The sequence below is a fragment of the Cryptomeria japonica genome, chromosome 3 (genome assembly GCF_030272615.1).
Source record: "Cryptomeria japonica chromosome 3, Sugi_1.0, whole genome shotgun sequence".
NCBI classification, from domain to species: Eukaryota; Viridiplantae; Streptophyta; class Pinopsida; order Cupressales; family Cupressaceae; genus Cryptomeria; species Cryptomeria japonica.
Genome location: NC_081407.1, coordinates 284,184,327 through 284,328,505, shown reverse-complemented (window position 1 = coordinate 284,328,505; position 144,179 = coordinate 284,184,327).

Below are 144,179 nucleotides of genomic sequence, written 5' to 3'. Positions count from 1 at the left end.
ACAGGTTTTGTGATGAGTTTGATGCTGAGGATATTGATACATGATGTTTGCTTTTGCAAGAGTTATCATATTTACAAGAACATACCTTAGGTCACACATACAACCATTTACAAAGCTAGATCCCTCATATGTCATTAGAGGATCAAATACATCTTCATGTAGTAGGCTTGTGGTGGGTATGTTGCATGCCTGCTATCAAGTTTCATGACCCAATGTTGATGACCTTGATGGAGAGGTGGGACCTGGATACACCACATTCTTTTTTCAAGTATGGGAGATGACAACTATATTAGAGAATGTATACCACATCATGTGACTCCTAATGAGAGGGAGGATTGTGAAATATCAATCGCACCATTCATGAGTAGAGAGTAGGAGAGAGCTGATATAGTGCATTGGCAGTCCCACACCTAGACAGATGAGAGGTTGAATCCTCATCTAATGGCTACTTCATCTTATTGGTGATCCTACTAGTGATAAAATTGATAATTGCCACAATGGTGCTAGATGTGTCATCCAATGGGCAAGGCAGTCATATTCATGGAGGACCGACACATGTCATTCATGAGATGGAGGAGCATCGTACTATGTTTGCATGGGGATGTAATATGCTAGTGCATCTCTGCCATTACTTGGGAGATTATGTATATGGTGAGGGGAAGATTTTAATGACCTAAACTCTACTCTAGATCTGTATGTTCAAGCACATTAGTTGTACAAGGCCAATGGGGTTCCTAGTAGATGTAAATATTAATGAGCCTTAGGCTCATGTGCATTAATGCACAAGAACTTGGAAAAGTAGTGATTTATTATATTGGAGAGTTGTGATTGACCATCTACAGTTGGATGATATCATATGGAGACCTTACAAATGGATGGATGTGTGGTCGCATCAACAAGTACAACTTTGAAACATGCAGTAGGACCGTCTCCTAGAGGGTCATCACAACCACATCATTGTTCTCTTCCATTTTGATAGAGTGATGAGACAGTTTGGTCTGGAGCAAGGCGATCCTACAGCAGCGTCGATCTACATATGACACTATCGCAATACCATGAGACCAGGAGAAAGACCCAGACCTATTGTACAGGATTTGGAGATTACAAATGATGAGGAGGAGGAGGGAGAAGACAGGTATGTGCCCCCACTCTAGGATGATATTAGGGTACAACATATCTATGTGAGATGGTAGTAGAGGAGATTCCCAGTGGCCATCTTTCCTTTAGACTACTCAAGAGTGAATCCTGATCATTGTGTGAGACTAGTTGATTCACACAATGAGGATAGAGGAGATGAGGATTCTGAAGAGCCAAGTGATGGAGATGATGATATACATGATCAGGAGGATGAGCCAAATTAGGAGGATGACCATGAGAAGGAAGATATTCTCGATCATGCAGGCAATGAGATTGGAGTTGTGGACCCTCCACCATGAGAGGATAGGGGACAAGATGCAACAGGAGATGAGGAGGACGTAGCCCTACAGAGGTTGAGCTCGAAGCTATGTAGGTCATCACCATTAATGCCATGTCCTAATATATAGAGGTAGTATGAGTGCAAAGAAAGTAGTAGGGAAATACCACATACTACAATAGCTTAGGCTCCTACCTCGTCTGATCCTACTTGGCAGGAGGGGGATCCAAGTAAAAAATTATTTAAAGAGTTAAATTTGAATTTTATTATGTGATGATATATGTATGACATTATATTTATCTCTCTATAGCTAGTGTTCAAGGATGGTGTGACTTTATCTGTCATGTGCTTGGTGATATTATCTATAAATGGTGGAAAAATTAGGGTTTCCACCATAGAAGGAAGAAACCACCATAGATCTAGTCACAAACCAACAAGGATTAGGATTGAGAATTCTAATTGGATTGGGGTTTTATGGATATCCCTCTTTTGTGAGTTGAATTATTGAAATTAGGATAAAAGTGTTAAAAATAAAGGTAAAAATGTGGAAACAATAGGCTACAGTCATCAGATTGAGGCACGAACCTAGATATGAGCAATGTAATAAGATTTGGACATGTTCCCAAAAAGAGCTCCTAAAATATTGGGATCATTTCACCCACACCCTGGTCCTCTGAACTTTTTCGCACTCCAAAGGGGGATTGATTTGTCATTGTAAATAATGCTTTTTCTAAAGATCACAAATCCATACCTAATTCCTACACACAAAAAGAAGGGGAAATAGATTGGGGATAGGGGTTTACCTAGTTTAGGAATTAACCTTGACAAATACTGAAATAAATAATGGAAAGATATACCTCAGATCTGCAATGAATGATAATAATATTTTGCTTCTTCAATGTAACCACATATGTTGTATGAAATGGAATGAACATGACAAAACCCTAATCACACACACATGTTTGCATATGAATGATGTAATGTTGCTCCACAATGGATAAATGAAGAATATCCAGCCTTGAAGACCTCTAGAGATGCTTGATGATGAATGCTTTAATGCTTGGATGATAGATTTCTTGAATGGATGCCTTATGATTCTCCTATTATCCTCTTGTTGTGATCAAATGAGAGGCATGGACCTCCTTATATACTTTCCTGTTGAAAAACATCATAATTTTCTAACATAGACCGGCATGGAGATCACAATCCTAAAAGCTCATGGTAACCATTGAGAGGGGCCAAATTAAGGTTTAATTTTAGAGGACCAAGGCACCACGCTTTGGTCCCATTTGATGAGCTAAAATAATAGCTCTTTTTGTGTCCATGTCTGTTATGTTTTTCATGATTTAAGTTGTGTAATCAGACAATGTTGAGGGTGTAGGATGTGTTAGAGGTTTTTGATCCTATGCATGATGAACATTAACTTAACCTTTCAAACTTTGTATTATTTTGGCTAAATATATTCCTTCAGCTATGCGAATTACTATGATAATTTTATATGTGGATGAATGAATTTTATGATTAACAGAAAATGGATACATATGTGTTTATGTGATTTAACTCATGATGCAGGAACACTTAGGTAGTTGCAGAAGCAATCAAACCATGCCAGAAAGGAGGATCATGTCATTCAAGCCATTAAAACCAAAGTCAAGGCAGTTGTAAGAATTAAAAGAAATGAGCAAGGCGGTAACCGAGCAGCTGAAGAATAGCGAATTAGTTCAAGACTTATTTATGGTTGTTTCCAATAGGCGGCAATCTAGCAGGAACTATTGTGCTATATTATTGGTTATGAATGATGAATGTCCCACAATCTTTGTGTTTGACTCTTTCTTTGCTGTAATAAAAATTTCGCCTATTCTCTTGGGTGTGGTTTAGGTAGTTAGTAGTTGTTATAGTTTTCTTATAAATAAAGATCTGGACCTCTTCGCAGGGGTTAGACAAAGTTTTCAAAGTTAGACAATATTCTCTTTTCTTTCACAGTATGTAACAGCTTTTGGAATGATAAATAAAGTGATGGTGTTTTGAACATATAGGACTATTTGAGTTCTGGACATGCTCATCCAAGGGGGCCCACTTGGTGAGAAATATTGTGTCTTTGTTACTATGGCATTATTTTGGTGTAGTTGCTATCCTAGCATTTGACTATTCCTGCAACCAATGGAACCAGAACCTGTGACTGTTCCTGCAGCCAAAGGCGAACAAAGTAGTTCGTGTTTGTCAGCTTAGAACATCAATGGTAGTTAGTTGTTTGAATTACCCTTCAACATTAATATTTCTTGTAGCATTTTAGTTATTACATTTTTGTGTGTTAATTTCAGTAATTTCCTTTGCTATAGTAGAATAGAATGGCTTTTATTGGAGCTTAGTGCACAAACTATGCTGGCCCATTTCAAGTAATACGTCCCTGGGTTGAGATGTAAATGAAACCTCCACCATAGAAATGATAGCTCCTTGGGATAGATGTCCAATCCCTGAGTTCAGGTTTTAAGCCGAGTTATTGTTCTGAATGGGAAGGCAAACACCATTGAGGACCATGGCGCCACGCCCTAGTCCTAACCCATTTTAGAGCTAGGACCAAGGGGCCATATGATGTGAAAAGTGGAAATGAGGCTAGATTTGAATGGTATGGGCAGAATTAGGTCCTAGTCTAGCTTTAGGACATGAACGCTAAGAGGAGGGCAAAAATGTGGACCAAATTGTGAGGTAGCACAATTTAGGATGCTACATTATCACTTCATCGTGTTTTCCCCAGTCCTCTTAAATCACACGTAGATCACAATCGAGTGTTGGGAAGCATGAGGATGTTTTTGATGTAGTTAGGATAGATTTGGAGCTTGGGCAAGAGGAGAGGGAGCGGCTTCAGCGTGAGCTTACAGAGGCCTATGTGGAGTTAGCAATGTATAGGGGTATAGTGATGGATCGAGATCAGAGGAGCTCATCGAGGAGTCACTCACATTCCACATCTATCCATCGACATGCACCCATGGGACCACCATTGCAAGGGCTAGAGGGCTCAGACAACCACCATCCATAGAGTTGGTGATATGTACAAACTTACATATATATATATATAGTCTCAAATGTCCTCCCTTTAATTTGCAAAACAATGTGTCATATTGCTTTGACTAAAAGTAACAAATCTGGAAAATTTACATGTATGTCTAATTTAATACTCATGTGATTGATTGCTCAATACTTTCATGATTAAATTAATACATGTGTGATTTAACTAAACAGCTAGGTGTTTAATTAAATTCTACTAGTGGTGGTCTAATTTAATTATGTCAAATTAAATGGCTAATAAGATCTAATTAAAATCTATCTTAATTAAACACATCATGATGTAATCTATTACATAAAGAAAATTGAATGATAAGCTAGCATAACAAAATGTAAATTCCTAAGAAATTGCACAATGAATTCAAGACAACTACAACTAAAGATGTTTGTCAAGAATGAAGCAATACATATTAAATAACAATTATCTAATATCATACGCTTTAATGAAGACATGATAATATAGCACTCAATTAGGATGAAAAACAAAGAATAGAAAGATAAGAAGAAAATTTATAAGCATAATATCTACGAAGATGCATAGCATTTATGGATTCCTTAAGAGGTGTACCTTCCATATCTGCAATTTTGTAAGCAACTAATCCATAGACATTAGTGATGATATGATTCAGCCATAACCGATAAAACCCTCAAAGAGAATCAATCGGCTTATGCAGAAAGAGAAACATAATGAAAGCAACAAGAAAACATAGCAAGATTACATAAACAGATCATATTATTGTCTTAGAACTTGTGGCAACCAACCAGTTATCATCGAAGAACATCTGGTAGTTAACCGGTTACATGCAGGCTTCCAGCCAGATACAATCCAACCAGGACTCTAAGAATCAACCGGATCACTAAATGTGAATCTCAATCCTTATTCTCAATTCTACTTTCTCTATCCCTACAAATTATTACATAATGTCATATTTATACTCACCAGGACATATCCGAGTTGGCCACAAAAGATTACATTTACCAATGCAAGAAAATGAAACATGTAACTAGGTCGGCCCTAAGAATTAAAGAAATCCTTCTGGAAAATAACAACCAAGAAGTGTGGTTCAGTAGGAAGGTCGTCCACACGCCAAAGAACATCGTACAAGACCCAAAAATAGATCCACACACCAAGAATAGCTCCGGTAATGAAGGAAAGTTAACAAGTAAGCACAAGAATTGTCCCATAACCCAGAAATAGTCAACCGAGGGCGATAAGTGACCGAAAAAGAATCCAAATGAATTGAAAATATAGAATTAAGTACAAGAACTATCCTGGAAACCAAAAATAGGATTTTCAATGAAAAGATAGCAACTACCGGTACCAACCAATAAGAACACATAAAACTGCACACTGGACTAAACAAGAACTAAACTGAAAGGAAATATTTTTGGTTGATGCAAGATTGCTCAAAGACCGGGGATGCTTCTGCATCAAACACCCCAGGTAGGAAAAGACGTTCCATGAGAGGCAACTCATCAACATCTAAAAGGATTTGGGATAAAGACCCCATGCTCATTTTTTATCCAAACATCTTCCTTATCTGCCAACCTCTTATTTAGCTCCTACGGTGCCTCAACCGGCTTCTCTAACCTCTGACTTTCTTTGTTTCTCTTCCTTTTCTTTAGATCTGCATATTGTCTCTATTTACTGCTTTCTCTTTTCTACAACTCTGATTTGTTTCTACCACAAGACTTCATCTGATTTGTCACCATAAGTTCTCTATCATCCGGTTCTATCTATCCATCAAGCTCATTTATCAGATCTTTCTGCAAACTCATGTCACCTTCTAGTATCACCTCTGTAATCAGTTTCTTAGTACTACAACCCTTTTCAAGACTCACCTCCTTCTCTTTCTCCTTCAAATAAATTAATGTGAGCTTTTGCCCACCTTTCTCAATAGTGACTAGGTTTCTTATATAGTCATAAATAGCTCCTCTATCAAACTGCCAAGGTCTTCCCAACAAGACATGACAAGCACTCATAGATATAACATACACAAAACTTCATCCCTAAAAGGCCCAATATTGAAATTCACCAAACATTGTTCCTTTATTTCTATTTTTTGATCATCCTGTAACCAACTTACCTTGTAAGGACAAGGATGCTCAAGAATTTTCAATCCAAGCTTCACTACCATCTCCTTAGATACTGAATTGTCAGTACTTCCACTATCCACAATAACCTTGCAACACTTACCACTTGCTTTGCACACAGTCTGGAAAAGACTCTTTATCTTAGTAGGTCTGGTATCCTCACTGCTCTGCTCCACCATGACTCTTCTAAACCTAAAGGATTCTCCTTGCTCCGATATACAATCAAGTCCGATAAACTTTCTAGTTCCTCATTAGCCACACAACTTCTTTCCATTCCCTGCTTACATTCGTAAAATCTATGTCTAGTTTCTCCACACTTGAAACATTTGCCAGGAAATTCTCTACCAGTACTGCTAGTGTATTTCCTTTGTGTTTTTTGTTTTGGTTATTTACTCCACTTAGGTTTTGATTCTTCCTCAACATTCTACTTCTTTGTACTCATCTACCCCTTGAATCTCTCCTTTCCTCTAGGTTTATTCAATTGTCTTATTCTCATCTTCCCCTCAGCCTTCAAAGCATACTGGTAAGCTTCTTCACCTGTGGAAACCCTCAACATACTCATCCTGAATGTTAAATGCAAGTCCATTTATGTACCTCGCCACCTTTTCTCTATCCATCTCTCTATGTCCAGATCTAATCATCACCTTGTAGAATTCCTCAGTGTACTCTTTCATAGTAATCTTTCTCTATTTCAGGTTCTACAACATCTTGAACAATTCCAACTCATAGTCTCTCGATATGAACTTGGCCTTTAATCTTGCAACCATCTATCTCCATCAGGTGATCTTCATTTCACCATTCTCCACTCTGTCTTCCACCATAATTTTGCATGCCCTTTCAACTTAGTATGTGCCAACTGGACTCTCTGTGGGTCCTTGTCATCCTCAAACTCAAAGTAGTCCTCCAACTCTCTGATCCAATCAATCAGATCCTCCAGGTTCAGCATTCCGAAAAAGTTTGAAACTTCCACTCTATTAGCTTTACTCGCTTGCACCACTGCTCTCAAGAATCTTTCCTCTCTTCCATCTTTCGATCCTTCAACTTCATCTGCTTCAAGCTCTTCACTAGCTTCTTCATACTCATCCCCAAATTCAAGGTTTCTCCGCAAACCACCCAAAGAATTTTGGATTTTGTTCCTCACTTCATTCTTGAAGTCCTCCATCATTTGCTCTACCCTCTGGGGGTTTGTCTTCTAGGTGGCATCTCCTCTTCCGCTCTGGTGAACTACCTCAACTTGGTGATATGACTACCAGTTTCAATTGCCTCTCCTCAGCGATCTATTGAACACACACACAGCCTACCTCCAATCAGCAATCTATCCACCCAAAGGAATGCCTCAATGTTCGCAAACAACTCTTCCACTAGCTAGTTCATAACCAGCTCTGATACCACTTGATGCATCCATAACTGGTAAAACCCTCAAAGAAAATCAATTGGCTTATTCAGCAAGAGTAACACAATGAAAGTAACAAGAAAACTTAGCAAGATTACAAAAATAGATCATATTATTGTCTTATAACTTCTAGAAACCAACCGGTTATCATCATACAATATCAAAGAACATCTGGTAGTTAATCGGTTACATGCAGGCTTCAAGATTGATACAATCCAATCGGGACTCTAAGAATCAACCGGATCACTAAATATGAATCTCAATCCTTATTCTCAATTCTACTTTATCTACCCCTACAAATGATTACATAATGCCATCTTTATACCCATCGGAATATATCTGGGTCGGCCACAAAACATTACATTTACAAATGCGGGAAAATAAAACGTGTAACTAGGTCGGCCCTAAGAATTAAAGAAATCCTTCTAGAAAATAATTACTAAGAAGTGTGGTTCAGCTGAAAGGTTGGCCACATGCCAAAGAACACCGCACAAGACCCAAAAATAGATCCACATGCCAAGAACAGCTCCGGTAATGAAGGAAAGTTAACTAGTAAGCACAAGAATTGTCCCAGAACCCAGAAACAGTCAACTGGGAGTGATAACTGATTGGAAAATAATTCAAATCAACTGAAAATCTAAAATTAAGCACAAGAACCAGCCTGGAAACTGAAAAAATAGGATCTACAGTGAAAAGAAAGTAACTACTGGTACCAATCGATAAGAACATAGAAAATTGCACACTGGACTAAACAAGAACTAAACTGAAAGGAAATATTTTTGGTTGATGAAAGATTTCTCAGAGACCATGGATGATCCTGCATCATGATATATGGCCCAAGCCAGTTTGATCTAAACTTTCCTTTTTCTTCTGGCAAAGCATTCACATTGTGTTGATTCTAGTATAGTACCAAGTCACAAACAGACAAGGAATGTTGAATAACCTTGTCGTTATAGCTTCATTGTAAAGTCTTTTGATAAGATTGGATATGCTCAAGAGTGTGTATGTGTTGTTCATCAACCATTTCTAGTTTTTGAATACGTTTCTCTTAGTAAGAATCATCATCAATTATCCCCTTAAGAGACATTCTCAGTGAAGGAATCTCCAACTCTAAAGGCATAACTACATCAGCACCTTAAACAAGGTTGTAAGGAGTAGTAATAGTATCTATATGAATACTTATCTGATAGGGCCAAAGAGAATAGGTCAACTGAGTATGTCAATCCTTACCGTGCTTATTTACAGTCTTGTGAAGGATTTTTTCAATGACCATTTAATTGAGAATAGTATGATGTACAAAAGCGATGTTGAATGTGATATTTCTCGAGGAATTTTTCACATATTTGTTCTTAAATGAGGTACGATTATCATAAATCAAAGTAGAAATTATTGTAGGAATCAATGAACACTGAGAGGGGGGGTGAAGCAGTGTTATACAATTTACAAACTTATTAAACTAATTCTTAAACCACTGGATGCATAAGAATAAAAGTAAAGTGCAGAAACATAAACCAATCAAACATAAGACCATAACACCAGAATTTTTACGTGGAAACCCGGAAAGGGAAAACCCATGGTGGGATTTGAACCCACAATATTATTATAGTATGGCCAGGAGTTGTTGGCAAATGCACACTCCAATGAGAAATTCTAGGTGATTGAAGGTATTGCCATTAATGGCAACCTTACAATCATATGACATCGGCAGGCACCGACACCGACAGACTTTACATCGGCATACAATTCACCGGCACCAAAAGAAAGATTACCGGCACCATGGCCGACAGGAATTTTGTATAAATGTATTTCGTATTTAATTGTAAAAACTTTTGTAAGCCGACTTGGTGGATTGTAATATGAATCATATAAGTATGATATCATTGTAGATCATTTAGGATGTGATGTATGGAAGGATTATTGCAGACCTAATGTGTGAATTGTAAGGCAGATATAGGATAAGGATTTATGTATATTGCAGAGCTTAAACCGGTATTGAATCTGGCATAGTAGATGTTGATCTAAAGCAGTACAAGACATTGGATTTGTATAATCCATTTTTGTAAGTCAGTGAGACTTCTTTTGTAACTGAGCAGTAAGCTCTAGGCACTTGGCCTTCCTGCATGTGCAGGCCTTTATTGTAAATAGTAATATTCCTTTATTGGCCAGTAAGCGAATATTGTGGGTTAAAAATCCCACCAAGGTTTTTCCCACACCGATTTTCCTTTTTAAAATATTGTGTTATGGTGTGTCTTTCATGTTGTGGTTGTTATTCTTATTTACTGCATTAATTCTGGTTTATCGGTACACAGTTTTGAATTTCTTTTCATGTTATAATTTTAAAAAGTTCACTTACCGGACAGATACTGATTCACCCTCCCCCCCCTCTCAGTATCTTTGGGAATCCTAAAAATTGGTGTTAGAGCCTGGTCCTCTATTTTCAAAAGCCTAACAGCTTGAGGAAGATCTTGACACCAGTAGAGATGGAAAACTTGAGAAAGCAATTGGAAACAACTCTTTCAGACTATGATGTAGAAAAAGTAAAGAATATCAAACTTGAAGATGATCTTAAGGTTGCACTGGATATTATTCAAGGACTTCAAGAAAATATCACTATTGCAAGGAATAAGAGAAGAGAACTTTGTGAAAAGATGCAGAATAATGATGATGAAAAAGAAACTCTTAATGATCTGATAAATAAGTTGAGACAAGAAAACAGTACAATGAAGAATGAGATGAAAGATATGACTATGAGATTTTGTAAAGAAACTGAAAATCGGAAGAAGAATGAAGAGGACTTGGTTAGAAGACTGAATGATGCTGGAAATGAAAACACAAGACTTAGTCATGAAAATGATATGTTGAAGACAGACTTGATGCATACACAAAATGACACAAATGAACTTGTGAGACAGAAAGGAATCTTGGAAAGTGAATTGGCTGCTGCAAATCAACACAAGGAGAAATTCAAGAAAAGTTCAGAAGAACTCGTTGACATGCTGAAGAATCAAAAACCTAATGGTGATACAAATGGCCTTGGCTTTGAAGTTGGTGAAAGCTCTGGTACTGCAAACAATCATGATCATAGCAAACCGGTAAGACAACCTAATGCTTGCAAATTTAATGGGAAATGCTTTAACTATAACAAGTATGGTCATAGAGAATATTAGTGTAGATCTAGAAATTATCAAAACACTAATGCACCCACCGGTAAATGTTCTAAATACAACAAAGTTGGTCATAATTCAGAAAATTGCAGAATGAATGTAAGATGTTATGTTTGTGGAAGATTTGGACATCTATCTAATCAATGCAGAACACATACTGGTATAGGATATGGGAAAGATATTCAGAAAAACAATGTAACTTGTTATTCTTGTAACAAGATTGGACATATTGCAAAATTTTGTAGAAGCAAGACATCACTGGCAAATAACAAAGGACCCAACCTGAAAGGTAAAGAAAAGGTTGAAGAGGTACAACAAGAATTCTCAAAGCAATGGATCAGAAAGCCAGATCAAAATGTTGATGGGAATACTCGTCCATCGATAGAATAGAGTAACACTCCACCGACAGGAGACTCTTCATCTAACTGAAGGAAAATCCTTTGGGGGTTTAGCAACAAATTGAAAAACATGCTAATATACCCTCGGTTGATGGTGAGAAGCTAAATTACTTCTTTACCAGTAGATGAGTTAAGTTGTGACTTAACCGGCAAGCATTGAATGTGGTAGTTGGAGAAAATAGCATTATAAAGTAAGTGTTTTGGCTCCTTTTCCATTCACCGAACATTCAAATCTCCTAAGAGCATGAAAATTCTGAGCAAGGGCATCCATAGAGAGAAGGAAGCAAATCGTTCAAGCACATATACCTAAAGGAAGATTAAGGTATTTATAACCATGGCATCCTCCTTTGTTCCTGAATTTATTGCAAATCCTATTATTGTAGAAGAAGTTAAATGCCCTAGACCCATGTTTAAGATCATTCCCGACATTGCAAAGAAAGATGATACCCTAGGAGCATTCTCTCAAATTCCTAAAGGAGTAGTATATGATGAAGACCCTAGAATGTACATACATTCTCACATAGAAGAACTAGGAGATGAAGAAATCAAGAATATGTATCGGACTGTTTTATGTGATGAATCTGGAAACATCAAACCGGAACATAAGATAGTGGAAACCCTAGGTTTTACTGAAATCCTTAGTATTCTGGATTTTCCCAAGGATGTTATAAGGATTGTGCTAAGCAGAGTGCATGGTGAATTCTTTTGGTTGGATTCAATTCATAAGATCATGAAAGAGGCAGTTAAGGCAGTGATAGGCTTACCCTCCACCAGTAGCAGGCCTGACAAAACTAAGAATGTCCCTAATGACACTGTAAAGACCCTAACCGGTGCAACTTTCGACAAGAGATCACTTAGAGTCAATGATGTTAAAGATGTAAATTTCAAATTCATTAGCATGGTACTTGGCTACAAAGCTAATCATACAAACAGACTAAACTCGGTCTCTAGCTTATGTATTAAAAGTGCTTATGACTTAGTGAACAACAATGCTAAGATTGACATCTATGACTAGCTGAAAGATGAACTAATAGAAAACCTAAAGAAAATCAAAGGTGACAAGAAGGGAACTTTCAGATTTGGCAACCTACTTGTAAGCTTAATGTTGTATATCAGCAAGGAAGTACCTGGTACTGGCAAGAAAGACTTTGGATTTGATATACCGGTAGGAAAACAACTACTGAACCTACTGAACAACATGGGAGAAAATAGAGATAAGAACATCAATGAATTTTTCCAAGCATTTAAGGCAAAGATGAAATCTAGAACAAGACTGTCCCAAGCAATTGTTGACAAATACAAAGATGAAATCTGGATGGAAGCAGTTGTCCCAAGAACTATTTGGGTAACTGAAATGGGATATGAAGCCGATGAGAACATAATTGAGACATATGCAAAAGCTCTACCTGAGGCACCAAGAAAACCGGATGAGAAATTATTTGGCAATGCTGAAACAATTGAGAGTGGTATTCAATCACATAAAAGAATTAAGAAAACTGAACAGATAGTGAGGAAAGGCACTGGACAAGCTAAAGAAATTAAAGAAGATGTATTGAAGCAAACTGGTATTAAGGAAAGTGAGTTTGAAGGACTTCAACCGGAAGCTCACCTTTCACCAGTTGCAACTTCTTATGAAAGTGATATACCGGCCGAATTCAAAAGGGTAGTAAGGAAAAGAAAACCCTCACCGGCACCCTCACCTACACCCAGAAAAATAAGACAAAAGCAACAGGTAGTTAGGCCTCCAGTTAAGAAATTAACTCCAAAGAAGAAGACTGTAAAATAGGATATTGCTCCACTGGACAAACTTCTAAGTGAAATAATTGAGGATGGAAAATTGAAAAATATTAGCAAGCTGTATAACACACTTTCTACTGATGATAAAGAAAGTGTAGAGAATAGTGTAATCTTACACTTAGACATATACAAGAAATTTTTGATGGAGATTGTTGATGATATACCCACTGATTTATACAAAAGACTAGAAGCTAGAAGGGTAGCTATTGTTGAGCTAGACAAAAAAAAAATAGAAAAATTACTTGCAGTTCACCTAGTGAACTCCACTGAAGAGATAGATCAATTAATTAGTGAATCCAACTAGACAATATTTTCAACTGGTCACCAGCATGTTGCACTTATGGCAGGAAGAGTAAATGAAATTTCAGAAGAGACTGAGGATCAATGGGATAGATTCTTTATAACAAAAGAGGAACAAGAAGAACTTAAAAGACTTAAGACTATCAGAGTCTATCAAAAGGACAGGGATAAGGGGAAAGGTAAGGAAGGTGGACCTCTGAGCCTTAAAATAAGTGATAACTTACCCACACCTCTTTTTGATACTCCACCGGTAGAAACCGTTGACACACAACCGGCAACAGAGAGTATGGAGACTCCTCATGAGGATACAAATCCTGAGTCTAAAATTTTGTACACTATGAACATAGATACCCAAGAGGTAAATATTGTGGTAGATAAGGAATCAATTGAGAAGACAAATGTAGCAACAGAGCCGCTGGCAGAAAATGTTGGAATTGATAACATTGGAATTGGGGAACAACAACAAACTAAAGAATCAAATGATCCCCCAGACACTGAGAAGGCAAAGACCACAAATGTGCATACTGTTGCATCTACTAAGCCACTGACAACTAGAGAAACTGAAAAACCTGTAGTGGATACCACTGGTAAAGCATTAGAAACACCGGTAGATAACACTAAGAAACAGTCGGAAAAATCGGCAGACGAGAGCACCATGAAACAGATAGAGACAAAAGCAGAGAAACAGTTAGAGTCACATGTTCAAACCGAGACAATGCCACCGGTAACAGCTGAAAAGCCTAAACCTTTGCTAGTAGAAATGCAAACACAAACTAGCCTACCAGAGGTCGAAACAAGCAAAGTTATTACTACAACCGACAGCTTGGAGATTGTGAAAACAGTTGGGCAGACATCTGGTACTTCAATGATAGAATTCAGACCAACGAATGTGACAGAGGTACTCTTGGACTCAATACAAAAAATAATAGTGTAATGTACAAGCTTACAAAGCTATAGATGACACTTTACCAATTTTGAAAATTATAGCTCCAATGTGTAACATAGATAATAAAGATCATTTGAGCCAATTAGACACATTGTCTAAATATATAACTGGCAATGTAATTACAATAGACCAGATAAATGAAGACACATTCAAAGAGAGAATGAATAAGAAGAAAGAAAAATTCTTTGAGGAAATAGTGAAGAAGAATAAGGAACAAATGGAAACCTTATTACCGGCACTAAGAGAAACAATTTTGGATTCAAGAAACTGTATAGAGATACCTGCAAAACTGATATTTTGACAGAGGACATAGATTTAGAGATCAGAAAAGCACAAGAAGAAATTAACAATATTTCTTACAATTTAATAGGAACATCAGATCCATTTTTGGAAATTGAAAAGAACATTGCAGATCTTGAGGAGAAAATTGAGAAGTTATAAAAAGATAAAGAAAAGATAAAGGTTAAGGCAAAGGATTTAAAATGCAAACTAGGTCCTAAACTAGATTACCTCATTTCTTTGAGAAAAGAATTTTCTAAGGCTCTGGTTCCCGGACTTAAGACACCGGAAGAGAAAATGCACATACTCACTGCTACAGTTTAGAGAACACAAGCGGCATTAAAGGACAGCAAAAGGTTCAGTGACAGTCAAAATTTTGCATTGGCAGACATCTATCAGATTGTAACCCACTGGTTACAAGGATCTAGGCAGGAACCACACTCCACTGATAGTGAATGACAACCTTTGTCATTGATGTCAAAGGGGGAGTAGTGGAGATGAGAAAAATAATCGAAGAAAGACATCATCAGCTCAGGGGGAGCACACAGTTTTGGTAAGACAATTTTGGCAAATTCTTTTTGGACACTTTTTGGATTTTTCTCATGAGTGTTGCCATCAATGCCAAAGGGGGAGATTGTTGGCAAATGCACACTCCAATGAGAAATTGTAGGTGATTGAAGGTATTGTCATTGATGGCAACCTTACAATCATATGACACCAGCAGGCACCGGCACCAGCAGACTCTACACTGGCATACAGTTCACCGGCACCAAAAGAAAGATTACCGGCACCATGGCCAACAGGAATTTTGTATAAATGTATTTTGTATTTAATTGTAAAAACTCTTGTAAGTTGACTTGGTGGATTGTAATACGACTCATATAAGTATGAGATCATTGTAGATCATTTAGGATGTGATGTATGGAAGGATTATTGTAGACCTAATGTGTGAATTGTAAGGCAGATATTGGATAAGGATTTATGTATATTGCAGAGCTTAAACCGGTACTGAATCTAGCATAGCATATGCTGATCTGAAGCAGTACAAGACATTGGATTTGTATAATCCATTTTTGTAAGTCAGTGAGACTTCTTATGTAATTGAGCAGTGAGCTCTAGGCACTTGGCCTTCCTGCATGTGCAGGCCCCTATTGTAAATAGTAATATTCCCTTATTGGCCAATAAGTGAATATTGTGGGTCACAAATCCCATCGAGGTTTTTCCCACACCGGGCTTCCTCATTAAAATATTGTGTTATGGTGTGTCTTTAATGTTGTGGTTGTTATTCTTATTTACTGTATTAATTATGGTTTACTGGTACACAGTTTTGAATTGATTTTCATGTTATCATTTAAGAAAGTTCACTTACCAGTAAGATATTGATTCACCCCCCCCCCTCTCAGTATCTTTGGGAATCCTAATAAGAGTATGATAATATTACATAAAGGGGAATGCACTTGCATTCAGGCTCACTGCCTAGAGGTTACTACTCAAATACATAAAAGGCATACAATCTGGAGGACTCACTGTACTACAATTGATTATAAATGATTACAATAATTAAAGAAGTGAAGAATATCATCTACTAATGCCAAATAGCAATTACGGTTAGGCTCAATTTGACTTCTACAACTATTTTTCCCTCTGCTTTGTTTTTCTACTATGTCATGTATCGGAGCACCAAAATTTTCAGTCACATTCACCAAACTTTGTACATTCGCTCATACAAACTTATCACACTCATCTCATCATCCAAAATGCTCAACCAAATCGATCTTATATATCCACATCAACAAAATAAATTATTTCTCATGTCGGCTTCCAAAAACCGCATAACACATTGTTGGCATCATGGTGGGCATGATGAAGTTTGAGGTAGTTGAGAATTTGGCGTTGATGGAAATACCGGTTCTAATATCATCATAGCCTATCGGAAAAGGATTATAGTGGACTGGTAAAAAATAGGGGACTAAAAGCTTCCAGTAGTGAGCAGAGACCGGTTTACAGGAAGCAACCGGTAGTTGAGCTGAGTAAAGCAGGTTCACCAGTATAAAGAAAACAACCAGTAGCAGATCACAACGGTGAAATATAGATCTAAACATTTTAGAAAGTGCCAGTTGAAGTCGGAGTGCTTGATAGAGAACCAGCAAGATATGTGGCATGAATGATTAGTTTCACCAGTATAATTGGCAGGATTTGAGGAACGAACATATTGGTGCATAGAATGATTTTTGAGTTGAATTTTTGGAGGGAAAGTTTGCACCAACATTGAAGACAGCTATATACATGTTTTTCATCTTGAACTTGGTGTGTTGAAAAAGTTGTAAGTGGATTGAGGTTGAAAATAAGATCAAAGGTGAAGAACAAGCACAGTGGAGAAGGGTTCCTCATCAATCGGTGAAGCCATCACCGAGCTTAGATTGAAGCAGATCCAAAATGGATCTATATGATAGAAAAGTGTCATCATCATATCAAGTGACTTGTTGCTCTCTAAGAATTGTAGCACAGTAAAATCCCTTAACCAGATGGACTTTAACAAGTCCCTTTGTAATAAATCCCTTAACCGAGTGACATCTCAAATGATGATCCTAAGTCCTTTAAGAAGGCTACCTCTAATAGGATAAAGGTTCTAATGGGCCTTGAAGAAAATCCCTTAACTGGATGGCACCTAACATTGTCTTTGTAATCTCCTAACAGGGATGGCTCCTCACCAGGCATAATCCAGAATAGTGTAGATTTTGTGAGTTTCTACTCACACCGTGGTTTTCTCCCATTTGGGTTTCCACGTAATACATCTTGGTTGTCATGTGTGTTTGATTTTATGTGTGCATATTTCTCATTAATGCTTCTTATACTGATAAGTGTTAAGTTTGAATAGAAGTTTTTGATTAAGGTTAAATCTAGAATAAACTGATATAGTGTTGATTCACCCCCCCCCCCCTCTCGGTCACCAGTTAATAACAACAATTGGTATCAGAGCTTTGGTCCTCTGAAGAAAAAGTGTAACATCTTGAGGAAAAGATCATGGAGGAAGACTGGTATCAAAAGAAGCTTGATGAAGCTAATGAGATGATTGCTCAACTGAAGGAGAGACTGAAGAAATCACTTGCTAAAAAGAAGGAATTCACTCTACACCTTAATGAGAGTCAGGATATCATAGATCAACTCTCTGATTAGAGTGGATCTGAAGAAGCAGAAGAGGCAGTCTCAGAGCTGATGGAAAAGAGCGAGAAGTTGGTTGAAGAAATCACAAAACTAAAAAGAGAGCATGAAAGTCAGGCCCTGTGAATGATCGAAATACTAGAAGCTAGCAAGATAGCAGAAGAAAGAGAAATGCAAATGAAGCACTGTCAAAAGGTGAAAGAGCCAAAAGGCTTGTTGAAGAAGCCCTAAGAGAGAATGATGCAATCATCATTGAAAATGATGAATAAATTTGAATTCTTACTCAAGAGAATACAGTTATGTATGAGCATCTGCATGGCAAAATAGAGGAAAATGAGAAGATGGTGAAAGAGATTGAACAACTCAAAAATGAGTTGAAAGTTGCAGATGCGAGAAATGAAAAGCTAAGAAAATTTAATGAAATCTCTGAGAAGATAGATGAACAATTAAAAGCTCAGAGGAGAACAAAGGAGACAACCGGTCTTGGTTACTCTAGTACAGGTCCAATGGAAACTAGAGAATCATCTAATCACAAGAGGATGAAGGATGATAAAAGGAACAAATTAGGAATGAAAGGTATGAAGTTTTCTAAATCCTCTTGAAACTATTGTGGTAAGTCGGGTCATAAGTCTGATGTCTATAGAAATCGATCGGTCAGTCACAAGAAGCCATTCACCTTTGATGGTTATTTTTATAACTGTCACAAGTATGGACACACTACTTATGAGTGTAGACCTCGACCAAGTAGCATGTCTAGTAGAAGAATCTTTAATGGATATTGATTTACATGCAATAAATATGGACACGAAGCTAAAGAATGCATGTTCAATAAAAATGCATCTAGATCTCCATCCAAACCAGTTAGCCCCAATAGAAAGAGTAATCATCTCAATGCCACATGTTCTACTTGTGGCAACTTTGGTCATGTTGCAGCGAATTGCAGGTTGAGAATGGGTTAGAGAAACAATACATGACCATGGAAGACAACTGGTATGGCATGTTTCAACTGCTATAAGATAGGTCATTTGGCCAAAGAGTGCAAGAACCGATCCTACAACCGGTCTGAAGATAGGAACCAGTTTAGCAAGAAAAAAGGGCCAAATGATTTCAAAGGAAAGAAGATAGTTGAAGAGGTGAAGAATGAAATAAAAGAGATGTGGACTAAGAAGGAAGAAAGTAAAGAAGAAGAGAAGCAGTCTGAAACCAAGTCATCATCCATCGATGATGACAGTTCTTCTTCAAACTAAGCAAACTGATGCTCAAGGGGGAGCACTTATTGAAAAATCATGGCTGATTCCCCGTAACCAAAGTGAGGCAATTCTTATTTGCATTACTTAGATGCAGGAAAGTTGACATATTGTTTGTATCTCTTCATCGATGAATTGTTAAGAGTATAGGTGTTAAAGGTTGTATTGTTACCGCTAGGGAAGTAACACTGGTAAATTAAAAATATTACCATTCGAGGTCGTACAACTTACCGTTGTAAAACCACATCGAACAACTTAACAAATAAATAAGGAAAATGAAGCTCATTTTGTTTACCTTTCTTTCATTTGTGCATTTATGAGCTCCTGGTGCAGTCAAAGGCTTTCTAAATCTGTTGAGTGCATTATGTGCAAAGCTAGTTTGGAGATCAAGCAGTGAAGTTTTGGTGATCGGAAGGTATAGCAGAAACGGTAGAAGAAGTCAATCTGTGAATTTTGTTCTTATTCATCATGGCAGCTTCCGTGTCGAATCCTGTGTTGGTTGAGGTAGTTAAGGAACCACAACTCAAGTTCAAGCTGCATCCTTTGAATGCTAGAGAAATCAATTTAACTAGTTCCCTATCATGTGTGCCCTCTGGTGTGATACTAGTTGAAGATGTTCATTCCTTCATCCACTACAAGATTGAAGATCTTGGAGAAAAATTCATTCAAGATGAATTTAAAGTATTCTGTGACAATGGTCTATTGAAGACGGAACATATGCATCTGAAGACCAAGGGTTTGTCATATGTTGTTGATATTCCAAACCAATTCCATGACGATTGGATCAGGTATGTGCTAAGTAGAGTGCATGACCAGTTTCTATGGTTGGAAGCTGAAGCCCCAATCAAAATCACAAAGGATGTGATCCAAAGAGTAACGAGGTTCAATGAAATAGGCAAAGCACTAACCCTAAGGACAATAGCATCTATTGAGGTCACTCAGTTGACTCAATCCCGATATGACAAGAGATCAATGACAGTCACTCACATTGAGGATGCAGAAGTAAGGTTCGCATCTGCAATGATAGCTTATATAGTGTACCAATCAAGGCACATGAACAGTGTGTCGAGCAGTGCTATCCATGCAGCTTACCAAATTATCAAAGAGGATACAACATACGACATTTGTGAGATGATAAGGAGTCAATTTCTGTTGAACATGGACTACATTAAGAAGGACAAAAAGAAAAAATTCAAGTATGGTTCAATACTGGTATGTATCTTCTTCTATGTGCAAAATTTATTTCTCGATAAGGGCAATGTAGTGTGGTCTACAGATAAACCTATCACATTTCAGATAGGTGAAATGATTAGAGACTTCGGTGATAAGTTTGGAGAGACAATGTGGGGTTATTTCAAAGAATTCCAAACTAGAATGCATCAAAGAGAAATAATCCTTAGTGGTATAGTTAAAAAGTACAAGGACACTATTTGCTTTCTTATTGATACTGAGTGTTGCATCATTCAAGCGGTCAAACCTAGAACTATCTGGGTACCCGCTATGGGTTATGAGATTGGGCAGACATTGTCAAAATATATGCATGCATGTTACTATTTAAACCAGTAGACAGAAAAGCTAAGAGATTTGGAACTTATGAGGAGGCAAGCTCCAAAATTAAGAAGGAACTCAAAGAGCCTATCATTCAAAAGAAAGTTAGGAAAATGATTGACACCTTAGACAAGAAATATGGAGGTGAAGCATCTGATGCCACTGCTTCCACCGGTACAAGTGAGCAAACAGATGAAAAGAAGAAAATGTCAAAGACAAGATCCAAGGGTGCTGCATCCAGCAAACCGGGAGCATGTATGAAAGAAAAGGACTCAGATACTCCTACATCTTCCCAAGGTAGAAGTGGATCGGTAGGAGTCACATATGCAAGAAAGAAAAAGAATGAAAGGTCAATTGACACAAAGGCTAAGAAGAAGCCCAAGAAAGATGAAAAGGAGGATGATAACTCTGACACCCAATCTGATGTGGTAATTAAAGAAGTCAGAAGAAGTGGTAGGAATGTAGCTCCAACTATTGATGAATTGGTTCATGGGATCAAAGAGTATGGAGGTTTAGCTGGTGTTGGGAGAAAGTATCCCCTCTGCAACGAGGAAGACAAAATAAAAATTGAAAATGCACTCCTTTGGAACTTACATAATTTCTACAAAACTCCTAGTGAACTACATGGATTAATTCAATCATATTTGCAAAATCTCATTGAAGGGAGATAGAAAATTGCCTTGGCAATTGAGAAGGAACACAGAATAAAGGCACTCATGGAAGTACAACATGAATTGGATTATAATCAAGGAACTTTAGTGGCCAAAGAATGTGTACATCGTTTCAAAATAAGGAATAGAACAGGGAGAGTAGCCATAGGAGACATTCAAACTGTGCATGATGAGGGCATTGACATGTCGAAAACAATTTTGAGCCAACAAAATGAAGCTGAGGAGGAAATAGAAAAAGAAGTGAAACAAGGACAAGATATAGCTGCTCAAGAAAAGAGAAAAGGAAAAGATAAGGACACCACTGATGGGTTTGATGAATTTTCAGTTGAAGATATCATAGGTGATTTTGTGTCAGATATTCCTAATCTGACGAAGGATGCAGAGCCACTGGTTGAACAAAAATAAGCTGTTGAAACTATTAATATTGATAATACCCCAGCAAAGGGAACCGATAAAACCAAGCATCCCGGAGATGATGAAGTTACAATTGAGGACATCCCTTATGAGGAAAAACCTCAAAGGCATCCGGTGACAATAAATATTCCCATAGCACACCATACTAGAAACAAACCTCATTTGCCAAAAAAAGGTGCAGAGGTAGAAAACCCCAAGATGGTAGATTCATCAACACCATATGTTGATGAAATAGAGGAGAAGGAACAAGAAAAGAAGGAAGCAAAAAAGAAGAACAAAGAGTTGAAGGAAATAGGAACAATCGATATTGGTTAAGGGGAGACCAAGGAACTGGAACAAGAGAAGAAGATAGAATATTCTTCATCCAGTCAACCTAAAGGTGGTCAAAAATAGTGGTGGACAATCCTCTAGTAATGAGGAAGTTACTTTTAGAAAAGGAAACTGAGAAAAAGAAAGCTAAACTTTCCCATCTTGGCCAGCTCTGAGGTAGAAGATGAAGAAGAAGAAGAAGAAATAGAGGAGGAAGAAGGGGAAGACTCAGTAATTGATATCAAGAAGATGACCCCCAAACAGTTAATAAAAGTTTCAAAAAAAATGAGAATTCAAGCTGAAAAGGCCAAACTTAAAGAAAAGAAAAAGAAGGCAAGAATTTTTAATACTGCAAAGACAATCTTATCTGATCTCATTCCTGATATTGTTGTTGATGAGAATGCACCTATCATCAATCAATTGGGCACTCTTGTCAACGAAATCAGCCCAGAGGAAACCGATCTAGAGAAGGTTACAGTAAGGCAGTATGAAAACAGAAGAGGTGAGAAATTAATGGAACAAATATCAGTTGAAAAAATTGCTCTCTCTACCAACACTGAAGAGGTGAAATCAATCTTAAAGGAAGTTGGCCAATTATTGGTCGGATTCTTAAACTTCCCCGATTTCATCAAAGATCTTGAAGATAAAAGAGTAAAGACTCAACAGGAAATTCAAGATCTGCTAGGTTCCTTTGATCCTCTTACAAGCTCAATAGCAACTTTCAATGGAAAATTCAAACAGTTGACTCATGAAATCAACAAATTGAAAGAGGAACAGGACAAATGAGCTCTAAACTTGCTAGAGATACAATGCTATCTTGCCCCTTCCACTGATTTATTGCAAGGCAATGTGAAACAAGGAGACGGCCTCATCAGTAGACCTGACTGCAAGACAGTGGATGACATGGAGGATTTTGTCACACACCTGCATGGACAAATTATCACTATGAATCAAGTGAAACCTACATGGGAATCTTCTTTGGAGGTTGCTAAGGTCAATTTCAAAGAAGTTTTTGACTTACTTTTATAAATTATTTTATATATTTTGATTCCTTTATTCTTTGTCATTGTTGCAAAAAGGGGGAGAATGAATGTATAGGGGATTGGACATATGAGGAGGAATGACTACAGAGACAATGTATATTAGCAGAGTAGTACCGGTAGAGAGGCAGAGTAGTACCAGTAGAGTGGCAGAGCAGTATTGCCAGAAAAGGCAGTACTAGCAGAGAAGGCTGAGAACAGGGGAAGAATTAGCAGGAATAGAAGATATTAGAACAAGGGGAGATCTAGTTCAATCTAGCTAGTTGTCTTGCCACCAATGCCAAAGGGGGAGATTGTTGGCATCATGGTGGGAATGATGAAGTTTGAGGTAGTTAAGAAGTTGTCATTGATGGCAATACCAGTTCTAATATCATCATAGCCGATCGGAAAAGGATTATAGTGGACTAGTAAGGAACAAGGGACTAAAAGCTTCCACTAGTGAGCAAAGACCGGTTTACAGGAAGCAATCGATAGTTGAGCTGAGTAAATCAGGTTCACTAATATAAAGAAAACAACTGGTAGCAGATCACAACGATGAAATGTAGATCTGGTCATTTTAGAAAGTGTAAGTTGAAATCAGAGTGCTTGATAGAGAATCGACGATATCTATGGCATGAACGGTTAGTTCCACTGGTATAATTGGTGAGGTTTGAGGAATGAACAGATTGGCACATAGAATGATTTTTGAGTTCGAGTTTTGGAGGGAAAGTTTGCACCAAGATTGAAGACAGCTATATACATGTTTTTCATCTTGAATTTGGTGTGTTGAAAAACTTGTAAGTGGATTGAGGTTGAAAATAAGAGCAAAGGTGAAGAACAAGCGTATTGGAGAAGGGTTCCTCATGAATTGATGAAGCCATCACCGAGCAAAGATTGAAGTAGATATAGAATGGATCTATATGACAGAAAAGTGTCATCATCAGATCAAATGACTTGTTGCTCTCCAATAATTGCAGCACAATAAAATCCCTTAACCGAGTGGACTTTAACAGGTCCCTTTGTAATAAATCCCTTAACTGAGTGGACTTTAATAGGTCCCTTTGTAATAAATCCCTTAACCGGGCGACATCTCAAATGATGATCCTAAGTCCTTTAACAAGGCTACCTCTAATAGGGTAAAGGTTCTAATAGGCCTTGAAGAAAATCCCTTAATTGGGTGGCACCTAACAATGTCTTTGTAATCTCCTAACAGGGATGGCTCCTCACTGGGTGTACTCCAGAATAGTGCAGATTTTGTGAGTTTTTGCTCACACCGTGGTTTTCTCCCATTTGGGTTTCCACGTGATAAATCTTGGTTGTCATGTGTGTTTGATTTTATGTGTGCATGTTTCTCATTAATGTTTCTTATACTGATAAGTGTTAAGTTTGAATAGAATTTTTTGATTAAGGTTAAATCTGGAATAAACCAATATAGTGTTGATTCACCCCCCCCCCTCAGTCACCGGTTATTAACGACACACACAACATGAAACATGTACCCAATGAGTTGGCTCAATCTGTCCATAAATCCATATGTGGACCAAAACAAAATGATATAAAGTGTCACACACATTGGCCCAATCTCTTCGAACACAAAACCAATCACCAAAATCAACCCAAAGATTTTGCATCACATGTTACAACAAAATAACTCTGCTCTACCTGAATTGCCACATACTGAACCTTCAATCTTGCTCATGAATCAACACTAGATATCAAGATTAAAGATTAATCTACCTTGAACCTCAAATCATCTGCCTCTAATACCGCAACCAAAGTCAAGATATGCACACAGTACTCATACTTTACCGGTTATTCTATTCCACCTTCCAAACTTATGCCTCATGTACAATGCAACTTTTGGTAAATCAAATTTATGTACACCGGATATGATTTCTAAACTAAGTTGTCATTAATGACAACTCCTAAGCATTTCTCTTGCATCAATATTCATCAGAATAGTGTCTCTTGCCAACAATCTCCCCCTTTGGCATTGATGGCAACACTGTGAAAAATGAAATGTACACTTAAGGCTGCAAAACTTCAAGAATCTCCAAAACTCAACAAGACTCAACAAGATCAATAAGCTCACCCTGAGGATTTACACCAATTTTCACTATGCTCTCTCCCCCTTTGACAGCAATGCCAAAGATAGGAATCTGCCAAAATTTATATACAAGGATATATACAGTTACTTATAGAAATTTGAAGATATCAGCAAAAATTGTCTTTAGGTTTAGCAAGTGGTTATCCCAACCCTTCTTTGGACTCTTCAAAATACTGATCATCCCACTGAAAATATATGCGTCCATATATGCTCCTCTTCTATCTATTGCAACACTCTTGTTCAAAGCATCCGTTGCATCTTGTATGCTACTGATTAGTGAGTCTATCTGGGGAGTGATAAGGCTTCTTACTTCTCCCACTCTACCCAAAATTATATCCTTCTCCTCATTTAAACTCTGAATCTTATCTAGTATACTCATAACTTGACCTTCAAAATTGCTAGCCAGGACTAATTGAGGTGCATATAATTGAGATATGCTAGCAAGCTAGCCTTCACATTCTTTTATTTTCTTGTCAATGTCCATAGTAAAATTAGGCAAAATTAGACATGACTTGTATATTTGGTTGCCTTCATCTAACGCATCTTGTATACTTTTCATAACAGTTATCAAGCTTACCCTATCTCCCTCAATCATCTTCAAAAAAAATTTCAATCTCATAGCCTTAAACTGGGTCAAAACTCTAGCATCTGCAACCTTCTCCAAAGACACAAAATGAGATTCTATAGCATTCAACATACTTCTAAGCTTACCAGAGGGAGTATCAGTTATATCTGGTTTAAAGAATTGCAAAATTTTCTCCAATACATCTGCCGCCAATGTTATCAATTCTTTGTCTACAGTGTGGGACTTGAGTAAGTCCTCACTTGCTTTTGCTTGTGCAAGAGTTGCAAGCTTCAATGCTTGAATAGGAGATAGAGAACTAAGGTCAATAGGCCCTTTAGTGAGATCATCAAAGTCTGTGACAACATGTTTACCCTTGTCAACTACAATGTCTCTTGCCACTGTCACCGGAGTCGGATCATCCTTCTCTTCCCCTTTCTCCTACTCTGTCGCCTCTGCACTTGCATCCTTTTCACTCTTCTCAGCTTCAACCTTTCCCTTTTCTTCATCCACTTTTACAATCTCCTCATGTAGTGCCCCTCCCTAATTCATCTTGTCTTTTTGTACATCAAAGGAATATATTGATCTAGCTTAGTCTACTTTATGATGATTTGATGGTATCATGTTATGTACTAACCCTATTTCATGATTGTATTGGATATGATGATGGATCTATATTTGATCATTATTCGTGATGGATCATATTTCTTATGGGATTTTGATGACATTATGATTACGCTAACCCTACTCTATGATTATGATGACTGAGTTGATGCTACAATGTTTGTGATTGTCTTCTAGTATCTTTGTGAGTAGAGACGATGTCATACCACTTAATGTGAGCACAATATGACATTGTGATTCTCTATCACTTGCCTAATCATTTATGACATATATGTGTTGTATATATATTGTAGTGCATTTAGTGGTGGATGCAAGATTGCAGGTACCAGACATCGACTCCACTTGGTCTCACAGGTCTAAGCATGTCTTTATCCCAATGGCAAGTTGTTGGAAATGGCATGTGTTTCCCTCTCATACTCTAGGCTTAAGCTCGTACCCTTATCAATTAGTGTATTGGCTTGAGTCGTTGGTCTACGTCATGTGGTATGTTGTTTAACCTTATGGCGGGTTGCCTTGTGAGTTTGTGATTATTTATTAATTAATAATTAATCGATTTATATAGTTTATAAATATTAAATTAAATCAATACATGACATTAGTATTTAATATTAATGTGTGATTATTATTATTCGAGAATTATTATCCGTTAATGTATATTTTATGGATTTATATTTTATTGGTTATTTGGAATTGTGGAAATTAATTAATTAATTACTACATATAGCCATTAGCGTAAATTATGAAATAATGGTTAGTATGAATACAATATATTTATATCTATTTATTTACTCAAAGTTTATAATTAATTAATAATTAATTGGTGAAATTATGCTTATCAGTAGATCCATTTATTTATTTATTATTTATTTGAATATTTTATTTGCATGTGGGAGATATTTATAGTATTCAGTTTAAATTATATAGGCTAGAGCATTTATATGTATCTGTACATTTAATTATTTGTTTATTGTTTATCTATTTATTTATTTTTGGCTCATCTATTTATTGGTTATTTATTATTTATTTATATTGGTTTTGATTTATTATTTGAGCTTTTGATTTATTGGATTATTATTTATTTATTTATTGTTTAATTATTGGATGGGTATTTATGTATGTCCATACATTTATTTATTTATCTCCTTTATTGATTATTTATTTATTGTTGGATTATTTATTGTTTTGATTATTTATTTGTTATTATTCATGTACCTGCCCCTTTTTATGACTAGCCCTCTTGGGAGTTGTGATTGTGAGGATAATATTATTTAATTGTTTGTTTATTTATTTATATTATTTGTGGTTTTATATTTAATTGGAGCATTATTTATATTGTCTTTGATTTATTTTATTGGGCTTTAATTTATTAATATTATTTATTATATTATTATTATTATATTCTCTTGTTACTGATTGAGTAATTAAATATTATGTTTATATCTACCCTATTATTTTATTGGTTTAGATTTAAGGGTAAGTAAATAATATTATTTTATATTCTTACCTCAATTTTTGGAAGGTGGGGTTGGTATAGAATATATTTAGTTGGAATATTTTGATTGGCGAATATTATTTTGTAGTTTTGAATGAGATTCTATTTATTGGCTTTGTGAGCATTTTTGTGGGTGTGCTTCTAGATGTCTTTCTGCGACTTTTGGATTTTGAAATTGCTTGGAGTGAGAATTGCTTGGTTGGGTTAGATTTTGGAAAGCTTGTTGGTTTGGATTTTTGCTCTTCTATGATTGCAATACCATCACTCTATTTCCAAGTTGGAGATCTTTTTCCATTCTTGCATTTTGATTTTGAAAGGAGTTGTTTTCTTCGTGACTACTAAAAGATTGTTTTGGGGAAATTAGGGAGTGATTTCAGTTATCTATTATTGGTTCTTGAAAGAAATTACAGTGGGAATGCTTTTAAGTTGTAAATTGGGATTGCGATTTTGGGTATTGTTGGAAATGGTTATGGGAGATGTCTTCTTCTCTGAAATAATTTCATGTATGATGTTCTATTGCATTGTTTGGTCTTGTTGGAGCTTTAATGGCTCTTGTATATCCCATTTTAGGTTCTCATAGTGTTTTGATTCCTTATGTTATGATCCGCATTTGTATGGTTGTCTCTGTGACATATTTTTTTTCATGTATTCTTCGATTGAAGGTTTATGGTTGGGTAAATGGTCTTGTTGATCTTATGTGAACCCTATTATGAATTTGTGTTAGTCTTGTATGAGTTTTAGGTCGATCTCAAACCCTGCTTATGCCTTTGTCTGAATCTGGGCATGATTGATTGCATTTTTCTCTCATTTTTCCCAAATGTTGTACCCAATATAAAAGCATTAATCTGGGCTACAAAGGCACCATTTCAGGAAACAATAGCGTCAAAACTGAGACAATAGTGCCAAGGTAGAATTAGTACATTTCTAGGTTGTGTTTTGATGTCCGAATTGACTTTTCTTGTTGATTTTGGACTCCAAAGGCTAGGGTTTCCTATATTGATGGTTTTTAGGCACTGTTATATGCTTTTGTGGTATTTTTTGAATCCTTTTTATTCTCCAGCAAGTATTTTGCACTTGTGTTTTGAGGTTTGCAAAGTTACTCCAGCAAGATGTATATATTCCTTGTTGTTGAGGATGAGTTTATGCAGCTCCAGTGAGAGGGTTTGTTGTGCCTCACTGTTGAGGACTATATGATATCATTGGATTCATATTATTTCCCTTTATATATGTTTATATCCCTTTGAGGCTCTCTGTTAACCTTACAGGATCCAGTTAATACTGAGATGGGGGGGTGAATTAGCAGTATAAAGAACTGAAACTTTCAACACCAAAACAGATTTATCTGAAGTCTGAAAACATTCAATACTTAAACCAATTCTTCATAACAGATTTCCTTATCAGATCTAGATAATCATTTCCACTTATGCAAGCTTATTAATCAGGTTAGCCATCAACTCAATATCAGATCAACAAACACTATTACCAACTTATTAACTGATCAGAATGCTTCATCAACCATTTAACCGTCAATATCGTTAACCACTTTAAGATCTATGATAAACAAACATAAATTATCTTAACCGATAATCAAAAATAAAACATGAACATCACAAGAAAAGCATTCCACACATGAACACCATGATTTTCACGTGGAAACCCTATTGCTATTTACTAAGTTTTCATTAGTTTTATGCCCAAAGTCATTCTATATACTTTAGTCGGTTAATACCACCGAAATGTCCAGTCGGTAATTACTAAGGTGTCGGTTGCAAAGAAAGGCTAGTCACCGAGATGAGACACACCGAGCTATCTACCAAGTAAAGTTCTATGTCTACCGAGCAGCAAAGAAGGTATATCGAGTCAATCCGAACCGAGTGAAAACGTCTTACCAGATTCAATGAACCTGGACACACATGTGAAACATGTTACAAGATTCGAGAACATGGAACCGTTATTACATAGGAAATTGCATTTAAAGATCTTGTATGATTCTGAGGGAGTTTATCCAATGAAATAATTTATATGTTTATTCATTCGATAAAACATGTTTGTATGATCGATGCACGAATAAGATCACCATCTCAGAGATCTATTTATACAGAATGATTTGAGTATCTAAACAAGAGGGAAAAATGATGAGTTGAATATGAAAATCCTGAGAAAAATTAAGAGGTGAATATTAACAGAGATATTCAGAGGTCACCGAGAAGGTTTTTCAAAGAACAGTTTAAGTAACAGAGTATACAGAAGTGGTCACCGAGTTGACCTATCAATTACCGAGGTATGCTATGAGCAAGGTAATTTCATATTGAGCACATAGAGTCTTCTATAACATTTTAGATGTAAAGTTGTAGATATTTTGTAAAGATTTTGATTGAATTATTTTGAGTTGAGTTAGAAACCTTTAACAGGGTAAAAGACTCTAACAAAGTCTATAAATTATAAAGCCTTTAACCAGGTACAACATTTTTTGTAAAAGTGTTTGCAAAATCCTTTAGCAAGGTAGATCTAAAGATCTTTGTACTCCTAACAAGGTAAGCTATCAGAAATATCTAAACATGTAGCTCTAACCGAGCAATCTTGATTATTGCAGTAGTGAAGTTGTGGGTGCCATCCCCACTGCAGTTTTTATCTCTAACAAAGAGTTTCTACATAACCAAAATCTTTGTGTTATGGAGTAAAATTTGTATGAATGTTAGTTATGTGATTATGTTTCAACATTATATATTATGAGATCAGCAGTATTTAGTTTATGTTTAACAGTAAAATTGTTGTTCAAGAAAAGTTTTGAAGTACTGATTCACCCCTCCCCTCTCAGTACATTAGCTTTCCTAGTTGGACCTAACAAACCCAAATAGGGAAAACCACGGTGGGAATTGGTACCCACAAATATTTTGCACTCTTTCAGAATGCGCCCTGTTAGGAGCCAAGTCCAGTTAGAATCTTACAATGATACCCTGTTAGGAGCCAAGCCCGGTTAGAAGCTTACAATGATGCCTTGTCAAGAGCATACCATGTTAGGAGTCACCTGGTTAAGAGATTTACCTCAGCCTTGTTAGGAGCTTTGATCTATTAGGATCAACCTCACAAGATGATTTAGAACCCAAATATTGAGTCACCCTGTTAGGGGATTTTACAATGTGAGGCATTTTAGGACCTACCCAGTTAAGGGATTTTAGTTGTTGTAATTGTTAGAGAGCAACAATGAATGATCTATGTATGGAACTCAACTACTTGCTTGATCAGATCCAATTAAGTTCTAAGTCTACATCACTTTAGGAGATCTTCTCACACACCCTGGTTCGGCTTCACACACTTCTCAAAATCACCGACACTACAAAACATCAACCTTACCGACATAAATAACCTTTACAAATAGGTCGACATCAAAACCCTAAGACTTACTACATAGATCATCATAGATCTTTACAACTCATTACAGATGGATCATTACAATTCATTACAAATTAATATCAGTCGTTGAATGATCATAAATCATCACAGCAAGTCGATCTGGTACAAAGTCAAACCCTTAGCTCCTTCAGCTAAGCACTTTGCACATTCCCAAGAAATTCGCTCTCCAAATGCACCAAAATATCTTTCAAACACATCATGTGGTTTGTGTCGTGTTATCATCAACATGTGAACTTGATGTAGATCACCGCCAAACCAAAAATTATTACTGTAGACACATAAATTTGTCCACTTAATTAAATGAATATTTAGCATTTATTTGATTATTTAACCATCAATCAATAATTAATTAAATTAATACTTAATTAATTCATCTTAACCCTCTTCTCCTATTAATTAAATAAATTATTCAATTTATTTGATTTAATTCACTTAACCAAATTCAAACCATTAATTAAATAAATAAATCATATTTGTTTAATTAAATCTTCTCTCACATTTAAATAAATTAATATTTATTTAAATCCCCCAAAATCCCATCTCTCACATTTAAATAAATTAATATTTATTTAAATCCCCCAAAATCTCATCTCTCACATTTAAATAAATTAATATTTATTTAAATCACCTTTATCCTCCACCCACTTGCATTTTCCTACAAATGCAAGTTGCACAACTATTTTAAACAAATAAATTATTTATTTAAAATCCTATTTATCCTCACCCACTTGAAACCTTTAATGGCTTCCCTTAAAGTCTTCAAACTTAATGGCTTCCTTCTAGAGCCTTCTCAAGCCTTTAATGGTTTCCCTTAAAGTCTTCAAACTCAATGGCTTCCTTCTAGAGTCTTCTTAAGCCTTTAATGATTTCCCTTAAATTCTTCAAACTCAATGGCTTCCTTCTAGAGTCTTCTTAAGCCTTTAATGGTTTCCCTCAAAGTCTTCAAACATTTAATGCTTTATCTTCCTTTTTCTCATGTAAATAAATTAAGATTTATATAAATAAAATCCAAAATTCACATTCACATTTAAATAAATTAATATTTATTTAAATATCTATCCAAATGCAAACTACACCATTTAATTGAAATAAATGATTTTATTTTAATTGAAAATCCCAAAATTCCTCCCACTTGCATTCTCCTACAAAATCCACTTGCATGCCTAAATCCCTTCTAGATTCTTCTAACTCCTTATAATTAGCCTAATCCTATCCTAATCATTTTCACATTCCTAAATAAAAGGAAGTCACTTCTCAAAAACCTCCAAAGTCTTCAATAACCATTAAAGGCTTTATGTCTTCAAATGGTTAACCTCTAAAGTCTTCCAAACCATTAAAGGCTCTTACATAACCATTTATGGTTAAGTCACCTTTTACCTTTGGTTAGAGACTTTCCTCTAACTTAACCATCCTTTTGACCCATAGGTCTCTTCAAAGCATTTATTTATTTGATTAAGGTAACCCTTTAGCCCTTGCACATTCATTTATCCCTTGGATAAAAGGAATATCTATTAACCTAACCCTAACCCAATCCCCTAGGGTAAACATCATGTCCCCTCAAGCATTTAATGCTCCTTATCTCTCCTCTCAAGCCTCCTCATGGTGACACTTGTCAACATCAGATTGGATTGAAAGTCTCACATGGATTGAATATCTTTCAATCCTAACCCTTGTTAAGATTGTTCGATCTTAACCTTTCATTTCCCCATTTCTTCTATAAATAAAACTCTTCTCCTTAAGAAAAGAAGGAAGCATTAGAGTATTGTTACTATACTGGTATTAGCATGGAGCTTTTTCATACATCACTATTTACACTTGCATAGAATTTGTTTATCATATCCAACCATCTTGAATCTCCATATGGAATCCATGGCTAGTGCTAAAAGCTGAGAGCTACACTCATTTGGGAACTTGGAGAGGAAAGGAACAAGGGAGGAGCAACTATGAGCATCTTGGTTAGCATTTGGAGGAGCAGAGTTTATCTATTCTATGTTTGTATGCTTTTTATTTCATGCTCAATATTTCTCTTGATATGCCTATTTAGAATAATCTTTGGTTGCTAACACTAACGTTTGCTTCTTGTGTTCTTGTGTGTTGTCATCAAACAGATTTTCTAATCCTTTTTGTAGAGCATCATTTGGTGAACCCGACGTGAATCAAACACTTTTGTAACTTGAAGGACATTTTTTTTTAGGCTTGTGAGCCCACCATGTGCACTAACTTTTTTTGAATGTTTTAGTTGCAGATTTTCTAATTTTTTTTGTGTAGGTTTTGGAAGGAGTTAGTTTAAAACATTTTAATTTCTTTGGTTTAAAACTTCATATTTCTTGTTTTTCACAAAGGGATAAAAATCACTTCACATTTTCTATTTGGTGCCACTAAAACAAACTCAACTTTTTAATTTGGTGCATAACAAAGAACTTCATCTTTCTTGTTTTTCACAAATGGATAAAAATAACTTCACATTTTCTATTTGGTGAAACTAAAACAAACTCAAATTTTCATTTGGTGCATAAAAAGAACCTCACATTTACCTTTTTTGCTACAAAGGCTACACGACTTTATTTTTGTTGACCAGATTTTGCTTTCCAAAAGTTTGTCATGTGTCAAACATTTTGATATCTCGGTTAAAATGAACACCATATCTGTTGGAGCAACATCTCCAAATAGCAAATAAATCACATTGCAATAAATCAGTTAAAAAGAACAAGTGTTTTTGGTGATTGGCTCACTTGTGCAAAGTTTGTCGAGTGGTCCTACTTCTAACACACACTATCCTCTCCCTTGGCTTTCGTGGTCCTAGGTGCAAGAGAAAAGTGTTAGTAACACTCAAAATTTTATCTTTTTAAGAGAGGCCTGCCAAGAGACACATCACTCTTGGGAACGACCTCGCGCAGTAAATCCTTCAAGCAGCTATATAAATCAGGTGAGAGCGAAAGTTGTAGCCTTGGGTATAGTTGTTCCTACAGTGTAACTTTCCGAAAGGACATATGAGCCCCACCATAAGTTACAAGACTCTTAAGTGAGTCACTGCAGAATGAACTTATGTCCAAAAACATTGAACATTACTAGACACCTTTTTATATAGAAACCCACCCGTTCTATTGATTGAGGATATTTGTGATAAATTCAGTGCAAGAGCATAGATGGTTTTGCTCCCAAGATACTCACCATACATATTTCCTTGAGTAGAAACATGGATTTTTGAAAGGCTACTTGTAGCTTGATAAAAGTGGAGACTACCCATCATTGGGATCATCTATCTGTTATGCTGGCGCAAGACTTAGTATAAAAGTTGAAGAAATATCAAGATGTGGGCTGAAATTATCGCAACTGGCCATTTGACCTTAGGGATAAAATGTGTTTGAAGTGTCTTCCTTTTGTGCTAGGCCAGTGATAAATTGAGCCGACTTCAGGCTTTTGGAAAAACATACACAAAAAAAAATATTTGAAAAGGGGTCAAAGAGTTCAAAGATTGGGTTGATTTAGACCCACACTTATTTGTGCCTTTTTGAGGCAATATTATTGTGTTTGTGTGCTTCCTCTATTTTCTTGTCAAAGAAAATCAAAACCAATTCAAAAACAAGTATTCATCCAACACAAATTTTCAACACCAACATTTGGCAAAAATCAAAACAAAGTATTGAACTATATGAACATCCTTCACATTTTGAGAAAGAAGAATCTTCATCAACATATCAATTTGAAGAAAAGACCATTAAGCTCAAAGGTTTTCATCAAAAGGAGAATTTTTTTCTATCTCAATAGACAAATCTTTGTCTCACATAGAGCCTTCTTATGTCACGTGCGTCTATATCTTCAAGGAAAATCCAACGAGTTTGATAAAGAGTCTTTGAACCACAGAGATTTTACTCAATATAGAGCTTTGAGTTATCATAAAAACAAGGGAGGCAAAATCAATCCCGCCTTCTTTCCAGACATTTGCATCACATATAACATAGCTTGGGAAGAACCACCAACCCTCGAAAGAGAAGAGGAATAATTTGTCCCATATGTAACACAGAGTTTTTATTGAAGTTTAAACATTCCATTCATTCTCATATTCATACATCATCAATCCATTTCAACTCTCGAAACATAAAGAGGTCTTGCTCTAAGTTCTTTTTAGATATTGCTTGAATCAAAACAAACACATCACTTTTTAGGGTGTCTCTACATCTAGGATAAACTCATCCTAAGAGGCATTTCTACGCAAGTTAAAACTAGTCTATGAGTGCATCCTCTCATTACTAGATAGCTTGGTCTATAACACATCTCAGACCTCTCTATACCTTATCATATCAAACATTGTCAACACACACAACAAGCAATTCTTAGAAAGACTTTGGTAACATCAAACCTTTAGTGTTAAGAGATCCATATGCTAAACACTTCACCAAAAATGTATCTCTTATTCCATCACCAACCCATAATTATTTTCACCAAACTTCAAAAACAACTTTCAAACAAGATGGCTCAAACCAGATCAAGGACTAGACAACTAGAAATCAAAGAGGAAGAGGAGGAAAATCTCAATGAATTCCAAGAAGCTCTTGGTGGAAATGCAAATGATGAAAATCCTAGTACTGCCACTCCTGAAGCAATAGAGAGGGCACAACACAACCCCCTCTTCAATCGAATTTTTGATAAAATCCTCAAAAGCAACGTTGATGCTCATTTTTTGAGACTTGCTCAAGAAGGAGCCAAACTACCCTCTGATTTTGATACCACACAATTACGGTAAGCATTGAAACACCATAGTCATAATGAGGGTGGAAAAGGTTGAGATAACTTCAGATATGACCTTCATCAAGGAAACCCCCCTCCTCCTCCTCCTCCTCCTAATGACATTGACATGTTGCGGCAACAAGTTGAGAATCTAGCCCAACAACTCCACTGTGGTGTGAAAACTAACCGGTTTTCACTTAATCATATTTGTCCCTATCCCTTTGATAGGAATCTACCTATGCCAACTTTTCCATGAGGGTTTGAAACACCTAAGTTCGAAAAGTATCAGGGAAAAGGAGACCCTAGAGATCATGTCAGGGAATTTCACTCAGCTTGCCTAGAAGTGGCATATGAAGACACATATTTAATGTGCCTCTTTCCTCAGAGTTTGGGAGGGACAACCACACAATGGTTTTCCTGACTAATAGGTGGCATTAGGACATTCGAGGAACTTATCCAAAAGTTCATCACACATTATTCACACAACATAGAATGCAACGTTACCATGGCAGATCTGTGTAACACCAAGCAAAAACTAGGGGAGCTATTTTCATCTTTCCTGCAACGATGGCGACAAATGTCTAGCAGACGTTCTCTTCAGTTACCTAAATGAGAGCTAGTGGAAATATTTATTTCTAACTTGAACAAAGAAATGAAATTCCATCTAGAAATGAAAGGCACGGAGTCCTTTAATGACATGATCACCCAGGGTTTAAAATGTGAACGGGCCTTCATCAAAAAGGGGCTTATCAAGATATACAATGAACCAAAAGATGGCCCTCGCTCGTACTTTAATAGTGATAAACCCAACTTCTAGAATAAAAAAAAAACATCATCAATGATGGAGTTGTAGATGCAAGGACTATCAAGAGTGCACAACCTGTGGTCCGATTTGCTGGGCAAAACCCCCCTCCTAATAACAACATGGTTGCTCCCCCGCTAAATCAAGGGCGCAATGTACCACAAGAGAAACCGAGACAACGACAGTAAAATTATAAACCAAAATGTACATACACTCCCTTAGGGGAACCTATTGAAACGGTGTTATGCAAATTGGTCTCTTCAAATCTAGTGATTGCACCAAAGACATCTAATTACAAACCTCAGGTCAAACCTCCATGGTGGAGGGATAATAAACATTGTGAATTCCATCAAAGGAAAGGGCATAAAACAAGTAACTATCATAGATTGAAAGATCTTGTTCAGGATCTTATTGACCGAGGAGAGATTGAAATTGAAGGACACGACCCAAAAACCTCAAATAATGATCATCTCATGTTCAGGAATCCGCTTCAATCACAAGATAAAAGGGGCCCTTCCACTTCAGAGTGAAACACAAATACAACTGATTATACGCAAGCCGCCTATAATTACACTATGAATCACCTATATGATGCCAATGAACAAATTGAAACCATTACAATCAAAGATCCAAACCATACTTGCAGTGTTGTTACGCGTCGTAGAAATATCACCATTAAAGCAGCTCCGCACAACATCCATCCCAAAGCAGTATAACCTTGTGGATCGGTTAGATAAGACGCCCACACTTATATCCATCATAGAGATTTTGCGCCTATCCCCATCTCATAAAACAATCTTGGATCAAGCTCTCCAAGAGGTGTCAGTCCCTGCCAGTCTAAATACAAATCAATTTCAAGCTATGGTTGGTAGTTTGAGGTCATCACCATGTCTCACTTTCTCTGAAAGCGACAATACATCCTTCCAGCAACCTCATAATGCCTCACTCTGTATCAAAGGATTTATCAACCAACATAGGATCAAGTGAGTCTTGATTGATAATGGAGTAGGCCTAAATATATGTACATTACAATTGGTCATAGCATTAGGATATGCAGTTGAATCAGTGGATCCCCGCAAAAAGATAACCATAAAGGCCTATGATGATGCAGAGCGTTCATCCAAAGGAGCAGTTGTGTTACCAATCCAAGTGGGCCCAGTGGTGAAGCACATCATATGTCAAGTTCTGGACCTTCCTCTACCGTATAATTTGTTGTTAGGAAGACCTTGGATACACGCCATGCAAGTCATTCCATCCACCTACCACCAGTGTATCATGTTTCCTCATAATGGTGTAGAAATTACAATCTTGGACGATGCAAATCCATTTGCTTATTGTAACAATATCAATCATCAACCAGAGATTAATGTTCCTAACAATAGAGAAGCTATCCCATCCACATCATATGTTATTCCAGCCTCTCTTTCCAGTTCAAACGCCACTATACCCAAGCAATAGAAGCTAAAAATTAAAATGGTAGAGGAAGGTCCTGGGGAATATAATCTCAGCCAACTCTTTTGTGTTGATCAACTACCCACTTCCCCTAGAACTCATGGTAAACCTCAAAGGCTACTTCAAGCACCACTGGTCAAACCAGCATGCACTTGGTGCCTTTTATCCTTGGAAAGAGTCAGGAAGAGGAGACCAGAGATGAGGACTTAGCAGAATGGATCTATAAAGACCCTATCACCATAGAAATCCCACAAGCTAAGCTTCCCACAGATCAATATGGCAAAGGCCTTACCATTATGCAAAGAATGGGCTATGATGGTCAGAGTGCTTTGGGACCTCACAAGCAAGGATGATATGAACCGTTACGGCCAAAATTAAAGCCTAAAGATAACACTGGATTAGGCTTTCAAAAGGAGACTCTTCCTAAGCTCAGATTCAAAGGAAAACCCAGCAAACCTCTATATCAGCTTAATACTCTAAAGAGGTCACCCTTGATTATATCAGTAGCACCAATCACCACACCAACTACCCCAATGAGGCTGAGAATCCCAGCAATACTATCCACAACACCAATCATCCCACCAATAAAACCAACAACTTCATCAAAAGAAGCAACTGCATCAAGAGCACCATTATCAGTATCAGAACCCCCAGCAGTATTGACAGCATTGATAATTCCATCAAAAGCAACAGATTCAACAATTTCGATACCCCCAGTATTGGATTCATTGATCCCAATAATCCTTCCTGCAGCACCAACCATTCCATCTCCAAAGGTACATCAAGTGATCACAACTACAATATTTAACTCAAAGGATATCCCAGTTTGGTATAGTAATCGGATACTGGAAAGCAACTCAGAGACCGACTCACATGAGTGGGAATGATTCCGCACAGCTCAATACTTCAGATGAGGAAGATGCATCACCACCTCCCCCTCACAAAGAAATCCCTATTTATGGAGAAGCACAGATTAAAACCTCTTGGGTTCCTAAATTGGAAACACCTTCCATAGACCCTATGTCACATCCGACACCTAATTCTGACAGGGAGACTACCATCAACGACCTTCACCACAACGTCTTGACCCTCACTGACACATCTTATGAACTTAACCTGATCGATGAGGTAATGCCCATTATACATCTTGAACTCATCGAATGGAACCAACCTAATTCCTCATACCTGGACCAATTCCAAAACAATGAGGCGATCATTGAATTTTTGGAACTATGGGATAACATACCAAGCGGGGATCACAAAGTTGGATTTTCCATCAAACTTAATAGTGCAGCATACTTTGGGGTGGATGCCAAACCTTTTAGCTACAAAAATATTACAATAAAACATGGATCTTCCACTGAAAACCACATTGTGGCATTGGTTGATCCCAAAAAAGTAAAAAGAAAGAGCATATCCAATGGTGAAAACCTCTCTGAGGTGCCTGAGGATGAAAGGTTTGACATCCTTCCCTCTAGTACAAATTAGGAATGATCAACAATCCTTATTGAGGAAACAAAAGAATTCAACATGGGGACCCTTGAGACTCCTCACCACATACATCTGGCATCTCTTTTGACTCCAGAGGAACAACCTAAGTTTGTAGAATTCTTCTAGAAGCGTCAAATCAACTTTTCATGATCATATGTCGACATGCCTGGTCTCGATCCTGATTTGGTCATGCATCACCTCACCATAGCAGAAGGAGCTAAGCCTGTCAAACAGAAGCTTTTCAAGATGCGCCCATAGATTATGATACTAGTCAAAGGAGAACTTAAGAAACTCCTGGATGTTGGTTTTATTAAACCAATTGATTATGCAAATTGGATCTCCAATATTGTACCTATCGGCAAACCAAATGGGGGCATCCGTATCTGTACTGACTTCACAGATCTAAACAAGGCATGTCCTAAAGATGACTTCCCCCTACCAAACATTGACATGATCATGGACCTAATAGCAAGACATGTCATGCTTTTTCTCATGGATGGCTTTTCAAGGTACAACCAAATAAAGATCGCTCTGGAAGAACAACATAAAACTACCTTCACATGTCCATGGGGAACATACTGTTGGAATGTAATTCCTTTTGGTCTAAAGAATGCAGGGGCGACCTATCAAAGAGAAATGACCACCATATTTCATGATATGATGCATACCATAATGGAGGATTATGTTGATGACTTACTGGAAAAATCATTAACAAGAGCAAGTCATCTAGAAATATTAGAGAAAATCTTTGACGGACTAGAACAATATCATGTTCGACTCAACCCAAAGAAATGTGTCTTTGGAGTAACCTCAGGGAAGCTTCTAGGATACATTGTCTCAATCAAAGCCATTGAGGTTGACCCAGCAAAGGTCAAAGCAATCATGGACATGCCACCTCCATGGAACATCGGTCAACTAAGGACATTACAAGGGTGGCTACAATCCATCTGAAGATTCATTGCACAACTGGCAGATAAATGTTACCCCTTTACACACCTATTACACAAAAACATTCATTTTCAATGGGATGCCATATGCCAACAAGCATTCCAGATGCTTAAAGACTATCTCATGAATACACCATTGCTGGTCCCACCAGATCCAAGTAGGCCTCTATTGCTCTATATTTCAGCAACTAATACAGCATTGGGCATACTACTGGTACAACATAATGCAGAAGGGAAAGAGTGTGTTGTATACTACATTTCTTGCACATTGGTCGGCTATGAACTCAATTACACACCTATTGAGCGAGCTTGCCTAGCAGTAATCTTGGCAGCCACTAAACTGAGGCACTATCTATTAACACATAAAGTACAACTCATTGCAAAGATCGATCCACTAAAGTACTTACTCAACAAAGCAGCATTGATAGGCCGCTTGGCCAAATGGGTGATGATTCTAAGTGAATTTGACATTGAGTATGTGGACCGTAAGGCTATCAAGGGCCAAGTTATTGCAGATCAGTTGGTCGATGCACCCCTCACAGGTGATCATCCTCTTGTTTCCAATTTTCCAAATGAAGAGATCTTCATGATCACAGAAGCACAACCATGGAAACTATACTTTGACGGTTCCTATACTAGACATGGCTTGAGGGCAGGCATTCTATTTATCACACCTCAAGGTGACAGCATCTCGAAGTCTTATAGGCTAACTTTTCCATGTACAAACAACATAGCAGAATATGAGGCCTTGATCACAGGACTCAAACTAGCCATACAATGGAAACTGAAAGAGCTACAGATATATGGCGACTCCCAACTGGTCATCTGACAAGTCATAGACGAATATCAGACCAAGGATGATAAACTCATGTCATACAAGCAAATGGTAGACAGTTTAAAAGTATCATTTATGACTATCACCTTTGAGCAGATACCTAGAGATCAGAATCGAGCTGCTGACGCCATGGCTACCATTGCATCTCTCCTAGATCTTCCACATAATTCAGCACACTATGAGTTCTTGGTAGAACATCTTTGGATTCTTGCTTATGATATTTCTAAATCTGAGATGATATGTCACCTTGTCGGTTCTAAATCCCCATGGTACGGTGAGTTCTACACCTACCTACGTGATCACACACTTCCTCCTAACCAATCGAATAACCAATGCAAAACCTTCATTTGCCAAACTGCTCGATATGCCATCATTGCTGAAACCTTATACCGACACGGTCTTGATGGTACTCTCCTTTGATGTCTTAAACAAGATGAGATAACAAAGACCTTGGAAGAGGTACATGAAGGAATTTGTGGGACTCACTCAAGTGGTCCTTCACTAGCAAAGAAGATCATGCGCGCTAGATACTATTGGTTGTCCATGGAAAAAGACTCCTACTATTATGTTAGTAAATAGAAGAAATGCCAAGTTCATGGAGACCTGATACATGCACCAACACAGGAATTGCAACCAATCACAAAACCATGGCCCTTTTGTCAATGGGGACTTGACCTTGTAGGTAAAATTCATCCATCTTCATCCAACGGCCATAAATTCATTATTACCGCCATCAAATACTTCACAAAGTGGATCAAAGTTGTTCCACTTACCCAAGTCACCGAAAAGCAGATTGCCTCATTTATCCTTAATTACATCATATGCAGGTATGGTGTACCTATGTCCATCATCACAGATAATAGCCTTCCTTTCAAAAATCAAGATTTATGTGAGCTTTGTGAGAAGTTTCACATCCAACATCGCTTTTCCACTCCCTATTACCCATAAGGCAATGGTCAGGCCGAAGCATCGAACAAGAACATATTAAGAATTCTCAAGAAGACAGTCAATGATTCCGATCGTGATTGGCATGTTCAATTAAATCCATCACTATGGGCATATCAAACTAGCATTCAAACCCCTACCAGCGCAACTCCCTACTCACTAGTCTATGGCGCAGAAGCCATCCTTCCTATTGAGGTTGAGCTACCATCTCTTCGGGTTTCCTTACATAATCTGATAGATGATGAAGCATACTGAGTCTCCCGCCTTCAAGACTTGGAACTACTAGATGAAAGGCAACAAGTTGCATACAACCACCTCAAGGCCTATCAGCAACGCATGAGTAGAAGCTATAATCATCAAGTTAGACCTCATACATTTAAGGTAGGTGATCTTGTTCTCAGAGAGAATCCTTGTAACCAACCAAATAGAGAATATCAGGGAAAGTTTGAATCAAACTGGCTGGGTCCATATGTTATCACTGTTGTATTTGGGTCCAGGACATATCAGTTGGCTACTTCAGAAGGAGAACTGCTAGCAAATCTGATTAACAACATGCACCTCAAACGATTTCATACATAAGTTGTATAGAGCATCAGGCTCCCATACATACCAGAAAAACACCAAAAACATTTAGATAAAACGTCCTGAAGAAAATACAAAAAAATCAAAATAGTAAAAGAAAAATCATGCATCCAAACAGTGAACAACCACTCTGGTGGCACCTTGGGTAAGTGCGATGGTGAAAACCTGGCAAACAGGCACCACTCATAAAGGCTATGGCTCCATTGTCTTTCAGACTTGTTGCGATCACATTCATCGCATCCACTCATCTATCATTCAAACCATGGCTTGTTATTGATTTGCAATCAAGGATGGTACTTCATGTGTCTTGCATCCTGCTTTTTCATAGTCATGTATAAATTGGGGGCATTGCTCTTAAACTTATTGATGGAAGTGGATTCTACATTACTTATGATTCATTGAGTTCTTCATTCAAAACTGTCTCACAAAATACCAAAAACATTCAAAAACTATCTCACAAAATCCAAAAACATTCACAACATTCCAAAATATCCAAAAAAACATGATCAAACATCCAAAACAAATCAAAAACATGGCAAACGCATAAAATACTTTGTACATAGACAATCGAAACAGACATCAAACAAACATTTTGAGATACTCACACAATGACCACTTTTCAAATCAACCAAACAATCAACACCGGTACACACAACTGTCTTCAACAAGGATGCATCCTTCCTTACCAAAACAAAGACAAGATAACATTTTCTTTGACAAGAAAATTCTATTTAAGCTATAAAGTACTTGGTCAGTTTGATAAGTTATTTATTTATATCAGGTTCCTATGCTACTCCGAGATATCCACAAGTGATTAGAGTAGCCGAGATGGTTCCTAAAATATCATTTGTTTTAATGTCTGCGATTTATTCCAATGAAGTTTTGGGATATGTACTAATGGTGTCTACGTGGGAAGTTCACTAAGCTACGTGATCTTATGCAAAATACAGTCATAGATCACTACGTCTTGCTGACTACAGCGTATACCTCGACCATATGAGCATGAACCATTATGGAGGGTCCACATTCTTTATCTATGTTGCTTTCTTACAGGTATAATGCTCCAAACTTGGTTCCTACAACCTCGTCCAAGATTGATACTACCATTGCTCGATGATAAAAATTACGCATTGTGAATAAGCCATGGATCGCTATTTCATCTCATCTATTTATATTGTGTTTCATTGCATATCACCCATCCATATAGCTGCATATCATTCATACATAGTAATGACAATGAATACTCTATTTTCCTCTTCTTCCATAGGAATGAGTCATAGTCCCTCTATATCTTATATCTAACAACGATTCCCCCCTCACCCTCCCCATCTCGATAATCAGCATCACATACCCTACATCATGTCCCATCAACCCAATCAAACCAGTTACTATGTCTACATAGGCACATCGACTCACACACACCTAGACTATCAACAGATACTCTGATCAAGTATCTTTGGGTCTCAACAGGTAATCGATAATGGTAATCCTAAACTACAATAGGCATTTATCATAATGACCTAGTCTCAATGGGGCTGCTATGATTCACCACAACCATCCATCACAATGCGCACACTATCAATTGATCAACCAATCAAACACAATCCAAATGGACAATTACATCAATTGTCTAAGTCTCAACGAGTATTTTGCTTCATATACCTTGACTTCATCAGACAATTACATCAATTGTCTAAGTCACCAACAGGTCACTTTGATTCACTTTCTCAGACTTTATCCTGTCCAAGTGAACAACTGACATCAACTGTCACGCTTTGACTCAACTGGGGCAATTAAACCGATTGCACCAGATTGTCCAACCAATTTTGATCAATTGTACAGTATCAATCAAAAGCACAAACACTAAATTTGCACCATGACCCCGTGTACTTTCGAGGCTTGTCGTTTCCCCATAGTCACTTCATCTTCTCCCATTCTTTCACCCTAACTTCTAAATTCTTCTAGTCTACCTCTCCCCAACTTCTTTCTCTTTTTTCGAGAGATCGCCAGATTTTTTGAAAAAAAATTCAGCCCATCTCTCGAGGGGGCATACCACCCACTAAATTAACATTTCTGGGGCATATTTCTCATACCTATCTTTCTTTCTTTGAAATGACGCGATAAAACCACACTGTCTCAAAGAGGGGCAAATGTAGACACATAAATCTGTCCACTTAATTAAATGAATATTTAGTATTTATTTGATTATTTAACCATCAATCAATAATTAATATTTAATTAATTCATCTTAACCCTCTTCTCCTATTAATTAAATAAATTATTCAATTTATTTGATTTAATTCACTTAACCAAATTCAGACCATTAATTAAATAAATAAATCATATTTGTTTAATTAAATCTTCTCTCACATTTAAATAAATTAATATTTATTTAAATCTTGTTTAATTAAATCTTCTCTCACATTTAAATAAATTAATATTTATTTAAATCCCCCAAAATCCCATCTCTCACATTTAAATAAATAACTATTTAAATCACCTTTATCCTCCACCCACTTGCATTTTCCTACAAATGCAAGTTGCACAACTATTTTAAATAAATAAATTATTTATTTAAAATCCTATTTATCCTCACCCACTTGAAACCTTTAATAAATCCAAAATTCACATTCGCATTTAAATAAATTAATATTTATTTAAATATCTATCCAAATGCAAACTACACCATTTAATTGAAATAAATGATTTTATTTTAATTGAAAATCACAAAATTCCTCCCACTTGCATTCTCCTACAAAATTCACTTGCATGCCTAAATCCCTTCTAGATTCTTCTAACTCCTTCTAATTAGCTTAATCCTGTCCTAATCATTGTCACATTCCTAAATAAAAGGAAGTCACTTCTCAAAAACCTTCAAAGTCTTCAATAACCATTAAAGGCTTTATGTCTTCAAATGGTTAACCTCTAAAGTCTTCCAAACCATTAAAGGCTCTTACATAACCATTTATGGTTAAGTCACCTTTTACCTTTGGTTAGAGACTTTCCTTTAACTTAACCATCCTTTTGACCCATGGGTCTCTTCAAAGCATTTATTTCTTTGACTAAGGTAACCATTTAACCCTTGCACATTCATTTATCCCTTGGATAAAAGGAATATCTATCAACCTAACCCTAACCCAATCCCCTAGGGTAACCATCATGTCCCCTCAAGCATTTAATGCTCCTTATCTCTCCTCTCAAGCCTCCTCATGGTGACACTTGTCAACATCGGACTGGATTGAAAGTCTCACATGAATTGAATGTCTTTCAATCCTAACCCTTGTTAAGATTGCTCAATCTTAACCTTTCATTTCCCCATTTCTTCTATAAATAGAACTCTTCTCCTTAAGCAAAGAAGGAAGCATTAGAGTATTGTTACTATACTAGTATTAGCATGGAGCTTTTTCATAGCATCACTATTTACACTTGCATAGCATTTGTTTATCATATCCAACCATCTTGAATCTCCATATGCCATCCATGGCTAGTGCTAAAAGTTGAGAGCTACACTCATTTGGGAACTTGGAGAGGAGAGGAACAAGGGAGGAGCAACTATGAGCATCTTGGTAAGCATTTGGAGGAGCAGAGTTTATCTATTCTATGTTTGTATGTTTTTTATTTCATGCTCAATATCTCTCTTGATATGTCTGTTTAGAATAATCTTTGGTTGCTAACACTAACGTTTGTTTCTTGTGTTCTTGTGTGTTTCCATAAAACAGATTTTCTAATCCTTTTTGCAGAGCATCAATTACCAATCAAGTGAATTCTTTATTGGTCTTTAAACCCTTCTTAAACCCTAGCAAAACTTCATCAAAAATTCCAAACATGCCTTCTGGTAATCGTCATAGGATGTGGTTCCGATTACATACTCAAATCCATCATAAAATCTTATTTTTCAAATCACAAGTCACCAAACATTGTCAATCACCCGATTCCATCAAAACTTGTCTGCTTTACTAGTTAAGGTTCTAATTCCCAGTCTTGTCGATAAACCCTGCCAAACTGTCAAACTCTAACTCCGGTAGACCAAATCACTTAGCCAACAAGTCAATCATCAAAAACCATGTGTAAACATCATCAAACATTAGTTGACCTTGGTTGCCATCAATGACAACACAAATAACTGATCATGTCATCTCTCCTCTACCAGTACAGTCATCCATCATCATCTCATCTTCATTAGTTATGCCAAACATGACAACAATATCTTTATTGTTGCATTATGATTTTTTGAGCTTATGGCATGATTCTTGTTATATGGCATTGTATGTATGTGCATAAGTTATCTTTATGATTCAGTTTGTATCATTTTTGTGATGGAAAACCTCCCATGTTGAGTTTCATGTTGTTGTAAGATGTATATTCTTATGTTTTTACCCTATGGTCTCGGTCCGTGTTTGGGAGAGTGGGCTCTTGCATGTGTTGGACCTAGGTTATGAACACTAGATCTCTAGGAATGGGGTCTATACCTATGGAACCACATGAAGAGTTTATGATTTAATTACAAGTGATAACATAATTAATAATTGATAGTGGGCTGAGTATCTAGGAATTCACCTAATCAAGATAAACAATATGATGTTGTATGCCCCAATTGGATGGACTCGGGGAGAGGGTTTCAGGATCCTAGATTGGGAAGACCATTGGAGCAGTATACCCGATCTCCCTTGAGTGACTCCAAGGTGGAGACAGATGCCACATGAGTTTAGCATGTGATGACACTCTATCCCACATGTGTCCATTATCCATAACCCTTAATTTTTTTATTATGCCTCTGGAGGTCAATTGCTTTGATTTAGCCATGTGATGTATTTTGATGTTGTATTCCTGTGTTGGAGTCTATGGTGTCATGTTGTATCCTTTGGTTGTTAGGTGTCATCTTAGGTCTTGAGTGTGAGTTGCAACCTTATGTCATCTCCTAGCATAAGGGGTGGTTCCTATTTGGTTCCACATCGTCGGGTGGTTTGATGCCTTCTACCATTGGGATAATCTTCTTGGATGTTAGCGTGTGTGGATTGGATTCTTGGTTTCTTCATTATGTGGATATTCTTTGGAGCTAATTTATATGTACTCGGAATAAAAAAATTGTATTGTGATGATTGTATTTGTAGAAGAGATTATGTGCCCCTATGTTATGTATCTTCATGTATTTTTTGATGTAATTGAAAAGGAAACATGATTAGTAGTTTGGGAGGAGTTCTCATTGTACATTCATTGATGTATTGGGTATTCAAAATGTAATGTTAGCTTATTAGTTCTATGTGGAAAAGGTAGAGTTAGTATTTTTACATTTGTATTTTATTGAAATTGTAAGATGGAATTGTATGTACAACCTTATGGAAATTAAGTTGGAAGAATAGTGGTTTCTGTTATAAATCTTATTTAAGGAATGGATTATATTTCTTAGGTAAATGAGCTAGTTATCTTAAAGATATGTAATGAAACTTAAAGGATAATCTAGTCTTATTGAAGAGAATGGTTATGTAATCTTTCATGATTTTATGATGAATGAAAGAATGGATATTAGGAGTATTTGATTTGGTAGTTTCTAAAAGAATCTAAAGAGTATGTTATGTGACTAAGTCATGCATATGTGTTAAGGATTGTCATAGTTGTATGGAAAGTGAATGAATAGATGGATAATAAAATATGATTCTCTAAGATGAATATGAGATGTGTTAAGATTCTGTCAAGTAGGACGTTGAGATACCCTAGGGAATGGATTTGCATTGTATGAGTTTATATAGAGTTATGTTAATGATTAAATGGTTAATTCTCTTGCGTAATATGATTCTATGGTTATGTTCTTGTTGATTTATGTAATCATGTATATAGTTAACGATGCATTGATGAATAATGGTAGTAATGTTGCATTAATAAATACTAGTAATAGCGTAGTTGTAATGGTTATCCTAAAAGAAAAAGAAAACATTGTTAGTACATTATGGTTTATTTCTCTAGGGTATTTTGGCGGGCATTACACCTCAGCTGCTTTCTCAAAATCAACACTTATCACCGGAGGATCTTGTTCAACTTCATCGGATATATCAACCTTAGCAGTATCAGTGGTTTGTTCAATTGATTGACCATCAGGAATGACTGTATGCACTTCCAGAATGGATGTATCTTGTGATCGCTCTTCCGGTTGAGTGTCACCATGTGCCGAATTAATATCATATCTATGTTTTTTCAAAATTTATTCGGTCTCTTTAACCACTTCATCTATTTTACCGAGCATGGTCATATTGACTCTCTTCTTGCTTCTGAATCTATCCTTAGCAATCCTTAACAATCTATCAAATTCATCTTTAGAGATTATAGAACTCAAGTTTACTAATACATATTCCTTTATTCTTTCATCTTCCAAACTAGCTATATGTCTCCTTGCATCCAAAATATCATATAGACTCATGGGTATCATGGATGATAATTATATTAATGCTTTACTATAAGTATTCATATATTGTACAACTACTTCTTCTATAGCTCTCTGATCATTATCATCAAAATTCTCATAATATACAAGTATGTTCTTCAGATTACCTTCTTTCACCACTTCATCAACTATTTCACTTAATGTCATTGGGGGGACAACATCATATGTACCTTCAACTTTGCTAAACTTTAGAGCCTCGTCCAATTTAGATTTTTGTTTCTTGCTTGCTCTGGCTCTACCAGATGGCTCAACTTTTGTCCTTGGCTTCTTGGTCAGCTAGTCTCCATCGGATTGAGGCTTCCTCACTACCCTAGCATAAGCAATTGTCTTCTTTACCTCTTTCTCTGCTTCATCAAATTTTGTTTCTACATCCTCAACAGTGGCTACAACATATTCCCTTTGTGGCTTCTCCTTGTTCCTCTTCTATGCTCCACCGATTGACTTGGCTTGTGGCTCTGGTGGAGGGATAGGCTTTTGGGCACTGGAGGTAGGTGCAGACTGGGCTTGCCTTGGCTTGATTTCTTGGGAGAATGGGAGACCGGTTTTGGCTTCTTAGGCTTTACCATCTCCTCTTCCTTTTGTATATTATATTCCCTAGCCCTTTGAACAACTTATTTTGTAATTCCCATTTGTTTTGCAAGCTCTTCAACCTCCTTTCTGACCTTCCTCTTCCTTCCAGGCTCAGTGAATTTCTTGTGCAAGTCTAGGTCTTTCTCTTTGTAAGTAGTGAACTGATGGGTTGGTGTTTGGGATAAACTAGCCTAGTCTATGCTCCTGGATCCTTCCCTGGGATCTCCTGGTGTTCTCTCCACACCCTAGGGTCTCTAGGACTTCCCTTGCTTGAGAAATCCCCTGACCTTGCCCAATCCACCCACCAATGAGTTGTTATGCTGCTCCTAAGGTCTCACCTACTCATGAGACTCAAAACCCCTTACTATGGCTAATAAGGGCTAAGGCTTGTTCCACACCTTCCAAGGTCTTAGCAACGTTAAATCAGGTCTTAAACCATGTTTTTCATCCCTCCATGTGCCCCCAAGAAGTTTCTACCTTCATCCTTTTTACCGATTTCACTGTTTTGTGTTTTTACTTACAAAACAGGGCTACAAGGATTAGGACCAATTAGGCCTCCTACCCGATCCTTTAGGGCTTTCTCTCACAACTGATGCATACACAACCCAAACTCCCAAAATAGACTACCATTCAATTGGCAAGGGCTCATGGATTTTCTAGGTTTTGGGCCTCCAAGTGGTCGTACAGTGCCTTGGGCAAATTTTGGGGTTTTTTAAGGGTTTTGTGAGGGTTTTGTGGTCTGCCTGGGTCACAGTGAGTGTTTTGTGTTCTAGACACTTTGTCTGGATTGGTGGAGGCTCCTCCTTCACACCAATGATGCTTCAAACACTCCTCTACACCTCCTCCAAAGGGTGTACTTTCCTCTATCCAACCTTTCTCTCCAAGACCTCTGCAATTTAACCTCTCCTAGTCAGGCACTATTCAGTCTCGCCTAGGATTGGGTCTCTTGATGGCCTCCCTACATTTTCAAGGGCCCTACTTGTTTTGCAGTATGGTACAAGGTCTGCACTCTCATTCCCCATGGTTTCATGGTGGTTCCACAACATGGAATGGAGTTATGCAGCCATTTATACAATCTTGTCCAAAATTGGACAGTAAGAAGACAATTTACAAACTATTTACAAACACACTCAATCTGCAATTAAACACCTAAAATAATTGCTTGAAATGAAAGTATTTACACCATGAAAGACATTCCACATAGTTTTGGATGTATCTCAATCCATTAACTTGCTTGGTTTCTTCATTCAAACAGACTGGTAACAGTTTTACAGTCTCAGTTTGGTCTTTTTGCTAGGGTCGTACAATATCTGACATCCAACCCATTAATTTAGGGTTTGAAAGTACTTATATTACCCATACCTCAGTCGGTGTGCCAAAATTAGGGCTCTCCATGCACAACAAGGGTTTATGACCATTTTGGGTGGAAAAGTTGCTTGACAACTTTTAAAAGTTGTCATGCAACTTTTGTATCTTTTGAGCAACTTTGCCATTGTTGCTTTTCATGACTCCTAGGCCTATTTTGGGCTATCCTAAGGACATCAACATGCCAATAAGGCCTAACATACATTCCAGGCACACTCAACCTCTCCTGCACAAGAAATCACAACAAAAAAACTAAGGACCTAGAACTAGGACCTAGTCTAGCACACATGAGCTCATGGCTCTTATTCATGTACAATGGCTTCTAAAGAAGCATAACACCAACAAAACAAAGAAAGAGAAAGAGTTTGGAAGGGTGCTCCTGCACCATGAACCTCTCTTCTTTTTCATCTATTAGTTTACTCAACGGGTGTTGATCATATGCATCAAGTGTGTTTCCATAAACTCCATACCCCATGGGCATGATCCAAATGGTTCTAGGTTATGTTGCCTCCATATGATATTGATCTTTGTCTACCATGAAGCAGATGGTATTTTCATATTTTTCAACAATGTCTTTTGGGATCCTCTCTCTGCTCTGCATCATTGCCTTAAATGATTTGAAGAAACCCCACAAAGTATATTTGTAAGTCACTACATCACCTAACCCTTCCAAACCTTCCTTAATTTGGACTGCCACCGAATTATCATAAGCCCATTGTACTTTTCCTATATTGGGGATTTCATTCAAAAAGTAAAGTTCCAAACAAACAATCAGAGAACCAAACTTGAAAACATGTTTCTTATCTTGTTTGATCTTCTTTATATTTCTCATTAGCTCACTGAGAAGCACTCCACATGGATCATATCTTTTGTCCTCATTCAACATTTGATACACTGCAAATATTGCAGTGCCGGATACCGAATTATGTCTAGTGGACTGGTACACCTTGTATCTATTGGCTTGATGATGATTGTAATGAATAACTTCATCATATGTTGTCATTGATGAAAAACATACACACGCATATGTTCATATTGTCTACTGGTGTGACTTCAAAGTTGTTCATACTACAACCAGTATACTAGAGGTTTATATCTGATTGGTACATGGTGACAACCGGTATATGCATGGAGACAACCAGTGGATATACATAACTCAACATCAACCTAAAGATCCAGCGAAGATTATCAAAAGACCATCAAAGGATAAATAGTTTGTATGTTTAACTCCAACCGGTATTGTTGTTCTAACCAATATTCATTGATTATGTGATGATTTATCACTAGTCATGATGAGTTATCCTCACCGACAATTTTTGGTAGTATTTTTGTGATGAGTTATGATTGTTTGACCAGATACACTGCACCTAGAAAATTGTGATATGATTCTTAGAGGCCGACATGAAATCTAAATGTCTATATATTGACATCACAATGAATTATTTTGTATGAGCGAAGGAGATATGTTATGAGATGATTTAAGCAAAGGCAAAAGTGTTAAGTTGCAGAGTATGTTGGTAAAGAAGTGTTGAGTGCGCAGAAGAGAATCTACACAAGCAAGTTGTGCTACTACTAGATCACACCACCTATTATTTTCTAATCACTACAATAGTCAAATCCCCTAACTGGGTAAGCTCTAACAAGCTTCATTGTACAAATCCTCTAACCAAGTGATCCATTAGTTTGGATTCAAAAATCCTCTATTGAGGCTACTCCTTACAGGGTACTACCTTTTATAGGGTACAACTTTTAACTAAGCTTTGGGATCTTTAACAAGATTCGCTCCTAGCAGAGAAAATTTTTGTAGACCTTAATCTGTCAATTATCTATTACTGCAGATAGTTAACTTGTGAGTCCCATCTCACTGTGGTTTTTTGATAAATTAATGATGAATGAATAGTACCAAACCGGTACTGAGAGGGGGGGTGAATCAGTATAGGCAAAAACACAACCTTAAATTGGTTTGTCAACTAACACTTATACACTGACAGACAAACAGCAGAACCAGTCCTTCAACAGAGTTCAACCGGCAAAACCCAGTGTAACTAAGACAAGCAAAGACTAGTTGACACTTATCTTTACATATAATCTAACTCTTCATTCCCATTTCACCCTAATGCATGAACAGGCAATCTACCATCAAAGATGTACACATTACAGCAAGATCAACATGCATCACCACTTAATCAGAAAATAATCATAACATCACATGAGGAAAGCATCACACATGACACACATATTTTTCACGTGGAAACCCAACTGGGAAAAATCACGGTGGGGATGAATACCCACAAGCTTGTTTTTGAACTCTTTGGAAGTCCGCTCTATTAGGAGCCTTGTCCGATTAAAGACAGATACAATAGGTTCTGTTAGGAACTGATCCTATTAGGGATCACTCGGTTAAGGGATGGATACAATACCCGGTTAAGAATTAAACCCTATTAAGGGTACCTTGTTAGAGGATTTTAAGAACTCAATAGCTAAAGGATATCAATGACTCAGTAGCTTCGAGTTACCCTGTTAGAGGATTTTCAACAAGCCGGTTAAGGCTACCCTGTTAGGGGATTTCACAACTGTTGAAGTGGTTAAAGATCAACAGGTATATCAATGACCTAATAATAGCACTCAATGTCAATGCAAATCTGCTTAAGATCCTCTTCACCTTCTACACTTACACTCTGCAGATATAACTTCTCTCCTCTGGTCTGGCAAGAATCACGTATCTCTTCTCTTAGATACACACATACAACTTTTTCCAACAACCTCTGAAAGAATCACAACATCGAACTTATAGGACAACAGACAGTTCGGTAGCATAAACCCTAAACCCTAGACCTGTTAGGTTAAGGAATTCAAACGGTTCAATCCTGACCGTTGATCATACTGTATTGAATGCAACAGTCTTGATCCAATCTCAAGACATTCTCCATCGTTCATTGTTCACTGATTTCATGGCGGCTAATAACCCATCAAATGTTATCACCGTTTACAGACTTCGCACATTCCCGAGGTAGATAGGAACAATCTTCTTTATGCAAGATCCTCCATGCGCACAAGGCTTACGTGGCAACACTATATGTTCTTCGTTATCATGCTAACTTCATCACGTAAAGATCACTGATTGAGTCACACGGGCTTGAGGTACTCCAACCCAAAATCGTGAAGTGGAAACTACCTACCAACTGGTAGTCATACAATGCTTCCATGTGTCGGTTCCCATGACTACATGCCGGTTCACCTTAACATGCCAGTTCACCTTGAATAAATATACCACTTTACTTTGGCATATATACCAGTTCTCACATATGTCGGTTCTCTCTTTATATCACATATTGACATCAATGACAACATACAATATCATTATGTCCTCATACCGATTCACATAATGCCAACAATCTCCCCCTTTGGCATTGATGGTAATATTCAAAGATATCTCTCTGCTAACTCATCTTCTCCCCAATTTCTGTAGATATCTTCTCTGCTACACTTCTTCTCCCCCTTTGACAACAATGCCAAAGTGGAGGCACACACATCCATGTTCCATTATGCTGCTCCCCCTAAGGAGTAGCATCCTTCAACACATCAATCAACAAAAAAAAATGACTATGCAATACCTGACTGATGTGGAACAAATACTTTTAATTTACCTTCTGAAGAGGCAATAACCCCAATTCACCTCTTAAATACACAAATGTAGTCTTTGGGAGAGGCTTGGTGAATATGTCTGCTAACTGCTCCTTAGTGGAAACATGTTCCAGTGCAATCTCTTTATTCTGAACCTTTTCCCTCAATAAATGATACTTAAGCTAAAAATGCTTGGTTCTAGAATGTAAAACCGGATTCTTTGAAATATTGATAGCACTTGTGTTATCACAGAATATACTTACCAGTTTAGATATAGGGATTTTGAAGCCATCTAATACATGCTTCATCCAAACTGTCTGAGTGCAGTTCATGAAAGCTGCAACATACTCCGCTTCCGCTGTAGACTAAGAGATACAGCTATGCTTCTTACTCATCCATGAGACCAGTCTACCATCGAGAAAGAATGCACCACTGGTTGTGCTTTTCCGATCATCCGCATTACCTACCCAATTAGCATCTGTGAATACTTTCAGGTTGAAATCATTGTTGTATGGGTACCACAATCCATAGTCAATTGTTCCCTTTGGATACCTAAGAATCCGCTTGACTACAACCAAGTGGGATTCTCTTGGACTTTTCTGGAACCTTGAGGTAATGCCAACTGCATGTGCAATATCAGGTCTGCTATGCACTACATAATGCAAGTTACCAATCATTGAACGGTATTCCTTCTCATCAACCAATGCGGAATCATCCTCTTTTGATAATTTGCAACCGGTCACCACCGGTGTACCAACCGATTTGCTATCTTCCATGCCAAAGGTCTTCAATACCTCTTTGACATATTTGGACTGAGTGATAAAGATTCCATCTTTCATCTATTGGATCTGCAGTCCAATGAAGAACTTAATCTCCCCTATGAGTGACATCTCAAACTCTTCCTTTATCTCATCAGCAAACTCATGGCTCATCTTGTCATCTCCACCAAAGATAATGTCATCAACAAAAACCTCATAGATCAGGATCTGATCTCCTTCAGATTTCAAGTAGATATTGTTATCTTCACTTGTTCTCTCAAATCCAATCTTCACAAGATGGGAATGTTGACGTTCATACCATGCTCTAGGTGCCTACTTTAGACCATATAAGGCTTTATGTAGCCTGCACACCATATCACTATCTTCAGATAGGGAAAACCCATCTGGTTGCTCTATATACACCTCCTCTTCAAGTACACCATTTAGGAATGCAGATTTTACATCCATTTGTTATACCTTGAATCCTTTAAAAGCTACATATGCAAGAAGCATACGAACTCCTTCCAATCTGGCTATAGGAGAAAAGGTTTCTCCATAGTCTTCTCCTTCTTCTTGAGAATATCCTTTGCACACCAATCTGGCTTTGTTCCTAATCACTATGCCATCTTCATTCAGCTTGTTTCTGAACACCCATTTGGTGCCAATGACATTTTTATGCTCCGGTCTAGGTACCAAGGACCATGTACCATTTTTCTCTATCTGGTCAAGTTCCTCTTCCATTGCCTTGATCCAGTCTTCATCTTTATGAGCCTCTTTGAATGACTTAGGCTCAAATTTAGAGATTAAACATGAGTTTTCTCTGATCTTTCTTCTTGTAAGGATTCCTGCATCCTTATCTCCTATGATCTACTTAGGATCATGATTCAGCTTGACATACCAAGGAATAATCTTGACTGGTTCTTCTTTCTTTTCCTCTTCATCCTCATCTTCATCAGTGTCAGCATTCACTGATTCAGGAACACTGTTACTGGTACTTGGTTGACTGACAACCGATTCCCAGAAGGTTGCAATTGGTTCATTTATAGCTTGCTCACTGCCAGTTTCCTCGAGTTTCTCAGAGGTTTCATCAACTCTCACATTGATACTTTCCATAATTCTCTGAGTCCTATTGTTGAAACACTTGAGAGCTTTACTCTTGGTGGAATATCCTAGGAATATTCCCTCATCACATTTAGCTTCAAATTTGCCCTGATGTTCACTCCTCTTGATGTAACATTTGCTACCAAATACCCTAAAGTGGCTAACCACATGTGTCTTACCGGTCCAATACTCATAAGGAGTTTTGTCCTTACCATTCTTGATGAGTACCCGATTCATTGTGTAGACTGCAGTGCTTACCGCTTCTCTCCACAAGGTGTGAGCTACCTTTCCTTGAATCAACATGGTTCTAGCTGCTTCAACCACAGTCTGATTATTCCTCTCTACTAGGCCATTCTGCTATGGAGTCCGGGGGGCAGACAGTTGCCTCTTGATGCAAAATTCTTCACAATACTTGTTGAATTCACCGGAAGTGAATTCCCCTCCTTGATCAGTTCTAAGGCACTTGATCCTTTTACCACTTTCATTCTCCACTAATGCTCTGAAAGCTTTGAACTTCACAAAGGCTTCAGACTTGTCTTTCAAGAATGTGACCCACATCATTCTTGAGTAGTCATCAGTGAGAATCATGAAGTACCTATCACCCTGCACACTTCTAGTTTTCATAGGGCCACACAAATCAGTATGCACAAGTTCAAGCAAGTTGTCAGCAGTGAAAGATTTACCTTTAAAGGTTGAGGAAGACATTTTCCCCAATTGACACTCTCTGCACAAGGTATTATCCGGTTTGCTTAGCACCGGCAACCCTCTAACTGCCTTGATCTTACTAGCCTTCACAATGTTATCAAAGTTTATATGGCAGAGTCTCCTATGTCATATCTAGCTTTCATCAAATTTAGCCATAAGACATGTACTTATATTTGCATTCAGCTAAAATAGGTTACCTTTGGTCTGCATACCAGTAGCCACAATTTCACCATTCTTTCCTTTGATTCTGCACACTCCATTCTTGAATTCCAGAGTGAGACCATTGTCATTCAGTTGGGCAACACTCAGAAGGTTGTGTCTGAGACCATCAACCCAATACACATTGTCAGCACTACTCTTTCCATTCAGAGAGATGGACCCTTTTCCTTTAACCATACATGGTGCATCATTGCCAAAATGAACCACGCCACCATCATACTCTTCCAAGGATAGAAACTTGCTCTGGTCACCAGTCATATGGTGAGAACAGCCACTGTCAATGATCCACTCATTGGAATTATCAAAGCGGGAGACAAGAGCCTTTTTGTCTGACACATCTTCCTTTACAGCAATAAACACAATGTCTTCATTCTCTTCATCTTCTGATTCCTCATCTGTGACACCTTCATCAACTGCAATAAAACAGTTTCTTTGGTTTCCTCCTTTGAATTTCTTGAATCTTTCTGGTTTATCCTTGTTGTCACTATTAGGACAGTTCATAGCAATATGTCCTATCTGGTTACAAGAAAAACATTTCAAAGGGATCTTACCTCTGTATTTACCAGTTCCTTTTAGAAATTTCCTGGCAAGAAGAGCTTCAAATTCCATCAGAAACTCCTCATCATCCATTACTCTGCTCTATCTTGGTTCACCACTAGTGCTTTCTTCTTTTCCTTTCCTGGATGGTATAGCGGAAGCTCTAAAAGCTGATTCAGTCTTTTGAACACTGCCATCAAAACTATTTAGCTCATATGATGTCAACTTTGCAATGATGGAATCCAGGGATACCTTAGTCTTGTCTATTGATCTCAACTTCTGAATAACAGCAACTCTTATTGCATAGACCGGCAATAGGGATCTCAGGACTTTGCTTACCATAGTGGAATCTTCCATTTTACCACCTGCACTCTTGATATCTCCGACAATAGTTTTGATTCTAATACCATACTGTTGAATGGTTTCACCTTCAACCATTCGCATGTCTTCAAACTTTCCTCTAAGGCTTTCTTCCTTAGCTTGTTTTACATGCTCATCACCTCCATAGATATTTTCAAGAGCATCCCATACCTCTTTGGGATTTACCTTAAAATGGACATCAATGAACTCAATATCAGATAAACTACTGATTAGGGCTTCCATGACTTGCCCATTCTCCTGTATCTCTCTCTTTTGATCATCGGTGAGAGTACCGGTAGGGGCAACATAGGGATTCTCAACATAGCTCCAGCATTGAGCACCCATGCTTTTGATGTATATCTCCATTCTATCTTTCCATATACTGAAATTTTCTTTGTTAAACTTTGGACCTTCCCTCTTCATCATTACAACAGGATCTTTCCCTCAAGCGGTTAAGCTTACAACACAGAGGACCTGGAGGATGCTCTGATACCAATTGATAACTTAATGATGAACGAATAGTACCAAACTATTACTGAGAGGGGGGGTGAATCAGTACAGGCGAAAACACAACCTTAAACTGGTTTGTCAACTAGCACTTATGCACTGACAGACAAACAACAGAACCGGTCCTTCAACAGAGTTCAACCGGCAAAACCCAGTGTAACTGAGACAAGCAAAGACCGGTTGACACTTATCTTCACATATAATCTAACTCTTCATTCCCAATTTCATCCTAATGCATGAACAAGCAATCTAACATCAAAGATGTACATATTACAGCAAGATCAACATGCATCACCACTTAATCAGAAAACAATCATAACATCACATGAAGAAAGCATCACACATGACACACATATTTTTCATGTGGAAACCCAACTGGGAAAAACCACGGTGGGGATGAATACCCACAAGCTTGTTTTTGAACTCTTTGGAAGTCTGCTCTGTTAGGAGCCTTGTCCGATTAAAGTTAGATACAATAGGTTCTGTTACGAATTGATCTTGTTAGGGATCACCCGGTTAAGGGATGGCTACAATACCCGGTTAAGGGTTAAACCCTGTTAAGGGTACCTTGTTAGAGGATTTTAAGAACTCAATAGCTAAAGGATATCAATGACTCAGTAGCTTTGAGTTACCCTGTTAGAGGATTTTCAACAAGCTGGTTAAGGCTACCCTGTTAGGGGATTTCACAACTGTTGAAGTGGTTAAAGATCGACAGGTATATCAATGACCTGATAATAGCACTCAATGCCAATGCAGATCTGCTTAAGCTCCTCTTCACCTTCTGCACTTACACTCTGCAGATATAAATTCTCTCCTCTGGTCTGGCAAGAATCACGTATCTCTTCTCTTAGATACACACACATAACTTTTGCCAACAACCTCTGAAAGAATCAAAACATCGACCTTATAGGACAACAGACAGGTCGGTAGCATAAACCCTAAACCCTAGACCTGTTAGGTTAAGGAATTCAAATGGTTCAATCCTGACCATTGATCATACTATATTGAATGCAATAGTCTTGATCCAATCTCAAGACATTCTCCATCGTTCATTTTTCACCGATTTCATGGCAGTTGATAACCCATCACACATTATCACCGTTTACAAACTTCGCACATTCTTGAGGTAGATAGGAACACTCTTCTTTATGCAAGATCCTTCACACGCACAAGGCTTACATGGAAACACTATCTATTCTTTGTTATCATGCTAACTTCATCACGTAAAGATCACTGATTGAGTCACATAGGCTTGAGGTACTCCAACCGTAAATCCTGAAGTGGAAACTACCTACCAACCTGTAGTCATACAATACTTCCATGTGTTGGTTCCCATGACTACATGCCCGTTCACCTTGACATGCTGGTTCAGCTTGAATAAATATACCGCTTTACTTTGGCATATATACCGGTTCTCACATATGTCAGTTTTCTCTTCATATCACATATTGACATCAATGACAACATACAATATCATTATGTCCTCATAAAGGTTCACATAATGCCAACATTTTTCCCATTTGGGTTTTCCACGTATAAACACTTGTGTTATGGTGGACGTTTTACTTATTGTGGATGTTCTTATATCATTTTGGATTGCATGCATATTGTTTAACAAACTTGCTAAGTATATCTACCGGTCAATGTTTAAAGTAGTATTGTTTTTGGTGTCATTGATTCACCCCCCCTCCCCTCTCAACGCTTTACAAGTCCATCTGTATCCTATCATCATTGAGGAAAATCTCACATCATGTTCAATGATATCACTTATTGTCATTGACTAGTTGTCATGTTGGGATCTGATAACCATTGTCACTGTTATACTCTTGACATTTCTCAGACTAGGGATCTCGCTGGTTGCACTCAAATAGGTTACCGCTTGAATGGCTTGTTTTGTGATCTTATGACATCTATCCAACCATATAAATTCATCATGGATTTAGCTCAATATATACCTGATCCATTCGGGTTAAGTGAACAAAGTGGATAAAACCCTTGTCTTGCAATGATTTGAATTCGGGCTTCAGATTCCCCATTTCATCCATCATATGTTTGGTGTATAGTGATAGCATGTCTGCATTCCCAAGCTCTTCGATATTACAATGAATGTATGCCCCAATATCTTCATTATGCAATACATCATACAGTATAGAGGAAAATGCTCCTTCTGGATCATCTTCAGCCGATTTGAATGAATGTTTCTTGAACACTGGCCTTTCCCTTTCACTGATCTCTACTACCAATGGATTTTCCACACCAAATGTAGATGTCATTTCAAAAATAGGTTTATAAATAGATAGCTTTAACATGGATAAATACCTTTTCAAATTCAATCAGATACTATGAATCATTGTCGAATTGCTTTCAACTACATAATCTTTCTCTCCTGCTCTTTCTATTCATTTGCAATGTGAAGAATGAATAGTAGAAATGCCTTTTTATCCTTTGAAAACCTAACTTTAAGTTGTAATAAAGGCACAACCCTAAAGGCTTTCCAGATACCCTGCATCTTCAAGAATTCATCACCAGATACTCAAATAGGCATGCAATCTCCTGGATATCAACTGCACAGCTAATCTTCATCATTTTCAACCTCACTCTATCGGTTATAGATCTTTGAAAGGGTTTTTTTAAGAATTTTCATTAAAATCATCCCCCTAAGGCCTAAATGCCTTAGTTACCAGATGAGGTTCCAAAACCAAAATTAGGTGTGGAGCCATTCTAAACATTTGAATCTTCCTTATTAACCCCCATCTTCTTATGTTACTCTCTCACCTCTTCAACCTTCGCTTTACCCTTTTCATTTGATCTGTTCTTGTCCACCGAAGCATTCTTGCTCACATCCTTGCTTCTGCAATATTTTGCAATGTGACATGATTTGTTGCATGCATAGAAAACAACATTTCTTTGCATAGGCTTGAAGTTCATCTAATTTTGTCCCATCTTGTATTGGTTAGAAATGTGTCCAAACACTCCACAAGCATAACATCTCTTGTTTTGGAAATTATTCATCACTGCTCTACACATGCTTGACTTATGACCAAATTTGTTGCATTTGATACATTGACTAGTAAAGGTAAGACCATTATTCATCATCCTTTATCTGCATTCTTTTTCCATATGATCGAATTTATTGCAAACAAAACATTTACTATTAAATTTATAAGCATTAGGTTGTCTTACTAGAGATCTTTTGTTCTTCTGATGATTGCTTTGTCCAGAACTAGAGGATTCTCCTTTCTCATATCCAAGTCCTCGCATATCTTTTTGACTTCTCTGACTTTTTAGCATCTCATCTAGCTTGGTTGAGTAGCTTTGAATTTTTCTTTGTACTCATTAGTAGTGGAAAGTTCATCTCTCATAATTATGATCTTCCTTTCAATTTCTTGCCCATCATTCTTGGACTACACCAATTCAAGTCTCAACTGATCATTCTCATAGTTCAATCTACAACATTAAGATCTATCCTTCAATGACTGAGTCATATTTTCCTCATTCTTCTTCTTGTCTTCAATCTCCTTTGTCAGCTTCATCACAATGGATTGCATCTCATTCAAGCTTCTCACATTCATCTGTCTTGTCTTGTAGGGATTTATTGTCAATTATTTGTTCTTCTTTCTCCTTGATTTTATCCATCAGTTCCTTTCTCTTCTCTCTCGATGTGTTCACTTGTTCTTTCAGAGATTCAATGAAATTTTCAGCTACTTCCAAACTTCTCCTCAAACTAATTTTCTATTTGATAGCTAGATCAAGATCTTCAAGTGCCATAGTAAGTTGCTTCTGCAAACTAGATTCCATGGATTCAATCTTCTGGATCTTCCTCAAGTTGTTAGGCTCCTTCCGATAAACTAGGCTCTGATACCAAATTTTTGGAATCAATGAACACTAGAGGGGGGCTGAATTAGTGTTCTACAAATTACAAACTTATTAAACTGATTCTTAAACCATTGGATGCATAAGAATGAAAGTAAAGTGAAGAAGCATAAACCAATCAACCACAAGACCATAACACTAGAATTTTTACGTGGAAACCCAGAAAGGGAAAAACCATGGTGGGATTTGAACCCACAATATTATTAACTATGGTCAGGAGTATGATAATATTACATAAAGGGGAATGCACTTGCATTCAAGCTCACTGCCTAGAGCTCACTGCTCAAATACATTAAAAGGCTACAACCCAGAGGACTCACTGTCCTATGATTGATTATAAATTATTACAATAATGAATGAATTGAAGAATAGCATCTACTAATGCCAAATAGCACTTCCAGTTAGGCTCAATTTGACTTCTACAATTGTTATGTCTCTTTGCTCTGTTTTCCTGCTCTGTCATGTACCAGAGCACCAAAATCTTCAATCACATTCGCTCATATAGACTTCTCACACTCATCTCATCATCCAAAGTGCTCAAATAAATCAATCTTATATATCTGCATCAACAAAATAAATCATTTCTCATGTCAGCTTCCAAAAACCGCATAACACGCAACATGAAACGTGTACCCAATGAGTTGGCTCAATCCATCCACAAATCCATATGCAGACCAAAACAAAATGATAACAAGCTTCACACCTATCAACCCAATCTCCTCAAACATGAAACCAATCACCAAAATCAACCCAAATATTTTGCATCACATGTTACACCAAAATAACTCTGCTCTACCTGAATTACTGCATATCGAACCTTCAATCTCACTCATGAATCAACACAGGATATCAGGATTAAAGAACAATTTTCCTCAAACCTTGAATCATCTTCCTTTAATACTGCAACCAAAGTCAAGATATGCACATAGTACTCATACTCTACTGGTTATTGTATTCCACCTTTCAGACTTATGCCACATGAACAATGCAACTTCCAGTAAATAAATTTATGTACACCGGATATGATTTCTGGACTCAGTTTCCATCAATGATAACTCCTAAGCATTTCTCATGCATCAATATTCACCGGAACAATGTCTCTTTCCAACAAGTATACCAAATCAAGAAATTTTGTTATCTAGAAGAAACTGATAGATTACATCAAGAGTATTGGATCGAAGATGAATGACTTCTACCCACTTCATAAAATAATTCATGGTGGTGAGAATGAAAGTATTTCCTTGGGAAGGAGAGGAAATTTTATAAATAAGATCCAAACCCCTTAAAGAAAAGGACCAAGACGCCACTTGCGACCTAAGTTCGTGTGCAGGAGTGTGAATCAAATTGTTATGTTGTTGATACTGATGACACTTTTTGACAAAGGAAAAGGAATCTTTTTCCATAGTTTTCCAATAGTATCCTATTTGGATAAACCGTTGAACCAAATATTTACCACCAAAAAACCCCTTGCAAGCACCTAAATGTGTCTCCTCAAGATCAATGGAGATCTCAGTTTTGCAGAGACAATGAAGAAGACCATTATAACCCCCTCTATAAAGAACTTTGGAAACAATAGTGTATCACACAACGAGCTTATGAAATTCTAGTTCTCATTTTTTTACGTGTAGAATCCATAAAAGTACCATCAACCAAATATCACGAGATGTGAGAATACCATTCATCATAATCTAAAGCATAACAACATGGCACACCGCTAGGACTATTAGTAATAGCAAGGGAAGAAAGATTGTGAATAATGAACTAATCATCCATGGTAGAATCTTCAAGTGATATGAGGGAAGTTACGCTTTCCATCACATCCGCATGTCGATTGTCCTTCTGAGGAATAGGTTCTATGGTATAAGAAGTGAACTTCTCTAACAATGATAAGGCCAAGTTATGATATTGTGATAGTTTGTCGTGTTTATCTTGATAAGTTCCCATAACTTGTCTTATAATCAATTGTGAATCACCATAGATACGCTTGAACATTAAGAGATAAAGCCACTTTTAAACCAATGATAAGGGCTTCATACTCAATGATATTGTTAGTACAAAGGAAATTAAGACAATAGGATAAAGGGATCAATTTTCTTGAAGCTGGTGCAAAAATGACACTAGAGCTTGAACCAATTCGACACTCTTAGATCCATCAAAATACATTTCCCAAGTTTTATCAATATTAATGGGAAGAACAAAGACATTAGGGAAGGACTCCAGGTGAGGTGAATTAAGAGGAGAAGGACCATAAGCCAAATGGTTGGTTAAAGCTTGTCCTTTAATTGTTTTTTGAGAAACAAATTTGAGGTCAAATTCAATTAACATCGTAACCCATTTAGCTAAGTGTCCTGAATGATCAGTCTTAGAAAAGAGATGTTTTAAAGGATAAAATTTGATGATAACATGTGTCTCAACATTGAAAAGATTATGTCTCAACTTTTGAGCTACGAAAATAAGATGAAGACCTTGCCTTTCTATCACAATATATCAGACTTCGTAATCGAGTAAAGTATGGCTTATATAATAAATTAAATATTCTTTACCATTAATATTATATTGTGCCAATAAAGTTGTGAGAGCATGAGAAGAAGTAGCATTATAAAGAAGGAAAGGTTGAGTTGGAATAGCAAGTTGCAATATAGGAGGGTTAGCCAAATAAATTTTTAAATCTTTGAAAGCTTTTTGACAATCCTCATTCCATTTAAATGTAGTATCTTTCTTAATAAATTGGGTAAAACGAAAAGTCTGATCCACAACTTGTGAGACAAACCTACGAATAGTTTGAATTTTTCCTTGTAAGCTTCACAATTCAGAGATATGTCGAGGGTGTGGCATGCTCACTATGGCATCTATTTTCTTCATATCCACCTCAATACCATAATTCGATACTATGGATCTTAATAGTTTTCCACTATCTACACCAAAAACACATTTTCAGGGATTCAAGCACATGTTGTATTTGCGAATTCTTTTGAAGATTTGGTGAAGGATCCTAACATGGTCTTGATGAGAGGTAGACTTAGCTAGGATATCATCAACATAATCTTCTAAGATTTTATGCATGTAATCATGAAAGATAAGAGTCATAAGACGTTGATAGGTTGTACCAGCATTTTCAACCCAAAAGGAATCATAACCCAATAAAACATACCCCAAGGAGTGGTGAAAGCAATTTTGAATTGATCTTTGAGGATTAATAAAGATTTATTATATCCAGAGAAACCATCCATAAAGGATAACAAAGCATGACCAGTAGTAGAATCTACTATCATATCAATGTTTAGAAATGGAAAATCATCCTTCAAAGAAGCTTTATTGAGGACTCAAAAATCAGTGCACATTCCAATCTTTTTATTAGGCTTAGCAACGACAACAATATTCGAAATCTAAGGGAAATATTAAATAGAGCGAATAAAGCTAGCTTCTAAAAGTTTTTCAATTTCAACCTTAACAAGCAAAGTTATTTTGCGATTCATTTTCCTAATCTTCTGCTTCACGGGTTTAGCATCGAGAGTCAACACAATGTTATGAGTCACAATTTTAGAATCAATGTCAAGCATATCAGAGTAAATACACATAAAGATTTTAGAGAATTCATGCAATAAGAAAGAGTATTCCTTTTGTTCATCATCACTTAAACACTTTCTAATCTTTACGATTTTCTCTTCGTTATAAGGATCAATCTTAACATTAATGATATCACTCACAAGAAGATTACTCTGTTGGTGAGCATCCATTGGTTGAGGAAATTCACGAATCATCTCTTCATTATCAACACCTAATTCAGTTCCCAAAGTATGCTTCAACATTTAAACAATAGGGGAATCCACGATTATGGTGATATTAAGGAAGACTATCATAAAATCCTAAAAAATCAACCAAGGAATCATCAATACAAAAGATATCCAAGGAAGGTGGATGAGAATCAAAATCAATATATTCACGATGTATTAACGAAAGTGAATTGGAAGAGAAAATGGCATTAACATTAAGGAATGGTCTCTTAGAGGATTTGGTGGGATTAAAGGGATTGTATACAAGTCCAAAGGATGTTTCACAAACACAATTATCTAAAGGTGTTGGAAGTATGCATTGATGTGTTGTTGTGGTTATCATTGATGTCAAACTTGTTGTTCTGGATTGATCTGAAATATTTGTGGTGTAGAGTTATCTTGTTGTGTTGTTGATGTTGCAATTTTTATATTGGTTGTTTTGAAAGTGCTTGGGTTCAGAATCTATTGTTGGTGTTGAGAGTTGTTGTTATCTTCGTTGGATATAGTTTTGGCATTATGGATACGATGGTTCTCTGGTTCAAAAAAATCTTTGTGTTCTCTGGGTGTTGTGGCATTGATCGTTGTTGGTTGTGAGATTCTATATTTTACCTATCCTTAGATCTAGATATGATTTGTGAAATCATGTTTGATATGTTATGGGTCTCACCGTAGTGTGTGGAGATCTGAATTTAAGTTATTTGCATTGCAAAGCATATTGTTGATTGTTAATTGCTTATATAGTTGTGTAGTGTGTGGATATGTTGTTGGTAGAAAGGATGGAAGCTATTCGTATGTTTCTTGTATTTTATTCTTACAAGAAATTTAAATTTTACCAAATGGATGTCAAATAAACATTTTTGAATGGAGATCTAGAAGAAGAAGTTTACATTGAGCAACCAAATAGATTCAGATTGACATAAGATCTGGATATGGTATGCAGACTGAAGAAAACATTGTATGGACTAAAACAGGCACCTATTTGTTGTTATATGGAGCCTAATTAGACTCAGAGGTTAAATTTTCCCTACTTCTATTGGCACGGATTCCCCCCATATTATTCGACGGGGATTTGGGGTAGCGCACCCAAGATAGGGTCAAGGGGAAATGCCCCTTGCAAGGTTGAGGGGCAACCCCCCATGAGGCCAAAATGACCTTTATTATTTTATAATGGTGTCGGGTGTTATTTTTCTATTGGCTGACATATTGTAACCCTAATTTTGTAACCGAAATAAGTCTTGATAAAAAGGCTAAGGGTTAGGGTTTTCTGTAGATAATTTTTGTAGCATTTTGCAGGGGTATTGAGTTGCAAGGTGATTGTTGGTTGTAATCGGTTTTGATTTATTGGATAATAATATTGGACTCTTTGTTTGATGGATGTAGCCCGAGATTGGGTGAACCGCGTTAAATTTTGTCTGTTCACTGTTATTATTTATGTATTTTTCATTCCAATGTTTAATATTTATCTGCATATAATCAATATTTTCTACATGCAATCCCTAACACTAAAGCCTGGTATGCAAGATTGGACATGTATTTGCTTGAACAAAATTTTAGGAAAGATGCAACAAACAAGAATCTTTATTTCAAGATTGATGGAGATAATTTGTTGATTGTTATAGTTTATGTTGATGACATTATATTTGGAGGAGATGATAGTCTATGTAAAGAATTTTCTAAGGAGATGCCGAAAGAATTTGATGATTCGTGAGTTGTCTTTCTTTCTTGGGTTGCAAGTTGTTTAATCAAAAGATGGAATTTTTATTTCTCAGAGCAAATATGTGAAGGAAATATTGAAGAAGTTTGTTTTTTTATTATTGCAAATTGGTTACAACTTCTTTAGTCGTTGGATGCAAGTTGAGCAAAGATGATGAGTCTTTGAGAAGTACAGATCGATGACTAGTATATTCTTGTATTTGACTGCATCCACACTAGATATCATGTAGGCTATTTTTTTGGTAGCTGGATTTCAAGCAAATCCGAAGGTGACACATGAGCAAGCTACAAAGAGAATTTTCAGATACTTGAAAGGTACTATAGATTATGGACTTTGGTATAAAAGGGTGGAGATTTATGTTAAAAGCCTATACTGATGCAAATTGGGCTGGAAGTGTTGATAAGCAAAAGAGTACTAGTGGTGGTGCATTCCTTTGAGGGGATAAATTGTTCTCTTGGTTTAGTATGAAACAATATTTAGTTCCCTATCTATTGTTGAAGTACAATATATTGCAATGACATATTTTTGTACTCAGGTAATGTGGATGAGTCAGACTCTTAAGGATATCAAGGTAACATATGATGAAGCAATTTATATTATGTGTGATAATACAAGTGCGATGAACATTTCAAAGAATCCATTTATGCATTAAAGAACAAAGCATATTTCAATCAGATATCATTATATAAAGGAGAAAGTTGCTGAGAAGGAAGTTCAATTGGAATACATTTCTATGAAAGAGCAGGTTGCAGATATTCTAAGGCATTGTTAAGGATACATTTGAGTTTCTTCGGGAAAAGCTTGGGTCATTGCCTCTCCTTCTTCTAGCTAGGTGCATTATGGGGATTTGTCTTTCCAGGGGGAGCTTTCATGCCTATTTATCTTCCCGGATTGATGTTGTGACCACTCTCAGGGGGAGCAATGGTGTGTGCAGTTTTGTTGTGACCTTTGTCCTTGATGGAAAAGGGGGAGAGATTGAGCATGTCTAATAAGTTGGGGAAATGTTGAGATTGAGTTAGTAGTTTGAAGATTGAGATTGAGATTGAGAGAGAGAGTGCAAAAATGTGATGTATATTTTTAGAGACATATTGAGCAGGATTATTCTTTTTGTAGCGTTATCTTTCTTTGGAATGATTAGGAGAGATATTGAGAGATATTTTGGATAGATTGGTCTGGAATGTCTATGGTATAGAGTTATCTTGATGTGTTGTTGATGTTGGAGTTGTTCTAGATTGGTTGTTCTGGAAGTGCTTGGGTTCAGAATCTATTGTTTGTGTTGAGCGTTGTTGTTATCTTCATTGGATTTAGTTTCAGTATTATGGATATGATGGTTAAGTGGTCTGGAAATATCTTTGTGTTCTCTGGGTGTTGTGGCATTGATTGTTGGTGATTGTGAGATTATATGTTTGACATATCCTTAGGTTTGGATATGATTTGTGTTAGTGTGTTTGATATATTATAGGTCTAATTGTAGTGTGTGGAGATCCAGATTTAAGTTATTTGCATTTCAAAGTATGTTGTTGACCATTAATTGCTTATATGGATGTATAGAATTTGGATATGACATTGGTCATGTTTCGATGATTGTGGATTGGTGAATTGATCTTTAGAAGTTGTGTTTTGGTCTCCTCTTTCTCCTATAGTGGATTAGTGTGTGTATTTTTGGTTCAAAAAGTGTATTTTGATTTAGGCCGACTTGGTTAAACCTTTGATGATCTATCTTGTATAGAAGGATGTGTATGATTGAGTTGTGTATAAGTGATGCAAGGAAGGAAAGTATGACAAATATATATGTGAGGATAATCGGTGAGGTTTAGTAAAGATCAGAAGAAGAGTTGTGTTCAAATGATGTGCAAGCTATGTTGAGATTGTGACAGAGATCTAAGACAGAGTGTTGGTAGCTGAGATAAGAGTTTTGTGTGTTGATGTTGGTTTCTTGATGCAGAGTTCAAGGACATCTTCATGATCAAGATATCCTTCTTTTCATATCATTTTTGTATCTTACCCTGAGTGCGGTTAGCTTTAGGTTTTTCAAGTCCTCTTTGTATCTTGCACTATGATCAGTTAGACTTGGTGTGCAAGTCCGAAGCAGGTAGCTCTTTTCTTTGTAATCTAATATACATAGTGGTTATATTTTTTGGGCAAGAATTTGTTGGTCCTCGCAATTGGAATAGTAACTGGGTTCTGAAACCTTAGCTCAAGGATTGGACATCCTTACTAAACAGCTACCTCTCCTGTGGCAAAGATTCATTTACTTTATCGACCAGGGTCATTAACTTGAAATGGGTTGGCATTGTATGTGCACTAACCTCAAGTTGAAGTCATCCTATCCTATTGCAGGTGAAGGAAATTTCTGAAAGAGATATGCAGAAACATAATGACTTAACAATTTATCAAAACATACAATTGAAAGCAACTTAAGCAACTACTACTCATGACAATGTTCTGATTAGCGGACAAGAACTACTTTGTTTGCTTTGGCTGGAGGAACAAACACAGGAACTATTTCTAGTGGCTGCAGGAAAAGTCAAATACCAAAACAACAACTATAACAAAATGGAAATTAACTAACAAATGCACAATACCTACTCACCAAGTGGGCCCCCTTGAGTGAGTATATCCAAAACTCAAATAATAATTGATAAGCTCAAAATACCATCATCTTATTTATTCAAGTTGATTTCAGTATACATAAGTTTGGAAACCAGAATACTACCAATTCTATGGTCACACTATCTACCCTTGCAAGGAGGTAGAGACCTTTATTTATAATAAAAACTTATAACAAACTTCCAACTGATCAACCCACATCCCAAAGGAATAGGTGAGTAGGATTTATTACATCAAAACAAGAAGTCAACGCATAAATGTAGAACAAACAACGGTCCTACTACTGAAAAAATATAGCTGAACCTCCTTTCCTAGATTTATGCTTTATCAAGAATATTCATGAATGCTCCACTTAATTCTTTGTTGAAGAAGCAATCAATTGGTTATGAGCTCCTTCAACGCTGCTCCACTTTGACTGGGTTTGCATCCATCGGCATGATGATGTGTCTCTTTAACCGCCAACTTAGTCATCCTTTGATCTTGGTTGTTCTTGCATCATGGAGTTAATATGCACAAAAGAATGTGCATCCATTGATGCTAACATAACATAAATTAATCCATATTTTAAGATTAATTCAAATAATTTACATAGTTTGAATCTATAAAGATCATCAAATAACAACCTTAGGTCTAGCATAAATCAAATCCAATAATACTAAAAAGACATCAACTGGGGAAGTTCTATGACCTAAACATTGTCCAAACATATGACCAAAGCAAGAGTTTTTTATGAAAAAATATGACAAAATGGAGCCATTATTTTGGCTCATCAGAGTTCACCATGGTTTCCCCCTATTTGGGTTTTCAACGTATAAATATTGGTGCTCATGTGTGGATGTGTGTTGAAGTTTAATTATTTATATACTACATTTAATTTTTGTTTTGGATTGATTCACCCACCCCTCTCAGTCCTACCTTGGCTTCCTCGATCCTACCTTGGGTTCAACAATTGGTATCAGAGCAAGGTTCCTCTTGAGTAAGCTTAACTGCTTGAGGTAGATCTGGTATGGTTGAAGACGTGCATTACAAAGTTCATATCTTTGATGGTATGAATTTTTTGTACTAGAAGGGGAGAATGGAGTCACATTTGGAGACATTACAGAATGAAATTTGGGAAATCATTCAAACTGGATATACAACTCCATAGGGTGGTGCTCAAACCGGGGATGAGATAAAGTTGTAAGAAGCTAATGCAAATACTAGACTGATAATCTTTAATTTTATAAGTGATTCAATGTTTGGAAGAGAAAAGATTGAAGGAAGCGAAAGCTATATGGGAAAATTTGTGTTTGGCATATGAAAGAGATCTAAAGACAAAGCAGGTTAGGTTGATGAATTTGAAGTAGAAGTATGAATACCTGAGAATGCTGGAAGATGAGAGTGTTGAGAACTACATTCATAGAGTGACTAATCTTGTTGATGGCATTATAGTTGTTGATGCACATTTGGAAAAATGTGATGTTGTTTATAAGATCTTGTTGACTTTGTCTAATTCCTATAAGCCGCAGAGATGTGTTATATAGGAGAGCAATGATTTGAGTAAGTATACCATTGATCACCTTATTGGTACCTTAGTTTCCTATGAGATTTTAGAAATGGAGCAAGAGAAGAGAGAAAAGAGAGAATCAACATTTACTGTTTCAAGACTTGATGATTTAGAATGCAGTGGAAATTTAGCTGAAGTTGAAGTAAATTTTGTGAGAAAATTGCAGCGAGGCACTAGAAAATACAAAGGTAAGTTACCTCTAATGTTTTTCTTGTGGTAGAATTGGACATTGTGCTTCTAATTGCACTTCCAAAGAATACTATAAGAGACCGTATGTTGATGAAAAGAAGAGCAAGTTTAAGAGATACAATTTTAATAGAAGAGAAAATAAGGGCTTATGTTCTATTGAGGAACATACATCAGAAGATGAAGTTTATGATGATTTGAATGAAGAATCCTTGTTTCTAGAAATTTAAGATAAGGAGAATTTTTTGGAGAAACCGGAAGAAGATGTTGGCATTGTGTTGTCATTGATGTCAACCAGTATGGGATGACCACCGGTAGAAGGGATGGTTGTGCAACACTGCTATGGAGGAGTATAGGTTGTGATATCTTAGATATCACTTTGTGTTGCAGAACACCGATAAGGTAAGGAAGATGACCTCAGGAGTCACCGGTACACAAGTTACTATCTGACTTGTGTGGATGAGATGGATAGGTTACCGACAAAGTGTATCATCGGCAAGGAGAGTATGTCAACTGATAAAGTGATGTGTTGACAAATGGGAAAGGTGTTTGAGTGGTTGTTTGCGATGAAGAGGCAGAATGTTATCTGAATCATATCAACACTAGAAGAGAAGAATGAACCGGTGAATTGAAGGAATGCCTCAAGTGTATGAGATCAGGGTTAGGTAGTGGATCGACAAATAAGGCATGTTGAGATGCCAGTACAAGGGCAGTGTGAAGTGTTTGTCATCATGACAAATCGGTAGAGAAATGAACATAATTGATCAAGGAGAAAGGCAAGGCCAAGCAGATGCCAACAGAGGAATCTAACCTGACTGAAGATGGAGTCTTGTGAAGGATGATGATATGGTGTCATCAATAGTGGTAACCGATATGTAAGTCCACCAGTTATATATGCAAGGTGCAGATGCAGAAGACTTCCCAGTTGTGTGAATGTGCATGATTTGGTTGGACATGCCTGTTGACCGGTCAAGGTGTACCACCGACAGTTCAAGAAAAGAATGGATATGAGGAGTTAACCGGTATAATTTGAGATACCGATAGGAATAGTTAACCAAAAGTGAAGAGGAACCAGTAGAGTATATGGTCGATGACCAAGCTAAACCGACAAAGAAGTGTGATGAGGTGGATACCAACTATGATACCACGTGAAGATGAAGTGGTCGATGAAACCTGCACAGGTCGGTGAAGTAAGGTCGGTGAGGTAGTTATGATTGGTCTGACATTAATAGTGACTGCAAAGATTGAGATAGATTTGTAGAGTTGTGTGGCTTGAGATCCAGGATAGATTGGTTATACAGATCGACATAGGCAAAGGAGACAGCTGGGCTATTTATGGCGATTGTCTGAGCAAAGCTGATAGAATGGTTGCAGGTTGCTGAAGAAAGGAGGCATGTTCTGGAAGGCACGTAAATGGCGAATATGTACAGATAGACATCTCTGATTTGTGATCTGATTAGATTTGATTAGATTCGGTGTGTCTCATGATCAGTGGAGAAAACCCAAAGGCGCCAAGTTTGAATTGGTTTTTGGCGAGAAGTTTGGGTTATAAATACATGAGCCTGAGAGATAGATGGTGTTGCTGATGGGAAGAAGATTATGATGTTTCCAAGTGACTAAGTATTACTTCTGCATGTAAGAGCAAAACAACCAAGTGCTCAAAAGATATCTGAGAAGAGAGTAAGAGTGAGGGAGAATCATGTTGAAGTGTTCAACCGGTAGAAGAGAAGAACCGGTAGTGCTCATACTGGGAGAGAAAAGGTGAGGGAAAATGCAGAGTAGGCAGGCATAGGACCGACTAAGTATAGTACTGGTGGAGAGTAGTAGTGTGCTGAAGGAAGCGAGAACCGACAAAGAGAAGGGTGAAATGGTAAGCAGCAGCAGTGAGGAGAGAGAGGAGTGAGTAAGAAGAGAAGATACCAGCAGGATAGTGACTAAGTTGGTGAAGATTCAGTCAGAGTGTGCAGAGAACTGGTAAAGCTGGGGAGATACCTTACCGACAGGGAAGATTGTATTGAGTTGTTACAAGATTCACTTGTAACTAGATAGCTACTTTTGTAATTGAAGTTTACAATGTGAACACTGAGTTGTATCTCGGTGCAGGGGTTGTAGCTCCTTGGGTTGGTGCCCTAAAGACAGGGTTGGTGCTACTTGGGTTGGTTCCCTAAAGTCAGGGGTTGGTGCTCCTTGGGTTGGTGCCCTAAACTTTATAACTAAGTTTTCATTGTGAGGCTGGATTAGAGCAGTAGACTCCAACAGCATTTCTCACCGAGGTTTTGCCCATCTTGGGTTTTCCTCGTACATCCTCGTGTTATGAGATGCCTCTTTGTGTGTGATTTTTTTGAGTTAGTCCCCTCGCTAATCAGTATGTCTTCATTGTGTTAGATCTAATAACCAGTATGCTCACATAGGATTGCTAAAGAGAAAAGCACAAGTGGATTAAAGAACCGTTGATTCACCCCCTCCCCCTCTCAGTGGTGCATTCTGTCTAACAGAAGAGAAGTCGGTTAAGAATGCATTGCATGCTAAGATAGAACCGATTACATGGATTATACACTCCAGATGTTCAAATCATATGACCAATGATAAAGACAAGTTTTTCAGTGTCAAGAAGTATGATGGAGGATCAGTGAAGTTTGTTGGAGAAGATGGTGTAGCTATTTGAGGTATTAGAAGTGTTTCTATTGATGGTAAGCATAAAACTAATTATGTTTATTATGTTGAAGGATTAAGATATAGTTTGTTAAGTGTTAGTCAAATGTGTAGAAAAGGATATGAAGTGTTGTTTAGTAGCATTAGATATCTGATCAGAAAGGAGAAGACTAGTAAAAAAGTTTCAAGAGTTAGAACAAGTGGAAATGTATATTATATCAAGGATAGAAAGGAGAATGAGTGCTTACTAGCATAGAAGGTTGAGACTATTCTAGTTGTTCCAGAGAAGACAAGTGATCCAGAAGAAAGCAAAGAGAAGGAAACAAATGATGAAGAAGAGGATAATTCAAAGAAAGTTCCAACTAAGTATGTTTGGAAGCATCATTCAAAGAAACACATAATTGGAGATAGGACAAAAGGTCTTTAGACAAGAAGGAAGATTGCAAAAGCTCAAGGTCAATCAAATTACTATTTTCTATCTATGACAGATTTGAAGACTTATGAGGAAGAAAGCAAAGATGGGAGTTGGGTAAAAGCAATAGAAGAAGAACTAAATTAATTCAAAACAACAAGACTTGGGAGTTGGTACCTAGACCAATGGGAAAGAATGTAATAGGAACTAAGTGGGTATTTAGGAATAAGTTGAATGAGCAAGGACAGGTGACAAGAAATAAAGTAAGGCTAGTATGTAAAGGATATGCTCAATTGGAAGGAATAGACTTTGTAGAAACTTTTGCTTTGGTAGCAAGGATGGAAGTTATTCGTATGTTTCTTGTATTTTCTTCTTACAATAACTTTAAAGTTTAGCAAATGGATGTCAAATCAACATCTTTGAATGGAGATCTAGAAGAAGAAGTTTGCATTGAGCAACCAGATGGATTTAGATTGACATAAGATCCAGATATGGTATGCAGACTGAAGAAAGAATTGTATGAACTTAAACACACCTAAATGTTGTTATATGGAGACTAATTAGACTCAAAGGTTAAATTTTCCCTACTTCTATCGACGTAGTTTCCCCCCATATTATTCAATGGGGGTTTGGGGGCAGCATCCCTTGCGAGGTTGAGGGGCAGTGCCCCACGAGGCCAAAAAGACCTCTATTATTTTATAAAGGTGTTAGGTATTTTTTTTCTATTGGTTGACATGTTGTAACCCTAATTTTGTAATCGTCATAAGTCTTGATAAAAAGGCTAAGGGTTAGGGTTTTCGATAGAGAATTTTGTAGCATTTTGCAACGATATTGAGTTGCAAGGGGATTGTTGGTTGTAATCGGTTTTGATTTACTGGATAATAATATTGGACTCCCTGTTTAGTGGATGTAGCCCGAGATTGGGTGAACCATGTTAAATATAGTCTCTTCGTTGTTATTATTTCTGTGTTTTTCATTCCAGTGTTAATATTTATCTGCATATAATTGATATTTTCTGCATGCAATTTTTAACACTAGAGCCTGGTATGCAAGATTGTACAGGTATTTGCTTGAACACAATTTTAGGAAAGGTGCAACAAACAGTAATCTTTATTTCAAGATTGATGGAGATAAGTTGTTGATTGTTATAGTTTATGTTGATGACATTATATTTGGAGGAGATGATAGTCTATGTAAAGAATTTGCTAGGGAGATGCAAAATGAATTTGATGATTCGTGAGTTGTATTTCTTTCTTGGGTTGCAAGTTGTTTAATCAAAAGATGGAATTTTTATTTCTCAGAGAAAATATGTGAAGGAAATATTGAAGCAGTTTGGTTTTGATGATTGAAAATCGGTTACAACTTCTTTAGCTGTCGGATGCAAGTTGAGATAAGATGATGAGTCTTTGAAGTTTGAATAGAATTACGGATCAATGATTAGTGGATTGTTGTATTTGATTGCATCCGGACCAGATATCATGTAGGCTATTTGTTTGGTAGCTAGATTTCAAGCAAATCTGAAGGTGACACATGAGCAAGATATAAAGAGAATTTTGAGATACTTGAAAGGTATTGCAGATTATGGACTTTGGTATAAAAAGGGTGGAGATTTATGTTAAAAGCCTATACTAATGCAAATTGGGTTGGAAGTGTTGATGAGTGAAAGAGTACTAGTGGTGATGCATTCCTTTTAGGGGACAATTTTTTCTCTTGGTTTAGTCAGAAACAATATTTAGTTTCCATATCTACTGTTGAAGTAGAGTATATTGCAACGATATCTTTTTGTACTCAAGTAATGTGGATGAGATAGGCTCTTAAGGATATCAAGGTAACATATGATGAAGCAATTTCTTGTTAGGCCCAATATGGAAAGCTAATGTACTGAGAGGGGAGGGGTGAATCAGTACTCCAAAACTTTTCTTTACTAATAACCTTATTGTTATGCATAAACAGAATAGTGTAGTAACACAAAATAAAGTTAAAACAAACAAATAACAATTATATATGATTCACTCCATAACACATATATTTTGGTCACGCAAAAACTCTTGGTTAGAGAGAAAAACTGTGGTGGGGATGGCACCCACAACTTCACTACTGCAATAATAAAGATTGCTCGGTTAGAGCTACATTTAGCTATTTCTGATAGCTTACCCTGTTAGGAGTAACAAGATCTGTTAGATCTACCTTACTAAAGGATTTTACAACACTATATAAATGTTGCACCTAGTTAAAGGATTTACAATTTATAGACTTGGTTAGAGTCTTTTACCTTGTTAAAGGTTTCTCTTACAACTTCAAAATATTACAATAGAATCATTACAAATATATGCAACTTTACATCTGAAATGTTATAGCAGATTATATGTGCTCAGAATAAGATTACCTAGCTTGTAGCATACCTCGGTAACCCATATTGTAACTCGGTAAACCCTTCTGTTTACTCTGTTCTTTGACTGTTCACCGATAACCTTCTTGGTGACCTCTCTGTGTCTCTATAATAGTCTTCCTTCATGCATACACACACATGCATTCATACATATTCATCCACACTCATTTCTCTCTTCCCATGTTGTATAAATAGATCTCTTACAACGGTGATCTAATTCATTGCTTCAATCTTATAAAAAGATTCCTCGAATGAATAACTAAACAAAATATTTCATTGGTTAGATTGACCTTGCAATCATACACAATCTTCTAGTGCAATTTCCAATGAAAAAACGGTTAGATGTGCCTCGATCTTGTAACACATTTTCATGTGCATGTCCAAGTTCAATGTATCTGGTAAAACATTTCACTCGGTGAATATCAACTTGGTGAGTTAACTTTGCTGCTCGGTAGCCATGAAACAACACTCGGTAAACAGCTCGGTGAATACTGCGTTCTATGATTGCTTTCTTCTATAACTGACTAGACTATTCATACCGACTTCTCTGTGTGTACCGATTGCATGATTCGGTAATACTAACTGACTAGAATATATAGTATGACTTTGAATATAAAACTAATGGCAATTTGATAAGTAGTAACATTTCTATTATGTGTGACAGTACAAGTGCGATAAACATTTCAAAGAATCCAGTTATGCATTCAAGAACAAAGCATATTTCAATCATATATCATTATATAAGGGAGAAAATTTGTTGAGAAGGAAGTTCGATTGGAATACATTTTTATGAAAGAGCAGGTTGCAAATATTTTCACTAAGGCATTGGTAAAGGATACATTTGAGTTTCTTTGAGAGAATCTTGGGTCATTGCCTCTCCTTCTTCTAGTTAGGTACATTATGGGGATGCGTCTTTCCAAGGGGAGCTTTCATGCCTATTTCTCTTCCTAGATTGATGTTGTGACTGCTCTCAGGGGGAGCAGTGGTGTGTGCAAATTTGTTGTGACCTTTGTCCTTGATGGCAAAGGGGGAGAGATTGAGTAGGTTTGATATGTTGGGGAAATATTGAGATTGAGTTAGCAGTTTGAAGATTGAGATTGAGATTGAGAGAGAGTGCAAAAATGTGATGTATATTTTTAGAGACATATTGAGCAGTATTATTCTTCTTGTAGTGTTATCTTGCTTTGGAATGATCAGGAGAGATATTGAGAGATATTTTTGGATATATTGGTCCAGAATGTTTGTGGTGCAGAGTTATCTTGATGTGTTATTGATGTTGGAGTTGTTCTAGATTGGTTGTTTTGGAAGTGCTTGGTTTCAGAATCTATTGTTGGTGTTGAGCGTTGTTTTATCTTCATTGGATATATTTTTAGTATTATGGATATGATGGCTATTTGGTCTGGAAACATCTTTGTGTTTGTTAGTCAATGAATTTTGCCTTTCTTAAAAATGATCAATTTCAAACTCTGTCGCCTTCTTTTAAAGACAAGTGTTCAACTAAACAGTTGGGTAAGTGTTATATAAACCACCTCCCCCTGAATTTTCCATAGGTTCAACTCCCTATCTTAGTTATTCGAGGAATAATCTAATTAATTTTTGATTGGTATGCTTTTAACTTGAAAGCATGTAAGGTTGCCTACTTCATTCTTAGATGAGAGGCTAATATTTCACACATATTTCAGAGAAAAAGAATTAATTTTCCAACTGATTCAACACAAGGGATGGAAGTAACTGAAACAAAGTTCAGAAAACCATTCCAACAATTCAAAAAGAACAGATAAGAGAAGCCAAATCTATCTTCAAGCATAAATCTTTTTAAACAAAACAAAACTCATAGGAAGGAGCCCTAGAAAAATAATAATTTTCTGCAGTAGAAAGGTGATTACTGTTGTTTGATTAGATCAACATATGCAAAGATATGCGACTACACATATTCAAAACCCACAGATGTATATATGTATATGTATATGTATATGTATATGTATATATATATGTATATATATATATATATATATATATATATATATATATATATATATATATATATATATATATATATATATATATATATATATATATAATGTGACAAAGGCACGACAATACATCTATAAATCCTTTCCAATTCCATATTTGAAAATCTGATCCTTCCTTCCAACAGGATTTTTTTTACAAAACAGAGGAATATAAAACCAAAAATTAACTAAAATTCTTTACATAATCTAACCCCTATTCTATCTATCTTCCTTTAATTTATAGTTTTTAGAACAGGGGAGGTCTCCCTGAAAACTCGACCTCCCATGAAACAATTATGAAACTAACAAGATATAATTGGAATAGATGTTCGGAAGTCTTTGCATAAACATGAAAATTACATAAACAAAAATGAAGCCTGGATCAACAGATTATGTCACTTTCCCATCATTATCTTCTTCTCTGCTTTCCTAGGCATCATGGGCGGTCGTGAGTTCCTAGATTATAGATTGGTTTGGAACTTTAATCACATTGAGCTTTGCCTTCGCCGCCTCCTTGTTCCACCGGTACTTCACCATCTTTTTGACATGTTTGGGTAACCGATCATTATCAATAAAGGTCATAGACTCAATCCAAGCAACCCGTGTTATATCCTCAGGAGTGAAATTACCCTTGGCTTTGATTTTCTCCATGTATATTTGGAAAACTTTTATCGCATCCTGCGTGTTCAACCTACAAATTCCCAACTGCCAGTCGTGGTCAAGGTTAACCACCTTGTTGTCATTAACAATACTGCATTGGAGATCTTGGAGTTCATACACAGAAGTCTTAGCCTCGGAGATCACAGATTTGAAGGTAAGCACCCGCCACATTATGGTCTTCTTCAGCATGAAAAGCTGGCATTCATCTATCACCAATTTGATTGAATGCTCTGTCAGGAATCAGGTAACTCCATACTCTTCTATTTTTGTGAACAACAACAAGACGCTCTCCCATTTGTGTTCCTCTTTGGCCCATGGTGAAATCTGATTTTGAACTTATGCGATGAGGCTCTGTATTTCATCACATAACTTCTGGGAGTCAGTGATATACTTATCTCTGTCCTTGACTATTCCTTCAACCCATTTCTCTACAGCCTCTACAATACTTTTGGCCCATTGAACCTGGCTCAATAACTTTTTATTTTCCGGCGAAGTCGGGTCAAAGTTCTCCGTAGCATGAGATATAGGGAGTGCCCCAAAACAACCAATGATGTCAATGAACTGGGCAAGAATATTTATGTGTCGCTTTAGCTCTCTCTTTTCCTGACCGTCTTTCTCTGATCTGGTGAGCATTTTCTTTGCCGATACCTGGAAGAAATGATTGTCTGAGTCCCTACTCATATTTCCCAGCTCCACCTTAGTGATCTCAAAATCATCTGCACTGGCCTTATATTTTTAGAGACATATTGAGCAGTATTATTAGAGACATCATAATTAAACTTGAGATTGAGAGAGATAGTGCAAAAATGTGATGTATATTTTTAGAGACATATTGAGCAGTATTATTCTTCTTGTAGTGTTATCTTGCTTTGGAATGATTAGGAGAGATATTGAGAGATATTTTTGGATATATTGGTCTAGAATGTTTGTGGTGCAGAGTTATCTTGATGTGTTGTTGATGTTGGAGTTGTTCTAGATTGGTTGTTTTGGAAGTGTTTGGTTTCAGAATCTATTGTTGGTGTTGAGCGTTGTTTTATCTTCATTGGATATATTTTCAGTATTATGGATATGATGGTTATGTGGTCTAGAAACATCTTTGTGTTTGTTAGTGAATGGATTTTGCCTTTCCTAAAAATGATCGATTTCAAACTCTGTTGCCTTCTTTTAAAGACAAGTATTCAACTAAACAGTTGGGTAAGTGTTATATAAACCACCTCCCTCTGAATTTTCCATAGGTTCAGCTCCCTATCTTAGTTATTCAGGGAATAATCTAATTAATTTTTGATTGGTATGCTTTTAACCTGAAAGCATGTAAGGTTGCCTACTTCATTCTTGGATGAGAGGCCAATATTTCACACATATTTCAGAGAAAAAGAATTAATTTTCCAACTGATTCAACACAAGGGATGGAAGTAACTGAAACAAAGTTCAGAAAACCATTCCAATAATTCAGAAAGAATAGATAAGAGAAACCAAATCTATCTTCAAGCATAAATCTTTTTAAACAAAACAAAACTCATAGGAAGGAGTCCCAGAAAAATAATAATTTTCTGCAGTAGAAAGGTGATTACTGTTGTTTGATTAGATCAACATATGCAAAGATATGCAACTACATAGATTCAAAACCCACAGATTTTCCTTCTCCCAAAAACAGTATGATCTTATACACACACACACACACACACACACACACACACACATATATATGTATATATATGTGTGTGTGTGTGTGTGTGTGTGTGTGTGTGTGTGTGTGTGTGTGTATGTGTGTGTGTGTGTGTATGTGTGTGTGTGTGTGTGTGTGTGTGTGTGTATTATGCGATAAAGGCACGACAATACATCTATAAGAGGAACCTTCAGCCAGTATTTTGCTATATTATTTCAGTGTCTGGTCCTGTCCACGTTGAACTCAGTGATTGACTAAGCAAGGCAAAAATTGGAGAACTGGTAATCAGGTATCTTGAAGACAGAGGAAATTACTTCATGGTTTACAGCAAGAAAGGTTTCACCATCATCTTTTCTAATGGTCTCAAAGACTAAATCATACCTAGCGATACATTCCCTAACCAATTTTGGGCACAGGATAGTTGGGGGAAAAGTTGCTGCCTCTATGAGACCGCTACTCAAAATCTCCACACCAAAAGAACCATCAATCCCTTTGAATACCCTTTCTTTTAGAACTTCAAGATTTTCCCCTTTAATGTCGGTATCGCTAACTATGGGCTCTGTACATGCAAGGCTAAAAACATTCTCGAACAAGTGCAGTGTGGACTTCATAATGCAAAGTGATAAGCCTTATTTTGTTGTAGGAACCATACTATGAGAGAAGAAATACAGGCAAAAATTACTAGAGAGAATGAGAAAGGGAATCACCTTCATAGTTGAGCAACCAGACAACTACCGGCGATTAATACTTCTATCCAGGAAAAATAACACCGTAGCAGCAAGGAACAAATTTTCAGAGAATTAATCCTTCATACCTTATAGCGAGGGCAATGATACGAAACTATTAAGTGCAATAATTCCAATTGTTAGTTTGAGTGTGTTAAATTTGAGGATTGGACATCACACGCATGCATTAAATGCATGGCGACGTTTTTGAAGTAACCACCAGTTCCCGAAATGATTACTTACTTCAAAAAGCCAAGGATTGACATCGCTCAAGATATGGTTCACCTTCCTCATATTTGGCAATTAATGCACCATCAAACCATTTAACCCGCAAGACCCACCAACTTCGAACACATATGAACATCCTGAATAGACTTCATTGGGGTTCAAGTAGTTCAAGGTGTATGTCGCGCTCAGGGGAAATCTTTGCAGAGAATATTAATTATGCCAAGTTGCTGACCATTTGCATTGTGTTGAACATGTTGAACACATTTGAACCTTTTGAACTTGGTTCAATGAGTTCAACACCTGGAGAGATGACATAAAATGTCACCGAACAAAAACCCTTAAAGAGCTATTGCAACACACTTAAGAAAATGTTAGTATGAAAAATCCCCTAAACACCTAGGAACCTATGGAACCTAAATGAACCTATTGAACCCAGTTCAGGATGGTTCGAAGTGTTCACAGAGTTCAACCTATTACTACAACTCGACATTTTTTTTAATATTGAAAGATGATTTACAAACGGACTAAGGGCTTGAACGGAGGTATTACAAGAAAGACTAGGACTCCAAAAGGAATTTGTCCCCATTACGAAGGAAAAATGACTTGGTAACAGTGTTCTCTAGGTGTTGTGGCATTGATCATTGTTGATTGTGAGATTCTATGCGTGACTTATACATAGGTTTGGATATGACTTGTATAAGTGTGTTTGATATGTTATGGGTCTCACTGTAGTGTGTGGATATTCAGATTTAAGTTATTTGCATTGGAAAGTATGTTGTTGACCGTTGATTGCTTATATGGATGTGTAGCATTTGGATATGCTATTGGTCATATTTTGATGATTGCATATTGGTGAATTGATCTTTGAAAGTTGTTTTTTGGTCCCCTCTTTCTCCTGTAGTGGATTAGTGTGTGTATTTTTTGTTCAGAAAGTGTATTTTGATTTAGTTCGACTTGGTTAAAGCTTTGATGATCTATCTTGTATATAAGGATGTGTATGATTGAGTTGTGTAAAAGTGATACAAGGAAGGAAAGTGTGATGAGTATAGATGCGAGGATAATTAGTGGGGTTCATTAAAGAGTAGAAGAAGAGTTGTGTTCAAATGATCTGCAAGTTGTGCTAAGACTATGATAGAGATCTGAGATAGAGTGTTGGCAATTGAGATTAGAGTTGTGTGTGTTGATGTTGGTCTCTTTATGCAAAGTTCAAGGACAACTTCATGATCAGGAGATACTTATTTTCATATCATTTTTGTATCTTTCCCTCGCTACAATTAGCTTCTGGTTTCATAAGTCCTCTTTTTATCTTGCCCCATGAGCAATTAGCCTTGGTGTGCAAGTCTGGAGTAGTTAACGCTTTTCTTTGTAATCTAATATGCATAGTGGATATATTTTGTGGGTAGGTGCTCACCCTGGTTTTCCCCTATTTGGGTTTTCCACATCTAAATCTTGGTGTTCATGTGTGGATGTGTGTTGAAGTTTAATTATTTATATATTGCATTTAATTTTTGTTTTGGACTGATTCGCCCCCACCCCTCTTAGTCATTCCTTGGGTTAAACAAAAGTAACCTTTATCCCTTGTTCATGTGCACCACAACCATTTCTATTATATCTACTCTTAGCTAAGATGTGAAAACCATAACCATAAAGAGTGGTCATTTTGATAAGGGAAGGTGGGGCCTCATATGTCTCAATATCATAATCAGTTGAAGTAGAAGAAGTTTTGGATTTTGAAGCAACCACAAACTTATTACTAAGTCTTTTAGACAAAGTGGGTTGCTTTTTAGATTCAACCATATCATCCTCCTTTTTAGTCTTAGGTTTATATTCTCCTATGAAGGAAGGTGTAAAATCTAAGGACCCCCAATCATCACCTAAGAGTACTTCCTCAGATGAAGAAGTATCTTCAAGAGAAGATGGTGTTTCATTTTGAATAGAATAAGAATTTGTTGGCAACAATGCAACAAACTGAGAGGGGGGATGAATCGGTTTGCCCAAAAACTCACTGCAACTTAAACCACAAATCAGATCAGATAATTAATAGTTAAAGCATGAAATGATAACATATCAATAACACACATAACACCAATATTTTTGACATGGAAAACTCGGTTAAGGGAAAAACCACGGTGGGAACCTACCAACAATGAGATAATACCCTGTTAGGAGTAAGAGAAATATTATGGCACAATGGGGAATGCACATGCATTCAGGCACACTGCTTAGAGCTCACTGCTAAAACAAGAAACACAAAAAGGGCTACAACCCTTAGGTAAGGCTCACTACCTTATAGGAAGTCTCACTGAATAACAAAAGAATTCAGACAATAATCCAGATTACATGAACTGTGAAAATAGTATCTCCATATACCTGAGTATAGTTCTAGATAAGCTCACTATCAAATCTTCTCTGCAATAGACTTCTTCGCATAACTTCACACAACTTACCTAATACTAAATGATTTATACAATATTAGTACATAGCATGATACCACATAATGATTATTACATTTATTTATACAAGTTATCAACCTATATTACAAGGTCGGTCGGCTAAACCCTCAACATAAATAACAAAATAATAACCTCACGCGCTACAACAATATATGTGAACAAAAACAATGTCGGCTAAGACATAGTCTAGACCAAAACAACCACTGTAAATATGAAACACCTCCAATAATTACGCCTCGATCATTCGCAACATGCTACAACACCAAGAATGTTGCATAACATGAAGAACATCACCAAACAAAGAAAATCTTCAATAAGGCATACAAGAATATATGCAGACCACCAATACACATAGAACATGATCTAGAAACATTCACAAGAAACGTTAATTGCACCACAACAACCGCAACAACTCGGATCACAAGAATCATCATCATCTCTCTACCAGAGCTCAAGAACATCAACATTACTGACTGTCAACCTGAAAGATTCACTTGTGGATTTCCAAAGCATGAACCACTCAAACTAAGGACACACATCAATGTCCAAAATACATCCCATACATCTGCAACTAAAGATATTACAATTCTGGAGCAATACAGAGCACAAACCAGAATACCGAATAACACGAACAACTAAATAACATCCTCAATACTGGATGTCATAACTCAATCAAATCAACATGCGAACCTCTGAATTTTTTTTTAATCAAGTAGAGATAAGTATCTCAAAACCCATTAAACCGCATCAGCTCATCTACAACACACAGGCTAAACCAACTCGTCTAACCAAATTGCAACATTGGAATACACGGAAGAGTATGTTGACATTAATGACAACACACTATTCCAGCAAACTTCCCAACAATCTCTAACAGAATTAGGAATACTCAAAGAACAAGTAGGAGAACTTGAAGAAGATTTGAAAGATGAGGTTTGCAAACAAGCTTGTAAATTGGTATCAACATGCAAAGTATACATCTTGTTATTATAAATGAATTTAACTTGTTTATGAAGAGTAGAAGGAACAACTTGCATACAATGAATCCAAGGTCATCCTAACAAAATATTGTAGGAAAGACTATTAGACACGACTTTAATAGGTGTAGGTAAAATAAGGGGTCCCACCTTAATAGGAAAGGTTAGAGTACCTAAACAAGTTCTAGCAAAATTGTCAAAACCATGAAGAGAAAGAGAATCTGGTTTAATAAGAGAAGTATCCACGTTTACCTTATGCAATAGATCAATGCTACAAACATTAAGGCCAGATTTATTGTCCATAAGGATTCATCTTACAACATTACTATTAATAAGGACAACAATCATAAGAGGATTATATTGGTGTTGAATCTCTTTAGAGGGTAACTCATCTTGTGTCTACATAATTTAAGCTTTAGATATTTTCATGGAGTCAATCAAATAAGTCACATTATTAGTTGTCACCGCGGATGGAAAATCTAGAGTCTTTAAAGCATATTTTAACATTCCATGATGTGTGGATGAAGTTTGAATCAAATCCCAAAGAGATATCTTGGTGGGGGTAGCTTTGTTGGAATCAAGAGAACACTGAGAGGGGTGGATGAATCAGTGTTCAACAATTTTTAACTTTAATAACCTTATCTTTCAACCACTTAATGCAAATGAAGAAAAGTAAAGTGCAGAAACACAAAGCCAAGATCATCAACACCATAATGATAGTTCTGATACTTAATGTAAGTACAGATACAATAGCTAATAAGATGAGAGGAGGGGGGGTGAATCATACAAACTTAATCTTCCATAAAAACAATAGATTCAACCTCGGTAACATATACTTCAGTAATATAACCAAAACTGCTAAACATGCAAACTCAAAAGCATATAAACATCATAACACTCATAACACCGGATTTAATGTGGAAACCCAAATAGGGAAAAACCACTGTGGGATTTCGGACCCACTAACAAAATATACTCTTCTAGAGTATGCTCAGTTAAAAGCAAATCATGTTAAAGATTACAAACACATTGCTAGATGTGACCCGGTTAAGGGATTTCCCTTAGATCTGTTAGGATCTTCACCTTGTTAGAAGTGACCTTGTTAAAGGATTTCAAACACTCAATCAGAATGTCACCTTGCTAGAGGGTTTTACAAATAAGACTGTTAAGTCCACTCAGTTAAGAGATTTTATGTCACTTTACAAAATAACAGTAATAAAAAATCTATCTGCAACTTCACATCTAAAATGCTAAAGTAGATTCTTATTTGCTCAATACAATAGGACTTATCTTGTCCATCTGTTGGGCTCTATACTCTGTTATTCAAATAGGTCTTCAAGCTTCTGTGCTCGGTAATCACTATGTAGCATCCCTGTGCATACATTTGCCTGCATACATTTTTTATCAACAGTTCCTTATTTATAAACAATTTGCCAACCGCTTAATCTCCTTGATCACATTTCCCATGATCAATCATAGCCATCAGATCTTCAAACTTTGACCAGGTTCAATGTATCCTTCGATCTGAAAATGTTTTACCCCACCTTGGAACTTGCATACATTTCTTGGAACTTGTGCTAGGGTATTGCGGTTCAATCTGAGCTATAGATCTTCTTGTCGATTTTCCTTTGCAATAGATTCTTTAACAAACTTCATGCACAGCATACCAATCATTCAATCATAGCCAGCTCATCAGCTTCCTTCATTAAATAATGCTTTTATTCATTCAATGTATTCTGTTGCTACTCGGTAAATACTAAACTTCACTCGGTAGACATTCTGCCTTCATTAACCGATAGCGATAACCTTAGGGTTTACCGACTAGGTTCCTTAGGTTTTACTGACTAGATTCTTTGCTCGGTAACATGGTATAGTACTAACCTTACAATCAATAACATATGTAGGATATCAAAACAATCTAAACATCATGATCTCATCATTGTCTAACTCGGTAATAGTTGCCCATTGAATAACTTATTTCTCCCCTTATTCATCACATTCTTTGTGTGTCTTTTACCGACATCTTTATACTCATCAAATCATACTTTTTAAGATATGGCAACATCATACTGAATAGAAAATCAATTTCTTGACATCAATGACAAAATAATAATATTAAGATAGTAAGCATCCTTAATCAGTTATATCCATAATCATCAATAACCTTCTCGATATCCTTATTGAAATACCAGCAATCTCTCCTTGTCTGTTATAATGCCAACAATCTCCCCCTTTGGCATTGATGGCAAAACCAATTGATTTGACCTAATTGATTCGGATTGCTGTGAGATTCTGAAATGCTAAAATGCTCTCCCCCTATCATCAGTCTTCTCCCCCATACATTAGTATCTATTCCTTTTCTCCAGTCTTCTCCAGTCTTCTCCCCCTTTGACAACAATGCCAAAAAGTAAAGAACTAAAACATAATTTCTTCCGGTATGAAGTGATTTCCTGCTGTTATGTGTCAACTTAGTCTCGGTCAGAGCATTTTGTCTTCAATTCCTGTTCCCTGTATTGTTTCCTGTACTGTTTCCTGTACACCTTTAGAAAACATCCTAAAGTGTGTAAATCAGCATCAACTCCTAAAATATATTCTGTAGAGTCATCGAATTGATGCTTTCACCGAACTCAGTCAGTGAATGAAAGATAGGGGTAGAACCCCTAACTTACTTCTGAGATACTCAAAAGTGTCCCTTGGCAGTGGCTTGGTGAAGATATTTGCTATTTGTTCCTTTGTGATAACATACTCCAACACCACTTTCTTCTCTTGAGCTTCTTCTCTAAGATAATGATATTTGATAGAGATGTGCTTTGTCTTAGAGTGCATAACAGGATTCTTTGAAATGTTAATGGCACTAGCATTGTCACAGAATATAGTTACTAGCTCGGTAACTTTCTCATTTATACCTTCCAATAGTTGTTTGATCCATGCTATGTTGGTACAATTCAATGCTGCAGCAACGTATTCGGCTTATGTTGTTGACTGTGAAACACATCCTTGTTTCTTGCTAAGTCAACTCACTAGTCTTTCTCCTAAAAAGAAAGCTCCTCCACTTGTGTTTTTCCTGTCATCAATGTTGTCTGCCCAATCAGCATCAGTATAAAATTTTAAATCAAAATCATTTCTTTTTTGATATACTAAGCCATAATCTTCAGTGCCTTTCAAGTATCTGAAAATTCTCTTGATTGTTGTCATGTGTGTTTCCTTAGGATCTGCAGAGAATCTTGCAACTATACCTACTGCATGTGCTATATCTGGCCTTCTATGAACAACATATTGTAGCTTTCCAATCATGGATCAGTAAAATGTCTCATCAACAGATGCAGATTCATCATTCTTTGATAGTTTACAGTTGGTAGTCATAGGAGTACTTACTGATTTTGAATCCTCCATTCCATATTTCTTCAAGATTTCCTTTATGTACTTGGATTGAGTAATGAAAATCTCATTTTTCATTTGTAGTATCTATAAACCTATAAAATACTTTATCTCACTGATTAATGACATCTCAAATTCTTTGCCCATTTCATTTCCAAAGTTCTTGCATAAAGAGTCATTTCCACAAAAGATAATATCATCAACAAATATGGCTGAGATCAGTATTCCATTTTCATCATTCTTCATGTACATATTGTTGTTTTCACTTGTTCTTATAAAACCAATCTTGATTAAATAAGAGTGCAATCTTTCATACCATGCTTTAGGTGCTTGTTTCAAACCATATAAAGCTTTGTTCAATTTACATACCTGATCTTTATTATTGTCTTCAACAAATCCTTCAGGTTGTTCAATAAAAACTTCTTCTTCTAATATACCATTCAGAAATGCAGATTTGACATCCATTTGATATACCTTGAAATTCTTGTAAGCAGCATATGCCAACAATGTTCTTACTCCTTCAAGTCTTGCCATAGGTGCAAAAGTCTTACCATAATCAATTCCTTCTTCTTGGGCATAACCTTTGCAAACTAGTCTTGCTTTATTTTAAATGACCTCACCTTTTTCATTCAGCTTGTTTCTGAAAATCCACATTGTACCGATTACATTTTTGTCCTTCGATCTTGGGACCAGTGTCCATGTGTCATTCTTCTTGATTTGATCAATCTCTTTTGTCATAGCATTTATCCAATCTTCACTGTTAAATGCATCTTTCACTATCCTCAGTTCAAATTCAGATATCAGACATGTGTTATGTCTCAGTTTGTTCCTTGTCATCACTGGATCATCCTTATCTCCTATAATCTAACTTGATGCATGATGTCTTCTAACATACTTGGCTAATACAGGCTCGGTAGGCTCTGTATGATCTTCTTCATCACTCGGTAACTGAATATTCTCTTCATTTCCTTCTGCAGTTTTCTTGGTAGGACTTGTCAGTTGAACATAGACAAATTCATCATAATCTTCTGGTTCCTTGGAATTTCTTTCATCATTTTTTTCTACAAATTCATCAATTTTCACATTTGCACTTTCTACTATTTTGTTAGATGATTTGATCAGACATTTAAATGCTTTACTTCTAGAAGAATAACCAAGAAATGTTCCTTCTTCACCTTTATGATCAAACTTGCCATTTCTATCATCCTTGTGTACATAGCATCTACTTCCAAAGATTTTAAAATAACTTACATTAGGTTTCTTGTCATACCAGATTTCATATGGTGTCTTCAAAGTTCCTTTCTTTAGTTGTACTCAGTTCAGGGTGTAAATTGTTGTGCTTATTGCTTCTCTCCAAAATGTTTGTAGCACTTTCTTTTCAATCATCAGGGTTCTGGCACAATCCACAATAGATTTGTTTCTTCTCTCAGCAATTCCATTTTGTTGTGGAGTTCTCGGTGCAGAGACTTGTCTTTTAATACCATGATCATTGCAGAATAAGTTGAACTCATCAGATGTGAACTCTCCTCCTCTATCTGATCTAAGACATTTCAGTTGTCTTCCTGTTTCATTTTCAACTCTTTCCTTGTACCATTTAAACATTTGAAAAGCTTCTGATTTTTCTTTTAAAAACATTACTGACATCATCCTTGAGTAATCATCCACAAATAATATGAAATATTTATCACCATAATAACTTTGAACTTTCATAGGACCACAAAGATAAGTGTGCATAAGATCTAAAATTCCCTTAGAAGTGTAGGACTTACTTGTAAAGCTTGATCTTTTCATTTTACCCATCTGGCATCCTCGACACATAGCATTCTCAAGCTTTTCCAAACTCAGTAGACCACTTACTCGGTGCTTCTTGCTTATTTTGATTAGATTATCAAAATTTACATGACAAAACCTTTTATGCCATAACCAGGTATCATATATCTTTGCATACAAACACTTGTTCCGATTTGAGTCAAGGTGAAATGTGTTACCTTTTGTTTGTGTCCCGGTAGCAGCTAACTTTCCATGTTTGTCATGAACTTTGACAATTCCTTTCTGAAATTCTATTCGGTATCCTGTATTGTTTAGCTGTGCTACACTCAACAAATTGTATTTCAAACCTTCAACCCAATAAACATCATTGCATCTTGCATTGTCAAGAAGTGTTATAGATCTTTTACCTTTTACCGGACATGGTGCATCATTACCAAATCTTACATAACCTCCATCATAGTCTTCTAACATAACAAACTTGTGTTTATCACATGTCATGTGATGTGAGCATCCACTATCTATGATCCAAGAATCATTAGTATTTATGTGAGATATTAGGGCTTTTCTTCATACCTTTCTTCATCTGATCCATCTTTGATAGCCACATAAACTACTTCCTCTATATCAGTTTCATCTGATTTATCATCATTGGATTCCTCATTGTCTATTAAGCATGACTTTCTATCTCTACTTCTGAAGTCTCGGTGTCCTCTGTAATGATTATCTTTCTGTCTGTCATCTCGGCAATCTCTCTTTTCAGTAGAATCTTTGTCAGGACGGTTAGAAGCCATATGTCCTATCTTATCACAATTGAAACATTTTGAAGGTAGTTTTCCTTTATACTTACCTTTGCCTCTCGGTAACCTTCTAGCTAATAGTGCTTCAAACTCTTCTTGCTTTCTGATTTCCTCATACAGTTTGTGTACTTCTTCCATGTTCTTGCAAAATCTTTCACTTGCTCCACTGTGATCCCCTTTAGTGTACTTACTCATTCTATCATTGTAATCATCAGATTCACCAATATGAAAAGAACTAAATGTAGATTCAACTTTATTTACCGATGACCCATTGTTATCAAAGTTACTTAACTCAAATGCATGTAGCTTACCAATAGTAGCATCGAAAGAAACTGGCATATTGGGTACAGACCTTAATTCATTGATTGCAGAGACTCGGATTGCATAAGCCGGTAGAAGGGTTCTTAATAACTTACTTGTTATATCCTTTTCTTCAATAGTTCCACCTGCTCCTTTGATTTGATTGACAATCTCCTTTAGTCTTGTATTGTACTGGGCTATGTTCTCACCTTCATTCATCCTCATAGATTTAAGTTGTCCTCTTAGACTATCCACTTTTGCTCTTTGAACATGTTCATCTCCACCATACACAGATATGAGCTTGTCCCACATTGCCTTTGCATCATTGCAGCCTTCTAGATCATTAAACTCTGAGTCGGTCAATGCAGATGTTATTTCAATCATTGCTTGAATATGTTCTTGCTTTTCCTTTATCTCTTCCATTGTCAATGGATAGGTGCTCAGTGTAATGAAATCATTCTCTAGATAATATACAACATATTCTCCAACTCCTGATAGGTGCAGCTTCATCCTTTTCTGCCATGTAGAGAAACTTGACTTGTTCAGCTTCAGTGCATCCCTCTTATACATATTTGGATCTTTGCCTCAAGTACCTTTAAACTTTTTCTTCCAGAGTCCAAAGCTCTTATACCAATTGATAGTTCTGATACTTAATGTAAGTACAGATCCAATAGCTAATAAGATGAGAGGGGGGGGTGAATCATACAAACTTAATCTTCCATAAAAACAACAGATTCAACCTCGATAACATATACTTCAGTAATATAACCAAAACTGCTAAACATGCAAACTCAAAAGCATATAAACATCATAACACTCATAACACCAGATTTAACGTGGAAACCCAAATAGGTAAAAACCACTGTGGGATTTCGGACCCACTAAGAAATATACTCTTCTAGAGTATGCTCAGTTAAAAGCAAATCCTGTTAAAGATTACAAACACATTGCTAGATGTGACCCGGTTAAGGGATTTCCCTCAAATCTGTTAGGATCTTCACCTTGTTAGAAGTGACCTTGTTAAAGGATTTCAAACACTCAATGAAAATGTCACCTTGCTAGAGGGTTTAAAAATAAGACTGTTAAGTCCACTCGGTTAAGAGATTTTATGTCACTTTACAAAATAACAGTAATAAAAAATCTATCTGCAACTTCACATCTAAAATGCTAAAGCAGATTTTTATTTTCTCAATACAATAGGACTTATCTTGTCCATGTATTGGGCTCTATACTCTATTATTCAAATAGGTCTTCAAGCTTCTAGGCTCGGTAATCCCTATGTAGCATCCCTGTGCATACATTTGCCCGCATACATTGTTTATCAATAGTTCCTTATTTATAAACAATTTGCCAACTGCTTAATCTCCTTGATCACATTTCCCATGATCAATCATAGCCATCAGATCTTCAAACTTTGACCAAGTTCAATGTAACCTTCGATCTGAAAATGTTTTACCCTGCCTTGGAACTTGCATACATTTCTTGGAACTTGTGCTAGGGTATTGTGGTTCAATTTGAGGTGTAGATCTTCCTGCCAATTTTCCTTTGCCATAGATTCTTTAACAAACTTCATGCACAACATACCAATCATTCAATCATAGCCAGCTCATCAGCTTCCTTCATTAAATAATGCTTTTATTCATTCAATGCATTATGTTACTACTCGGTTGCAACTCGGTAAATACTAAACTTCACTCGGTAGACATTCTGCCTTCATTAACCGATAGCGATAACCTTAGGTTTTACCGACTAGGTTCTTTGCTCGGTAACATGGTATAGTATTAACCTTACAATCAATAACATATGTAGGATATCAAAACAATCTAAACATCAGGATCTCATCATTGTCTAACTCAGTAATAGTTGCCCATTGAATAACTTATTTCTCCCCTTATTCATCACATTCTTTCTGTGTCTTTTACTGACATCTTTATACTCATCAAATCATACTTTTTAAGATATGGCAACATCATACTGAATTAGAAAATCAATTTCTTGACATCAATGAAAAAATAATAATATTAAGACAGTAAACATCCTTAATCAGTTATATCCATAATCATCAACAACCTTCTCAATATCCTTATTGAAATACCAACAATCTCTCCTTATCTGTTATAATGCCAAGACATAACACTGAGACTTTTACGTGGAAATGTGGTTAAGGGAAAAACCACGATGGGATTCAAACCCACAATAATAATATACTCTGTTAGAAGTATAAAAATAGTATATAAGGGGAATGCACATACATTTAGGCACATTGCCTAGAGCTCACTACTCAAAGTAAGAAATCTAGAAAGGCTACAACCTTAAGGGAAGGATAACTACCTTACAAAATGTTTACAATGATTTCAAGAAGGTTTGAACTATTTAATAGCATCAACAAATGCTTGAGTATAGTTTCGGTTTAAGTATAAAACACATGATAACACTCTGCTATGCTACTCTGCTCTATTATGATATTCTGCATTATATCGAAGCACCAATCTTCTAACCATGCATGCAAAACTGCACACAATCGTTCATATATATTTCACACATAACCATCAATCTCCCAAATGATCAAATCAATCAGTCTAATATATCTGCAACATCAAATTAGGTCAATGTCATGTCGGCCCAAAGACCGCATAACACACAAATGAAACTTGTTACCCAAGTCGGCTCAATCCAATCTAAAAACAACTAAGTAGACCAAAATAGGATGTCCACATGCTTCCCATATGTCTTCTCAACAACCTCAAACACACAAACAACCGCTAAAATTACCTGCATGATCCGCATAATAAATCTTCAAACGTTACTGCCACAAAACATTGTTCTACCAGAAAACCGTCTACCAAATCTTCCAACTCACTCAATTCACAATATTAGAGGCCATAATCCCGAATACATGAATATTACAAGTCCACAATGAATCTTCGAGTTCCATGATACCAAATACTCAACACAACTGATCTAGCAACCAAAACACTATACACTTTGTCGGATAACTTGTTCTTCTTATCAAACCTCACTAGACCTCAATCAATCTTCTAGAATGAATGAATTATGAACTATGGAGTGGGTATCTAACTCAAGTTTCCATCAATGAAAACATTTTATCATCAATGCAGTGTCTCTTTCCAACAATCTCCCTCTTTGGCATTGATGGCAACACTTAGTGAAAAATGACTAAGTGTCGGACCAAAACCAAGATATATACACCGCAACAAGAATCTAACTTCCTGACTCTAAAGAATGAAAGAACTCCCCCTAAGATCAACATTTTTCACTCATTTATTCTCCCCCTTTGACATTAATGGCAAAGGTATGGTTCCGGAAAGCAAAAATGTTATTTAAATATGCACACGCAGTTCTTCTATACTCACAAAAAATTGAAGATATCAGCATAAGAATTCATCAACGAGTCCAAGTCACTGTCCCATCCTTTCTACAGATTCTCCAACGCGGTTATAAATCCACTAAACAAGTAAGGTTGTGCCTCTGAAGATTTTACATCTTCCAGATCACAACTGGCTAGAGCATCTTAAGTATCTTTGAGAGAACTCAACATAATGTCTAGCTTATGAGTAATGAGATTCCTAACTTCACCAACTCTCCCAATTATTCTCTCTCAGTCATGGTTCAAGCTTCTGATTTTCTCAAGTAGAGATATTACCTAATTCTCATGACTACTCAATGATGATGTCAGGGAATCTAATTGAGATATGTGTTCAAGCTCATTCTCATGCACCTTAGACTTCTTCTCAATATCTCCAGTGAACTTGTTCAAGGATAGACATGATTTATACAAGTTCCCACCTTCAAATAATGCATCTTCCATGCTCTTCACACACTCTCCTAATGTGGCTCTATCTTTGGTGATCATCCTTTTCAAATTTTGAAGCCTCTTTGCATTAAATTCATTTTGAACTTTCTCCTCAGCTGACTTTTCAAAAGACAAAATGTTTATCTATAGAATTAATCAAACCCTTTAATTTCCCAGATGGAGTATCTGAAGTATCCTTTTGACACAAGGGCATCAACTTTTCAAAAACAATAGTCGTCAGGATTAGCAACATACTATCCTCTGTATGAGACTTCAAAAGATCCTCAGTGGCTTTGGCTTGTGCAAGCAATGCAAGTTGAAGCTTTTGAATTGGGGATAGAGAAGCAAGGTTAATCAAACCTTGAATGAACTTCGAATCATCAATGACTTGTTTTCCTTTTACTATCTCAGTAGTGTCATTTGCCTCAAACTTGACTTCAACCTTGACCTCCACTTTTTCTTTTTCTACATTCTTCTTAGGAACCAGAGGGTCAACTGCAACAACTGGAGCATTCTCAACCATGTCCTTTTCTTCCTTTGCTTTCCCTGCATCCTCTTCTCAAACTTCTTCTTGCACACTGACCCCTACATGCTCAACTATTTGGACTTATGGGACAAAACTATCATCCACTATTTGCTCGGCTTCCAGATTGACCTGAGATGTCATGCCCTATGCTTCTGGATGAAGTTCTTCTTGCCCTTTAGCCTTATTTACCTCATACTGATTATCTAACAAAAAAAATTTCAAAATCTTTTGTCTCCTTTGCAACTTCATCTATCTTTCCTAACATGATTTTATTACCTTGTGCTTACTCATGAATTCGTTCTTTGCTAGTTTAAGCAATCTATCTATCTCTTCTGTAGTAATAACTGAACATAAGTTGACCAACACATATTCCTTCAGTGTCTCATCTTCCTTGTTAGTTGTCTGCCTTCTAGCATCCAAAATTACATACAAGCTCTTGGGTATGACTGTCATTAATTCAATTAGAGCTTTACTATACACATTTAGGTATTGTATAGTAGCCTCTTCTAGTGTTTTCTTTTGTCGAATCCATCAAAATTGTCATACAACTCTGATAGTGGCTTCAAGTTACCATTCTTAACTACTTGATTGACAATTTCATCTAATGTTACAGGAGGAAAAATAGTAAATTCTCCTTGTTTCAATGCTTCATCAAACTCAGATGCCTTAGATTTCTTAGCAAACCTTGTTCTACTAGAAGGCTTCTCCTTTGTGATCTTGGTGACTTTTGGGGTTTGGGCCTTCATGACTTCATCGGACTCAGTCTCTTCTTCATCCATAGTCACAAATATGACTGTCTTCCTCTTCTTTTAACCATCAGATAGCTTGATTGAAGATTTAGGCTTTCTTGTTGGCTTTGTAGGATTGGAGGAGGGAGTTGTGCCTTTGACTTACCTTGGCTTAGGCTTAGGTACTTATGGTTTAGCTTCTTTCTCCATAGAGTGCTCCTTAGAAAGAATATTTTCCTCTCTATCTTTTCGAGCAGTTTCCTTAGATATTTGCATGCTCTCTGCAAGAGCCTCAACCTCCTTCCTTATCTTCTTTTGAATCACCGATTTCTTGAACTGTTGATGAAGTTTTAATTTATTCTCCTTGTATGTTTCAAACCTTTCCTCATTGGGGTCCACCAGTTTTCTCAACATATATTGTGCATATAGCTCCAAAATTTGTTCTTTGACCTCATAGCCCATAGGCATGATCCATATGGTTTGGGGCTCTACAACTTCCATCAAACACTGATCAGTATCTACCATGAAGCAAATGGTGTCTTGATATTTCTCTTTAATAGGCTTTGGGATCCTTTTCCTATTGTGCATTTCCTTCTGGAAATTCATGAAATAACCCCATAGATCCTTATTCTTGGCTTTGGAGTCACTGGATCTATATAAGTGTTCTTGAATTTGAACTCCTACAGGTCTATCAAATGCTAATTGCACTGGACCAACACCCAGAACCTCTTCTACAAAGTAGAAAAATAGACATAGAAGTAATGTGTTGAAATTGAAAGGATGTTTCTTATTTTCTTTGAACTTCTTAATATTCTTGATAAGCTCACTCTAGAGCAATTCACAAAGATCATATTTCTTGTTCTCTCTCATCATCTCATATGCGACATAAATGGCAGTACCGGAAACATAATTTTCTCTACTAGAATAATATATTTTTACCCAATGACCATTCATGTAAACCTGATATCATACTCCACGATGTCATTGATTGTCATTGCTCGTTTGTCAATTTTGACCTTGTCGCATTGGTCACAATGTCATTCTTCACAACTTTTAGGGATGGTAGTTCGTCGATTGCACATTATCCTATTACAGCCTGAATGACTGTCTTGGTGATTTTGTGAGGCTTATCCAACTATATAAATTCCTCGTGAACTCGACTCAAGATGAACCAAATCCATTCTTGTTCATAGAATATCAAAAACCTAACGAACTGCACAAAAGCCTTGTTCTCTAATTCTTGATATTCCAGTTTCAATACCGAACTCTTGTTTGCTAGCTGATTATTGTACAGATTCAATATTTGTGAGCTACCTGATTCCTCAATAGGGCAGTGTGTATATACCCCAATATCTTTAATATGGAATACTCTATAGGGCACTGAAGAAAACACTCTTAGGATTGTCTTCCATTGAAATGAATGGATGATTCTTGAAGCTTGGACACGTACGCTCAGTGATTTCAACAACCAAAGAAATTGCAGTACGAGATGCAACCATCTTATCGAATTCAAATTTCAAACTTCAACTAAAAAGGGGTTTCACTATTAAATACCTTTCAACCGAAAGCAAGATCGCATACCAAATCTGGATATCGCTTCAGAATCTCTACAAATTTTCCTTCATTGTGCTCTTCTGCTCTTTCGTTTTGAATGAAAAGTGAGAAATGAATGGTTAATTCACCTTTTATCCTTCACATACCTAACTTTTCATTGTAATAAATTCACTTAACCCTAATACTTCTAGATACTTTGCATTTCACAAAGATTTTATGCGGACTTTCAGATCTGCTCGAACTCTTCTGAAAATTCATCATAAACATCGGCTATCATCATATATTCATCTATAACCTATCAGAATCAAGCACAAATTTCAAATAGGGGGTTTCAAATATTTTCATGAAGGCCTCCCCCAAGGCTGGATGCCTTAGCTTAGTTCCCGGATGAGGCTCCAACACTGAAATCAGGTGTGGACCCATTACTTGCCTCAGAATCACTCTTCTTAACCCAAGTCTTCTTCATCTACTCTCTGATCTCTTCAACTTTTTCTTTTCCTTTCTCATCTACCTTTACATTCTTATTCTTATCTTTCGGACCTCTCCTATTCATATTTTTGCTTCTACAATACTTAGCAATGTGACCGGATTTGTTGCAAGCATAACAAACTACATTTCCTTGCATAGGTCTAAAGTTCCTCTAGTTTCCTCTTGATCTACATTGGTTAGCAACATGTCCAAACCTACCACATGCATAACTTCTGATATTTCTTTTATTCTAAAAGTTATTCATCACACTTTTACATACATTTGCCTTATGACCATACTTATTGCATTTGAAACATTGACCTGTAAAAGATGCACCATTCTTGATATCCTATTTTTGCACTGACTAGCCATATGACCAAATTTATTGTAAACAAAATAATTACCATTGATTTTATGAGCATTAGATTGTCTTACTAGAGGCTTTCTTGATTTTTTCTTCTATTGAGCTGACTTGGAGCTTTCACCTTTTTCAAATCCAAGACCTTGAGTATCTTTAGGATTCTTCTTACTTGCAAGCATCTCATCTAGTCTAGTTGAGCTGATCTGGGACTTCTCCTTGTACTCATTTGCAACATCAAGATCATATTTGAGAAGGAGGACCTTCTTTCCAAGATCTTCCTCATGTTCTCTAGCATTTTGAAGGTCACTCATCAACTGCGCATTCTCATTCTCAAGTCTGCAACATTCTTCAGATTTGTCTTTCAAGGACTAACAAAGCTTTTCCTTTCTTCTTCCTTTCTTCAATCTCCTTTTTAAATTTCATCACAATGGCTTCCATTTCATTCTTTTGAAGTGCATTAGCTCTATCAAGTCTATCACATTCTTCTGTCTTTTCCTTCAAGGCTTCTTCATCAATGCTTTGACTTTCTTTCTCTTGAAGCTAATCAAGAAGCTCCTTCCTCTTTTCCTTGGACTTATTCAGTTGCTCCTTTAATTTCTAAATGAAATTTTCAGCATCCTTGAGATTTGTTTTCAATTCCTAGACTTTGGCTTTGGACTGATCAAGATCATCATGCAACAAGTAGATGTTGTCTAAGACCATTGGAATCCATAAAGACACGTTGTCGGATCTTCCTCAAGTTGTTAGGCTCCTTCTTAGGAACTTGGATCTGATACCAATTGTTAGAATCAAGAGAACACTGAGAGGGGGGGGGGTTGAATCAGTGTTCAACAATTTTTAACTTTAATAACCTAATCTTTCAACCACTTAATGCAAATGAAGAAATGTAAGGTGCAAAAACACAAAGCCAAGATCATCAAAACCATACACCAAGAATTTTACGTGGAAACACGGTTAAGGGAAAAACCACGGTGGGATTCAAACCCACAATATTAATATACTCTGTTAGAAGTATAAAAATATTACATAAGGGGAATGCACACGCATTCAGGCACACTGCCTAGACCTCACTGCTCAAAGTAAGAAACCCAGAAAGGCTACAACCTTAAGGGAAGGCTCACTGCCTTACAAAATGTATACAATGCTTTCAAGAAGGTTTGAACAATTTAATAGCATCAAACAATGCCTGAGTATATTTTTGGTTAAGTACAAAACACGTGATCACACTCTGCTCTATTCTAATATTTTGTATTATACTGAAGCACCAGTCTTCTAATCGCGCACGTGAAATTGTGCAAAATCGCTCATACACATTTCGCACATAACCATCGACTCCCAAATGATCAAATCAATCAGTCTAATATATCTGCAACATCAAATTAGATCAATTCCACGTCAGCCCAAAGACCGCATAACACACAAATGAAACGTGTTACCCCGGTCGGCTCAATCCGATCCAAAAACAACTAGGCAGAACAAAATAGGATGTCCACAAACTTCCCATATATTGTCTCAACCTCGAACACGCAGACAACTGCCAAAATTACTCCGTGGGATCCGCACAACGAATCTTATCACGTTATTGCCACAAAATACTGTTCTACCAGAAAACCGTCTACCCGATCTTCCAACTTACTAAATTCACAACATCGAAGGCCATAATCCTGAAATAATGCATATTACACATCCACAATGCATCTCCGAGTTCTATGACACCAAATACTCAACACAACTAATCTACCAACCAAAACACTGTATAATTTGTCGGATAACCTGTTCTTCTTACCAGACCTCACTGGACCTCAATCAATCTTTCAGAATGAATGAATCATGAACTGCAAACTGGGTATCTGACTCAAGTTTCCATCAATGAAAATATCTAATCATCAATACAGTGTCTCTTGCCAACAAGCTTTAAATTATTTAATAAGATCATACTCTTTACCAAGATGTTGTGATATACGAGGTGTTAGTGGAAGAATAGGTTGAGATGTAGGAAGTGAAGAATGGATAACCAGAGGAGGATTAGGTTGCCTATTGTTTCTTGTATCATATATGTGAGCAACCAAATTATAACTCTCTTGAGTAATCTATTTAGCATACTCATTGGGACTCTTAGTGGGATATCCTCCTTGCACAATAATAACTGGTTTGTTAGGAGTGCAAAAGGCATCATTAGTATAACTACCTTGAACCAAAAAGAGAAGCTTGTTAAGTGGTTAAGAACTTGGAGAAGGACTAGCACCTTGAACCACAAAGAGGGGTTTATTAGGAGGTGTTTGAAAGTTGTGTTCATTCACATTTATCATGTTAATCAGTCTTTTAGATGTTTGAAGATTGTTTGAACAAGTTTTGGTAGAAATGAAATCATCAAGAACATCATCTAACATGGCATAATCCTCACTAATAAATGGTTTATGTTTGGATTGGAAAGGAGGTAAATCATCATAAAGAGGATTTTCATAAATCACCATGTTACTAGATTTGTAGGATAATTTGATAGGGGTGACTTCATGAGAAGAGTCAACCAACTTATCTTCATCATCACTATGAAATTGCATAGCTATGTTGATTAGTCTTTGGAAAATGTTGGTTTAGAAGGTTTGGGATAAAGAAACTCATTAAGATCCTTATCAAGTTCTTCTTACTAAAGCTATAATCATCATAAGCAAATGAATTTTCATATGAATGAAAATCTTGCAAATAAAGATCTGACATGATTAAAACACTAGTTTTGGAAATGAAAAGTACATATAAAACTTAAAAACACATAATACATATAACAATATTTTTTATATTTTTTATGTTTTTAATATAAAAGAAACATGAAATAACAAGATCTTATCATAAAATGAAAATGTATGGTCGAGTTCACCAAAATGTTTTGGGTAAAAATGGAATCGGGTAGTTTAGGACCCAATCCCACTTTCATCTAAACATTGGAATATGCAAGCACCTAAGGAATTGATCCACTTTGACTAAATCTTGTTAAAGAGGGTCAAGAAATACCTTTAGGGTTTTAATTCCTTTATTAATGTGAAAGGGAATATACTAAATGTAGGAGAATGCAAAGCTATGCTAGTAGGCTAAATGAAAGTAACTATAACAACAGTGATAACAATCAAATAAAGAAGCAAAAATGAGATAGAAAGTACAGATCCTAAAATAAGGATCTGATGTGCACCTGTAACACCAAACTGATCCTGATTTGACAAGACCGGAGTGTTGTATGCCCTGGTCTCAGAGATAGTGAGAAGCTACAAACTATAGGGCTAAATTTTGAGCCTGTCTGAGAACTTCCTATGAAATCTGGAGCTGATTGAGGAGGACCAGGGCATGGAGTGCCCTGGTCCCTGAGATCTAGGTCCAAATTCTAATGATGGGTCTATGTCTATCTGTTGAGATCTCCCGAAAATTGACTACTCCAATAGAAACTTATAACTGCACCTACAAGCTGGATATTGGTGTTTTTGTGGCTATATAGGGTTTTTTGTTAGTCAAAACCCCTATTTTGGTGGTTTCCACCTCCACAAATAGCTAATATTGTATTGAAAAGTGTGTGTTCCCTAGAATCCCATGTGTTTGTAAGATTCTTATTAGCTAAATGTGAACTAGAGTTCTACCCCATGTCTTGAGAAAAACCCTAAAATGAGTGTAATGTAAATGATTCATATTAAAAATTCAATATAGATCTAAATAAATAATGCAAATCTGAGAATTAGTGTTATGTAGATCTGAAATTCAATAGTGATATGAAAATAACATGAAATCATACCAAACCCTAAGGAAGAGGTACAAGTCAATCAACAGTCAATGACTTCCTTATCATTCTTCAATATCTTCTAAGCTTCCATAATTGATGAAAATGTTGATGAAGACTTGATCAATGAATGAATTTGTTGATTTTAGACTTCACACGAAGTTGTCCTTTCACTTCATAAGGTTCTCCTTTCAAATTGCGAGATTAGGATCCTCAAATGAAGGAAAGAAAGGCTTTATATATGAAACCCTAATTTTAAATTTGATAAAAGGTTGACTTAGAATTGATAAAAATTGACACCAAGTAGGATTTGAACATGCCAAATTAAGCTCCTAAAATTTAGGGAAAAAAGTTTGGGACCAAGTAGTATACTACTTAATCCGGTCAACTTTTTTTCACTTTTCTAGGGATGAGAGATATTGTGATTCTAATGCTAAATCTAGCACGGTGGGTCAATCCTATATGTGTAGATATGCAAAAATGTGCTTTGAAGATTGAAATTAGGACATTATTAGGATTAAATTAAGATGAAATAAAAAGGGGCACACTTAGGGTTAAGGGCCCAATTTTATGATGTGTTAATTTATGAGAGAGGACTTTAGATTTAATTAAATTAATAATTAAATTCCTAAATAAGCCCTAATAATGTAAGATGCAATGGGACAATTTAAGGTGGGTGCTAACCTAAGTGTGGAATTGGAACCCTAATTAGGGGTGTACAATTTACATTGCTACAAGTGATATATAGGTAGATCCAAAAGATGTATGATATGTTAGACAACTCAAATAACTAGTGGACAACTAAGAGGGAGGGTTGAATCAGTTGTCATTATAGAACTTTAAGCATTAAAACCTTCTTACCAAAATACATAAACCAAATACCGGAATAGTAGATATAACAGTTAAGCACAAATATAAACAACAAAACATTTACCAACCATCCACAAAAGATAACACCAAAATTTGTATGTGGAAAACCTAGTAAAGAGAAAAACCATAGTGGGAAGCCTACCCACAGTCAGATAATACTTCTGCAGTAAGTACGTGATAACAAAAAGAGGTTCCTGCACATGCAGGAAGGCCAATAGCCTAGAGCGCACTGCTCATCACAAAAGGAGCCTCACTGAATACAAAATAAATCCAAACTACAATCTAAAAAGAAGAGTGAACTGCAAGAATAGCATCTCTTATGCCTTAATATAGTTTCGGTTAAGCTCAATACCAGAGGTCTTAAACCTCTTTAACCAATCCAATTTGATTACCTATGATCGACCAAAACCTCTGCATATGATTACAACCTTATTTGCACACAGATAATCCTATATCTCAAAAAATCCATGATCTTCAAAGAGATCTTACATCATATTTATACCAACCCAAGACCTAAACAGTTAGATCGTCCACCTAAAAGATAATACAATAAATTCATAACATAAACTCGCAATCCAATGATCAACCAAGCTGGCCTAAGACCAAAACAACATAATCCAATCAATAGGTCCAACTGGAAACGTATCGAGATCATCCACCAACACGTTACATAAACCGGTCCATAACTTAGCAGAATAAAATAGCATTAGGTTCGGTCCTAAATGCAATGCCATCGATCAACAGAAACGTGAACAAGATAACCAACAATATCCCGAAAGCCATCTAGAATTCGTACCAACACCACTTATCAAGTGCATCAAAAGATCTTCAACAAAGCTCTGCCGATAAAACCCTTATCGATGACCAAAAGGCTTACTAGAAAAAATGATAGCTCCTGAGTCATAAAATCAATGACAGATCCAAACCAATTCCACAAAATGAATCATACCTTGAGCATACCGGATCAATATCATAATCCAACCGCTCTACCGGAACATACCGAAAATTGGTAAACAACCAAAACAATTAGTGTTGCCATCAATGAAAAAACATCAATGCAACACATAGTCAATTCCTCCAATTGCTAAAAATCTCCCCCTTTGGCATTGATGGCAATACTAGATATGAAAAACATCCAAGTGCCAAGAAATGCCAAACAAAGTCTCCCCCAAAGGAAGACAACCAACAATCTCCCATAAAGTGATATTACAATGAAGTTAACAAACTCCCCCTGTGAATGATATCCCTGTTAAGTTCTAATCTCTCCCCTTGACAAATATTTTGTTAAGCTCTTATTTTCAAATATATCTCTCCCCCCTTTGACATCAATGCCAAAAATATGACATAAACATCAAAGAAAAATCAGAAATCCACTGAACCACACAGCTGACTACTCCCCCTGAGTAGTAGCCCCAACACATCAATTCAAAATGAATAGTAGTTCTGTAAATGCATACTGGATTGATGCCAATCAACATCACTCAGGTCTCTACCGAAGGGACATAAACCCCCAATCTATCTCTGAAGTACTCAAATGATTCCTTAGGCAAAGGTTTAGTGAAGATATCTACAATCTAGCTACCGATTCATTACAATCCACCCTTGTATCCTTCAACATTTGCTTCATCCATAGAACTTGTGTATAGTTAGTAGCAGCAGCAACATACTCAGCTTCAGCAGTATATAAAGAGGTACATGACTACTTCTTGTTGATCCATGAAACAAGTTTCTTTCCAAGAAAGAAAGCTCCACCGGATGTGCTCTTCCAGTCATCAACATCTCCAGCCCAATCTGCATCTGTATATGCACATAGTGTAAAACCATCATCTTTAGGATACCACAAACCATATTCATTTGTTCCTTGCAAATACCTAAAAATCCTTTTCACCGCACTCTCATGATTCTCTCTAGGATCACTATGATATCTTGATACAATACAAATTGCATTCATTATATCCGGTCTAGTCTGAGTTAGATATAACAAACCTCCAATCATAGACTTGTACCTTGTAGGATTTACCGGTGTTGATGCATCTTTCTTTGTCAATTTCTTACTTGTAACCATAGGAGTACCAACCGGTTTACAATTTTCCATACCAAATTTCTTCAAGAACTCCCTAGCATACTTAGTTTGACAGATGAAAATACCTTTATCAGTTTGAGTAATCTCAAATTCATTCTTCATATTATCAGAGAATTCCATACATAACTTATCCTCACCTTTAAAAATGATATCATTAATAAAGACTTTAACAATCAATATGTCATCATCAGTGATCTTATAATATAAATTACTGACAGCATTACCTTTAGTGAAACCAAGCTTCAAAAGATATTTATCCATTCTTGCATACCAAGCTCTAGGGGCTTGTTTCAATCTATATAAAGCTTTCCTTAACCTGCAAACCATGTTTTTGTCATCTGAAAGTGAAAAACCATCAAGTTGCTCAATGTAAAATTCCTCTTCAAGATCTCCATTTAGAAATGCACACTTAACATCCATCTGATAAACCTTGTAGTTCTTATGGGCAGCATAAGTAAGAAATAATCTCACAGCTTCAATCCTAGCTACCAGAGAAAAAGTCTCATCATTATCAATTCCTTTCGTTTTTATGAATATCCTTTACAAACCAATCTAGCCTTATTCCTCACAACTTGTCCATCTTCATTCAATTTATTCCTCAAAACCCATTTAGTCCCAATAACATTCTTATTTTTAGGTCGGGGAACTAAAGTCCATGTATTATTCTTTTCTATCTAGTCTAATTCCTCTTCCTTAGCTTTCATCCAATATCCATCTTGACATACTTCAATTACTAATGGTTAAATTTGAGAAATTAAAATACCTCATCAGTTGTCAACCTTCTTCTTGTCATCACTCATTTATTCTTGTCTCCAATGATTTGATCTTCTAAATGATTTAACCTAACATACTTAGGAGTCTTTTAATTTTTTGTTCCTCTACTCTAATCTTCAGTTACTGTTGAATTTTTTGATACTTCTGAAGTAACTGGTTCAACATTTTGTTTTGGCGTAGGTGCTACCGGTTCAATTATGATCATTTCCACTACTGGTTCTCTCTCATAAGTTCTGATTTGACTTTTGTTTAACTCATCCACCTTGACATTAGTGCTCTCCATAATTCTCTACAATCTTTTGTTATAACATCTATATGCTTTTCTTTCATTATAATAACCAAGAAATATCCCTTCATCACATCTAGGATCAAACTTTCCAATGGAATCATCTATTTTGATATATCATTTACTACCAAAGATTCTAAAATACTTAACTGTAGGTGTATGACCAAACCATAACTCATAAGGTGTCTTATCGGTGTCTCCTTTGTTATGAACTCTGTTGAATGTGTATATCGTCGTGCTCACAGCTTCTCTCCAGTAGATATGAGGTATATTATCTTCCATCATCATAGTTCTAGCCGCATCCAAGATAGTTTTGTTCTTCCTTTCCACAACTCCATTCTGTTGAGGTGTCTGGAGTGCATATAACTGTCTCCTTATCCCATTCTTTTCACAATAACTGTTAAATTCACCGGATGTGAATTCTCCACCCTGATTTGACCTTAAGCATTTAATCTTCAATCCTATCTCTGTCTCAACTTTAGCAGCAAGGGCATTTTCTTCAGGTACCGGATCATCTTCCTTGATAGCCAAGAATATCCATTCCTTTCCATTGCTAGATCCAGTAGCTGAATCTTGTGTTGGTTCATCATTAGAATCGGTCACACCTTCCTCATCCTCATAGTAGCATGATTTATCTTTGTTCCTCCTGTACTTATGTTTGTTCTAATCATGGTTAGGCCTAAAATATCTTCTTGCTCTTTCCTCAAATCTTGAATTCCTTTGAAGACATCTAGATGCAAAATGACCTATCTTGTTACAAGCAAAACATTTAAAAGGTGATTTTCCTTCATACTTACTTCTTGTTGGACCTTTAGGTACTCTTCTAGCAAATAAGGCTTCAAGTTTCCCAAACTCTTCATCTTCTTTCTTCATTTCCTCCATTTCCTTAGCATATAAGTCTTTCCAATCACTCTTGATGGTAGATGATGTAGATGCATGAAAAGCAGGTTCAGATTTTGCAACTCTAGAAGGACCAAATTCCTCAAGCTCAAAATAAAATAACTTCCCAACCAAGGTATCCCTATTAACAGAGGTGTTTGTCATTGTTCTCAACTCATTAATTGCAGTAGCCTTCATCTTATAAGCTGGTGGCAAAGCTCTCAATACTTTAGAGACTATTTCATCTTCGCTCAAAGATCCACCACAACACTAAATTCCCAGAACAATTTCATTAACTCTCTCCATAAAAATAGTAATCCTTTCATCTTCTTCAAGTTTCAAGTTCTCATATCTCGCCCGGTAACCATCAAGTTTAGCAATTTTAATAGTAGGGTCACCTTCATTCAGAGTCTCCAATTTATCCCATATAGCCTTTGCAGTTGATTTATCAGATAGTCCCATAACTTGTTGATCAGAAAGTGCACACAAAAGGACTTCTCTAGCTCTACAATCATTTTCAATGTCCTTATCCAAGCCTACCAGAGGAGGATTGCCAGATGCCAGATTATGAGGTGTATATCCTTTCTTAGTGATCTCCCAAATCTCCTTACCAAGACATCTCATATGAGTCTCTCCGGAATATCCTTTCTATATATTAGGTGTATATCCTTTCTGTAATTTGTTCCATCAAGCCTAGGAATTTCTCTCCGGAAAACAATTGCAGATGAACTTGATGAACTTGAACTATTAGATGTCATAGGATCTTCCTCAAGCGGTTAAGCTTCTGCAGAGAGGACCAAGCTATGATACCAATTGTTAGACAACTCTATTAATTGGTAGACAACTGAGAGGGGGGGGTGAATCAGTTGTCAACATATTATAGAACTTTAAGCATTAAAACCTTATTGCTGGAATACACAAGCCAAATACCGGAATAATAGATATAACAGTTAAGCAGAGTATGTGCAGGATCATGGTGTGCCAAAACAGGCCCTTAAATGGCAATGAAATTCAGAAAATCAAAGTTATGCAACTTGACATGAAAATTTGAATAAGTTGTGAATATTATTTTTAAAATATGTAAGAAGAGAATATATAGAAAATTGAATATAGTTTCTAAGGTACTAGTTGTTTTTTGGGAAAAAAAAAATCCTATTTGATGAAAATTTCAAATTTCAATGCAGTGGTACTAAAATTTCAAGAAAAAAAAGAAGTACACGTATGTTTGACCACCCTAATCACAATAAAATCATAATTATTTTTTATAATATTTATAATTTAAGTATTAGACTCATGTCCGGATGTGACACATATTTTTTTTAAATTTTTTATAGAGTAAATAATTATTTATGAATTTTTTACTACATCTTTTCAGAAATTCAGAAACTCCTACATCTGACCACCTTAACTTGGTCAAAACATTATGAAATTTAATTTTTTTTTATTTTTCCCTATACTAGACAAAGCATAGGATGTGATGCATGTTTCAGATTCAAAAAATGTTATACCGTTTGAAAGTTATGAGTGTTTTTCAATCAGTATATCAATCAGGACTATTGTCAGAATTCAATTAAAAATAAATAATAATTATTTATTAAAGTTGAAATAAGACAAGCCTTATATTTTTGGAAAGATGGGAATGTCCTTAAAAATCTCTTTTCATTTTATCAATTTTGGCTACAAAAAAAGTCGTCAGCCACCAGTGTAAAGTTTGGAAAATCAAGGAATACTGAAAAACACGTTTTTTCAGTTGACTTTCTAGGCTTGTCACTTCCAAGCCAAATACCAAAGCATTCCCAAGCCGAAATTTGAAATTTGAAAATTTGACTACTAAAATCGGATATCCAATTTTAATCAGTAAATTCTCTAACTAGATTTGTTTATTAATATATTAATTTATAAATAAATTAGTATATGATATTAGGGAGAGAGAGAGAGAGAGAGAGAGAGAGAGAGAGAGAGAGAGAGAGAGAGAGAGAGAGGGGGGGGGGGGGGGAGAGGGAGGGAGGGAGGGAGGGGAGGAAAGTTAGAGAGAGATAAAGAGATTAGCGGAGAGAGAGAGAGAGACAGAGACAAAGATAGAGAGAGAGAGAGAGAGATAGATAGATGGAGAGATTGGGGGAGAGGGATAGAGAGAGATTAGGGGAGAGAGAGAGAGAGAGAGAGAGAGAGATTAGGGGAGAGGGGGAGAGAAAGATTAAGACACCATAGGATCCAAAGCGACCCAATATGGTGTCATAACGGGTCGAATGGCATCCTAAGGGGTCATAAGGGTTCATGGGACACCATATGACCCCTAAGGACAACATACGACCCCTTATAACACCATATGGTGTCATTAGGGGTCATATGGTGTCCATAGGAGTCATATGGTGTCCTAGGACACCATATGACCCCTTAAGACACCAAATTGTGTGTTATGGGTCATATGTTGTCCTAAGGGGTCGTAAGACACCATATGACCCAAAGCGACCCAATATGGTGTCATTAGGGGTCATATGGTGTCCTAAGCGGTCATATGATGTCTTAAAGGGGTCATATGACACAATATGACCCACTAGGACACAATATGACCCATAACAACCAAATATGGTGTCTTAAGGGGTCATATGGTGTCCTAAGGGGTCGTAGGACACCATATGACCCCTTAGGACACAATATGACCCAAAGCGACCCAATATGGTGTCATAACGGGTCGTATGGTGTCCCAAGACACCATACGACCCCTATGGACACCATGGGACCCCTTAAGGCACCAAATCATGTCGTTAGGGGTCATATGGTGTCCTAAGGGGTCATATGGTGTCCCATGAACCCTTATGACCTCTTAGGACACCATATGACCCCTAATGACACCATATTGGGTCGCTTTGGGTTATATTGTGTCCTAAGGGGTTGTAAGACACAATATGACCCCTTAGGACACAATATGACCCAAAGTGACCCAATATGGTGTCATTAGGGGTCATATGGTGTCCTTAGAGGTCATTGTTAGGTCCAATATGGAAAGCTAATGTACTGAGAGGGGAGGAGTGAATCAGTACTTCAAAACTTTTCTTCAATAATAACTTTACTGAAAAACATAAACTGAATACTGCTGAAACACAATATAAAGCTAAAAAATATAAATAACATTCATACATGTGTCACTCCATAACACATATTTTGGTTACGCAGAAACTCTTTGTTAGAGAGAAAAACTGCAGTGGGGATGGCACCCACAACTTCACTACTGCAATAATAAAGGTTGCTCGGTTAGAGCTACATGTTTAGCTATTTCTGATAGCTTACCCTATTAGGAGTATCAAGATCTTTAGATCTACCTTGCTAAAGGATTTTACAACACTTATACTAAATGTTGTACCTTGTTAAAGGCTTTACAATTTATAGACTTTGTTAGAGTCTTTTACCCTGTTAAAGGTTTCTCTTATAGCTCAAAATAACACAATCAGAATCTTTACAAAATATATGCAACTTCACATCTAAAATGTTATAGCAGATTCTATGTGCTCAATATGAAATTACCTTGCTCATAGAATACCTCGGTAATTGATAAATCAACTCGGTAAACCCTTCGGTTTACTTTGTTCCTTAACTGTTCTCTAAAATCTTTCTCGGTGACCTCTAAATATCTATGTCAGTCGTAACAGTCACAACACATTGTGCTTTGTCATGATTTTGCCTTTCAACTGATCTATCACACATGTCTTGCTTCATACATTTTGATCCTCATTTCATGTTGTATAAATAGATCTCTTATGATGGTGATTTGTTCATGTTTCGATCTTACAAACATGATTCATTGAATGAATAACCATACAAATTATTTCATTGGATAGATGTCCTCAAAATCATACAAAATCTTAAGGTGCAATTTCCTATGTGATAATGGTTCCCTGTTCCTCGATCTTGTAACGTGTTTCCACATATGTGTCCAGGTTCAATGAATCTGGTAACACATTTCACTCAGTTCATATTAACTCAGTATACCATCTTTGTTGCTCGGTAGACATAGAACGTTACTCAGTAGACAGCTCAGTGTATACTAAACTCTGTGACTTCTTTCCTCTATAACTGACTACTTTAGTGCTTACTGACTAAGTATTTTGGTAGTATTAACCAACTAGAGTATATAGGATGACTTTGGACATAAAACTAATGACAACTTAGTAAATAGTAACAATCTCCCCTTTTGACATTAGTTTGGTATGTTTGACAAAACTCTTTTCAAAATCATAACTCAAAAAATCTATATACTTACAAAATTTGACTAAACTAACAGTATATACAATTGTCAATAAATAGTATACTCAGATATACTCCCCTTATCAATATACTGTACATAACTCTAATTTTTCATACAACTTTACTGTTATGTATTCACTACTCCCCCTATCAAAATTACCTGTACATCCGGATACTCTGATCTGCTCGGCATACTTCCTCTTGTATACACTATACTCTCCCTTTTTGACAAACATCAAAACTAGTTACCATTCGGTGGAGGCAACTGATCAAAAATAGATTTGTACTTAGTTCGAGCATCGGTGAGAGCATTGGTAAGGGCACTCTTGACACTGTCCATTAGGGAATTCTGAGTTGTAATATCAGCTAACAATGAAATCAGACCATCTAAAGTGCTTCCCTCTTGTTGAGTAGATAAATAGGTAGCTTGGTTAATCTATTCTTGGATGGAGGACAAGTGTGGAATGAATAAGGTTTGAAGAGTCATGACATCCATTCTTATTTTGTGCTCTTCATTCCGAAGTTCCAACTGTTGAGCCATGAGAGATTGTAATTTGGTATATAAATTCTGAATAGAATTGGGCTCGGTGGTCAATTTATTTGAGAGATCGGTGATCTCTTTTTCAATAACTTCAGTTTTATGTTTGATATCCTTAATGAATAAAGAAAATGTACAGAGCTTGTGAAATAAATAAAGAATATGTTTGAGTTGAGGGGACAACTCAACAATGAGTCCAGCTAGCTTAACTTTACCGATAGCAATGGCTTTCTATGCCTCTTCAATCATTTTGGTAGTGAGCTCTTTGTCCTTCAATTTGCTCAGGTATTCAGATGCGTCTACTCCAGATGCTTCTATTTTAGTGAGGAGTTCATCCAATTGAATATGGATGGCTACATCTTTTGTCACGGTAGCTTCAGGTATCATTTCTATTAATAATGCTTTAACCTTCTGAAGTACTCTATTTTTCTTTTGTATAGCCATTTGTCTCTCTTGTTCTGCTTTGGCTTTGCATAGTTCCCCGAATTTAATGAGTGCTTTCCCTTTCAGTTTTGAAATGTCTGCATTTGGCAACAAAATCGGCTTTGATAGATCTAGCTTGAAACTATGCTTCTTCATTTTCTTCTCTTTAGATGATGAGGCTTTCATCGATTGAACCAGTACAATGGCTTGGGAGGCTTGTTCACCCTCGATAGGTTGCTCGATAGAGGCAACACTTTTGTTGGTTTCTTTAGCCTCAAATGTAGCCTTCGGTGATTCCTTGCTTGGGGTCTTGGTGGCAACAGTTTCAGTGCTTGTTGGGTCTTGAGAAGTCTATTCCCTAGTGGTTTGAGAAGTAGCTTCTCCTTTGGTAGACTGTTGACCCTCTTTGCCTTGTTTAGTGTCCTGAGGTGTCTCGGTTGAAACATGTTGAGTTACCGAAGGATAGGACTTGACTTGTTCCAAAACTAATTCACTTGATACCAGTTTGGCATAGGTATTCCCTTCTATCATCTCCTATTCCTGTACCTCGGTGTCCATGATATCCTCATCAAATTGTATAGTACCAGTAGGATCTTGCTCGGTGATATCAACTATTTCAACTTCACCTTGCTCATCAACACTCTTGATTCGAAAAATTTATTGCCATTTTTCTTTTGTCTCTTTCTCTACTTCAAGATAAAGGTCATTCATCAATTTCAAGGCTCTTTGCTTGACTAGGAAGTTTGTCTGGTATTTTTTCAGATATTCACTTATCTCATCTACCGACATGTGTGGAAAGAGATGTACCAGACTTCTTTCTCTCATCTTCTTTTCCAAGTCCATAACATATTTCCACCTATTATCAATGTGTAAGTACAATGCTTTTGGAAGAGAATTAGTTACTTCCAATGGGACTAATCAGAATTTAAGAAGTGTACATACAACTGACTCTTCTATTTGCCTCTTTTCTTCTTCTGTCTGAGAGTCATATTTGGCATACCTAAATGACCCAAATCCACCATATTGTTTCAAATTGGCACAAAAATTATCAACACTATGTACATCTTCCTTTTTGCTTTTGACAATTTGAAATTTATTTTTGTCTTCAGATTCTATGTCACTTGACTCTTTATTCAAAATGAGTCTCCAAGTAGACTTCTTATAAGTTTTTGTTACCTTAGGCATTGCAACATTTTTCTGCTTCTTACTCAGTGACACTACAGATGATCTAGTATTGGGGCGCTTCACTGGAGGAGTAGGTGATACCTATGATGTATCTTGTTTCTTCCTTTTCAAAATTTTGCCTTTTGGCAACTCCATGCTCAATGTAATTGCTACTTCTTGGGCTTCAAATTCCTCCTCAGTGATGACTTGATCACTCTTGACAGGAGTGGAGGAAGAACCTTTTCCAAATTTCTCTGTTAATACTTTGATCATTTTGGTTGCTTTCCTTATAGCCTTAGGAACTACAATACTCATCTTAACTTTTTATTTGACCTCTTCATAGGTACCGTATCTGATCTCGGTAGCATGCCTTAGAAGTGCAAGAAGGGCATCTATCTGCTATTGTGTAATGTCAGAATCAATCTCATAACCCATAGGCGACAAGGATTGAGTTCTTTGTTCTACTACATTGACATAATAGTAGTCGGTGTCCACTTCAAAACATATATCATTCTTGTATTTCTCCACTAACTGGGGTGGTATTTTGTGCCTTTTATGCATCTTTTCCTGAAATTTGCTAGAATAATCATCCATTATATCATTGAAATTATTACCTAGTTGTTTGATAAAATCATTTATCTGATGCGTGATTGGTCGGTGTAACTCCCAAACTACATTACCGACTGATGGAAAGAATTTCTGAAAATAGAAAAACATGCATACTAAGAGTGACCCAAACTTTAGTGTGTTTGTCGAGTTGTTCTTCTTCGGCTTCCTTATGGTGTTGAGTTTTCAAAAAGATTTTTCAACAACACTTCGCATAGGTCAATCTTCATACCCTTTTTCACAATTTTGTATGCTAAATCAACAGCTGCACATGGTACATTGTTTTCCCTTGCCAACTGAAAGAAACAATAACCTATAACTCTAATTGCAAACTTCAGCTCTGCATCTATAACATTGTTCAATTTCAGACCTCTGCAATCAGATTCAACTCCGGTTAAAGTGATCAATTCTTTCTATGAAATCATTTTCTGAGCTCGGGCATGGTCGAATATAGGGTATTCGGTGATTAAGTGGATGATTTCCTTGGTGATTTTGAATCGTTGCTCCTCTAACCACATAAAGTCATCATGAACTCTACTCAAAACAAATTTAACCCATTGGGGTTTGAAGACTCGCGGGTAGGTTAGGGCTTCAATCAATCCCTTGACTTTGATATGCTCATATTTGCTATCCAAATTTCCATCGGTGCATAATTCATCATACGTGTCCTTGATCTCAATATGACCTAGTTCCTCAACACGACACTTAGTGTAGAATCTGACATCCTCAACCAATAGAACCCTATCCGGAATGAGAGATAATGCAGTTTTATCGTCGAGTTCGGATGCTACTTTGGGAGGTAAGGAATATTTCAGTGAGGGCTTCTCAATGGTTTCAACAACATGTTTTTGAATCTTTGGATCCATTTCAAACTTTGGATAATTACTAACGAAAAAGGCTTAGGGTTTGAAACTTAACCAGCAAACGCTTTCCACTTAGTAAATAAAGCAGGTATTCTCAACTAATATGATCGGTTGACTTGCTTGAAAAATGCGTTGAGATTGATGAAGAAATACCTTGAAATTTGCTCGGGAGGAGTTTGATCGCCTTTGAATCGCTTAGATTTGCTTTCTGAAAACTTGGTAAGTGTAAAATGACCGCGCAAAGGACTATAAGTACACATTTTACCTTATCGGGCTCCGTGCAATTAGGTAAGAAAGCATTAAATGCACTCGGTTCCACTAAACCGATTACCTTCCTTTTTATGCTTTTACCGACTAGACAGGCTTCCTGCACTTACCGACTTCTCTGGTACTCCAAAAGACTAGATAAAATTTCAAACTTGCTATTGCATCTTAGCTATGTAGATTTTGGAATTAAGTACATGATAAAATAGGAACTGTTAAGATATAACCTTGAGAGAATGCAGTCCCTTCCTACCTTTACCGATTAATTTGAAATAGATGCACCTAACTCGGTAGGTAAGGTTCTTTCTTCATTAGTTGACACATTTTCCTTCTTTTTCCAAATCATCTGTAATTTTCTTATTTCCTCAGTATCTCCTCTGGGTTGATCTCTGCAATCTCTGGCCAAGTGTCCAACTTTGTGACAATGAAAACATGCCATACCAGGGTTTCTCCATGATCTTCAGTTGTTCATTCCAAACCTTATAAAGCAGTTGGCACTTATATGTCCATATCTTCCTTAACATTCACACCATATCCTTGTATTGTAATCCCATGGTACTGTAGTATACTGTCAGTTGATATCTGTGAGTTTGGTAACTTCTAGCATTTGCTCAGTGTGAAGACCACATATAGTTTTTCTGCTTAAACCAACTTCTCGGTACTGTGACCATATCTATTGCAGTTTTTGCAAAACCCCTTGAATTTTGCCTTCTGATAATTGCTAACAGACTTAGTCCTACATTGATTAGATGTGTTACCATACTTATTGCAATTGTAACAATAACCAATAGACCTAGTGACATTTGGTTGCTTACCTTTTCTGATTTGGCACATGTTGGCAGTATGTCCTTGTTTTCCACAGTAGTTGCAAATAGGCTTCTTTCCTTTGATGTTCTTCTTGTTTCCAGCTCGTTTTGATGATTCTCCTCTCTCGATGATGTGGATTCCTTTCTCGATAGAGTCTTTACCTTTGTAACCGAGTCCTGCATCTTTGTTGGGTCATTTTATATTCAATTGCTCATCCAACATCTTTGATGCTTCATAACTTTTCTTCAGTGTTTCTTTGGATTTCTTCTCTATTTCAAGTTCATCAGTCAATCTTAATATTTCAAGTTTCAATGCTTGATTCTCATTTTCCTTTAGATTTGCTTCATGATGTGCATAACCCAATTGATCAGATAGATTTTGTTGAATTCCAGTCATCCTTGTGATTTCATCATTCTTTTCAGACACTAATGCTTCAAGCTGTTGTTTTTCTCTTTCTATATCTCTTATGTTATCCTCGGCTGTCCTCAATGCATCAAGATTTTCAGTCATCTGTGTGCTGAAATGCTCATGTTCTCTTTTCATTGCTTTTAGCTGATCATTCAGTGTTTTGTTCTTTTCTTTCAATACTCCAACCATTTCTTCAATCTCTTCAGATATACTATTCTCGGATGATGTCTCAATTTGTTCCACCAGCTCTTGTGAGTTCTGCAAATCATCAGACAATCTTCTTCTAACTTTCAGTGATCTTTGCATTTGTTTCTGCATGTCTGCAATCACTTGATTAGCATGATCCAATTCATTTTGAAGATTCACAATTCTCCGAGATTGTTTGTAGCCTTCCATTGATAAGATCTTTCTCTTTAGGTAGTTAAATCCTTTTCCAAGATTGAAGCTCTGATACCAATTGTTAGGTCTAATATGGAAAGCTAATGTACTGAGAGGGGAGGGGTGAATCAGTACTTCAAAAAATTTCTTCAATATGACTTTATTGAAAAACATAAACTGAATACTGCTAAAACATAATATAAAGCTAAAACATATAAATAACATTCATACATGTTTCACTCCATAACACTTATATTTTGGTTACGCGGAAATTTTGTTAGAGAGAAAAAACTATGGTGGGGATGGCACCCACAACTTCACTACTACAATAATAAAGGTTGCTCAGTTAGAGCTACATGTTTAGCTATTTCTGATAGCTTACCCTGTTAGGAGTATTAAGATCTTTAGATCTACCTTGCTAAAGGATTTTACAACAGTTATACTAAATGTTGTACCTGGTTAAAGGCTTTACAATTTATAGACTTTGTTAGTCTTTTACCCTATTAAAGGTTTCTCTTAAAGCTCAAAATAATACAATCGAAATCTTTACAAAATATCTGCAACTTCACATCTGAAACCTTATAGCAGATTCTATGTGCTCAATATGAAATTACCTTGCTCATAGCATACCTCGGTAATTGATAAATCAACTCGGTAAACCCTTATGTTTACTTTGTTCCTTAACTGTTCTCTAAAATCTTTATCGGTGACCTCTGAATATCTTTATTAGTCATAACAGTCACAACACATTGTTCTTTCTCATGATTTTTCCTTTCAACTTATCTATCACACATGTCTTGCTTCATACATTTTGATCCTCATTTCATGTTGTATAAATAAATCTCTTATGACGGTGATATGTTCATGCTTCAATCTTACAAACATGATTCATCAAATGAATAACCATACAAATTATTTCATTGGATAGATGTCCTCAAAATCATACAAAATCTTAAGGTGCAATTTCCTATGTGATAATGGTTCCCTATTCCTTGATCTTGTAACATGTTTCCACATATGTGTCTAGGTTCAATGAATTTGGTAACATGTTTCACTTGGTTCATATTAACTTGGTATACCATCTTTGTTGCTCGGTAGACATAGAGCGGTACTCGGTAGATAGCTCGGTGTATACTAAACTCTGTGACTTCTTTCCTCTATAACTGACTGCTTTAGTGCTTACCGACTAAGTATTTCGATAGTATTAACCGACTAGAGTATATAGGATGACTTTTGACATAAAACTAATGACAACTTAGTAAATAGTAACAGTCATAAGGGTTCATGGGACACCATATGACCCCTAATGACACAATTTGGTGTCTTAAGGGTTCTACGGTGTCCCAAGACACCATATGATCCCTATCGACACTATATGACCCCTAACAACACCATAGGACCCCTTAAGACACCAAATCATGTCGTTAGGGGTCATATGGTGTCCTAAGGGGTTGTAGGACACAATATGACCCAAAGCGACCCAATATGGTGTCATTAGGGGTCATATGGTGTCCCAAGACACCATATGACCCCTACGGACACCATATGACACCTAATGATACCATAGGACCCCTTAAGACACCAAATCGTGTTGTTAAGGGTCATATTGTGTCTTACAACCCCTTAGGACACAATATGACCCAAAGTGACCCAATAGGGTGTCATTAAGGGTCATATGGTGTCCCAAGACACCATATGACCCCTATGGACACCATATGACACCTAATGACACCATAGGACCCCTTAAGACACCAAATCATGTTGTTAGGGGTCATATAGTGTCCTAAGGGGTCATAGGACACAATATGAACCCTTAGGACACAATATGACCCAAAGCAACCCAATATGGTGTCATTAGGGGTCATATGGTGTCCTAAGAGGTCATAAGGGTTCATGGGACACCATATGACCCCTTAGGACACCATATGACCCCTAACGCCATGATTTGGTGTCTTAAGGGGTCCTATGGTGTCCATAAGGGTCATATGGTGTCTTGGGACACCATACGACCCGTTATGACACCATATTGGGTCGCTTTGGGTCATATTGTGTCTTAAGGGGTCATATTGTGTCCTACTAGCCCTTAGGACACCATATGACCCCTTACGACACCATATGGTGTCATAAGGGGTCCTATGGTGTCCATAGGGGTCATATGGTGTCCTACGACCCCTTAAGACACCATATGACCCCTTAAGACACCATATTTGGTTGTTATGGGTCATATTGTGTCCTAGTGGGTCATATTGTGTCATATGACCCCTTTAAGACATCATATGACCCCTTAGGACACCATATGACCCCTAATGACACCATATTGGGTTGCTTTGGGTCATATGGTGTCTTACGACCCCTTAGGACAACATATGACCCATAACGACATAATTTGGTGTCTTAAGGGGTCATATGGTGTCCTAGGACACCATATGACGCCTATGGACACCATATGACCCCTAATGACACTATATGGTGTCATATGGTGTCCTAAGAGGTCATAAATGTTCATGGGACACCATATGACCCTCTCTCTCTCTCTCTCTCTCTCTCTCTCTCTCTCTCTCTCTCTCTCTCTCTCTCTCTCTCTCTCTCTAAAATATGACTAATAAAATATGATATCAGATTTAATCGGATATCGGATTTCTGCCATCACCATTAATGTGGTAGTTCAGTAAATAAAAGGCGCCAACGGGAAAAATTTTGGGGACCACAAATTTATATATTAAAATCGGATATCCGATTTTAGTACAAAAAAAGGAAAAAAAAGCCTTGTGGGCCATTTTGTGGATTCCAACGGTCCACAGTCTGCATATTCTGTTTTCTATTGAGGATCATGGGTTTTCAAACAGGTAGAGACATATTTGTGCTTTTGGGAGATTCTTAAAGTGAAAACTTACATTGTCAATCACGTAGGAGCATATGTGTGGAGGGAAATGGGGAGTAGTAGTCGTCAGAAGTCTAAACACAAAAGAAAACTTTCAAATGACCAAATTGAAGTGTATAGAGAAAGAGATAGAGAATGTCATAGGAGGAGAAGACAAGGTATGCTAAATATTGCTAATGTTACTTCAACCAGAGAGGAAACTGAATTTGAAAATATGCCACAAGTTATTGAAAATGAAAATGTATATTTTGAAAGTGAAAATATTGAAAATTTTGAAAATGTTGAAAGTGATAATGAAAATGCTCAACATGTGGAAAATTTTGACATAGGAGGTGAAAATGTGGAAAACTTTAACATTGAAGGTGGAATTGCTCAACCAAGTGAACCATATGTAATACCTAATTACTTTAAAAATGAAGACCCTCTCATGGATGAAAGACAAATTCCAAATCCAAGACCTTCAAGAACCCCAAAATGGTTATTTGAAATCGATGAGAACATTATTGCGAATCTTGAAGGCAAGAGGTCAACAAGAACCATTCAGTTGTGGGCTACACAACTTTTCAACCAAAATTTTAGCAATAAGACATTGACCAAGCAATGCCAACTCTTTGTTCAATTGCTAAAGATGATAAAGATGAGACCATTGCTAAACAAATTGAAGATTCATATGAACAAGAAGATGGAGAGAAATTCTATTATTGCAAAAAATCTATTTGACGCTCTCAATTCTATTGGAAAGAATACCAAAGAAAGAGATAAGAGAGTCGCTCGAAGAGTGATTACAACCTCCTTAGTAAGTCATCAATTGAGGAAGGCTCGTCAAATGAGACAAACTCGTGTTGATTTTAACATAAATCGTAAAACTTTGGATAGAGCACTTGCACGAAGACAAAGACTTGACGATCCACTTCAACAAGATACATGGGCATTTGGTGGGAGGCTTCCACGTGTTGATATAAAGTTGATTGATAATGTGAATTCTAGTGTCACCCAATGTAAAGGACGTTTTGAAATTAAGAATCGGCAACCGAGACCACACACCGCATCCCAAACATTTCTTGGAATCAAGCCAAACAATGTTGTACAATTTTTTTTGTGAATTACATCCAACTTTGCAAATATCACAAAGGGCCTTTGAATCTTTGAAACCATTTTATTGTGTTCCTCTTAAGATTCGCAATACCTATTGTTGCAAGTACCATGTGGAGTTTTCAATGTACCATGAACTTTTATGTCATATTCGTTCTACGATGCATACTAATGAGATGTTGCAGGAGTGTGGTGCAATGCTATTTCTGAGATCATCAAGAGACTTGCAAGATCTATTTTTATGCCCTAGAGATGATGGCTACTATTTCTATAGAAATGATTGTTTGAATGAGAACTGCTCAGAATGTGGTGGATTGTCAAAGTTTGTTTCATGTTTTCATGAGGGCAATGAACACAAGTTTGGAAAGAATTATGTTGAGAAAAAAAGATACGAGACAGTGAAATATACTTTGAAGAGTGGAGGTGAAGGTTCTAGATGCGAATTAGTCTCAAGAGAAATGAGTATTGCTGATTTTATTTTGGATTTTAAGGAAAATCTTTTCTACAAGTATGCAAGGCACACCCATAGGTCTCAGTGGTTGGATCAACAGTTCAGGATGTGTAAGAACTCTTTCCCGATTGGCACTATTGTATCGGTGGTTGATTTTGCAGAGAACTATACATTGAAACCATAGAATGAGGTACAATCTCAGTACTACAATTCAGTCTAGATTGCTATTTTTGTTCATATTACATATAGACATGCTCCTGATAGTACAGAAGAGGACATGAAGATAATCAGGGAGTATCATTTTTATATGAGTGATGATAGATCACACTCCTCTGAGTATGTGCAACATTCTTTCGAGAATTTTTTTGAGTTCTTGCATGAGAAAGATATTGCAATTGACCGACATATAATATGGTCAGATAACTGTACGGGTCAATTCAAGAATGCCCATATGTTTTATTGGTTGAGTAGAATGCATGTAGAGAGGCGTATACCTCATATTTGGTGTTTTTTTTTAGGTAGGGCATGGGAAGCGAGAGCATGATGGAGCAGGTGCATGTTTGAAGAGAGCTCTGGTTAAGGAGCAATTCAGGATTTCAGGTGCAAATTTCTCTGATGCACATTCTATTGTTGATTGGTGTAGTTCAACATTGTCACATGGAGGTACTCTTGATTCAGCAGTGAGCAGATTCTTTTGGTTGGTTGAGGAGGGAACAGTGGGAGATAGATTGGATTATCGAACAATTAAAGATTCTTCAAAGATGCAATCATTTCTCAGCTCATATGCAAGTACACGGACCATTTGGACACGAGCGTTGGCTTGTTTTTGTCAGAGTTGTGTTCAGTGTGATTGGGATCAGTGCGAGTCAAGTGAGTGGGTTGATACATGGGTTCCCCACTATCTAACTCCTTTATCTCAAACAATATCCTTGTCAAACAATGACATGGAAAGTTCACTTGAGTATGATCATCTATCAGATCTTGTACAACCAGGACATGTTTTTGCAGTTGTCACACCACAAGGGAATGAAGAGAGATCAGAATATTGGTTAGCATGATGTGTATAGGGAAAACAAAAGCTAACACAACCAGTGACAGATGATGACGGGTTCACATATCCTACAGGTTCAGTTGTTGTTGTGGGAACTTGGTTGTAAACATACATGATTAGAAAGAATGGCATACCTGCATTTGAAGACTATGAGAGACACAAAACCATTATAATGTATTCACACCTTATTATAGCTACAAATGTCAAGTTGTTGCAGCATCAAGAAAAACCGAAGACCAAAGAGCTATGGACAGTGACTACTGCTGATCATGAAGCAATACTGGATACTCTTAAGCAAAGAGATGACCCTTCAAGCACACTTGAGTAGTAGGTCTTAATGGTGCCTTATTTTTTTTATCATGCATTTCATTTCAAACAATGATCATTAAACCTTAATGATCAAGTTTGTTACGTGTATATTAAGGATGTGTTGAAAATGCAAGTCTATTGATGAACATTTTTTTTTAGCAACACGGTTTTTGCATGCACATAGCTGGTACATGATATAATCAGAAGGGACGTATTTTTGCAACACGACTTATTATCATGCATTTGATGAGCTTTACAAATTTTTTTATTAGAGAACACTATCTGACAATTTTTTATGATATAATTATCGCAAAACCTTTATGCTCATGTAGGTCTTTTTTGATGATATACAATAGTATCACATTATGATTTTTGTGTCTACATAGTGGGTTCTGTTGATATAATTCAAAGGGATGTATTTTTGTGGTATATAATCTGACCTTTTCATTTATTTCAGTTGAAGTGATTATCATGAAGCCTTTAAGTTCATCCATGCATTTTATGTGCAGACTAACAATTTTTTAAAATATAGGTTCATGCTAGATCATTCGCCATTGACAAGACCCTCTCTTGGTGATGGTACATATTCCTTTGTGCATTAAAGAGATAAAATTTTGTGCATAAACATTAAGTCAAGTGAATGTATTGCTATTTAGAAATGACAATATCTACCATCATCTTCAACCATGCAGAGAAATGCAGTGAGAAGGGTTTTAATCAACATGCGTCTTTCTTCAAAGTTATGCTTGTATACTTTGCAGAGAAATCGGTAAGTTTCATAATTATACAATCTTGTGCATCTTAAAAATGTTTGAAATGATCTATTTATAATTTGCCAAACTAATTTGTATTAAGTGTTATAATTTGTTTCTTGTAGCACATTCATTCCGCATAAAAAGGTTACTTATTTTGGTCTTCATTTTTATGCAGGCATTGTTGTACGTAAGCTTTTCTCTTAGGACATGAGGATGTCTGATGCAGATGAAGTGGGATGTTGTATTTGTATATGGATGTGAATTGATGTAACATTTTTATGATGATATACAATGTCCATGAGAAAATTGGTTTAGTTATATTGATGATAATGTCCATGTATCTGTACATGAGTACATTGGTGTAGTTGTATTGATAATAAAAAAAAAAACCATGTTTGCATATCCCTTCATGGATGTCACATGCAAGTGTAATGGTAATTATGTGTATAAAATACATGGAAATATTGATGATCATTATGTGTCTACAGTGCAATGCTTGTTTATATATAATTTTAGCACTAAGGGTGCTCAAGGGACGACGTCGGTAGGGTATGACCCCGAGTATTCGATCGAGTGGGGGGGGGGGGGGGAGGAATTAGGAGCATGCGTAGGGTAATAATGCCTAACTGGACATGTTGGAGCCGACGGTTCGTCATCGCGATGAGCAGAATGAGAAATTGGCCACGCGACAACATTCGATTGAGTGAGACTGATAATTTTTTTGCCAACAGAAAAATTGTTGCCCTAATAAAACCGTAGGCAACTTGAAAAACCGAGATAGGCTTTTGTAGGGACCCCTCTCGTGGCCTCATAGGTTTAAACGGATCATTCGCAGGTGCCACAGATTCTGAGTTAGGGCCCGTCAAAGTCTAACAATTTTGAGCACTTAGGGCACTCAAGGGACGATGCCGGTAGGGTATGACCCCAAGCGTTTGACCGAGTGGGAGGGGCGAAATAGGAGCATGCATAGGGTAATAATGCCTAACTGGACATGTCAAAGTCGACGGTTCATCATCGCGACGAGCTGAACGAGAAATTGGCCACGCGACAACATTCGATTGAGTGAGACTGACGATTTTTTTGCCAACAGAAAAATTGCTGCCCTAATAAAACCGTAGGGCAACTTGAAAAATAAAGATAGGATTTTGTAGGGACCCCTCTCATGGCCTTGTAGGTTCAAACGGATCGTTCGCAGGTGCCACAGATTCCGAGTTAGGGCCTGTCAAAGTCTCACAATTTTGAGCACTTAGGGCGCTCAAGGGATGACGCTGGTAGGGTATGACCCCGAGCGTTCGACTGAGTGGGGGGGCAAAATAGGAGCATGCATAGGGTAATAATGCCTAACTGGACATGTTGGAGCCGACGGTTTGTCATCGCAACAAGCAGAACGAGAAATTGGCCACGCGACAACATTCGATTAAGTGAGACTGACAATTTTTTTGCCAACCAAAAAATTGTTGCCCTAATAAAATCGTAGGGCAACTTAAAAAACCGAGATAGACTTTTGTAGACACCCCTCTCGTGGCCCCATAGGTTCAAATAGATCATTCATAGGTGCCACGAGTTCCGAGTTAGGGCCCGTCAAAGTTTGACAATTTTGAGCACTTAGGGCGCTCAAGGGACGACGCCGGTAGGGTATGACCCCGAGTGTTTGATTGAGTGGGGGGGAAAATAGGAGCATGCATAGGACAATAATGCCTAACTGGACATGTCGGAGCTGACGGTTTGTCATTGCGATGAGCAGAACGAGAAATTGGCCATGCGACAACATTTGATTGAGTGAGACTAATGATTTTTTCGCCAACAGAAAAATTGTTGCCCTAATAAAACCGTAGGGAAACTTGAAAAAATAAGATAGGATTTTGTAGGGACCCCTCTCATGACCCCGTAGGTTCAAACGGATCATTCGTAGGTACCACATATTTTGAGTTAGGGCCCGTCAAAGTCTGACAATTTTGAGCACTTAGGGCGCTCAAGGGACAACGTCGGTAGGGTATGACCCCGAGCGTTCGACCGAGTGGGGGGGAAAAATAGGAGCATGCATAGGGTAATAATGCCTAACTGGACATGTCAGAGCCGACGGTTCGTCATCGCGACAAGAAGAACAAGAAATTGGCCACACGACAACATTCGATTGAGTGAGACTGACGATTTTTTTGCCAACCGAAAAATTGTTGCCCTAATAAAACTGTAGGGAAACTTGAAAAACTGAGAAAGGCTTTTGTAGGGACCCCTCTCATGGCCCCGTAGGTTCAAACGGATCATTCACAGGTGCCATGGATTCTGAGTTAGGGCCCGTCAAAGTTTGACAATTTTGAGCACTTAGGGCGCTCAAGGGACGACACCGGTAGGGTATGACCCCGAGCGTTCGATCGAGTTGGGGGGAAAAATAGGAGCATGCATAGGGTAATAATGCCTAACTGGATATGTTGGAGCTAACGATTCATCATCACGATGAGCAGAATGAGAAATTGGCCACGCGACAACATTAGATTAAGTGAGACTAACGATTTTTTCGCCAACATAAAAATTGCTGCCCTAATAAAACCGTAGGGAAACTTGAAAAACCAAGATAGGCTTTTGTAGGGACCCCTCTCGTGGCCTCGTAGGTTCAAACGGATCATTTGTAGGTGCCACAAATTTCAAGTTAGGGCTCGTCAAAGTTTGACATTTTTGAGCACTTAGGGCGCTCAAGGGACGACACCGGTAGGGTATGACCCCAAGCATTTAACTGAGTGGGGGGGGGGAAATAGGAGCATGCATAGGGTAATAATGCATAACTAGACATGTCGGAGCTAACGGTTCATCATCGTGACGAGCTGAACGAGAAATTGGCCACACGACAACATTCGATTGAGTGAGACTAACGATTTTTTCGCCAACAGAAAAATTGCTGCCCTAATAAAACCCCGAGCGTTTGACCGAGGTGGGGGGCAATATAGGACCATGCATAGGGTAATAATGAATTGTATCAAGTATTGTTCATTAAATAAATTGTATTGTATTGTTCATTAAATGAATTGTATTGTTCATTGAATGAATTGTATTGTATTGTTGATTAAATGAATTGTATTGTTCATAAATTGTATTGTTTATTAAATGAATTGTATTGTATTGTTCATTAAATGAATTATATTTTTCATTATAAAAACAACACTTATGATGAAATGAAATGAATTGTATTGTTCATTAAATAACCATTATTAACCATTGTTAATTATTGGAATGAAGATTAAATATTTCCATGATAACACCACGCACAGATGAGCAACAATTTATATGATCGAATATCAACTTCTGTATATATAAAAATGTCAAATGATTAGAAATGTATGTCCATACACAAATATGGCATAAACGCCAACTGAAACAAAATGTATGTCTAAATACGTGAATGTATGTCCATATACAAAATATACATGCCAACTAGACATGTAAGCATCCCAAAACTATCTATAATATCCTAAGTTATTGATGGATCTTCAAAATCGATCTTCGTCGCACTGCTCAGCTCTGAAGGATCCTGCACAAGAAAAACATTTGAACCACGATCAATATTAGTTATATTATATAATTCACATTCGAAAAGTTAACATAAAAATGAACTATAATTGAACTATTCATGTTTACCTCATCTCCACGTTTTCTCTTCAGCTTTGCAGGACTCTTGATGTATGTCTTCGGTAGAGGAGGTATGTTTTGAATATTTTCATACACAACCTACATATGTTCAGAAACATGACATTGATAGAAGTTAGCATATAATTGTCACTGATAATAACAAATTATATCTACTAATCAAAAAATAAAATAAACACACATCTACTCGAGGCTTCTCTTCTTCTTCTTCTTCTTCAGGTATACTGGGTGTAGTCATCAAGGATGTGAAGCCAATAATTCTTTGTATATATACGCAACAAGTATATGAAACTATCAATCTATGTCTAGACATGTATAATCACTGTATGTTATTTAAACTATTCATTCAATCATATTTGCATTCAATTACCTTTCCCTTGTCTCCAACTGCACTACCAGATCCTAAATCACACTACCCCGCACTCGTGCTGCTTGTGCCCTACAAGAGTAAAATAAGATATACATGCAAGTTACTACATAATCTAATTAATACCAATATAAATAATGAGCATGTATGTACAATAAAATACAAACGACTAGGTGCAATAATATATGTACCGTCAAGCTATCAAGGCCAAATGAAATGGCCGACAAGGTGCCCTCCTGAATCTATCTCAACTCATCCTCGGTCATCAACTGTTAAATAGACCATGTAAATAAAAATTAGTACTTAATATTATCTAATTTATAAATATTTTATTAAAATATAACATGAACTGTGAAAATACAAATCTTACCACTACATCATCAATGTATGATGATGGTGCCTCCTCGCCTCTAGCATGTGAGGACTCCCCAGGGTATCCTCCAGTCTGTGTAATAATATCTGGTGGATCATGCATCTCATGCACCTCATAATCTGCACTGTCCACAGGAGGATCAACAGGTTGTCCAACTGGACCCAAGCATATGTGCCCACACATGACACAACTATGGGGCACACATATGTGTGGAGCCAAGGATGACATGTCAACACCACTAGATGCACCGCTACCATCAAGAGTAGGCTAAGTTACTGACGCAGCTTGAGAAACCAAAAGGCTACTCAAATAGTGAATAGTCGATATGGTCCGTGAAGCCACCTCACAAATGATATCAGGATGCTGCACTGCAGGTGGGGGATCAACAGGAGGAGGGGGGACAAATGGGCCCTGGACTACTCTGACTGCCCCAGGTCTATTTTGGGGCATACCTAAATCTACACCCTGGAAAGGTTGGATGTCAAAGTAGTTCACATGTTTGCATAAAACAAACTCAGCATACAATTTTTTTATGAAATAGAAGGGGATATCAAGATTGTTGTTGGGTGGTTTGTCGAAAACCATCCACCAACGATCCCAAAAGTTTTTCACAATCCCATCATTTGTGCACCATTTAATAGAAAGTTTTTTTTTTTTTGGATCTACAAGTTGACTAGTGCGGGGATTGACAAACAATGAGGCGATTTCGACTTTGGATATCTCGAGATCCTTGATATCCTTATATGACAAGCCATCTGCATATTTTTCCCTCATAGAATCTCGCCACAAAAGGGCGGCATTGTGCTCCTCAGTCATGGTTTCCATACTCTTTATGATCGACGTGAGAGGATCAAACATTGGGTTTAGACGAGGGATCCTACGATATACTTCTGCAATCCCCCTCAATTCATTCAAATTTTGTGCAATCAAATCCTGAATTGAGGGGGGGTTTGGCAAATGAGGCTTTGGTTGTTGCAGTTGTGGTTGGTCAGTGTTTTCATTGTTATCCCCCATTTTTAACCTAATTGAATGTAAACAATTAAATTTAGTTAACAAATTTAAACAATTAGGTATTTGATTTAAAAAAACCTAGTTTTCATGAAAAAAACCATATTTTCAGTGAAAAATCAAATAAACATTAACAAAAAATGAATGAAAATGATTGAAAACGATAAAATTCTTACCTTTCAATGTATTTTTTAGCAATTTTTTGCCAAAAAAACCGGATATCGGGTGCACCGGATATCAGATTTTGATAAAATCACGCAGCCCGTGAGTTAAAAATGACTCACGGACAGTCATTGTCGAAATATAAAAGTATCAGAAAATCGGATATCCAATTTTTATACTTAAATTATTTTAAAATAACATCTATAATATAATAATATATTATTATATTATATAATACGTATTGTATTATATTATAAAATATAATTATATATTATATATATTATAATATATATAATATATAATTATATTTTATAATATAATACAATACGTATTATATTGTATATATTATATTATATTATATTATATATATTATTATATATAATATAATATAATATAATATAATATATACAATATAATACGTATTGTATTATATTATAAAATATAATTATATAATATATAATATAATATAATATAATATAATATAATATAATATAATATAATATAATATTATATATAATATAATATAATATAATATAATATTATATAATATAATATTATATATAATATAATATAATATAATATAATATTATATAATATAATATTATATATAATATAATATAATATATATAATATAATATAATATAATATATATAATATAATATAAAATAATATATATAATATAATACGTATTATATAATATATTATTATATTATAATATAATATAATATAATATAATAATATATTATATAATATTATATAATATATAATATGATATATTATTATATTATATAATATATTATTATATTATATAATATATTATTACATTATATATATTATATAATATGTAATATATAATATATATTTTTAAATTAAAATTACAAATAAAAATCGGATATCCGATTTGCATAGGTAATTACCAGGCCAAGGTGTACTGACACCCAGGCCAAGCAAAAAGTCAACACGGATTTTCGCGTTTTTAGGCGAGTGAAGAAGGCTATTTTTTTTTCACATCGCCACTTTTTGGCCCCCCTTGATCCTACACTAACCCAACACAAATATAAACCGTATAACATTTACCAACCATCCACAAAAGATAACACCAAAATGTGTACGTGGAAAACCGTTAAAGAGAAAAACCAAGGTGGGAAGCCTACCCATAGTCAAATAATACTTCTGCAATAAGTTGATGAATAATGATGAACAACATATACCCCAACCGGTACTGAGAGGGGGGGGGGGGTGAATCAGTACAGATAAAAACTCACTTAACAACTTATCTAGCTAAAGCAAAATCAACTGGTTATCACCATTACTGAACTTAACCATGGCGATATCGTTTAAACACAATAAGACACCAAACACCATAAACTGATAGGCAACATCAACTTCACCCATAAACATATACATGTGGTATACTAAAAATACCATAACTTATTAACCCTGCATGCATAATCCTTCAACCAAATACTTCATAAACATCACATGAAAAATGCATAACACATAACACACAGATTTTTCACGTGGAAACCCAAATGGGAAAAACCACGATAGGGATGAATACCCACAAGCTTGTTTTGAACTCTTTTGAAGCTCGCCCTGTTAGGAGCCTAGTCCGGTTAAAGACTTTACAAAAAGGTTCTGCTAGGAACCGATCCTGTTAGGGATCACCCAGTTAAGGGATGGCTATATACCCTATTAAAGGTTACCTCGCTGGAGGATTTAAAGAACTCAATAATCTTGAGTCACCTGGTTACAGGTTTTACAATAAGCCTGTTAAAGCTACCCGATAAAGGGATTTTCCATCTGTTGAAATGATTAGAAGACAACAGGAAAAACTACGATCTGATAACAACACTATATGCCAAGGCAGATCCTTTTCATATCCTCTACTCTGCAAACACACTCTGCAGTTTTCCCTCTTACTGGTCTGGCAAGTATCAAGTATCTCTCCACTTGGATACATCCACACACAACATTTGCCAACAACTTTCCAATACAAACATCATCGACCTTATAGATAACAAATAGGTTGGTAGAATAAACCCTAAACCCTAAGATGCTTAGGTTTACAACACAGGCGATCCAATCCTGACCGTCCAAACATATTGCATAGAGCATTACAATTTCAAACAGATCACAAGACAATCTACATCGTTCATTCATCACCGCTCATGGGAATCAGTAACCCATCGCGCTTTCTTCTTATGCCACTAAGAAGAATGATCATTCTCGAGGTAGACTTCAAATGCGATCGATCTTCTTATGCCTCAATCCTTCACGTGCACAAAGCTGACGTGGCACCTTGACCATAGAGTATCATCGGTTCATCACACAAGCTGGATCACCAAACCGATAACCATAGAGCCGAGACAACCAACCGGTAATCACACTTAGTGAAACCCCGACACTGGTTCACTGAGTCTCCTCATGCCTCTTCATACCGGCTCACCAACTTCTTCAATCTGCACATCGGTTCACTTACAATTATTGACATCAATGACAACATACATTATTGTCATATCAACATACCGGTTCATCATATGCCAAGGATATCCAACATAAGTATATGATTACAAAAAGAGGGGCCTGCACATGTAGGAAGGCCAACAACCTAGAGCGCACTGCTCATCACAAAAGGAGCCTCATTGACTACAAAATAAATCTAGACTACAATCTGGAAAGAAGAGTGGACTGGAAGAATAGCATCTCCTATGGCTTAATATAATTTTGGTTAAGCTCGGTATCAGAGGTCTTAAACCTCTTTCACCAACCCAATTTGATCACCTATGACCGACTAAAACCTCTGCAAATAATTACAACCTTATTCGCACACAGATAATCCTATATCCCAAAAACCCACGATCTACAAAGAGATCTTACATCATATTTATACCAACCTAGGACCTAAACAGTTAGGTCGGCCACCTAAAAGATAATACAATAAATTCATAACATAAACCTGCAATCCAATGATCAACCAAGTCAGCCTAAGACCAAAACAACACAATCCAATCGATAGATCTAACTGAAAACACATCGGGATCATCCACCAACACGTTACATAAACCGGTCCATAACCTAGCAGAATAAGATAGCATCAGGTCCAGCCCTAAATGCAACGCCATCGATCAAAAGGAACATGAACTAGATAACCAACAACATCCCAAAAGCCATCTAGAAGCCGCACCAACATCACTTATCAAGTGCATCAAAATATCTTCAACAAAGTTATGTTGGTAAAACCCTTACCGGTGACCAAAAGGCTTACTAGAACAAATGATAGCTCCCGAGTCATCAAATCCTGAACCAATTGATCATGATGCACATCTGAATAGCATGAATGACAAATCCAAACCAATTCCACAAACCGAAGCATACCGGATCAATATTATAATCCAACTGCTCTATCGGAACCTACTGGAAATCGGTAAACAACCAAAACAGTCGGTGTTGCCATCAATGATAAAACATCAATGCAACACATAATCAATTCCTCCAATTGCCAACATGATCTACCATGTGTGCCTCCAAGAGAGATAACTCCTCAAACTCCCCACAAATTACCAAAGGCCTAACCAAGTCTAAATCACTTATGTCTCCCTCTACATGTGTAGCTATAGCACTGGTGGTTGATCCACCAAGTGTTTGCTCAACTATCCCAACCCCATCAATGATTTGTGTTTTCAATGGGTTATCTAAAAGAGGAAACTCATGAACTTCATAATGCAAACTAAATACCCCAATAATTTTTTTTGAATCATACCTCTTTTCTTGTTCATACATAACTACATGTTCTTGTTTCTTCCTCATCCCAAGGGTCTCATCATTTCCATGTTCCATCTCCATGTCTTCTTTACTTGGAAGAAATAATGAATGAAGATAGTCTTTCCTTTGTTGTCTTACTTGAGCTATATGATGGCAACATTCCTTGACCTCCTGTAAGTGTTGTCTTGCAGACATTAACTTTGCATCCCAAGCTCCTTGTAGCCATGCATCACACATTCTTTGTGTATTCTTTACATCATTCATTCTATAATATAAAAACTCAAACCTCTTGTGGCTTGGATCCATACCAAATGCCTCATGATTTTGTATAGGTAAGGAATGATAACTCAATGATGAACCACTAGTACCAAACCGGTACTGAGAGGGGGGGTGAATCAGTACAGACACAAATACAGTTCAAAACCGGTTTGATAGCAACCACTCTCAATGACTGGTAAACAGAGATACCGGTAAAACATAGTGCAACCGGTAGCATCCAGAATAACTCAATCAGTCATGAACCGGTCACTTACTAAGCTTTTCTCTTAGCTCAATACCACATTATCATAATATTCTCATGCATGAACTAGTAGACCTAACCATCAAATCTTCACAATAGTGAGTTCAATATGTTTTATAGACAGGCATAAAACATAGAAACTTCATGTGCATAACAGATAAAACAAAGCGTCACAAGACAAAAGCATTTCACATGACACACATATTTTTCACGTGGAAACCCAACTGGGAAAAACCACGGTGGGGATGAATACCCACAAGCTGCTTTTTGAACTCTTTAGAAGTCCACTCTGTTAGGAGCCTTGTCCGGTTAAGAACATTACAATAGGTTCTGGTAGGAACTGATCCTGTTAGGGATCACCCGGTTAAGGGATACCCGGTTAAGGGTTAAACTCGGTAGGGTCACCTTGTTAGAGGATTTAAGAACTCAATAGCTGAAAGGATGTCCTAAGCTTTTCTAGCTTCTCAGAACTCATTAGCTTCAAGTTACCTGGTTAAGGGATTTACAGCAAGCCGGTTAAGACCACCCGATTTAAGGGATTTTGAATCAAGCCAGTTAAGGCTACCTTGTTAGGGGATTTTGCAACTGTTGAAGTGGTTAGAGATCAACAGGTATTACAATGATCTGTTAACAGTACTTAATACTAATACAGATCCATTTAGGCTCCTCTTCTCCTTCTGCACATACACTTTGCAGGTATCTCTTTTCTCCTATGGTCTGGCAAGAATCTTGTATCACTTTCGTTGGATACACACTCACTACTTTTTGCCAACAACTTTAGACAGAAATCTAACATCTACCTTATAGGGAACATACAGGTCAGTAGCAAAAACCCTAAACCCTGAACTTGTTAGGTTGAGCAATTCAAACGGTTTGATCCTGACCGTTGAAACATACTGCATTGAATGCACCAGTCTTGAGTTGATCTCAAGACATTCTCCATCGTCCATTATCCACCGTTTTCATGGCGGTTGATAACCCATCACGCATTATCACTATTTGACAGACTTCGCACATTCCCGAGGTAGATAGGAATAGTCTTCTTCATGCAAGATCCTTCACGCGCACAGATCTTACGTGGCAACACGATCTGTCCTCCATCATACTACTGACTCATCACACAAAGATCACCGATTGAGTCACACAGACTTGAGATACTCCAACCGGAAACCCCGAAGTGGAAGCTGCCTTACCAACCGGTAGTCATACAATGCTTCCATGTGCCGGTTCCCATAACTGCATGCCTGTTCACTTTGAACAAATGTGCCACTTCACTTAGGCATATACCGGTTCACACATATGCCGGTATCTCTTTCTTCTCTTATCTCATGTGTCGGTTCACACTATGTCTCATATTGACATCAATGACAACATACAATATCATTATGTCTTCATGCTAGTTTACATAAGGCTCATGTCGGTTCTCATAATGCCAACAATCTCCCCCTTTGGCATTGATGGCAATATACAAAAGATATATTCTCTGCTTCACATCTTCTCCCCAGTTGCTGCAGATGTCTTTTCATTTCACTCACTTCTTCTCCCCCTTTTGACAACAATGCCAAAGTGGAGGTACAATCACCACTGTTTCCTTATGCTGCTCCCCCTGAGGAGTAGCATCCTTAAACACACCAATCAACCAAAGATTTGTCTATCCAATACCTGACTGATGTGGAACTACCACTTTTAGTTCACCTCCTGAAGGGGCAATACCCCTAATTCACCTCTCAAATGCACAAATGTTGTCTTTGGGAGAGGCTTGGTGAATATGTCTGCTAACTGCTCCTTACTAGACACATGCTCCAGTGCAATCTCTTTATTCTGAACCTTTTCCCTCAAGAAATGATACTTAAGTTCAAAATGCTTGGTTCTTGAATGTAAAACCGGATTCTTTGATATATTGATAGCACTTGTGTTATCACAGAATATACTTACTGGTTCAGGTACAGGGATCTTGAAGCCTTCCAGTACATGCTTCATCCAGATTGCCTGAGTACAGTTCATGAAAGCTGCAACATACTCCGCTTCCACTGTAGACTGAGAGATGCAACTCTGCTTTTTACTCATCCATGAGACCAGTTTACCACCGAGAAAGAATGCACCACCGGTTGTGCTCTTCCGGTCATCCACATTACCAGCCCAATCAACATCTGTGAATACGTTTAGATTGAAATTATTGTTGTATGGGTACCACAATCCATAGTCAATTGTTCCCTTCAAATACCTAAGAATCCGCTTGACTGCACTCAAGTGAGATTCTCTTAGACTCTTCTGGAACCTTGCAGTGATGCCAACTGCATGTGCAATATCCGGTCTGCTATGCACTACATAGTGCAACTTACCAATCATTGATCGGTATTCCTTCTCATCAACCAGTGCGGAATCATCTTCCTTTGTCAATTTGCAACCGGTCACCATCGATGTACCAACCGGTTTGCTATCTTCCATGCCAAAAGTCTTCAACACCTCTTTGACATATTTGGACTGAGTGATGAAGATTCCATCTTTCATCTATTGGATCTGCAGTCCAATGAAAAACTTAATCTCCCCTATGAGTGACATTTCAAACTCTTTCTTCATCTCATCAGCAAACTCATGACCCATCTTGTCATCTCCACCAAAGATGATGTCATCAACAAAGACTTCACAGATCAGGATCTGATCTTCTTCAGACTTCAAGTAGATATTACTATCTTCACTTGTTCTCTCAAATCCAATCTTCACAAGATGGGAATGTAAGCGCTCATACCATGCCCTAGGTGTTTGCTTTAGACCATATAATGCTTTGTGTAGCCTACATACCATGTCACTATCTTCAGATAGGGTAAACCCATCTGGTTGCTCAATATATACCTCCTCTTCAAGTACACCATTTAGGAATGCAGATTTTACATCCATTTGATACACCTTGAATCTCTTAAAAGCTGCATATGCAAGAAGCATACGAACTCCTTCCAATCTGGCTATAGGAGCAAAGGTTTCCCCATAGTCTTCACCTTCTTCTTGAGCATATCCTTTGCATACCAGTTTGGCTTTATTCCTAATCACTATGCCATCCTCATTCAACTTATTTCTAAACACCCATTTGGTGCCAATGACATTCTTATGCTCTGGTCTGGGTACCAACGACCATGTACCATTTTTCTCTATCTGGTCAAGTTCTTCTTCCATTGCCTTGATCCAGTCTTTATCATTATGAGCCTCTTTGAATGATATAGGCTCAAATTCAGAGATCATGCATAAGTTTTCTCTAATCTTTCTTCTGGTAAGGATTCCTGCATCCTTATCACCTATGATCTGCTTGGGATCATGATTCAACTTAACATACCGAGGAATGGTCTTAATTGGTTCTTCTTGCTTTTCTTCTTCATCCTTATCTTCATCAGTATCAACATTCACCGGTTCAGGAACACTATTACTGGTGCTCGCTTGACTGACAACCGGTTCCCAGAAGGTTGCAACTAGTTAATTTACAACTTGCTCACTGCCGGTTTTCTCAGTCTTCTTAGAGGATTCATCAACTCTTACATTGATGATTTCCATAATTCTCTGAGTCCTATTGTTGTAGCACTTGAAAGCTTTACTCTTGGTGGAATATCCTAGAAATATTCCTTCATCACATTTAGCTTCAAATTTGCCCTGATGTTCACTCCTCTTGATGTAACATTTGCTACCAAAGACCTTAAAATAATTTACCACAAGGGTCTTACCGGTCCAATACTCATAAGGAGTTTTGTCCTTGCCCTTTTTGATGAGTACCCGGTTCATAGTGTAAACTGCAGTGCTCACCGCTTCTCTCCAAAAGGTGTGAGCAACCTTTCCTTGGATCAACATAGTTCTAGCTGCTTCAACCACAGTCCGGTTATTCCTCTCTGCTAGGCCATTCTGCTGTGGAGTCTGGGGGGCAGACAGCTGTCTCTTGATGCCAAATTCTTCATAGTACTTGTTGAATTCACTGGAAGTGAATTCCCCTCCTTGATCAGTTCTGAGACACTTGATTCTTTTATCGCTTTCCTTTTCCACTAATGCTCTGAAAGCTTTGAATTTCCCAAAAGCTTCAGACTTGTCTTTCAAGAATGTGACCCACATCATTCTTGAGCAGTCATTAGTGAGAATCATGAAGTACCTATCACCCTACACATTTCTAGTTTTCATAGGACCACATAAATTAGTATGCACAAGATCAAGCAAGTTGTCAGCAGTGAAAGATTTACCTTTAAAAGTTGAGGAAGACATTTTCCCCAATTGACATTCTCTACACAAGGTATTATCCGGTTTGCTCAGCACTGGCAACCCTCTAACTGCCTTGATCTTACTAGCCTTCACAATGTTGTCAAAGTTCACATGGCAGAATCTCCTATGCCATATCCAACTATCATCAAGCTTAGCCATAAGACATGTACTTATATTAGTATTTAGATGAAATAGGTTACCTTTAGTTTGCATGCTGGTGGCTACCAAATTACCATCTTTACCTTTGATTCTGCAAACTCCATTCTTGAATTGCAGAGTGAGTCCACTGTCATTTAACTAGGCAACACTTAGAAGGTTGTGTCTGAGACCATCAACCCAATAAACATTGTCAGCACTACTCTTTCCATTCAAGGAGATGGACCCTCTGCCTTTGACCATGCATGGTACATCATTGCCAAAGCAAACCACACCACCATCATACTCTTCTAATGATAGAAACTTGCTCCAGTCACCAGTCATATGGTGAGAGCAGCCACTGTCAATGATCCACTCATTGGAATCATCAAACCAGGAGACAAGAGCCTTCTTATCTGTCACATCTTCCTTTACAGCAACGAACACAATGTCTTCATTTTCTTCATCTTTAGATTCCTCATCTGTGACACCTTCATCAACTGCCACAAAACAATTTCTCCAGTTTCCTCATTTGAATTTCTTGAACCTTTCCGGTTTGTCCTTGTTGTCACTATTAGGACAGTTCATAGCAATATGTCCTATCCGGTTGCAGGAGAAACATTTCAAAGGTAGTTTACCTTTGTATTTACAAGTTCCTTTTGGGAATCTCTTGGCCAGAAGAGCTTCAAATTCCATTAGAAACTCTTCATCCTTCATCTCTCTGTTCTGACTAGGTTCCCCACTAGTGCTAGCCTCTTTTCCTTTTCTGGATGGTATAGCAGAAGCTTTAAAAGCTTATTCTGACTTTTGAACACTACCATCAAAGCTATTTAGCTCATAGGCTGTCAACTTGGCTATGATGGAGTCCAAGGATGCCTTAGACTTGTCTATTGATCTCAGCTTCTGAATAGCAGCAACCCTTATTGCATAGACCGGCAACAGGGATCTCAGGACTTTACTTACCACAATGGAATCTTCTATTTTGCCACCTGCACTCTTTATTTCTCCAACAACTGTTTTGATTCTTATTCCATACTGCTGAATGGTCTCTCCTTCAACCATTCTCATGTCTTCAAACTTTCCTCTCAAGCTCTCTTCCTTAGCCCGTTTTACATGCTCATCACCACCATAGATATTTTCAAGAGCATCCCATACTTCTTTGGGATTTGCCTTGTCCTGAACATCAATAAACTCAATGTCAGATAGACTACTGATGAGGGCTTCCATGACTTGCCCGTTTTCTTGTATCTCTCTCTTTTGGTCATCCGTGAGAGTACCGGTAGGAACAACATATACATTTTCAACATAACTCCAGTGTTGAACACCCATACTTTTTATGAATATCTTCATCCTGTCTTTCCATATACCAAAGTTTTCCCTATTGAACTTTGGACCTTCCCTCTTCATCATTTGGCTAGGATCTTTTCCTCAAGTGGTTAAGCTTACAACACAAAGGACCTGGAGGGCTCTGATACCAATTGATAACTCAATGATGAACCACTAGTACCAAACCAGTACTGAGAGGGGGGGGTGAATTAGTACAGACACAAATACAGTTCAAAACCGGTTTGACAACAACCACTCTCAATGACTGATAAACAGAGATACCGGTAAAACATAGTGCAACCGGTAGCATCCAGAATAACTCAATCAGTCATGAACCGGTCACTTACTAAGCTTTTCTCTTAGCTCAATACCACATTATCATAATATTCTCATGCATGAACTAGTAGACCTAACCATCAAATCTTCACAACAGTGAGTTCAATATGTTTTATAGACACGCATAAAACATAGAAACTTCATGTGCATAACAGATAAAACAAAGCATCACAAGACAAAAGCATTTCACATGACACACATATTTTTCACGTGGAAACCCAATTGGGAAAAACCACGGTGGGGATGAATACCCACAAGCTGCTTTTTGAACTCTTTAGAAGTCCGCTCTGTTAGGAGCCTTGTCCGGTTAAGAACATTACAATAGGTTCTGGTAGGAACCGATCCTGTTAGGGATCACCCAGTTAAGGGTTAAACCCAGTAGGGTCACCTTGTTAGAGGATTTTAAGAACTCAATAGCTGAAAGGATCTCCTAAGCTTTCCTAGCTTCTCAGAACTCATTAGCTTTGAGTTACCCGGTTAAGGGATTTACAGCAAGCCGGTTAAGACCACCCAATTTAAGGGATTTTGAATCAAGCCAGTTAAGGCTACCCTATTAGGGGATTTTGCAACTGTTGAAGTGGTTAGAGATCAACAGGTATTACAATGATTTGTTAATAGTACTTAATACTAATACAGATCCGTTTAGGCTCCTCTTCTCCTTCTGCACATACACTTTGCAGGTATCTCTTTTCTCCTATGGTCTGGCAAGAATCTTGTATCACTTTCGTTGGATACACACTCACTACTTTTTGCCAGCAACTTTAGACAGAAACCTAACATCGACCTTATAGGGAACATACAGGTCGGTAGCAAAAACCCTAAACCCTAAACCTGTTAGGTTGAGCAATTCAAATGGTTCGATCCTGACCATTGAAACATACTGCATTGAATGCACCAGTCTTGAGTCGATCTTAAGACATTCTCCATCGTCCATTATCCACCATTTTCATGGCGGTTGATAACCCATCACGCATTATCACTATTTGACAGACTTCGCACATTCCCGAGGTAGATAGGAATAGTCTTCTTCATGCAAGATCCTTCACGTGCACAGAGCTTACGTGGCAACACGATCTATCCTCCATCATACTACTGACTCATCACACAAAGATCATCGATTGAGTCACACAGACTTGAGATACTCCAACCAGAAACCCCGAAGTGGAAGCTGCCTTACCAACCTGTAGTCATACAGTGCTTCCATGTGCTGGTTCCCATAACTACATGCCGGTTCACTTTGAACAAATGTGCCACTTCACTTAGGCATATACCGGTTCACACATATGCCGGTATCTATTTCTTCTCTTATCTCATGTGTCGGTTCACACTATGTCTCATATTGACATCAATGACAACATACAATATCATTATGTCTTCATGCCAGTTTACATAAGGCTCATGCCGGTTCTCATAATGCCAACAAGGGACTGTTGCTCCAAATCATGAAGTTATTCCTTTCCTAGCTCCTTTGTATGATGTCTTCATTTATCTTAATCACCTCTCCTTTCATGGGTGGATGATCATCAACTAGTTTTGCTTCAAGCGATGTCTCCAACCAATAGTACCAATGGACAAAACTTATGTCTAATGGTTGCAAATTATATCTTCGTATTCTCTTCTAATAACTTCACATTGAGGTCCCACAAATTATTCATCCATGTATCTACTCTTCACAATCTTCATATTTAATTGTTACCCTTTGGATGTGGTTGTTGTAGATGACTAAATTTTTTATTCATATGATGAAGAATGTGTCAAATTCAACTCCAACCAAAGCTCTTCAACTTGATTTTTTTATTCTTGAATACCTATTTGATTACTCTTCAAGGAATCCATAGTAACCTTAGGTTCACAAGTAATCTTATCAACTTCATCTTCTTTTATTCTTAATACATCAATATATATCTCATCAAGCTAGAGGGTATGATCTTTTTCTGAAAGTAGGTCTAAGCAAGTTGACTCCATTACAATCAAATCTTCTTTGAGTACCTATAAGTGTGCAAGAGTTAGTTCTCTATCATGTCCTTTGTGTCTCCATTGAGCCTTTCAAAAATAAGTTGTCATCAACTTGAGTTAGAGTTGCAATAATCATGTCTTTGTTTTCCCTCAATTGGCTTTCCAAGTGATGCACTGACTCTTGAATTCTAACATCTTCAAACAAATATTATGATTTGTCTTCATAATCATGCCATTCAAAAACAACTCTCTTCACATGTTTTCCACCAAATTCATGTTTTGAAGTTAGTCCAAAATCATGCTCACTCAAATGATTACAATCACAACAATAAGTAGAATCATTTACCTCATTCTCTTCTTCAACCATTAATACAAATCAAACCATGAGCAATATGATTTTTCAACTTTTACCTCATACTTATCAATCCATTCTTGAGTGTCCTCAATGCAAGGCTCGTGTGATAACAAAGGACTATTGGTCAAACTCAACAAATCATAATCATGTTCTTGCCTCTTCAA